Raw genomic sequence first — 144179 nt, 5'->3', positions numbered from 1 at the left:
TGGAAACTCAATCAAACACAAACATGCACTAAAAATCGGGACTTTAACGCGAACCAAGACCTTGAAGTAAAATTAAACTATTAACGATTTAAACGAAGACAAAACACGAGAAAAACAAAACAAAACAAAACACAAACTTTAATAAAAACCTAAACTAATCAAGTTTCAACAAAGAGACATGATTTTTGGGAAAACTTCGAAACAATAACATTTTTTTATTCTTTTTTTTAAATTTTGGAATCAACCCAAACTTCAATTGAGTAAAGAAATAACTTCAATAAAAAAATTAAATACTAAAAACTAAACTTATATCAATATGAGCATCTAATTAAATAACAAATAAAAAAATAGAGTAAGAGAAAGAAAGATGAAGAGAACAAAACTAATTAACTAAGTTCTTCAATAAAATTCTGAAGGTAAAAAAAAAATAACAATTAACATACATAAAAGAAAGGGATAAGAAGAGAGAGAGAGAGAGTTGCAGGCTGCTGTGTGTGTTGTAGCTGGAAGAGGAGAAGGACAGAGGTTGTAGCATAGGTAGGCTTTGCGCTGGTGTCTTGCTGATGGAGTTGCAGAGGTATTCTTGGCTCGGGTTGCTGCAGACAACAGCTTGGCAATCTGGTGTGGGGATGGAGGCTTGATGAACGTTGAGCGGAGGCTGGTGCGTGGCTGTGCTGGAGCAGGAAGAAGCCCACGGGTCTGCTCTGCTGAGGTGGTAGAGCTTTTGGCCGAGAGTTTGCTGGAGTAGTTGTAACTTGGGAGGCTGGGGAAGCAGGTTCGGCTGAGGCTAAAGAGGATGGAAGATTAAGAGAGGGAGAGAATGAAAGAACAGAGGGGGAAGAGAATATAGAGAGGGAGAACAGGGAAGAAGAAATACAAACTGAAACAGAGAAAGAGAGGATGGGAATGAACCAAGGAAAAGAGAAGAAGAAGAGAAGAAGAATAGAAGGATAAAATAAGAGAAGAAAAAACAAGAAAAGAAGCGAGGATGCAAGGAAAGGTGTTGGTGCTCAGGGCACACCTAGAATAGGGGAAAAAAGAAAGAATAAATAGGATAGGGGGGAAGAACCCTATGACCCGCTAGAGCTAACCCGACCCAGAATGGATCTGACCCGTTTGGAAAGAGATGACCCGGATGAGAGATTTGACCCATTTAGAGGACCCGAATTATTATATTTTTTTTATTTTTTTTATTCTCTGTTCATCACAAATCTGACTCTTTTGGAGCTGGTTTCTCATAAAATGTAAAACACAAAAGTTGTAGATAATCCTTTTCTTTTTCTCTAGAAATTTGAATCGTCTCAATTGGAGCTTGGACAGAAAAGTTATGCATGAAATACAAATAGGTATCGGTTTCGATTTCTGAGATTTTTCCTTCAACAAAAAATAACCAAAACTTCATAAATAGTGCAATAAAGTTCAAGAATGATGATTTTGACACTTTATTAAAATATTGGACAATTTTGGACATTTAATTAAAAATATAAACCGTAAAACCTGGGTTAAGATGCCCAATTACGCAGTTTTGACGCGTAATCACACCCCAACTAACGTTTTGGTAGTCTCTAGCAAATAACGTGAATGAATCTCAGGGTGGTATCCACAACTACATACTCCAGTGATCATGAAATTAATGCACATGCGACATAACTATACCACTTCACATACAAGTACATAACTAAATTTCACACAAGTTTGTTCATATTCAATGCACCACTTCACATACAAGTACATAACTAAATTTCACACAAGTTTGTTCATATTCAATGCACACGACTCCAAAGCACGTCACTCATGCAAGTTTCATCGTTTATATGTCATTTAAGAGTAGTATACTCACATAAAGTTAATCAGTGGCACATTCAGAGTTAATGCAATCATATAAGTTCGAGTATAAACAGGTGAACTCTCGAGGTGTGTGTGATGTGTGTGACTCAGTACACCTAGGACGCCAGTGGACACCTACAGAACGGTCGCTTTGACTCGGCCAAACTGGTATACCCTTAAGAACACTCAAAGAAAATGGGTTCACTCATCATATGTGAGGAGGAGTGTCACGATCAAACATCCCACATATTAAAGGGAACAACGCTAAGTATATGGAGTGGACTAGTCTGGAAAGGATCTAGCCTATCTATGAGGTGTCGGGTCCTTCACCCTGGCATCTTCTCACCTACTCGCCATATTCAACCAAGACCACCCTAGATCAACTTACTCATAAACTTGTCGTGAATACATCTGAGGCATTAATCGATTGAAGAATCTTCATACGTGGAAAACATGTGTCGTGTTCTTGACTTTTTGTGATATGTACGTGGACCGGCACTGACATTTCATTTCATGCGCATGTGTATTTCTTGTTATTTCTTCAGCTCATTCTTCATTTTCTGTCTTTTCTTAATCAATTAGGACAATCATAACACTTCTTTTGTAATCTTCAAAAAATCAATAGGAATTGAGCTCAAATAGGAGTTCATGAATTAAGTCTATCTCTAGGGGTAGCTCAGCCTTCACATTTTGAGTAGGCTACAAGAACTAGGTTTTCATCTCCCCACTAGGTGTCACCTCTAAGCTAGCAAATAAAAAATGAAGACTACTGTACAAAGAATCATCCAGAAAAAGAGAATTGAGTTCCATGAACTCTAATTTGATATTAACGCTCAAAAGGACAATAAATAGCTCAAGGATATCTCACAAGGTGTCATAGTCGCCACGGGTGCTCTCTCAGTGCTCACAGGAAATCCTAAGTGGAATGAATCACGTGAATGTGTTTATTCAGCCTCGTGAGATGCCGTATAAATACAAGAAATTATATAGTCAAATTAACACGAATGTACTACCACTCGATTCTTCATGGAGTCATAAAATCATATAAAGAGAAACTATGCATGATTGACTCAAGTGTGTCATTCTTAAGTTATACGCGAGTATGTGAAAGGTATACACAGTGTTAAGCATGGCATAGTGTAGTATAATTCCTCAGTGCTCCTCTTTCTTTTTATCTCTTTTTGATTTTTTTTTCTGATTTTTTTGTTTTTTTGTTTTTAAAACCCAGTACGTGTACATGCACAGTGTCACATGCGAATGCTCATCCCCCGCCCCAACTAAAGTGGAACATTGTCCTCAATGTGAAAGCATAGGGGAAATAGAAAAGATTGTGCACGGGAAAGGTAAAGCGTACCTGAGTGGCGAAATAATGGTAAACAAAAATCGAACTACGAGAAAATGGACCTGAAAGCTAACTAAAAATAAAATAAAATAAAATAAAAGGAAAATAAGGGAAAGAAAAACATCACAATTGTCTTGGCGGAGGCTCTGGAGGAATTTCGTCTGGTGGCCGTAGGTCAATAAATTACATCGGCGGTTCTCCAAATTTGAGCCGCCACAATCGATCAGTCGTCATACCTGCACGAAAATCAACCTCAAATGAATTAATACGTGTCAAAATACCAAACAATTTGTGTGCAGGTCGACCCTCGTGTGTGGATAAGAAAGGGTCTTTATTCAACATTATTTCCAGGAAATGTGCTTCTTTACGAACTAACGGTTGAGAGAAAGTGATCGGAATAATTACCTGTAGTTCTTCAGAAGCATTAACATTAAAGGTTTTACCTGGTTCTTTGAAAATTATATGCTCACTAGACTGGTCACCCTCTTTATCGGGTATACATATCATCATACGATTGCAATAGTCTGCCTCCACATTAGGCTCCTTAACATCTGATTCAGGCGGGAGTGGCGGTTTCATGGTTTCTGAGCTCGGAGTATGAGGTACCACAGGTTGGTACTCCGTATGAGTATCAGTCTCATCATCAACTAAATGCTCCGCTTCTGACCCCGTTTCCTCTGATTTTTTTTTGACCTCTTTTGGTTTAGCCGTGACTTCTAGTGCCGGGACAATTGGTTGTCCGATGATGAGCATCTCAGGTTGGGGAAATTCTTTCTCGCTTCTCGAAGTAGTGGTGGCCTCTGCTGTCTCAAGAGAAACATCGTGTATTTGTTGGTGTGGCTGCTAGTACTCTTGAGGACTAGACTGAGGTTCCATGGGCAATTCTTCATTTTCTAAGATGTCCAACTGCGTGCTTATTGCATTAATGGTATCCCGCAATTCATTATTATGATCAACTTGAGTTTGCATGAATTGTTGGAGCATGTTCACCATCTGAGTTATGTTATCCTCGAAAAGGTCTGACGACGTACAGCTCGGAGAGATATGTTGTGGCTGATATTGAGGCGGATGGTTGTTTTGGCAGTTTGGTGGCTTGTATACATCTCCACCACTAATTGTGCTGGTAGGGTGTGCAGTCATGGGTGCCTGAGTGTATCGTGTATTCTACTGTGGGACATTGTCAGCTAAGTAATCAAAGAATGATAATACCTGATCTGGATCCTCGCTGACGGGCTCTCCATTAGACATAGTCTGGACAAAACACTTGCAATCAGGGGTAAGAGCAGTATAAAAACAATTAGCTAACCTCTATGAGTCGAACCCGTGATGTGGACAAGTGCTTAGTAGATCCTTAAATCGCTCCCAGCAAGCTCAAAATGTCTCGTCATCCTGATGCACAAAATTAAGAATCTGTTCCTGCAAAAATTGAGTTTTCTGTGAGGGACAAAATGCATGCAGGAATTCACGCTCCATATCAACCCAATTAGTAATAGAATAAGGTCTCATAGAATGAAACCAAATCAGTGCCCTATCCTGCAAAGTAGCAAGAAATAAATTCAGTCTAGTAGATTCGTCAGCTCTAGCATGACAGAAAAATATGTTGCAAGTTAACTCAAACTCTACTAGGTGCTGATAAGGGCACTCAGATTCCGTCCCGTAGAATTCGGGTAGCAGTGACATCCTCCCGCGCTGCATCATGAAATTAAGCTCGTCATAAAGAAGAACAGTGGAAGAGGATGCAATGGCATATTCAAGCTACAAAAAGTCCATTATCATGTGCGGTGCAGGTGCAGCCATTTTTTCAAAACTCAATTTTTTTTTTCTGTTTTTCTTTTATGCTTTTTTTTTCTTTTTCATAAAACTAATAAAAATGACGGGAAAAACGCAAAATTGAGATTAAGAAAAACATTCCCCGGCAACGGCGCCAAAAACTTGACTCACTCGAAAAATGAGCAGCTCGGAAGCTATCCCAAGTATAGGAGTTCTGTCGTGTAATATTAAGCCCAAGGGCTAGATCGTCTCCTCAGGGAATGTGTTTAATCTCATATTTTACGTTCTTCCAATCGAAATTAAAAATGCACTGAACTCGGTTCAGATTCGGGACTTCAAAATTGTGGAGACTTAAACAAAAACTTAAATTAAAGTCCTTAAACTAGCATGCTTCAATTTAAAGAGTAAAAATGGAAACTCTAATCTACTCAAGGAAACACTGAAACACGCGTTAATGAAATATGGCAACCTAGAACATGGAATCAAAGATGCGCAATGGAAACTCAATCGAACACAAACATGCACTAAAAATCGGGACTTTAATGCGAACCAAGACCTTGAAGTAAAATTAAACTATTAACGATTTAAACGAAGACAAAACACGAGAAAAACAAAACAAAACAAAACACAAACTTTAATAAAAACCTAAACTAATCAAGTTTCAACAAAAAGACGTGATTTTTGCGAAAACTTCGAAACAATAACATTTTTTTATTCTTTTTTTTTTTTTTTTAATTTTGGAATCAACCCAAACTTCAATTGAGTAAAGAAATAACTTCAATAAAAAAATTAAATACTAAAAACTAAACTTATATCAATATGAGCATCTAATTAAATAACAAATAAAAAAATAAAGTAAGAGAAAGAAAGATGAAGGGAACAAAACTAATTAACTAAGTTCTTCAATAAAATTTTGTAGGTAAAAAAAAATAACAATTAACATACATAAAAGAAAAAGATAAGAAGAGAGAGAGAGAGAGAGAGAGAGAGAGAGAGAGAGAGAGAGAGAGAGAGAGAGAGAGAGAGAGAGAGAGAGAGAGAGAGAAAGAGAGAGAGAGAGAGAGAGTTGCAGGCTGCTGTGTATGTTGTAGCTGGAAGAGGAGAAGGACAGAGGTTGCAGCATAGGCAGGCTTTGCGCTGGTGTCTTGCTGATGGAGTTGCAAGGGTCTTCTTGGCTCGAGTTGCTGCAGAAAGCAGCTTGGCAATCTGGTGTGGGGATGGAGGCTTGATGAACATCGAGTGGAGGTTGGAGCGTGGCTATGCTGGAGTAGGAAGAAGCCCACGGGTCTGCTGGTACACTGCTAGTGTGGGAGTTTCTCTGCTGTGTTGGAGCATTGCTGAGATGGTAGAGCTTGTGGCCGAGAGTCTGCTGGAGTAGTTGTAACTTGGGAGGCTGGGGAAGCAAGTTCGGTTGAGGCTAAAGAGGATGGAAGATTAAGAGAGGGAGAGAATGAAAGAACAGAGGGGGAAGAGAATACATAGAGGGAGAACAGGGAAGAAGAAATACAAACTGAAATAGAGAAAGAGAGGACAGGAATGAACCAAGGAAAAGAGAAGAAGAAGAGAAGAAGAATAAAAGGAGAAAATAAGAGAAGAGAAAACAAGAAAAGAAGAGAGGATGCAGGGAAAGGTGTTGGTGCGCAGGGCACACCCAGAACAGGGGAAAAAAGAAAGAATAAATAGGATAGGGGGGAAGAAACCCTATGACCCGCTGGAGCTAACCCGACCCAGAATGGATCTGACCCGTTTGGAAAGAGCTGACCCTGATGAGAGATTTGACCCATTTAGAGGACCCGAATTATTATATTTTTTTCATTTTTTTCGTTCTCTGTTCATCGCAAATCTGACTCTTCTGGAGCTGGTTTCTCACAAAACATAAAACACAAAAGTTGTAGATAATCCTTTCTTCTTTCTCTAGAAATTTAAATCATCTTGACCGAAGCTCGGACAAAAAAGTTATACATGAAATACTAACAGATGTCGGTTTTGATTTCCGAGATTTTTCCTGCAACAAAAAATAACCAAAACTTCATAAATAGTGCAATAAAGTTCAAGAATGATGATTTTAGCACTTTATTAAAATATTGGACAATTTTGGACATTTAATTAAAAATATAAACCGTAAAGCCTGGGTTAAGATGCCCAATTACGCAGTTTTGACGCGATCACACATGCATAGTAGGACACATGAGTTTATAGGATTTCACCTAAGTCACAAACTCAACATTCATAGTTTTCAAAGTAAAATTTAAAAGCTTGACAAATGAATCCTAAACTCAAATATGTTTTCGAAAGGGACAAGTTTTCAACACATTGATTTTATAAACATTTTCATACTTAGTCCCGATTGTATCAAAAAGAGCTTTATGCCCTAAAGCCTCAAAGAAAGTTAAGTATATTTTTATAAAAGGATATATAAGCATATAAGATATCAAATGAGCTTTCAAATGTGATTTCATAAACAAGATATCTTATATTCAAAGGGGAACTCACTGGGACAAGTTTTGAACTTCATTACACTTAATATCTTTAATATAATTTTGTCTAAGAATGTGTTAAGTCATTGAAAGGCCCTTTGGTTGAGAAAAACAGAGCACTCGTCGACTAAAGTTTCCAATAGCCAACACAATTTTTCTGCCCAAGTGACTCGTTGACTAGAGGGCACGTCTCATCGACTAATGGCAGGGACTCGTCGACGAGTGGGGTATACTCATTGACTAGTGGTCTCAAGCCCAGCACAACAATAGTTAGAAAACGACTAGTTTCTTTTAGGAATTGCTCCCAATTGTCCAATAAAGGCTAGCTGGGGTTTTTTGGCTATAAATACAAGTCTATAGACTTTTTTATAATGGTTTTTTTTTATTATCATTTTTAGTGAAAAACATATTTGATTGCAGAACCTAAGAACTTTGCATATAGTTGTTCATTCACAAGTGCTCAATCTCTCTTGCTCACTAATCTTGTTTTAATCATTCCTTGAGAGAGTTGTGTGAGGATTGTTTTGTAGTTGATATTTGCTCAAGTTAAAAAAAACATCTCTTTGTATTCAATCATCTTCTTGTAAGGGTTTTTTGTGAACCAATTTGTAAGGTTCTTGGTGATCCATTTGGTGAAGGCTCTTGGTGAGCGCGATAGGGATTTGTTCCCAAGTGTAGGGTTTGGTACCTAAGTTGTAAGGCTTGCTCCACCAGTGATGGAGTATTTTAGTGGATTATAGAATCCTTGGCTTGGTGCTAAGGCATGGACGTAGGCTTGGTGTCGAACCACGTTAAATCCCAATGTTAAGCTTCTCTCTCCCTACTCTTTATTATTTGTCGCGTGCATGATTTATATTTTGTATATTATGATTTAATTGCTTGAATATTTCCAAGATTTTTTATTTTGTATAGAAAATTTAAATACACAAAAGATTCCATTCAACCCCACCCCCCTTGACTCTATATACTCCTAGGTGGGACACTTAACATCCTTAATTCTTATATATGGACTAATGCTCTCTTATCCAAAGAGATCATGAACTACTTGGCAAGAGCCTTAGCCACTCCATGATCTAACTCCTTAACTTTGAGGGTGGCTTTGGTGAACAAAAAATTTTTGGACACCTTCCTACCCTCCCCCACCCCCCATCTGTGTAGGAACCAAGTTTGTCAAATGTGCAAATGCCTTTGCTGTCTTTCGGCTACTAACAAGATTGCTTCCAAATTGCCTCTTTATCTCTTTAAATGAGCTAACAAATGATGCTTCAATCCTCGGTGCAATGACCTTGCAGACCCTTCAAAGATTGATGAGAAAAGCTCCATACATAATAATGACTGATAAAAAATATAAAAATTTCATATATTCCATTTATTTTTACAAGGATGAATGGGTATATATAATAAATAAACTTATCTATATTTGGCTACACATATATCATGGCTAAATTTAATAACTGGCCCTATAATTGAGGGATTCTATAATTAAAGGATTTGTATCCAAAAGTTGACCCTATGATTGAGGGATTTGTATCCAGAAAATCCCTCCTATAATCTCTCGAAGGACAACTCATGCCAACACTCCCTCTTAAGTTGGTGCATATAGATATCTAATGCCCAACTTGCCAAGTGAGTTGTAGAAGCTCTTGTTGCATACAAATTTTGTAAGTATATATGTCAACTGGTCTTTGGACTTAACGAATGGAAATTGAATTGTCTTGGCCTCAAGATTTTGCTTGATAAAGTGTCAATCTACTTCTACATGTTTGATCTAATCGTGCTGGATTGGATTATGAGAAATGTCAATAACAACCTTATTATCACAAAATAAGACCATCTCGCAGCTTGGGGCAAAGCCAATTTGGGCTAATAGTATTTGAAGCCAAAGAAGCTCGCACAGACCCTTAGCCATCCCACGAAACTTGGCTTTGGCACTTGATAATGCTACCACCTTTTGCTTCTTACTTCTCCACGTAACTAGGTTCCCTCCAATAAATGTGAAATAGTCTGAGGTGGATTTTCTATCTAAAATATTCCCTACCCAGTCAACATCTGTATAACCTTCAACCCTTAAGTGATTGTTTCTTGAGAACATAAGTCCATTTCCAGGGGAAGACTTTAGGTATCGAAGAATTCAAATCACTACATTCATATAATCTTCACTTGGTCAATGCATGAATTGGCTTACTACACTCACTGCATAGGTGATGTCAAGCCGTGTATGGGAGAGATAAATAAGTTTCTCAACCAATCTCTCATACCTTCCTTTGTCTGTTGGCACTTGGTCTGGGTATTCTCCAAGCTTGTGATTCTGGATTATTGGTGTATCTACAAGCTTACAATCCAGTAATCCAACTTCTGATAATAAATCTAGGATATATTTTCGTTGGGAAAGGAATATGCCTCACTTAGACCTAACAACTTCACTTCTCATAAAATATTTGAGTCCACCCGGATTTTTTTTTATCTCAAATTATGTTGCCAATTGCTCTAAAGTCTTGCTATTTCTTCTGGTTCATCTCCTATAATGATCATATCGTCTACATAGACTATAAAATATATTATCTTGCCCCATTGATGCTTTAAGAATAGCGTATGATCTAAGTTGCTTTGTTGAAAACCATATTTCCTCATTACCAAGCTCAATCGCCCAAACCACGCTCTAGGAGATTGCTTCAAGTCGTACAAAGTTCGTTGTATCTTGCACACAATCTTAGCTTCAAAGTGTATCATATATCCTGAAGGATACATAAAATCTTTTTTAAACGTCAAACTGGTGCAATGGCCAATCAAGGTTCACTATAATAGATAGCAAAACCCTGAAAATACTCAACTTGGCCACCAACTAGAAGGTCTCTTGATAGTCTATGCCATATGTCTGCATATAGCCCTTTTCTACTAGTCTTGCTTTGTACCGTTCAACTGATTGATCAGCTTTGTACTTGACAGAAAATACCCACTTACACCCCACTATTTTTTTGACCTTTCGGTAAGGGAACAAGAATCCACGTCTTTTTTTTTTCTTTTTTTTTTTTGTAATGCCTCTATTTCTTCCTTCATAGCTTGAACCCACCTAGGATCTTTCAAAGCCTCATCAACACTTATGGGAATAGTGTGTGTGGAGAACATTCACAAAGTTCTTAAGGGGTTCAAACAGATCCTTCGTAGAGACATAATTGACAGTCGAATATTTCAATATTTGTTCCACCACTTCTGGAGAATATTTGTTGAATGCTTTGCCCCGATTGTGCCTGAAAGGTAATTCATAGCCAACAGGAGTATCCACATCATTAGAAATGTGAGGTGTGCTAGGAGAGATTTCCTCAATGATATTCTCAAGAGATGGGTCATTGGATACTGAGGAGTGGGGGGTACTAGTACTTCATCTTTTGGAGATGTCGACTCTAGACTAGGATCCTCAATGATCGATTGAGGAACATTTGGAGTTGTATCAGTGTTGTAATGACCCAAACTCGAGAGTGGGGCTTGGGGGTTATGTGTTTCATCCACAGATCTCTGATACCATAAATATCATCCAAGCAACGGAAAATAATTAAACATCCTCAAATAAAATACCAGAGTTCTATACTATCACCAATATAAACATATCTAAATAGTGTTATTACAGTCCAAGGGTTTAGAATAAAAACATAAAGTACCATATCTTACTACCACTCACAGCTACAAAAACTAAACCCTTCCCAAGCTTTCTAAGCCCAATCTCCAGAAGGACCTAAAAAGTTAATAATTCGACGGGGTAAGACGCTTCTCAGTAAGGCGGAATAAGTTGTTACCAGTGTGTGGCTAACATGAGTTTTACTGTATATAAAATATAACCAATACTTTAACTCGAAGAAACTACATTGATAAACTGTAACACACACCTATATCATAAACCATACCAAAAAAAACTGCATACACGTATTGTACGTAATACCATATTACATCCACAATCACAATACATATAACTCACATACAAGTACTCACATCCACAAAGGATAATGCACAAATACTTCACTTCCCGTGGTTCTCAGGGCATCCCTCCCCATCGTTCCCTTTATGTACCGAGCATCCCTCCCCATTGTTCTTAGCACGTACTTCACCAACAGACAACTGTTACACTTTCACAATGACCTATTCATAGTAAATCAATAAAACGACCTCCTCATTCACTGCCAACATTTTAGCCCCTTGATATAAATGACAATATAACAACCTCCTCATATCCTTCCAATGTTATATCGTGATTTATATCAAGGACAATATAACGAACTCCTCAGGCCTACCAACATTATATTATGAAATACACAAATAACCACACAAACAAGGCATCCAAGCATATAAATTTATTTACCACAGTACCCACAACTAGTTTATTATGAAGAATTAATCTCATGCCACACGATTTGAATGTTATATCATACCCTAATAATTTGACCGGTGAACATATCATATAATACTTAGTATACTTTAATGAAATCCAGGATATGATCACCTCTACCATTTTAATTTAACTCAAAATATATAGTTTACAAGAAAACGGAGATGATCAACCCTACTCACCTTAGTTTTCCTAAAATACAGGTATAACTACCAAAACCATTGATTTCATTCGTATATTACATTTAGAAAATAACATATGATGTTCCTGTATTCACATTGTCAATTTTAATGGTTCAATTCCCAAATTAAACGGATATAATATAATCCTTATACCCATACTCAACTTCAATTAATTGGATTTTGAAATACAACTAGTATAATGTTTCTAGTATCATAAACTCTAGTTTAATCGGTTCAAATTTAATAAAAAGCTGGTATAATTTATTCCCCTTACCTGTTCGTGAAAATATGCCTAAAATGTTCGGAAGATGGAAACCCTAGCTTTTCAAAACCACCACGAGAACTGATCCGGCAACCCAAGAATGGAGAGAGAGACGATCAGAGAGCAAGAGCGGATTCCAGGAAGCCTAGGAAGAGAGAGAGAGAGAGAGAGAGCGAAGCCTTAGTTTAGAGAGAGAGAGAGAGAGAGGAAATGTAATTTTCCTAAAAAAATTAGCTCACTTCTATTTATAAAGAAGTTGGCCCGTAGGAAACCGTCAACGGTTTTCCTGAGCTTGACGAAACCGTCAACGGTTTGGCACTTAAAATGATCTTGGTAGTTTAAACCATCGACGATTTTTCTAAGATGGCCTCAAACTGTCGACATTTTGGTGTTGAACCAAACCATCTCCATTTTTTTTCTTGCTTTTCCTTTTCTTTTATTTATTTTCCTTTTCCTTTTATTTATTTTCTTTTATTTCCTGGGTTCAAGTCTTTACACTCTCCCCCCTCATAAAAATTTTGTCCTCAAAATTTGTTAACCTATCATTTTACCTAACTCTGGTATTACATAACTAACCTCATACCATAATTTTCAACATACTCCATAGACACGAATAACTACATTATCCCAGTATCAAATAAAACTATTACTTGCATTAAAGCATAAACACTTTACCTACTACCGTGCCACTAGAAATATCTGTTTTAGTCGGGGTAAGTGTAAAAACATGCGTCTGGCCACTGCGAGATGCCTGATTGTTCCCAAGGTTCTTATTAGGAGTGGGTGCATTGTTTGGCGATCCACGACAATCTCGGGATATATGGTCGTACTTGTCACACCGATAGCACACAACACCCCTCCCCGGGCATTCTCCTCAATGCCTCTTATTACATCTAGCACAGTGAGGGCGTGATGAATTACCTTGGTAGCCTCGATCATCCCTATCTGGCCTCTAGCCTACGGTATCACCATATCTCCTCCATGAATCCTATTTGGCATCTACATGGAAATTAGGAAGCATAGGTCTCTTCCTCTGATCTGACATCTCTACACCTCTCTGCAGGCTCATCTCTGCTACGGTGGCTTTATCCACCAACTCCGAGAAATTTTGTATCTGCAAACCTTCGTGCCTTTCTATATTCATCTGGGACCATGTAGGGGGCAAATCAAGACAGCTCCATGAACTTGGAAGCTGACTGCTGAATGGTAAGGTGCCCCTGGTTCGGGTTAAGAAATTCCTCCACCTTTGCATCCCTGGTAGTGGTGGGGAAGTACCGGTCGTAGAAGACCACCTTGAAACGACTCCAGGTCATAATTGCAGGTACCGCTGCTCCTCTAATAGCTTCACCGCTTGCCACCACCACTCGGCCTCTCTTGTCAGCTTAAAGGTGGCAAAGAGAACCTTCTTCTCCTCAGTGCAACACAACACTGTCAATATCTTCTCCATCTCCTGCACCCAATTCTCAGCCATGATTGGGTTAGTGCCACCCACAAAAGTAAAGGGTTTCAGGCCAGTAAATTGCTCAATTGAGCAGCCATGGTTCACAGGTGGGTGGTTCCGTCCCTTGGAGTCCTGCCTAATCTCTGCCCTAATCTATCAGGCTAACCCTAGTAGCAATATGGAGGTATCCATCTCTTCCCCACTAGAAACCCCTAAATTAGTATCCCCTCCAGTGTCCATGTATTTACCTCTGGGATCCATCCTGAAGATAGGAGAGAAATGAATTTATAATTCCAATATCGTAATATAATCGATGCAACATTAAACTAAAGACCAATATACGCCCAAGTTCTCAATTTAAGGACCAATCTCACAACTTAGAAATGAAATTGTCTATGGTTTGTCATGACTTTTCTAAAACCATTAACTGCTTTAGAAAAATCACAGAAAGCCATCGACATATTTCCACTTTCAGGTCACGAGACAAAATCCTAAACCCTTCAACATCTAATCTACCCATTTCCTACCCTCTTTGTCATTCATTCATATACTCTAGTATTACTCATCCCTAAAGTCTGCACAACCTAGCAACCTAAAGCTCTGATACCAATTGTAACACCCCGAACCCGAGAGTGGGGCTTGGGGGTTATGTGTTTCATTCACAAATTTTTGATACCATAAATATCATCCAAGAAGCGGAAAATAATTAAACATCCTCAAATAAAATACCGGAGTTCTATACTATCACCAATATAAACATCTCTAAATAGTGTCATTACAGTCCAAGGGTTTAGAATAAAAACATAAAGTTCCATATCTTACAACCACTCATAGCTACAAAAACTAAACCCTTCCCAAGCTTTCTAAGCCCGATCTCCAAAAGGACCTGAAAAGTTAATAATTCACCAGGGTGATACACTTCTCAGTAAGGCAGAATAAGTTATTGCCAGTGTGTGGGTAACATGAGTTTTAGTGTATATAAAATATAACCAATACTTTAACTCGAAGAAACTACATTGATAAACTGTAACTCATGCCTATATCATCAACCATACTACAGAAAATTGCATACACGTATTGTACATAATACCACATCACATCCATAATCACAATACATTTGACTCACATACAAGTACTCACATCCACAAAGGATAATGCATAAATACTTCACTTCACATGGTTCTCAGGGCATCCCTCCCCATCATTCTTAGCACGTACTTCACCAACAGACAATTGTTACACTTTCACAATGACCTATTCATAGTAAATCAGTAAAATGACCTTCTCATTCACTGCCAACGTTTTACCCCCTTTATATAAATGACAATATAATGACCTCCTCATATCCTTCCAATGTTATATCACAATTTATATCAATGACAATATAATGAACTCCTCAGGCCTACCAACGTTATACTATGAAATACACAAATAACCACACTAACAAAGCATCCAAGCATATAAATTTATTTACCACAGTACCCACAACTGGTTTATTATGAAGAATTAATCTCATGCCACATGATTTGAATGTTATATCATACCCTAATAAATTTACCGATGAACATATCATATAATACTCGGTATACTTTAATGAAATCCAGGATATGATCACCTCTACCATTTTAATTTAACTCAAAATATATAGTTTACAAGAAAACGGAGATGATCAACCCTACTCACCCTAGTTTTCCCAAAATACTAGTATAACTACCAAAACCATCGATTTCATATGTATATTACATTTAGAAAATAACATATGATGTTCCTGCATTCACATTCTCAATTTTAAACGGTTTCATTCCCAAATTAAACTGATATAATATAATCCTCATACCCATACTCAACTTCAATCAGTTGGATTTTGAAATATAACTAGTATAATGTTTCTAGTATCATAAACTCTAGTTTAATCGGTTCAAATTTAATAAAAAGCTAGCATAATTTATTCCCCTTACCTGTTCTTGAAAATATGCCTAAAATGTTTGGAAGATGGAAGCCCCAACTTTTCGAAACCGCTGCGGGAACTAATCTAGCAACCCAAGAATGGAGAGAGAGACAATCGAAGAGCAAGAGCAGATCCCGGGAAGCCTAGGAAGAGAGAGAGAAGCGCGGAGAGAGAGAGAGAGAGAGAGAGAAAGAGAGAGAGAGAGGAAATATATTTTTCCTAATAAAAAGGAGCTCACTTCTATTTATAGTGAAGCTAGCCCGTAGGAAACCGTCGATAGTTTTCCTGGGCTTGACAAACCCGTTGACGATTTGACACTTAAAAATGCTCTCGGTAGTTTAAATCGTCGATGGTTTTTCTGAGATAGCCTTAAACCGTTGACAGTTTGGTGCTAAACCAAACCATTTCCATTTTTTTTCTTGCTTTTCCTTTTCTTTATTTATTTTATTTTATTTATTTATTTTCATTTATTTCCTAGGTTCAGGTCTCTACGAGTGTCCTTGAACCAATCAAATGTCAACCAATTCAGCTCTTCCTCTCGTGTCTCCCCCTAAAGAGAAGAATTGGATGTGACAGGAGAGTAGAAAGTGTCAGATTCAAGGGACGTGACATCTTTAGTGACATAGGTGCACCTAGTAGTTGGACTGTAGCAATGGTACCTTTTTTATGTATAGTGTATCCCAAAAAGAGACATTGAATGGAATAAGGATTAAGTTTCGTGAGCCAGTTCTTGTGGAGTTAAAAAAAATGCAATGTAGCCAAAGATTCGAGGTGGAAGCATTAGCACTGTGGGCAATGAAACATAGGTTGACAAGGCATGTAGCTGAGTCTTAAACTTAAGAACTTTGGAGGGCATGCGGTTAATTAGATGGACGGTCATAGCAACAACAACAGCCTAGTTGTGGCTAGGCACGTGAGCTCCAATTAAAAGAGCTTGAGCAGTTTCAAGGATATGGTGATTTTTGTGCTCTACAATACCATGTTGCTGAGCAGTTTGGGGCATGAGGTATCATGAATAATTCCATGGTGTTGGAAATAATCATGGAACTGTTGATTCACATATTCTCCACCATTATTAGATCAAAGGATTCGAATCTTAGCGGAGAACTAAGTTTGAATCATTTTATGAAAGGATTGAAATACATGAAAGACCTCATCTTTATGTTTCAATAAGTAAATCCAAGCCATTTGAGTGCAATCATCAACAAATATCACAAACCAGCGGAAACCAGACATAGTAGATTTTGGGGAAGGAACTCATACATCAGAGTGAATAAAAGCAAAAGGAACGTCACTCTTATTCATACTTAACGGATAAGTGACTCGATGATTTTTAGCTAAAATTCAAGCCTCACATTTAAACTCCAAAATTGACAAATCCGAAAATAAACCAAGAAACACATGTTTCAAATAACCAAACGAAGGAGGGCCTAACCAACGATGCCAAAGTCAAATATGTTCTATTTTGAGGTCACTCAGGTAGTGGATGTGATGTGCTCGGTCGACACTGAAATCTTCCATGTAATAGAGCCCCCCCCCCCCCTTTTTCTTAGTACCACGTCTAATGATCTCCTTAGTGAAAATATTCTGAATAAGACAAAACGTAGGATAAATGAGCACAACACAATTCAGGTCTTTAGTAACTTGACTCATGGATAGTAACTTGGGAGAAAGGGAAGGCATGAGTATGGTATTAGATAGTAGTAGGGCTGGTGAGAACATCATAGTCCCAGCCCCTGTTACCAAAGAGATGACTCCATTAGCATTGGCGATGCTAGTTCGCCAAAGAGAAAAGTGCTATTTGCATCAAACGTCATATAGTTCGTTACTCCATAATCAAGTATCCAAGCGTTGTACTTAGCCTCTCTATTATAACCCAAGGAGAGCATTACCTGGGTTAGAATTTGATCTCTCAACTAGATTTATGGAAAGATGTGGTTCTGTTGCAACCACCGCAGCCTTGCCCATGCCTTTATCATTTCTAACTTCATCATGGCGCTTCCAATTCTAAAGGTTGTGCCACCAATCAGAATACCTGTGTAGCTTGAAGCAGGTCTCACGGGTATGCTTTATATTCCCACAGTGAGAACATTTAGTTTCATCTGGGCTGGCTCGAGATTTGGAGTTGGAATTAGATTTTCCACCTTGTAAAGAAAGAGACCCAAAGGGTGCTAGGGGATGTGAGTCATATTTGAAGCACTTGAATGCCAAAATCGCTCTTGGTGTATCAACGAAGCTACCAATTGTCATCACCGCTTGATGAAGAGCTTCCCTACACACATGTGCATAGGCTTGCTCCACTATTGGGAATGGTTTTATCTGCAAGACATCACTTCGGATATGGTTTAGGCAGTCATCAAGACCATCCAAGAGCACATGTACCCGATCTTTTTGAACTAGAGTATTGTAATGTTGAATATCAGTTGGGAATTCCATTTGGTTTGGGTGGTGGAAGTCTATTTCACGCCAGAGGCCTTGGAGATCATTGTAGAATTTTTCAAAAGAGCCACCGGCCTGTTTGAGGTGGGTCACGCATCGCCGAAGGTCATACACTTGGGAGGTGTCATTGGCATCAAAATATGTAGTAGCAATTATATCCCAGACCATCTTGGCTGTCGGAAATCGAATGAAGTAACTAAGAAGGGGGGAGTCCATGGAATTAATCAACCAACCTTTAACAATAGTGTTGTCTTTGCACCACCATCTAAAGTTAGAGTCTGTCTGAGGAGGTTGAGGGAGATCATTGTTTATATACCCCAGTTTTTCTTTGCTCAAGATATACATCTTGACAACTTGGGACCAAAGAGCATAATTGGTGTCATCCAACTTGATACCGATCGTTGTAGTAGTAGTCTCAATGCTCTGGGCTAGGGCTGAAGCTTAGTTCAAAACTTCAGTCATTTTCGTGGTCAGCTCGGCCAGGATGGAGGAAACCAAAGATTCATTCATATGGGAGTCTGTATCGGCCATAGAGGAAGACAAGATGGTTCAAAAAATCCGGATGAGCAGCCAAAAAATGATCGGGTGCTCTGATACCATGATAAAATATATAAAAATTTTGTATCTTCCATTTATTTTTACAGGGATGAATGGGTATATATAACAAGAAACTTATTTATATTTGGCTATACATATATCATTGCTAAATTTAAGAGTTGACCCTATAATTGATTGATTCTATAAGTGAGGGATTTGTATCCAAAAGCTGACCCTATAATTGAGGGATTTGTATCCAAAAAATCCCTCCTATAATCTCTCAGAGGACAACTCATGCCAACAATGACTAGGACTCCTCAAAGTAGCTTTAAGGTTTTGAATGTATTTAGGTGGTCGATGGGGTTAGTGGAGTTGTCATACTTATCCAGAGTTGGCATTTTGGAGGGCAATATTCCATTATTTTCTTTCAAACTTCATCATTTAATCAAGGAGATCATCAATCCATTTGAATTTTTTTTTTTCAAAAATCAAAAGCACCAGTACTAGTGCTAATTAGGCTCTTTCTCAATTTTTTTTTAAGTTTTTCCTTCTCTTGTAACCAGCAAAATTGGGACACTATGTGTTGGCTAGGGGGTGGCACACCCCTACCGCGAGTATTGGCTCCTTGGTTGGTTCCAAGGACATGTATTTTTTTTTTTGAAGGATTTCTTCAAATATGGATTTGATTATTTGTTGGAAAGACATGAATTGTTCATCAGTTCCATTTTTTCTAGCAAGGTTCCTTACCTTGTTAGTGAGACTCTCTAGGCAAAAGTGGATTTAATCCTAAATGATCATACTAGGCTACGTTGAAGGTGGTAGGCATGGTTAAATAACTAGATTAAGATATAAAAAGAAACTCCCTCAAATTTTGTATCAAGTGCACCAATATATTGTCCTCCTTTTATTCAGAACCTTGTGTCAATTCATTTGCAAGGATAGAAAATAAGATTTGAAGGACCTAAAGTTGTGATCAAGGGCTTTCTTTAATACTTAAGTTAGTAGGATGTGTGTGTGTGTGTGTGTGTGTGTGTGTGTGTGTGAGAGAGAGAGAGAGAGAGAGAGAGAGAGAGGGATGCCTCTTTGAGTTAATGCCCCAGTATTATGGGGTGGCTTACCTCTACATTATAATGACTTGTGTAGTTTGACAAAATAACCTTTGAGGAGTTAATGGCCCAGTATTATGAGGTGGATTACCTCTACACTATAATGACTTGTTTAGTTTGATAAAATAATCTTTGAGGAGTTAATGCCCCAGTATTATGAGGTGGCTTACCTCTACAGTATAATGACTCGTTTAGTTTGACGGAATAATTATTCATTGGAATATGGTTGAATATAGTTTAAATTTTAGGAATCAAGAGAATGGTTATTCTTTATATATTTATAATTATTTCATTAATATAGTTTAAATTTTAGGAATCAAGAGAATGGTTATTCTTTATATATTTATAATTATTTCATTCAATATGTAATAAGGAATATACATCCCAATAATTAAATTTGAGAATAGTTATTCCTTGTCTATTCCTTATTGTAGACTCAAAATGTTTCTCATTGTTATTTGTTTTATAATCACAATATAATTTCTTATATAACTAGTTCTAACTAACTAACTAAAACTAATCTATTCTTTGGAATAGGTATTTCGTAAACCAAACATAACCTAAGGGTGTTACATGTTTTATAATATGCTCTAGTAAAGTATCATTTTAATTCTAATTTCTTTTATAATGGGTTCTCTAAACTTACTAATGAGTCCTTTTGGGCACAATTTAGGGGTCAAATGCCCTTCAATAGTAAATATGGTTAGGGATTAAGTCGATTATTTGTGTTTATAACCAATCAATTTTTAAATGAGTTTAACTATCATTTAATTCAAGTTTAGGTTATTTAGTGTTTAAGCTTTTCAAATCTAAGCTCAATATGTAAGACCCTTCTTAATTCATTCGATATACAAGTGAAAGTAGAAGTATAGTCCCAAGAGGGGGGTGAATTGGGTTATTAAAAAATTTTAATGATTTCTTTTCAAGAATTTTAACTTCTTATTAAACACACAACAAAAGTTTATTCACTTAATCAATCCACAACATAACACAAGCAATCAAAACTTTGATTAACAAAATAACCAATCAAACACTTTGAAGTAAACAACCAAGAAACCAAACCAATATGAAATTTGCAACCTTTGATAATTTCAGCTTTTGAATGTAACCCTGTGAATAAGTGTAAGCCCTGTATTTGAATGAAATTGTTTGCAATCTCTTAATAAAGATTTTTGAAAATGATTAAACAACGTACTCCCTTTTAGGTTTCCACAAACATTTAATCAAAACGTACTTTCTTTTATCAAGAGTCTTCTTTTAATCTTAGTTTTGTACTTTCAGCAACCTGCAATTTTGTATACACCACAATATATATTTGCTGAAAAATAAAGAGAAAAGGGTAGAGAACAACACCAAGATTTTTATGAAGTTCAGCTTATCCCCATCCTACGTCCTCGCCCTTGGTCAATACCACAAAAGGATTCCACTATCGTACTCCTTTTCGGGCAAAGTAAACCGTTTACAAGTGATTCCCACACTCAGCCGCTCCTTCACAAGGCTAGAGAAAAACCTCTCCAAGTGATTCCCCACACTCAGTCAATGATCCAACAACCTAGAATCGTCCAAGGAACTACAAGAAACAAGAAGTAACTTTTGCGTACAAAAATCTCTCACAAATAGCAGATTAGTACAATTCAAATACTAGATACTTCAATATTTAAATATCAAATAGAAATACAAGTGAAGCTCAAGTTTAGAATTCACCAAGTTCCTTTCTCCAAATGAGAAATTAGTAATAGGAACTCAGAGAGTAGTGATCAACAATTTAGATCAGCAATTCAGTTGAACAAGCAGTAGAGCAAGAGAGAGCTTTGTTTGCAAGATAGCTTTCAGCAAATTTTTCAATTCTTGGTGAGTTTTGATTTGTAAAACCATGTGTTTATAGACTTCTGAAAGTAATTTCATGTTGCCCAAGTTTACTTGGAGTGTCTTCCAAGTTTTTAGAAAATTTGGGGCACAAGAAACCACTATTAGAGTTTCGAAAAATTTAAAATTTTTTTTACCGTTAAGAGTGTTCAGATGACTGAACTTTTGGGTTCAGTCTTCTTATGTTCCTTAATGCTTTGAAAAATTTGAACTGGACACAAGGTTACACGACAGAACTGAGGTTCGGACTTCTGAAGTCCCAGCTTAGACAACTGAACTTAAGGTTCAGTCTTCTAAAGGTGTTCTGTCTGTTCTGTGTTTCAATAGATAAATCTTCAAACGACTGAACTAAATCTTCAGTCTTCTGAGGAATTTCTTCAGGTGTCTGAAATAAAACTTCACGCTTATAAAGTACACCTTCAGTCTTCCAAGGGCACACCTACGACGACTGGGCAAACTAAAATCCAGTTTTCCACTTTAGTTTTCAAAAGTTTCTTTACTCTCATACTTTGAGTATTTATAAATTTTTTTCCTGGGGTTTTGAAATAAGGTCTCTAAGTCCATAATTAACCCTAGAACTGTAACGACCCAATTTTTCTTGCCCTTTTTTTTTTCTTTTATAAATATATACTATTAAATTTCACTGTTTTGATACCTTTTTATATATACCAAACATCATCACAGTCCAGATAGGACCCATGGAATCTGAGACACAGTAAACTACCTAAGCAATGAGAAGCATAATACATACAACCATAACCATATATATACAATACCAGAGTGTCATAATATTTCCCAAAATATACATACACAGCAATTCCCAAAATACCTTCATCTGGACCTAGGTACTACTCAAAAAATGACTACCCAAAATACTCACCCTACTATCAGGGCAGTACTGTAGTCCCCTCTACCTGCGAGCCTAATCTGCTCACCTAACTGGATCACCTAAAAAAATGTTAAATCACTGGGATGGGACAACGCTTAGTAAAATAAAATATGTCATTACTAGTGTGTGACAGGTGAGTTTACATATTTGTAAAATCTAAATTAGAAATACCATAAATAACTGAATATGAGGAAATATGTATAAATAATGTACAGTATAGCTCATACCTATGTTAGTTAACATAAACTGTCTTTCTGAATTTTCTATTCATAATACTTCTAATATTCATAGGTATGTCTATGGTTTCTGTAAATTTGGATATATATATATATATATATATATATATATATATATACATAATAATAACTGAGAAAATTTCCCTGGATGGATAACTAAAAGTCATGATTTAACCCCTCATGATAGGGTTGTGCAGCCCAAAGGCAAGACTTATCCTGGCTGACCGACTAGGATAAGTCAACTGAACTCCGAAAGTCAGATTGGCCTCCTTAACCCTAACGGACAGGGAGCCTGTCGAAAACATAGGCACTATCGACTACTAATATCCACATACTATCTGAGTTATGGGGTTGCACTCTAAACTGAATATAGCTACGGTACCGTGCTTTGCTGACTGAATCTGGTCCATCAGGGTCTGATACTGTATATGTAACTGATATTTCTATATTACTGTTTTACCATGATTTTGAAATAACCATAACACTTGTAAAATGATCTGAATAAATCTGAAAATCTAAATAACTGACTGAATATTTAGTATCTATATAACTGAATATTTTTCTGAATATCTGAGTATTTGGGCGTTACGGTTCTAAAATCATGGTGTTCTGAAATTGCTAAAAATATATGCTTCTAAAAATGCTATATAATTTCTATCTATATATATACTAAAAAGTCATCATTCTATAAAACATGTATATTCTATGGTTTTCTCTGCTAATATACTATAAAACATGGTATTTATAAACTGTATAAATAATGTACTACTCTCTTACTAGCTCATGCCACATAGTTAAATAATTGGATTCACATGCTCTGAAATCTGTATATTCTGTTATACTAATATTTTATAATCTAAATGATAATTAAATAAAACATATAATTTATACTGAAAACCGTACTAAAATCTCCTAGCATAACATATTTCCCCTACCTGACTATCTGAGCACTACTGCTATTACAATCTCACGCGTGCAGCATTTATAATTCCAACATCCTAAGATATACACATATAATTTCCCAATCAAACAACTGAATTCACCTAAAAATTATCACATACATACTTCCCCAAATCCTCATATGCACAATTCCTAAACTATAATCCATATATCATTTTACCTGGGTTCCTGAAATACCACCCATTAAGGTCATCAACCCTTGCCTGCAGGGTCCCAAAACACCCTATTCCTGAAAATATAATATCCTAATTTTACTTAACAAAACTTCAGTATATTCGCATATAATACAGAATCTAACCTCAAATGAACTGGGTAATACTGAAAATACTCAAATAATTCATTCACCCTGGCATTGAGATGGTTCACAAACGTCTCAAATCAACATTTCACTCTGACTATGTTGTAGAGAATCTCCCCAAGATCACTGTGGTAACTTCTGATCGTCAAACTAGGGAGTGACAGAGTCAGATTCTTAGAGAGAAGTCAAAGGAACCATGTAGAGAGAGAGAGAGAGAGAGAGAAAGAGAGAGAGAGAGAGAGAGAAATGTAAAAATGAATTTCTTTCATTAAAATCCGTTTTAGGGCTATATATAAAATTCTGTCCATGTGGCCTTGTCGACGAGCCATGTCACCTCGTCGACGAGTCCAAGTAGTAGTCTCATCGAAGAACGCCTACTCCTCGTCGACGAGATTCAAACCCTGAAAACGGCCCTCTTTGTAAATTTTCATTGACGAGACGAATGTCCCCATCGACGAACCAAAGAAGGATGCTCGTCGACGAGCGCCCTGTGTTCATCGACGAGACTTTGTAAATCCCTTTAAAATTTTCTTGTTTCTCTATTTTCTTTTATTATTTAACTACTATAATTCTTCGGGTCTCTACATTCTCCCCTCCTTATAAAATTTCATCCTCAAAATTTACTATCTCTATTAAACACCATTCCTAGCATGAAACGGTCTACTTATTTTATTATTAATCCTCACTTATGGTGGAGGAATGTCATGGTTACATTCAGGGTCTTGGGAGATTACAAATATACTCATAAAATAAAATTCTCTCATAACGAAAACACTACCTATCATATATTCTAAATTACAATTACACATTCATTACTCTGTACTAAACAAAATAAAATCGTTATTATTTAACTTACAAATCATTATTGTACCCCGCTAAACAAGTGTGGGTATTTCTGTCTGATTTCTTCCTCAAGCTCCCAAGAAGCTTCTTCTACCACGTGATTTCTCCACAGGACTTTTACTAGTGGTATTTTCTTACTATGCAATTCCTGTTCTTTTCTATCTAAGATCTGCACTGGAGTTTCCTCATATGCGAGAGCATCACTGAATTCTAATTTTGCATAACTGATGACATGGGAAGGATCTGGGACGTATTTCCTTAATATAGAAACATGAAATACATTATGTATTCTGAACAAAATGGGTGGTAAAGCTAGCCGATAAGCAACTGACCCAATATTCTCAAGTATCTCAAATGGGCTAATAAACCTAGGGCTCAACTTACCCTTCTTCCCAAACCTCATGACTCCCTTTAGTGGTGCTATTTTCAAAAACGCATGGTCACCTACTTTAAATTCTAATTTCTAGCGGCGAGTATCTGCGTAGCTTTTTTGCCGACTTTGTGTTGCGCTGATTCTATCTCGAATAAGTCGGACTTTATCGTACGCCTGCTACACTATTTCTGACCCCAAAACTCACCTCTCACCTAGATCATCCCAGTATAAAGGAGAACAACACCTCCTACCATAAAGCGCCTCATACGGTGTCATGCCGATGCTGGCTTGATAACTGTTATTATAGGCAAATTCTACCAGCAACAAATACTAGGTCCAGCTACCCCCAAAATCCAATACACACGCTTGTAGCATATCCTTAAGTACCTGAATCGTTCTCTTTATCTAACCATCTGTCTAAGGATGGAAAGCCGTGCTGAATTACTGTTGCTAACTACGTTGTACCCTCTGATTTACGACTCAGTGCATCAGCCACCACATTAGCTTTATCTAGGTGGTAGTTGATGGTGCAATCATAATCCTTGATGAGCCCTAATCATCTCCTTTGCCGCATATTCAACTCTTTTTGCGTGAAAAAGTACTTTAGAATTTTATGAGCAGAGAATATCTCGTATCTCTCACCATACAAGTAATGCCTCCAAATCTTTAGTGCATGTACCACTGCAGCCAATTCCAGATCATGGTTAGGGTATTTTTTTTCATATTCTTTCAACTGTCGGGAGGCATAAGCTACGACCCTACCATGCTGCATCAACACACAGCCAAGCTCTTTCAAAGACGCGTCACTGTAAATTACATAACCATCACCTCCAGATGGAATCATCAGTACTGGTGCAGTGATGAGCCGCTGTTTTAATTCCTGGAAGCTTAACTTGCATTCATCATCCCATAAAAATCTAGCACTTTTCCTAGTCAATCAAATCAAAAGCCCTGACAATCCTGACAATCCCTCCACAAATTGACAGTAATATCCTGTTAGTCCCAAAAAACTCCTAATCTTCTGAACATTCCTCGACCTTTCCCAATTTACCATTGCCTCAATTTTACTGGGATCCACTGAAATCTCATCCCCTGATATAACATGCCCCAGAAACACAACTTTTTCTAACCAGAATTCACATTTACTAAACTTGGCATACAATTCCTTTTCCCTAAGCATCTGACATATCAGCCGTAAGTGTGCCTCATGCTATACAAAACTCCTCGAGTAGACTAATATATCATCAATGAAAATCAAAATGAACTGGTCTAGACATTGATGAAACACCAAATTCATTAAATCCATAAATACCGCTAGTGTGTTAGTCAACCCGAACAGCATCACCAAAAACTCGTAATGTCTGTATCTGGTTCTGAAAGCTGTTTTTGATATGTCATCTGCCTTGACTTTCACCTGGTGATAACCTGATCTAAGGTCCATCTTGGAATAGACCCTTGTACCCTGAAGCTGATCAAATAAATCATCTATACGGGGTAAAGGATATCTATTCTTAATGGTTACCTTATTTATTTATCTCCCTATAATCTATGCACATCCTCATAGACCCGTCTTTCTTCTTTACGAACAACACTGGTGCTCCCCAGGGCGATACGCTGGGTCTGATAAACCTTCTATTCAATAGATCCTACAACTGGTCCTTTAATTCTCCCAATTTAGCTGGAATCATACGGTAAGGATCCTTAGAAATCGGCGTTATCCCTGGAGGTAAATCTATAGCAAAATCTACCTCGCAATCAGGAGGCAACCCAAGTAGCTTTTCTGGAAAAGCATTTTAAAATTCCCTTACCATTAGTGTACTGTCAAGCTTCAATTCATTCTATGACACCTGTTTTACAAAAGCCATAAACCCCTGACTTCCATCCAGGAGCAGTCTGCTTGCTTGCATGATTGATACTAACTATGGCAAGGCACGCATACGTGAACCAACAAATCTATATTCTTACTCACCAGGGGGTCTAAAAATTACTTCTTTCTAATGGAAGTCAATGCTAGCGTGATTAGGTGCTAGCCAATCCATACCTAATATTACATCAAATCCCTGCATGTCTAATATCACAAGATCAGCTAGTAATACTTTCCCTTGAATGGCCACTAGAAAATTCCTAAGTACCTTCCTACATCTTACAGTAGATCCATTCGGCATGGCTACACCCAACTTAACATCTAACAACTATGCTTCAATCCCAGCTAACTTAGCATACCCCGATGAGACAAAAGAATGGGTGGTACTTGTGTCAAATAAAACAACAACTTGATATGGAAAAGCAGTAAAGATACTTGTAACGACATCTCCAGCTGCCTCAGCGTCTCCTGGCGTCTATGCATATACCCTCGTCGAGGCTACATTCCTCTGCTGGCCTCCCCGAGGCACTTGATAACCTCTCAGGTAGGGTCTGAGAGCTAGAACCTGGATCGGCGATCCTGGGCATGCTCGTGCCATGTGGTCGGGTCTCCCACACTAATAACAAACGTCTCTCCCAGCTCGGCACTCTCCCAGATGTCATCTTCCTCACGTCAGACACATAAGGTAGGTTTGCACACCCTGATTCTCACGAGGTCCCATCATCTGCCTCTGACCTCCCCTATAACGGTCTCTTCTCCATGGGCCCCGACTGGAACCCTCTTGAAAATCCTGAGGCGCAGGCCTCTTTCTCTGACTCTGAGCTATGATGCCTCTCTGCATGCCACTCTCAATAACCGCAGCCCTATCCTCCGCGAATGTCTGAGCCCAAAAATTGATAACTTGCTCAAACAAGTTCTGCCTCAGACCTTCTTCAAACTTTCTTGCCTTCTTCTCCTCTTTCTCGCCTTCTTCTCCTCGTCCGGTGCCAAATACTAGGCAAACCGAGACAACTCAGTAAATTGAGCTGCGTATTGTGATATTGTCATCTGCCCCTGAGCTAATTGCATAAACTCTGCTACCTTTGCGCTACAAATGATAGTAGGGAAAAATCGCTCGAAGAACAGATCCTTAAATCGACTCCACATCACTGGCACTAGATCTGACCTCTGCTCTTCAATCAACCTCGCTGATCTCCACCAACGTTTTGCCTCTCCTATCAGTTTAAACATTGCAAATACTACCTTATGTTCATCTGTACATGGAAGCACTGTCAACGTCTCCTTAATGTCATGGACCCAATTTGCAGCCATAATTGGGTCAACTCCTCCAGCAAAAGATGAGGGCTTCATCCGCGTAAACTGCTTGATTGTGCAGCTACGCTCCCCTGAGCTCCTGGCCATCTCAGCCATCACATGCTGGGTGACGCTACATAATACTACATCAGTATCTCCACCTCCCATACTAGAAGGTCCTGCTCTATCACCCCCAGCATTCGTACCACTGCTCCCTAGGTCCATCCAGAAAAGACAAAGAACACCATTTAGGGACCCTTATCTCCCATACAGATCTAATTTATTTCATCTAATTGACTTCTCATTTTTTTTCTTGCCTTTTTTTTTTCTTTTATAAATATATACTATGAAATTTCATTGCTCTGATACCTTTTTATATACACCAAACATCATCATGGTGCAGATAGGACCTATGGAATATGAGACGCAGTAAACTACCTAAGTAGTGAGAAGCAAAATACATACAACCATAACCATATATATACAATACCAAAGTGTCATGATATTTACCAAAATATACATACACAACTATTCCCAAAATATCCTCATCTGGACCTAGGGACTACTCAAAAAATGACTACCCAAAATACTCACCCTACTGCTAGGCCAGTACTGTAGTCCCCTCTACCTGTGAGTCTGATATGTTCACCTAACTAGATCACCTGAAAAATGTTAAATCACTGGGATAAGACAACGCTCAACAAGACGAAATATGCTATTACTAGTTTGTGGTAGGTGAGTTTACATATTTGTAAAATCTGATTTTGAAATACCATAAATAATTGAATCTAAGGAAACATGTATTAATAATGTACAGTATAGTTCACACCTATGTTACTTAACATAAACTGTTTTTCTGAATTTTCTTTTCATAATACTTCTAATATTCATAGGTATGTCTATGGTTTCTATAAATCTGGATATATATATACACATAATAATAACTAAGAAAATTTCCCTGGATGGAAAATTGAAAGTCATGATTTAACCCCTCATTACAGAAGTGTGCGGCTCGAACGCGGGACCTATCCTGGCTAGCCGACCAGGATAAGTCAACTGAACTCCGAAAGTTAGATCGGCCTCCTCAACCCTAATTGATCGGGAGCATGTCCACAACATAGGCACTATTGACTGCTGATATCCACATACTATCTGAGTTATGTGGTTGCACTCTGAACCGAATATAGCTACGGTACCGTGCTCTACTGACTGAATCTAGTCCATTAGGGTCTGATACTATATATGTAACTGATATTTCTTTCTTAATGTTTTATCATGATTTTGAAATAACCATAACACTTGTAAAACTGATCTGAATAAATTTGAAAATCTGAATATTTAGTATCTATATAACTGAATATTTGTCTGAATATCTGAGTATTTGGGTGTTACGGTTCTAAAATCATGGTGTTCTAAAATTGCTGAAAATATATGCTTCTGAATATACTATATAATTTATATTTGTATATATGCTAAAAAGTCATCATTCTATAAAACATGTATATCCCATGGTATTTTCTACTAATATACTATAAAACATGGTATTTTTAAACTGTATAAATATTGTACTACTCTGTTACTAGCTCATGCCACATAGTTAAATAATTGGATTCACATGCTCTGAAATCTTTATTTTCCGTTATACTAATATTTTATAATCTAAATGATAATCTGGTAAAACATATAATTTATACTGAAAACCGTACTAAAATCTCTTAGCATAGCATATTTCCCTTACCTGACTATCTGAGCACTACTGTTATTACAATCTCATGTATGCAGCATTTATAATTCCAACATCATAAGATATACACATATAATTTCCCAATCAAACAACTGAATTCACCTAAAAATTATCTCATACATACTTCCCCAAATCCTCATATGCACAATTCCTAAACTATAATTCATATATCATTTTACCAGGGTTCCTGAAATACCACCCACTAGGGTCCTCAACCCTTGCCTGCAGGGTCCCAAAACACCCTATTCCTGAAAATATAATACCCTAATTTTACTTCACAAAACTTCAGTATATTCGCATATAATACAGAATCTGACCTCAAATGAACTGGGTAATACTAAAAATACTCAAATAATTCACACACCCTAGTTTTGGGATGGTTCCCAAACTTCTTAAATCAACATTTCACTCCGGCTATATTGTAGAGAATCTCCCCATGATCACCGTGGTAGCTTCTGATCATCAAATTGGGGAGAGATGGAGTCGGATTCTTAGAGAGAAGTGAGAGGAACTGTGTAGAGAGAGAGAGAGAGAGAGAGAGAAATGTAAAAATGAATTTCTTTCATTAAAATCCATTTTAGGGCTATATATAAAATGTTGTCCATGTGGCCTCGTCGACGAGTCCAAGCAGTAGGCTCGTCGACGAACGCTTACTCCTCGTCGACAAGATTCAGACCTTGAAAACGACCCTCTCGGTAACTTTTCGTCAATAAGACGAATGTCCCCATCGACGAACCAAAGAAGGATGCTCGTCGACGAGCGTCCTGTGTTTGTCGACGAGACCCTGTAAATCCCCTTAAAATTTTCCTGTTTCTCTCTTTTCTTTTATTATTTAACTACTATAATTCTTCGGGTCTCTACAAGAAGAGCTTCAAAAATATTTTAAAATACATTCAAACATGAATTACTTACAACATGGTCCTAAAGCTTAAAACTCTTTTCTTCAAGTCTTCCATGGTATTTCACTTTAAGATCTTTTTGACTTGAACTCTGAATCAGCTTTAAGTGTCAACATATGTTGCTCATATTGAGCTTTAAGATTGAAAGCCATGTAAGGCCAACAATAAGAAAAATAAATTAGTTTAATTAAACCGGAGGTCTTCCCTTTTCAAGTTGAATATACAACAAATGACCAAGGGAACTGTTAGCATTGGGGGCTACATAATCATGGTTTATATGTTTTGATGATATTAACTTATTTGTAGTTCCTAGTATTTCCCATCTTTGCAGATCATCTTTAGTACAGGTTCTAGTAACAAATACATGTAATACTGGATCGAAAACAAAGATCGAACCAAGTAGACGTCAAGCATGAAAAATCAAAAGGACACTCACTCGGAAATGACCCAAGCACAACCAAAGGAAGTTTAGTGTAAAATTATATGTAATGGGGATTGTGTTTGAGGTAGTTTATGTTGTAACTCTTGCGGGTGTGTTTATTGCATGATTTCTGAGTTAGAGTTGAGTAAATATATGCATACTAGGACACATGAGTAAATAGGATTTCATCTAAAGTCACAAACTCATATTTATAGTTTTCAAATATAAAACAAAGAGTTTGTCAAACGAATCCTAAACTCAAATATGTTTTCATAAGGGACAAATTTTCAACATCTTGATTTTATAAACTTCTTCATACTTTGTCTCGGTTTTAATAAAACGAGTTTTATGTCCAAGAGCTTCAAGAAAGTCAAAGCATATTTTCATAAAGGACATGGAAGTATATAAGATATCCAAATAAGTTTTCAAATGTATTTTCTTAATCAAGATGTCTTATATTCAAATGGAAACTCATTTGGAGAAGTTTTAATTTTCATTAGACTTAATATATTTCATATACTTTTGTCCAAAAATATTTTAAGTCTTTAAAAGGCTTTTTGATAAGGAAAAACAAAGCAATCGTCATCTAACGTAGTGCGCCTCGAATCTTGAATACCCTTCTGTATTTGAGGCATAACCTTTTCTAGAAAATTCAAAAAAGAACAATCTTGATGTCTATGGAAAGCTAAGAAAAAATCTCACGACTTTTATGCTGATGACTTTTTCTTATTCAGGATACTAGACGACCAGAGCAAGGGACTAGTCGACCAGTGATAGCCAGTAGCTAAAACATATCTTTTTGCCAGTGACTAGTCGACCAGTGCAGGGGACTGGTCGACCAGTGATCTTGTGAACAACACAATAACGGCTAGAAAAGGCTAGTTTTTGTTGGGATTCACTCCCAATGGTCCAATAACAGCTAGCTTTATATTTTGGCTATAATTACAAGTTCTTAGACTTATTTAGTAAGGTTTTTTATCATCTTAGTCAATCATATCTTTGGATTACAAAACCTAAAACTTTACACTTTGCATATTAGTCTTTCATTTACAAATGCTCGTTTTCTCTTGCTTGTTAATCTTGTGTGATTCAATCCTTGAGAGAATAATGAGAGTTTGATTTGTATTTCATATTAGCTCTTTGAGGAGCATCTCTTTGTATTTTCATCATCTCTTCTAAGGTTCTTTGTAAACCGTTGTTGGTGAAGGCTTGCTCCGCTAGTGAAGGCGTTTTTTAGTGGATTGTGGAATCCTTGGTTTGGTGGTAAGACGCGGACATAGGCTTAGTGTCGAACCACGTTAAAATTTCGGTGTTGATTTTCTCTTCATATACTCTTTATTTATTTGTCTTGTGCATGATTTAAATTTCATATATTGTGATATAATTACTTGCATCTTGTCAAGACTTTTGTTTTGTAAAGAAAATTTTGAATACGCGAAAAGAGTCCATTCATCCCTCCCCCCTTTGGACTATATACTCCCGGGCTGGGATATTTAATGGGAAACATTGTCACTAGCTTTATAGCTCGACTTCAACATTAAATTATCTCATATTATATTTGTTAGCATGGCTCTTAAGCATTTATAATCCAAACAATAAAGCATTTATGTGAAGATTTTAACATTATAGCAATTATAATTAAAAGTAAATTATCTAAACCCATAGGTTTTCCCCTCTTGCTCTATTCACTAAATAGCCCTTTGGCTCAAATATTTTTGGACTCTTTAAGACTAAGCTTGGAAACCCTACATTTTGTCTAAGAAATCATGTGCAACAATATCCATTGAATTCCCTACGAATCCGATATTCTTATAAAAGCTGAGAGAATGTATAATCCATCAATTTCTTTGGTAATCTAAAATTCCAATTAGACATAAACATAGTTATTTTCACTATTTAAAATTTTATACACCTGGATAAAACTGAGTAGTATTAGACCAAATTGGATATGATAATTATCATACCTATGTATGGAGAAATCATGGACAAGATTAGGATTTGAGTGAATTGTTGTTATTTTTTCAAAAAAAACAATTGCCTTTAGTCTGCCTAAATGTAAACTAGCTAGTAGATAAAGACCAACCAGCACTAGTCCATTTGCAGGCTAAAAGGCACCTTAATTTGAAGGTTTGCCCCAGCTATACACAGTAGTGGCAGTTCTCTCATTTTTTTTTTTTTTTATTTCAGCCACAAAGGGTTCACTAATTCTCATCCCAAAGTTCAACAAATTCATCCACGTCTTTCTTGTTCAACAGTTGTCTCAGAAGCATTCGTAACAAACATAAATTTTTATTGAACCAAACTGTCATAGATAAACAATCATGAATCAACAGGAAAATTGCACTTCATTGCGTACAGGCATGCGAAGTGCAACAACAGAGCATTCAGCATACTTTCTGAATCCTGTGAAATTGTAAAAACCACAAGCTGAACTTTGATAATATATATATATATATGAGATGAAAATCCCAAGTCAATGGAAAATAACTGGGGACAAAAAGGACTGTAATTTCAACCCAGAGATACAACACGATACACCAATATACAACATGCATTACAAGCTTGTTAAAATTTAAGATGGCGAGAAGATGGAATCTTGTCTAAGAGATGATCCAGGTATTCTACAGTAGTCCAGGATTCAACAGAGTAACAAGCTTAGAGATCAACTGCTCAGAATATGTTTGGCTCCTTAAAACGTTCTGCACCAGGGTTAAATTTCAGAAAGCCAGCACATAATTTGGGTGGAACCACTGCAACGCTCCATGGAAATATGAATATTCTGCTGTGTTCACACTTCATTGCATCAGAAATGAAGTGTTCTTCAAAGTACAAGGCACTTGATTATTTCGTATTTATGCACAAGAAATGGATTCATAATTATCATTGTTATTATATCTTCAACTTTCTGTAAGGATCTCTATCATAATTTGTTAATAGGCTGAAGGATGGATCTGAGCCGTCAAATGCCATGGGGAAAAAATGGAATGACTTCATTTGAAGGGGGGCATGAAAAGGTCCCCTAATATTTCAACAGACCTAATAACGCAGCTGCCCTTCTCTCCAATTTCCTTAGAAGGCTCAGTCATCATAAGAGCTTAGAGCAGCAACAACTGATCCCGTCGTTGGGAAAGTGGATGCCACATCTGGATACTCTACCTTCCCAGATGGTGGAACTTTGAGAGATGGATACAACCAACTCTTTACAGAATCCACAAAGGAGTCTGGATCAAAGTCGAGAATTGCTTCCCAGTCCACCTGCAAACCTTGTGGGATGCTCCCAGTGAACTCCATATTAGCAGCCAGAAATAGTCCAAGCAAAACTACAAATCCAACAGCAGCTGAACCTCTTGACAATGGCATAAAATTGTACCTGGGAAATCATCAAGTTCAATAAATATAAACAGCGAGAAATTTTTTGCAGCTGAGTTACCATTTAAACAAATTGAAAATTGTGTTTTACCAGTAAAATGTCATCCTCAAAATTGCATTGCTCACATTTTCAAGCTCGCTAAGATCAGTTGATCCATAAGTTTCACCACAATAAGCATTGCATAAAGCCTGCAAATCAGGAATCAAGCACAGTTAAATTTTATTGTCCAATTCAGCTCTTCATAATTTCAAAATTGCAAGATCTCATCATGGTATATCAATGAAGCAACTTTTTTACTTCTCAACTTTTTACTTCTCATGCAATAAGAGAGAGATGACACGTCAGTTGAAGTTCATAGGTTATTGTTAAAGGTTATTTTAGTCTTTTAGTATTATTATTAAGCGTGTTGGTATGTTAATTAGTGAGAGTTAGTAAAGGTATTATGGTCATTAGAATGTATTTGATTTGTATTATAGATAGAGGGAGAGACCTATCTTCAAGTTAGTTCATTCATTTAATCAAAAATCTCAACATGCTATCAAAGCGTGATCCAACCTAAACCCTATCACATTCAGCCATTGCTGGAAAACACCTTCCTGTCACTTGCCCTTCTCAAATCCACCTCCATCCTTCATTATTTCACAAAACCAACCATATAGCCTAAAACAGAACCCTCTGAAGCCTAACCCTACAAAACCCCATTGCCGGAAAGTGCCTCATGCGCCCCCATGTGCCGGCAGGCTGCCGGCAGTCCCGACCCCACGTGCTGGCACGTGAGAGAGATTCCAGCCATCTTTTTCTTTTTCCTCCACCATGATCTGATTCCTTCCCTAGACCATATTATCAAGCTGTTGAGCATATTTTTTGCTCAAAGATCCAACCTTTTTCAACCATGCTCTCGTGGTAATCTGTTAATTGTAGTTCGGTGTTAGTAAAGGCTCTTTTGTGAGTTCTTGGAGTAGTGGCACTGATTGTAAGTTGAGTTGTGAGATTGTGGCAGTGTATATCAGTTGGTAAGTGATTCACCACGTCCATGGTTGTTTCGTTGCTTCACATTGTTTGTGGTTGTCCTGATCAATTTCGATTATTCTCCTTGTTTGATATTGGTGAGGCTGCTGGTTTGTGAATGTTGGGATGTGGAGTCTATTAATACCAAAAGCATGTTATCTTCATCAATGCCATAGATAACAATTCAAAAGTTGGATGGAAAGAATTATGCTCAATGGTCTTAAACTATTCGGGTTTATTTAGCGGGATTAGGAAAATCATACCACTTGCTCCCTCTTGTGGAATTCAATGAAGCCCCAGATTGCACGAATGTGCATGCATCTAGATACGTGCAAGGAGATTTGGGATTATGCTAAACTTCTATATAGTAGCATTACACGTATATATGATTTATCCCAAGAGTACTTTCAGTTAATAACAAGGAGACAAGAGTATTGCAGATTATTTTGGAGAGATGAAATGTATTCATGAGGAGCTAAACATTGTGCAACCTATAACCATCGACATTCGTGGGATGCAGAAGTAGAGTGAGCATATGACAGTTCTTTGGGTTCTAGCTGGCTTGAGACCCAAGTTTGAGGCAATCCAGTCCAACATACTTAGTAGTGCAGAGTTGCCATCATTGCCGATGTTTATTCTTGCATCCTTCATGCTTCCTTTGGTGCACATTCTCTTGCTCTTGCGTTTGGCTCTAAGAGGACAGCCTTTGCCACACAAGGCGATTGTAGTTCTCTACCAAACAACCAAGAAGTTATCGAGGTGATTCAAGCAGTCCGGGTGGTAGAGATGAACAAGGGTAGAGGCACTCCTCGCAAGTGCACTCATTGTGGATGAGGTAATCATTTAATTGAGCAGTGTTGAGATCTCCATGGTAGACCTTCATGTGTTTCCAATGTAGCCACCACCAACTCCAGACCTTTGGGGCCAAATGAGGGGCAACGTATTGTATCTGTGTCAGAGGAAGAGTATTTCAAGTTCTAGTAGTATCAAGCGTCACAACAAGCTTCTATTCCCATTGCATCTCTTGCCTAAACAGGTAATCCACAGCATGCCTGCAATCTAGTACTTTTCATCCTAGTACTTGGGTTATAAACTTAGCCGCTACTAATCATATCACTGGTATACGTAATTTCTTCTCTCCTCTCCAGTCCTGCAAATTTATCTCGTGTTACTCTTGCTGATGGATCCAGCACTGCCGTTAAGCGAATTAGGATTGTAAATCCCACTAAATCCATGAATTGTTCAGTAACATTCTTCCCTGAATCTGTGGTTACTCAGGATTTGAATACAAGAAAGACGATTGGCGGAGGACGTGAAGCTGGTGGATTTTATCACTTTGAGCCGCTATCCCCTTATAGCCTGCACTGCTGCAGCCATGCCTCTCCAAATTCATTGTCGCCTTAGTCATCCTTCATTGGAAATGTTGAAACATCTAGTTCTTGATTTGAGTTTTGTGTCTAGTCTTGATTGTGAGTCATGTTATTTGGGAAAGAATCATCGTGTCCCTTTTGCTTCCAAAGTCAATAAACGGTTTGCAAGCCCTTTCATGTTAGCCCATTCAAATGTTCGAGGTCCTAGTAGAGTTGTGTCCAAGTTGGGTTTCCGATACTTTGTAACCTTTGTAGATGATTATTCAAGGATGACTTGGCTATATTTAATAAAAGATCGTTCTGAGTTAATTCATATATTTTGTGTCTTTTGTTCTAAAATAAAGACTCAATTTGGTTAGCCATTTTGAATACTTTAGAGTGATGATGCTAAAGAGTATTTCAGTACATAATTCACTACTTATAGGACTCAGTTTGGTATTGTTCACCAATCATCCTTTGCCCACATTCCTCAACTAAATGGGGTTGCAGAGAGGAAAAATAGACATATCCTTGAAATCACTAACCTTACTTTATCAAATGCATGTATCTAAAGTTTTTGGGTACTTATTGCTTGCTATCTGGTCAATTGGATGCCATCCTCTGCTCTTAGTGGTAAAATTTCCTACTCCATTCTCTTTCCTAATTCACCTTTATTTTTCCTACTTCCCATATTCGAGTGTGTGTCCTTTGTTCATCAACTAACTCCAGGAATTGATAAGTTGGATCCTTATGCTATAAAATGTGTCTTTTCGGACTACTCATATACTCAAAAAGGGATATCATTGTTATAGTCCTACGCTGCATTGCCTCTTTGCTTCTGCAAATGTTACCTTTTTTGAGTCTGTACCTTACTACACCTAGTTCCTAAGTGCTTCTAATCTCAATGAGTCTCTTCCTTTGCCTACTCTTCCATATTCTAGTATGTTGTCCTTGCCCAATCAACCATCTATGTCTTCTGTAGTTCGAGTCATCATCATCTCGATCGTCCTAATTTGTAGGTCTATTCACAATGATGGCTCCAAGGAAGAGAATCCCCTCTAGCTTCTACTGCCACAGCTTTGGTTTCCTCGTCCGATGATCACATTTCCCATGATGTTGATCTTCCCATTGTTGTCCACAAAGGTAAACACACATCTACCCAACATCCCATTTCCAACTATGTTTTCTATGTCTTCTTATCACCCTCCTATTATTGTTTTGTTATTGCTCTATCATCAGTTGCCATTCCTAAATCTATTTTAGAAGCCTTATCCCACTCTGAGTGGAGAAACGCCATGGTTGAAGAGAAAAATGCTTTATAGGACAACATTACTTGGGACTTGGTATCTCTTCCTCTTGACAAGTCTGTGGTGGGTTTCACAAGTATACATTGTGAAACCCAAATCTGATGGTTCTGTGGCTCATCTAAAGGCACGTCTTATTGCTAAGAGGTTTGCCCAAGTGTATGGTTTGAATTATTCTGACACCTTTTCTCCGGTTTTCAAACTTACATCAGTCTCCTAGAGCATGGTTTGGTTGATTTAGTGTTGTAGTACTTGAGTTTGGTCTTTGACGGTATGCAGTGGAACACTCTATGTTTTATCAACATACTTCATTGAGTAGGATCCTCCTTGTTGTGTATGTGGATGATATTGTTTTTACACATGATGATGATAAAGGTATTTAGAATCTCAAACTTTTGTTATAGACTAAGTTTCAAACCAAAGATTTGGGACTGTTGAAATACTTCTAAGGTACAGAAGTATCTAGATCTCATATGGAAACTATTTTTTCATAGTGGAGTTCTTGATCAATTAAATAAAACTGGATTATTGGGATCCAAACGAGTATCACACATCGATGCTAACAGCAAGTTAGAGTTGGATATGAGTGATTTGTTGCCTAATCCTAGATGATACCGAAGACTTGTTAGAAAGTTGAATTATCACAATCACTCAGCTGAACATATCTTTTGCAACAAGTGTTGTGAGTCAATTTCTGGATTCTCCGAGGACAAGTCACTAGGGCGTAGTAATGTATCTTGAGATATCACAAAGGTTCACTTGGGAGAGGTCTTTTATATCAAGATCAAGGTCACACTTTGTTGTGAAACGTGTATCAATTATGATGCATAGTACGAAAAACAAAGAGATAGATAAAGCAACAAAAACACACAGATTTAACGAGGTTCGGCAATGTGCTTACATCCACAGGAGCGAGCAGCGGCTGGATTTGACTATATCAAAATAAAAATTACATCATATATATTTATACTAACCCTAGTCGTAAAGAAGTATTAAAAAAATTCCTCAAATACCCCCGTACCGCGGGAGCGTTGCCCTGCACCCCCAACCCATTAATCGTCCCAGCCAATAAAACAATAAATTCTCTGTACACGTGTTCCACTCGATATGAGACACATGCTACAACAATCTCCACCTTGACGAATATTAACCCCTTAGGAGAAAAAGAAACATAACTTGGAACTCCACTTGGGACAATAGGTTAGGACGCCTCCCATCTAGCATCTGGAGACATTAATTAAGTCCGAGCAGTGCTTGGACTTATTTGTGGTAACAGGCTTTGTCAACATGTCTACTGCATTCTCAGAAGTGTGAACTGTCTCAAGCAATAGTTCACCATAAGAAACCAATTCTCAGATCCTATAAAAACTCACATCTATGTGCTTGGTCCTCATATGATACACCTAGTTCTTCGCGAAATAAATGGCACTTTGATTATCACAATGCAACTAAACTCCACCTTACTGATACGCAGCTCCTTGACCAACCTAGTAAGCCACAAAACTTCCTTGGCAACCTCAACCATTGCCATATACTCTGACTCAGTAGGATCTCCAACAAATAGGCGCCCCCACAAGAATGAATACATAACCTGTGGTAGACCTCTTGTCATCCAAGTCCCCTACATAGTCTTCATTCACATATTCCACAACTAAAGGATCACCCTGTTGTCTGCCAAACATGATGTCATAGTGTGTAGTACCTCTCAAGTATCTGAAAATCCACTTGACTGCATCCCAATGTTGTCGTCCCGAATTTCATAGAAACTTGCTCACTACACTAACAACTTGTGCCAAATCCGATCTTATACAAACCATAGAATACATCAAGCACCCCACTGTACTGGTATATGGAACCTTTGACATGTCTTGAACATAATCATCTGTCATCAGGCACTGAGCGGTAAACATTCTGAAATGATTCGCCAAAGGTGTACTCACTGGTTTTGCATTATCTATGTTGAACCTCTTCAATACCCTCTCAACATAGCTACACTGAGATAAGCATAATCTCCTGGAAGCTCTGTCCCTGCGAATCTCCATCCCAAGAATCTTCATGGCCGCACCCAAATCCTTTATGTCAAATTCTTTGCTTAACAAAGTCTTCAACTTATTAACCTCACTCATACTTTTCGCAACAATCAACATATCATCAACATAAAGTAACAAAAAAATACATGAATCATCATCAAGGCTCTTCACATAAACACAACAATCATACTCAGATTTCCTGTAGCCAATCTAGATCATGTAGGAGTCAAATCGCTTGTACCATTGCTTCGGAGACTACTTCAACCCATAAAGTGATTTCCTCAATTTACGGACCAAGTGTCCCTATCCAAGCTGACTAAACCCTTCTGGTTGTACCATGTAAATCAGCTCCACCAAATCACTTTGAAGAAAGGTTTTCTTTACATCCACTTGCTCCAAATGCATATCAAAATTGCGCTAACAAACCCAACACTACCCTGATGGAAGTGTGTCTGACCACAAGGAAGAAGATCTCATCATAGTCAACCCTTTTCCTCTGTGAGTAACCCTTTGCTACTAGACGAGCCTTGAACACTTCTCTCTCTTTTTCCGATACTGCTTCTTTCTTCTTATACACCCATTTGCATCCTATCGCTCTCAACCTATTTTCTTTGTACACGTGTTCCACTCAATATGAGCCACATACTACAACACACTTATATTCAAGGATATACAAATGCAGAGTGAGCTAGGTTGCCTTCCTATAGAAGATCCACAATTGGGTTACAATATCTTGGTTGGCGGTAAATTGGTTTCTTAGAAGAATAAGAAACAAACTGCAGTGACCAAATCAAGTGTTGAATCAAAGTATAGAGCTACAACTCACACTACTTGTTAACTTATTTGGATGAAGAACATGTTGGAAGAATTGAGTTTTCCACATTCTTAGCCCATAAAGTTGATGTGTGATACTCAAGTTGCTCTTCATATTGCCTCCAACTCGTCTTTCATAAGTAAACAAAACACATTGAAGTTGATTGCTATTTTGTTCAGGAGAAGCTTGTGTAGAAGCTCATTACTACCACTTATGTGAATTCAGATACACAACTTCTGATTTGTTTACCAAAGCTTTAGGGGATGCTCGTGTTAAATTTATATGTAACAAGCTAGGAGCATGTGATATTTAAGCTCCAACTTGAGGGGGAGTTTAAAGCTTATTTTAGTCTTTTAGTATTATTATTATTGTGTTAATATGTTAACAAGTGAGAGTGAGTAAAGGTACTATGATCATCAGAACGTATTTGATTTGTATTATAAATAGAGGGAGAGACCTATCTTCAAGTTAGGTCATTAATTTAATCAAAAAAAACCTCAACAATTATCATAGGCTTTTTGGTTCATTTGAATCCGGTTTCATCCCATTAGGGGAAAAAGTGGATTTTCAATTTTTAATCTTTGAGTTTCACCAATGCAGCCAAGGACAGCTGGGACCTAGCCTACATCCTCTAGACTTGTGGGGCAAGAATACACTTCTTCACAACAATAGGCACAAGGGCAAAGAGCAAGTTCGCATGTTGCAGATGTCAAGATTTTTTTTTAACTTTTTTTTTTTTTTTTATCTTTTTATGTGTCCATATTATATTTTAGGGCTCGCTATAAAAAGAAATTAATTTCCCTAAAATCTTATTCCCCATGAGCGGCAAAATGGGTCAACGGCCAAATAGGTAATGAGTGAGTTAAACAGTTTTGGAATTAAGTTAACCCATTTATCAATGAGTGGCCCGTCCAATTAATAAAGAGGTTACAAATGGGTATCTACTAGAAGTTAGAATAAATTTAGTTTATATATTTTTCTGAAAATTTCAACATACTTTTGGAACTACGGAAGAATATTGCACTCTCTCTTTCCATATGTCTGACTCATATTTTAGGGTTCTTCATAGAATTTTTTCTCTAAAATCTTACTCTCTTCCTAAGGGACTAAGGGTGGCACAATGGGTTAATGGCCAAGCAGATAATTACTGAAGGTTAAACAAGTTATGATTTAAATTAATAAATTTAAAAATGAATGAACAACAATATAAACCAAATGGTCATGCCCATCTAATTAATTAACGAATTGCAAATGGGCATCATTAAGAAATTATAATAAATTTATTTTATACAATTTCTTTGATATTTTAACATATATATGTGGAACAGAAGAATGTTGCACATATTGAAAACACACTTATTTCTTATTTTATTGTTAGCAACAAATAAGAAGTCTTTAAGTAACTCATAAGGAAATCTCATAAAGAAATCTTTAAATGACTTATAAAGTAGTCTTATAAAGAAATATAATTAGTGTTAGCCTTAGTGGCTAAAGTATCCCAATCCAGTTAATTTTGATGATAACAACCCATTCGTGACCCTCAAGACTAACCAACCTATGCACTCTAGTTCAATATAGAACAACAAGTTGATACTAAAGCAAGCATAAGGATCAGACAAACTCTGATGAAGCAATGAGCAAAAGCATACACAAGGAATACTCAATGCACAACCAACTGAAGTCTACATGAAGTCTTATATGTATATTGGGTTGTGTGTAAGGTAGGAAATTCCTATAACTCTTGTGGAATGATGTTGGTAAGAATATTTAGCAAGAGTTGAGCAATTGCATTTGCATGATAGTTTATAGGATATCATTAACAAACTCAACAAGTTTTCAAATGCATTTTATACAAGATATCCTATACTTAACAAATTTTTATAAGGACAAGTTTTAAAAAAGATTAGTATTTTAATATATCATAAACTTGATCCCCATTTTGTTTAAACAATGGTTAAGCACCCAAAGGAATGGAACGAATCAAGTGCTTAGACGGTTTCTAGAAAAAAGGCCAAAATAAGTCTAGCCTACAAGAAACTGTCGATGGTTTGGGAGAGCCCTGAAAAACCGTTAATGGTTTTATATGGAGGCGGACTATAATAAATGCACTGAAAACAGCTAGTTTTTTATTTTTCTTGCCTCAATAAATGCCCAACGACTAGCCAACGGCTAGTTCGTCTCCTTGGCCATAAGTATACCCCTTTAGCATTCATTGAACACATTGATTGAGCACTTGTTGTTTAAAAAGTTAGTTGAAGCATTCATTCTTGTCTTTCACTTGCTCAAAGCACTCTTGCTACTTATTCTTGGTTACACATCATTTGCAACATAGAGTAGTGTGAGGTTTATACTTGTATTATCAGCTCAAGAAGGAGCATTTCATATTGTATCTACTTGCTTTGATTCATTGTATTTGGAGGTTCTTTGTGAACCATTGGTAAGGTGTGTCTGCGAAAAACGTCTATTCACCCCCCCTCCTCTAGACGCACACTAGGGCCGACAAGTGGTATTTGAGCGAGTCGCTTGACCTTCGGAGTAACATCTAGAGCGCAAAGATCAAATGGCGGACATGTTTGCCCAAGGGCAATCTGTTAACCATCCACCAAAATTCAGCGGAAGCAACTATCCGACATGGAAAGACCGAATGACAATCTTCATCCAAGTATACGATTTGAAAATGTGGAATGCGATCACCGAAGGAGATTACATATTTAAAGATGACAAAGGTGAGCTCATACCAATCGGGAAGCTATCGGACGCCGACTCAAAGTTGGTTCAACTAAATTTCAAAACAAAAAATTTTCTCTATTGTGTCATAAGTGATAAAGAGTACAACCGTATTTGCGGATGCAACACCACAAAGGAGATGTGGGAAAAAGCTCCAGGTAACGTATGAAGGTACATCTCAAGTTAAAAAGTCAAAAATTTATATGTTGGTTAACGAATATGAAAAATAGAAGAAGGTGAGTCAATTACTTCCATGTTTACACGATTTACACATATAACGAATGGCTTGAAAGCACTTGGTAGGGAATACTCTATGGAAGACAATGTGCAAAAAGTGTTTCGTTCATTGCCTGAGTCGTGGCATGCAAAGTTTATGGCAATTGAAGAAGCAAAGGACCTATCTATAGTCACTTTTGATGAACTCATCGCGTATCGCACGACTTATGAGACCAAGAAGAAGAATGCTACAACTGAAGTAGAAAAGCCGAAAAAGACAATGAATATGGCTTTAAAGATAGCAAGCAAAAAGGAAATTGTGGAAGAAGAGAGCGACAATGATAAAGAAATTGCTCTCATCACTAGGAAGATTAGAAGATTTTTATTGAACAAAAAGGCCGGTAAGCAAAAAGACAAAGGAGAATCAAGCATGAGGTACTTCAATTGCAAGAAGGTCGGACACCGTATAGTTGAATGTCCCCAATTCAAAAAGGACAACAATCAACAAGGAGATAAAAAGAAATATAAGGCCATGAATGCAACCGAGTGGGATGAGCTCGATAGACTCTCTACCGACGGAGAAAACAAAGAAGAAGTTGCAAACTTTTGCTTCATGGCAGATAAGCAAGATGAGGTAAATTCTGATGACGATTACTCTACTTCATATGATGAGTTAGAAGAAACTTGTAGAAAACTTTATAATGAATTAATTGCAACTAAAAGGAGAAATAAACATCTTAAAGAAACACACTCAAAATGCAAAAGAAAAGAAGTATGTTTTTGTTTTTCTTTAAAGGAAGAAAATGCTTCTTTGAATACAAAAATTGAAGAACTTAATGAAAGTTCTCGAATAGTGAGTTTTTCCAAAAGAAAATCGAAAATTTGAAAAATCAAATTAATGAAAGTGTTGAGGAAAACTCGTCTTTGAAAAAGAAAATTGAGGACCAAAGCAAGATTATTTACAAGTTTGCAAATGGAAAGGAGAATTTTGACAAATTGCCTGGGGCTCAAAGATTTGGAATTTTCAAAAAAGGTTTAGGTTATGGTTTTTCATCATCCAAATCTATTGGTTTTACAAATCTATGTGTCAAAAGAAACTCATTACCAAACAAAAATCCAGCACCCAAACCAAACCCTCTGCATGCTAATAAAACTTTGCCTATACTGTGAAAGAAAAGGTCATGTACGCTTCACTTGTCCTTTTAGAGGAAACAAAGGAAAAGGAAAGAAGTACGAATGGGTGATCAAGAACACTAACCCCATAAGACCCAAGGAAAATTAGGTACCAAAACAAATCACCTAATTCATTTGCAGGTTTGCTTGAAGACCTCTTCGATAAAGAATAAGTGGGTCCTTGACAACAGGTGTTCAAGGCACATGACGGGAGACATCAGCAAATTCACTTCTCTTTCCTACAAGAAAGAAGGGCTCATAACGTTTGGAGACAACGCCAAGGGAAGAATCATCAATAAAGGTAAAATAGGTATTCATCTCTATCTATTGATAATGTTGCATTTGTAGATAAGCATAACTTGTTGAGTGTTAGTCAACTATGCGATAAAGGACTAAATATTGTATTTCAATCTACGCAATGCTTAATAACTGACTTTAATGGAAATACTATCTTAGTGGACAAGCATGAATCAAACATCTACACCATTGAATTTGATGATATTAATTCTTGTGATATTAGATGTTTGGCCATAACAAGTGAAACTAGTTGGCTATGGCATAGGAGGTTAGGTCACGCTAGCATGGACCTTTTGCATAGATTATCTTCTAAAGAACTAGTGAATGGCTTGCCTAAGGACAACTATATTAAAGACAAAGTGTGTGATGCTTGCCAATATGGAAAACAAAGTAAATCACCTTTCAAAACCAAGAAAATGATTTCCACATCAAGACCTCTAGAATTAATACACCTTGATTTATTTGGGTCAATTGATGTTGCAAGCATAAATGGAAAATTATATGCATTTGTTATTGTTGATGATTTCTTAAGATTTTCGTGGGTTATTTTTCTAGCAAACAAAAGTGACATGCAGTGCTTTTATTCACCTTTGTGGAAAAGTACAAAACAAAAAAGGTATGCCCATTATCCACATTAGGAGTGATAGGGGAAGAGAATTTAGAAACCAAGAATTAGAAGAGTTTTGTAATGAAAATGATTATTCACACAGCTTTCCGCACCTAAAACTCCACAACAAAACGGAGTAGTTCAAAGAAAGAACCGAACGCTCCAAAAAATGGCTAGAATAATGCTTAATGAACATAAACTTCCAAAATATTTTTGGGTTGAAGTTGTTAGTATAGCTTGCTATGTTAGTAATCGTGTCATTATTAGATCCAAAATAGGCAAAACCCCATATGAGATATGGAAGGGTAGAAAACCAAACATCTCACGCATCAAGGTCTTTGGATGCAAATGCTTTATTTTAAATGATAGAGACCACTTAGCAAAATTTAACTCAAAATCCGATGAAAGGATTTTCCTAGGGTATGCTATAAATAGTAAAGCTTATAGAGTATTTAATAAAAGGACCCAAACTAATCAAGAATCAACACATGTTATTTTTAAAGAAACTAACCCATATGCACCCAAAGTAACAGTTGACTTAGATGAACAAGTAACAACCATGAGAGTTGAAAGGGAACTTGAGCAACTTGATATAAATGATGAACAAGATGAAAATTCCCAAGATATCAAAAATGATCATCAGGAGTCATCACCTAAGGAAGATTCTGTAAGACCTGAAGAAGAAAATCAGAAACTCCCTAGAGCTTGGAAATTTGTTAAAAACCACCCAATTGATCTCATCACAGGTAATCCATCGCAAGGAGTTAGTACTAGGTCACACTTGAGAAGCGGATGTAATCATATTACCTTCGTGTCCCAAATAGAGCCTAAGAACTTTGGGGAGGCTGAAAAATGACAAGAGTTGGATCATCGCCATGCAAGAAGAACTTGACCAATTCGAAAGAAACAAAGTATGGGAATTGATTCCTAAACCCAAGAACACAACGATAATAGGCACAAAATGGGTGTTCAGGAATAAGAAATATGAATATGGTAACATTGTGAGAAACAAAGCTAGATTGGTTGCAAAAGGGTATAATCAACAAGAAGGAATTGATTACGATGAAACTTATGCCCCTGTTGCAAGACTTGAGGCTATTAGGATGTTACTTGCTTTTGCATGTTTCAAAGATTTCATATTATTTCAAATGGATGTAAAGAGTGTCGTTCTAAATGGATACATAGAAGAAAAAGTCTATGTCAAGCAATCCCCAGGTTTTGAGAGTCATACTCACCCTGAATATGTATTTAAACTCTCAAAAGCCCTATATGGACTTAAGCAAGCACCAAGAGCATGGTATGAATGCTTACGTAAGTTTCTCTTAGAAGATGGTTGCACAAGAGGACAATTTGATACTACCTTGTTCTTAAAACATAAGGGAAATGATATGCTTGTCATACAGATTTATGTAGATGATATCATTTTTGGTGCTACAAATGAAAACATGTGTAAAAAATTTGCCCGAACTATGCAGGAAACATTTGAGATGAGTATGATGGGCGAATTAACCTTCTTCCTTGGCTTGCAAATAAAACAAATTAAGAATGGAATATTCATTAATCAAGCCAAGTACATCAAGGACATGCTTAAGAAATTTGGACTTGGAATAGGAAAAACAAAAGCAACCCCTATGAGCATAACAACAAAACTTGATAGTGATGAAAATGGGAAGAATGTTGACCAAAAATTATATAAAGGGACGATTGGTAGTTTACTATACCTCACTTCTAGCAGGCCAAACATTATGTTCAGTGTTTGCTCGTGTGCTAGATTCCAATCATGTCTCAAAGAGTCACATCTAAATGTTGTTAAGAGAATATTTAGGTACTTAGCAGGAACACATGATTTAGGGCTCTTTTACCCTAAGAATGCTCCATTTGATCTCACCTGCTATTCAGATGCTGACTATTGGGGGGGGGGGGGGGGGTGCAAAACCGATAGAAACGGCACTAGTGGTACGTGTCACTTTCTGGGACACTCACTTGTTTCATGGTTTTGCAAGATGCAAACCTCAATTGCCCTTTCAACCACCGAGGCTGAATATATAGCAGCCGGTAGTTGTTGTGCTCAAGCGTTGTATATGAAGCAGCAACTAGAGGATTTCAAAATTTTAATAAAGGGTACACCAACCCATTGTGACAATACTAGTACCATCAACATCTCAAAAAATTTGTGTCTGCACTCTAAGACTAAACACATTGAAATCCGACATCATTTTATTCGAGACCACGCACAAAAGGGGGACATTGCATTAGTATACATAAGTACCAAAAATCAATTAGTCGATATTTTGACTAAACCCCTAAACGAAGAGAGATTTAATAAAATTAGACATGAGTTGGGTATGTGCACTTCAAAGGATCTATGATTAAAACACCCAAATCATTTTATTCTTAAGTGGCTCAAAATTGAATTCCAAGGCAGCAGTTTTAACTACATTCGTCGACGAGCCAGAGGCTCTCGTCGACGAGAATTAAAGAGTCACTCGTCGACTATAGTATTTCACACGTTGACGATCGGTAAGGAACCACTCATCAACTAGCGTATGTCACTCGTCGACGAGTCCTGTTAGGGCAATTAAAATTCTAGCGCACCAAATCTAAACTCTATACGCCCCATTCCCCTGTCTCCTATGTCCCAATCTCCAAATCTCTTGAATCCCTAAGCACCAAACTACTCCATGGCACCCCGATCCAAGAGAAGACTGCCAGCTCTTCCCAACAACCTGAGATACGCGAGGGCTCTTCTCAGAACCCCTCATCCGAGCAAGCACGCAAAGGTACAAGTGGGCGATTTGTGTCTTCCGAGGCTGCATTCCGCTACAACGGCGACATTCTAAGCGGAATATCATTCACGGTAAGATCGTTCCAGAACAATTTCTTGAGGATAATTTCTCCACATTATTAGGGAAAATCAAAGAAATTGTTTGGGACGCACTGTTTACATTACATGAACCTGTCTCTGTCGATTTAGTCCAAGAATTTTATGCGAATTTTGTTTAGTCCTCCCGTGGTTGTGTGGCCTACTCTACCGTTAACGGGAAATTGATTTGGTTATCAAACCAAACCTTTTCTGAGGTTTTAGGATGCCAGTTTTACCCTGTTCAAAGCCTTCCCAAGGCAGCGTGGCCTTCAGGGTATGATTGGTTCGATACACACGAGGCTTTGAAGTTAGTGACGAATGACCCCGATATTCCTAAAGTTGCAAAACCGAAATCTAAGGACCTTACGGTTGAATTCCGAATCCTGCACCATATGATTACGTATAATCTCTCGCTACGCAAGGGCGGGCGAGATTGGGTGACCTTAGGTGATATCTTTGCCATGTATTTTCTGTGGAATGGCCGGGGCATATATTTGCCAACTATTATTGTACAACATATGGAAGAGGATTTAAAAAGAACAAAGGGGTGCTTGCCATATGGGCGCCTGCTTACCAAATTCTTTGATCATTTTAATATCCTTCAAGCCGGCATGCCAAGTGTTGTACCTTCACAGGAAGAGATTTACTCTGAGGCTACCCTTCACCGAATGCATTTCGTATGGGATGAGTAGGATAGGATTTGGAAGAAATCTGCCGAACTGGCTAACGAGCCGGTAGATGAAATGGAAGCTACTATGGAAGAAGACACAACAGCCGAAGGACAGCCAATTGATCCCATTTTGGAACGTATTGACAGACTTGAACTAGAGATGGCATCCATGCGGCAGGAACACTGCGCAGCCACTCAAGCTCAAGAAGCTTATATAACTCACGTCAATTCTAATTTAGCTGCGATTCTTGAGCATCTCAACCACAACCCATAGGATGCTCTCGTTTCTTTTTAATGATGGCAAAGGAGGAGAAGAAAAAGAAATTGTATTATGAGAAGAAAGTTTTTTTTAAGAAAGTTTTTTTTAGAAAGAAAGAAATACTGCTGTTATGTTGCTACTGTTTGCATCATTTTGTTGGGTTGATGCAAATCATCTTGTCCTAGATATTTGTCTTGACTATGTTATGAATATGATTGTTAGCACTATTTTATAATGCAAATGAGTACACGCCAATGAAGAACAACTTCTTGTGGGGAAGCCCGTTGTGCTTAGCTAATATCTTACGCTTAATTTAACTGCTTGTCTGGTTGGACTTACTGAACTGATTGTGATTGGCTATACTAAATTGTTTGTGTTGAATTTACTAATTGACATTGGGAATATTGCTGAAATGTTGTGTATACTGAACTGCTTAAATCAATTAGGTTTGTACCATGATCTTTAAGGAAAAATGTTTTATTTACAAACAACATGCTACCAAAATTTTGTTTGATTTTTCCAAAATAAAATATGATATGATGGTCATAAAGTGCATACATTAAAGGGAAGGAATTATTACATTATTTTTCAAACATGTATGCATATTTTAAGGGGGAGCATTTTTTTTAAGAAAAATCTTTCAAAAGAACACCAATGGTTTGCCATCATCAAAAAGGGGGATGTTGTTAGCCCTAGTGGCTAAGGTTTTTCATTCTAGCTTGTTTTGATGATTTCGTAGTGTCCCTCAAGGTATCTAATCGAGTCCAGTTCAGGTAGACAGGACAACATCCAAGTAAGCACAAGGTTCAGAAATATATTAAAGAAGCAATGAGCAAAAGGTCATTATCAAAGTTCAACGCATGGAACACCCGAAGCACAACAAACCAAAGCATATGTGAAAACTTAAAATGTTTGTATAATTGTGTGTGAGGTAGGAACTACTTTGTAACTCTTATGCATGTGATTTGTTCAAGAATACATTGTAAGAGCTAAGCAATTGCATCTGCATTTAGTTCATAGTAGCTTAGAACATTATAACCGAGTTAACACATGCATACCAAGTCACACACTGCATAAGATGTCAAAATGAGTTTCAAAATAAGTTTTATTAACAAGATATCTTACATTGGGTAAAAACTACACTTGGACAAGGTTGGAACATAATTAGAAGTATACATGTCATTTGAACTTGTCCTAGCACATTTAGATATTTATGTAGTAAAGAAAAGGGACTCGTCAACGAGAACAGGGGACTCGTCAACTAGTATATACAAGGGACTCGTCGATGATAGCAGGGGACTCGTCAACTAGGAGATCCTGAGACCACTTGAGATTGAAGAGGCGACTCGTCGACGAGACCAGGGGACTAGTCGACTAGTGTATAAAGGTGACTCGTCGACGTGAATAGGGGACTCGTCGAAGAGATACCGAGACCTGTCTCAAACCTGCAGAGAAGACTCGTCGACGATAGCAAGGCACTCGTCAACTAATGCATGTGTATGACTCGTCAACTAGTCCATGGACTCATCGACGAGTGGCTTCGAGCAGACTGTAATAAATGCACGATAACGGCTAGTTTTTTCCTTGTCTCTTCTCCATTAATGCCCAACGGCTAGCCAAGGACATGCTCGTCTTCTTGGCAATAAATATACCTCATTACCATTCATTTTACATTGATTGAGCATTTTGGTTGTTGAGAAAAATTAGTGAAGCATTCATTCTAGGTTTTCATATTGCTCAAGCTCTCTTGCACTCTATTCTTGTTTACACATCACTCGCAAAAGAGAGTAGTGTGAGGTTTCTACTTGTAATATCAGCTTAAAAAGGAGCATTTCATAGTGTAACCACTTGCCTTTAATTCATTATATTTGGAGGTTCTTTGTGAGCCATTGAAAGGTGTTTCTTGGTGAACACCTTGGTGTAAGCTCTTGGTGAGCAGCTGGGTTGTGTACCTTTGTTGTAAAGGCTTCTCCGGCTTGAAAAGAAATTCTTTAGTGGATTTGAGAATCCTTGGCTTGGTGCAAAGGCGTGGACGTAGGCTTGGAGCCGAACCACGTTAAATCGATGTGTTGAGTTTCTCTCTCCCTCATCTTGTTATTTGTTGTGATTATTTGCTTTGTCAATATTGTGATATTTTTCACTTGCTTCTTGTCGGCCCTAGTGTGCGTCTAAAGGGGGGTGAATAGACGTTTTTCGCAGACAAGATTGCTACAAAATAAAAACTTTGACAAGAAGCAAGTAAAAAATATCACAATAAATGACAAAACAAATAATCACAACAAATAACAAGATGAGGGAGAGAGAAGCTACAGACGGCGATTTAACGTGGTTCGGCTCCAAGCCTACGTCCACGCCTTAGCACCAAACTAAGGATTCCCAAATCCACTAAAGAATCTCCTTTCAAGCCGAAAACGCCTTTACAACAAGGGTACACAACCCAACTGCTCATCAAGAGCTTACACCAAGGTGTTCGCCAAGAAGCACCTTTCAATGGCTCACAAAGAACCTTCAAATGTAATGAATTAAAAGCAAGTGGTTACACTATGAGATGCTCCTTCTTAAGCTGATATTACAAGTAGAAACCTCACACTACTCTCTTTTTCAAGTGATACGTAAATAAGAATAGAGTGCAAGAGAGCTTTAGCAATATGAAAACCTAGAATGAATGCTTAACTAATTTTTCTCAACAACCAAAATGCTCGATCAATGTAAAATGAATGGTAATGAGGTATATATATTGCCAAGAAGATGAGCATGTCGTTGGCTAGCCATTGGGCATAATGGAGAAGAGACAGAGCAAAAACTAGCTGTTCACGCATTTATTGTAGTCTGCTCGAAACCATTCGTTGACAAGTTTATGGACTAGTCGACGAGTGCCCTGCTATCATCGACAAGTCTTCTCTGTAGGCCTCAAACAGGTCTCGGTATATCTTTGTCGACGAGCCTCATGTTCACGTCGACGAGTCTCCTTTATACACTAGTCGATGAGTCCCCTACTATCATTGACAAGTCCCCTATATATACTAGTCGACGAGTTCCCTGTTCTCGTCGACGAGTCCCTTTGTTTTACTACATAAATAAGTATCTAAATGTGTTAGGACAAGTTCAAATGACATGTATACTTCTAATTATGTTCCAACCTTGTTCACGTGTAGTTTTTACCCATTGTTGGATGTCTTGTTAATAAAACTTATTTTGAAACTCATTTTGACATCTTATGCAGTGTATGACTTGGGATGCATGTGTTAACTCGGTTATAATGTTCTAAGCTACTATGAACTATATGCAGATGCAATTGCTCAACTCTTACAATGTATTCTTGAACAAATCACACGCATAAGAGTTACAAAGTAGTTCCTACCTCACACATAATCATACAAATATTTTAAGTTTTCACATATGCTTTGGTTGGTTTTGCTTCGGGTGTTCCATGCGTTGAACTTTGATAATGACCTTTTTCTTGTTGCTTCTTTAATATATTTTTGAACCTTGTGCTTACTTGAATGTTGTCCTGTCTACCTAAACTGGACTCGATAATATCGATCAGATACCGTGAGGGACACTAATGGGTTGAAATCATCAAAACAAGCTAGAATGAGAAACCTTAGCCACTAGAGCTAACAGGGTGGTTCTTGGTGAACACCTTGATAGAGCTCTTGGTGAGCAGCTGGGATTTGTTCCCTTGTTGTAAAGGCTTCTCCGGATCGAAAGGAGATTCTTTAGTGGATTTGGGAATCCTTGAATTGGACTCAAGGCGTGGACGTAGGCTGGATGCCGAACCACGTTGACATCGCAGTCTCAAGCTCTTCTCTCCTTATCTCTTTTACTTTGCTTGCTTATGTTTATTTGCTTTGAAATATATTGTGGTATAATACCCTTGCTTCTGGCCAAGATATTTTTGTGTCAGTAGAAAAAATTTATATAACCGCAAAAGACGTCGACTCATCCCCCCTCCCTCTAGATGCACACCCAGGCCAACAATTAGCACACTTATGTGACTTGCAATCATGGTCTCAAATTTCCATGAAATTTTAAAATTTTCCATTGAAATTTCCGGTTTCCATCACCCTCGAAATTGAAATGGTAGTCGATTTCCGTCTTGCTTAATTTCCATCGAAATTTCAACAAATCATTTACAATTTATCGAAATCTTGAAATTTTAGCAAAACTTGTCAAAATTTTAACTATGCAATGAAATTTCATCAGAATTCAAATGAGAGATTTAGGAGTGAAGTAAAATTTCTCTCTTAATTTATTTTATTTATTTTTATCGAAACAAAAGATTATTACAAGTGCTTTTGAAATTATATGAAAAAGTAAACTTACAACAACATTTTATTTGACCATTCGTGTCTATATTATCATTATTTGTATAATTAATAAATTTAAATAATTTATTAATTTCATTTGTATTAACTGAATATGTTTAATACACATTTTCTTACAAATATGTTTGATACATATACTATATTACAACTTTTCCACCTCATACACAACATAGATGTATTTAACTTGTAATATATTAGTCCTAAACTTACATTATTATGTTTGTTAACCATTTTTAAAGTTTCACAAAGAATTCCATGTTTTACTACTAATATCCGTTATTTTTTCAAATCGAAATCGAATTTGACATCGAAATCAAAATTTTTATCGAAATTTCCATATTTTGAGAGCTTCGAAATTTGAGTCAAAATCGAAATTTAAGAACTTTCTTGCAATAATCTAATGAGTTGTTGTCTAAAGAAGAAAAATTAATTACAAGCATTATATATAATATTATATGGTGCCTATTAATGATGGCTTGACATTTACAAGCTTGATTTCAATTATTTATGTATTTTTATTTGAAAATTATTATCCTATCATACTTGTAAGTTTATTGACAGCAACCAATTTTTATTCATTCCTCCTTTAAGTGAAGACTTATCGTAGTTTGAATAATTTGGAAGTTCTCAGTCTATGTTTCTCCAATATAATCATGGAAATATGAAGTTCTCAGTCTATGTTTCTCCAATATAATCATGGAAATATAAAGTACGTTTAATCTGGGATCCAAGTGAACTCATTTTGTACAAATCCTATCACGTAAAGTCAATTCACATAATGAAGATTACTTCATGTCTAAAGGATAAAGCTGGATCTTACATATTGCAGAATATGGCCCCATCAGTTGCAATTGAGCGTGGGAAAAACAAAAAGTTTGTAAGATTAAAATTCATTACTCATGTCTTCTGAAAGTCATGGTTCCTAACAGATGATATTTAAACTGACCAACAGTGAAAGCACCCAATATCTAGTCAGACTAAAACCGCCTCTCTTCCTGAAATTATGGTTCCTAACAGATGACATTTTAATGTGACCGATAATAAAAAACAGAGTTCTCTATTACCACTTCCAGTTTAATGGAGTCCATCTGGCTTGACATTTTTTTAATAACATAAAAATTACATCACTGAGAAAAAACAAAAACAAGGAGGATCAATCATCATCCCAAAACACAACTAGTTAAACCAAGAAATCTATGACCTAGTAAAATTTCAAAAGGTGTAAATTTCAAGGTAAAACACATGACTTAAACTCATATTCCATTTTGAAAGTAGCACAAAAAAATTTTCACGCAAGGGAAAAGGAAGACCATGCAACAGTGGAAACCATTTCATCAATTTATATCAGTTGCATTCTGGCACCATATTAAATGCCAAGAGGACTGCTAGGAGCAGTTGCTCGAAGTCTCCCTATACTCGCTCTTTATGATAGGGTCCACTTGGTCATTTTCTTGAAACATAATAGGGGATAATCATTTGAAATGATTTTTATTTAAAAAACAAATGAAAAGTAGAAATAGGGAAGAAATATGAATCCCCTTGGAAACCCAAAACATGAGAAATCCAACTGTGGTCAATTTTATTTTTGAAAGCAATACCAAGTGACCCAGTCATAGGGCAAGCCCACAAGGAGACTATATGAAGAAACTGTTCTTCGCAGACATCTAAATGCCAAAATGAAAAGGAAGAGCAATTGTCTTGAGTTAGAGGTCAAGAGGGACATACTTCCCATGCCATTGTCATTTCTGCATCAAAATCATCCCATCTAGAAGGTGTACAAGGTGTTGTAATTGCGAAGTCAAATCCACATTCTCCCCTGGAAGAGTTAGATGATGGTTCAAATAAACATGTAAGTAAATATGCATAAAAAATGGGAAATTTTGATATTAAAAAAAGGCAAGAAAAAAATAATAACCGATAAATACAAACTCAAAGATGTTTTATAAATTACAGTTTTACTAGAGTAATCCTTGTCCCTTCAAGCTGCTTCCTGACGCAAGTGAAAAAAAATTAGGGTAAGTGCAAGAAATCTTCAATGGACGGGATATTAATTTTTTCCCTATCAAGGTTTTGTTAGATCAACAATGTATATCAAACTTTAACACTTATCCCACACATGCAGCCCGACAGCACATGGTAGATGACACCCATTACAGGGAATACAATACTTTTTTTAAAACACCACACAATAAATGTGGGCAACAAGACTAGAACCCAAGACCTCCTAGTAACCAGCTTTGATACCATATTAGATTATCACTTTACCTAAAAGCTTAAGCTATAAGGTTGTGGATCAACAATTGTATATCAATTTTTAACAGTTTTTCTACTTATCAGAAGATGCTAATAGGGCAGGCATGATGATAAAGCATCTTAACACCAAAATAATCTCCATAGGCATTATTACCCCTCAACTGCTGTACTGTTACACCAAGTAGCCAACCAGAAGTCCTCACCAATGATTCTGTAAAGATCAGAGCAGGAGTCTGCTAGCATTATCTGCATTTAATTTCAAACATTAAATAAAATGAATAGAACTTCTTTAATTTATAGACACATAAATTATCAACAATGGCAATCGATAAAATAAGAAACAGCCAGAAGTATATATAATAAATATTTTCTGGGAAAAAGAACGCTTTGCACATTTGTTGCTGCAAACCAATGTCCTGAAACTCATTTTAAAAATTGTAATTGAGGTCATCAAAGAAGAGCAACAAAAGCTTTGCATGAGCATACATCTATATGATGACTTGCAACTGTTTTGGATCAGGTACATAGCACATGGACAGAGCCTATTGTGTTCAAAACAAAAAGAAGTCACTTGCACATTATCTGAATATACAGTTCGCATAAAAAACCCAACTCAAGCTAACATTGGGATTGAGGAGTAAGAAATCCCATGAAATTCTTCCCCCCTGTACTCTTTTTCTTTTTCATTTCTAATTTAAGGTGGCAGCATTGAAATGCCCCGAGCATCCATAGGTAGGAACAAGGGGGCATTCAAAAATGCGCAAGCCAAATTACAAGTGGTAAGCCACCAAAAAGGTGCATAAGGCCGTCATTCTCTCTTTTCATAATGTGGCACTGGAGTATCACAGCTCCTCTCTCCTTACCAACCCACCAAATACAAAACATCCTTACTCCAGTACATCACAGCTGAGCCCCAGCATCACCCAGACACATCTAATGAGGGACATAAATGTGCACTACTCTGCTGTCTAAAACTTCATAAGTTAATGTCCCTTCATGCCACATGTTCTCCCCCCACCTGGGAAGTGATTAGAGTAACAAGCGCAATGCCCATGCACCATTCTAATACCACTTGTAATGCTCCATGCAGCATGCTAACCTATTAAAATGAAGAGTGGGCCCAAACAATGCAGCCCAAAAGCTTTATGGGACCATTGAAAACCCTGCATTATGTACGATGCTAATATTCCCTTGTTTTCTCATGCAGGACAGGAGTATCAAAAGCATTAACACAGGAAAAAAAGCCACCCTTGACCATGCTAGACGAACATATAAAATGCATATGAAACACCCTCTTCATCTACATCACTATGGCCTTGTTAAGAGGGCAATGGGTCCATGTTCTTCTTTTAAAGCTCCAAATTTCTGTTTTCTATTGTTTGTGTGCGCTTCAAAATGTGATCCAATTTCACTAGATGCAGAAAATCATGTCAACTCAATCAGCCCAGACACTGGTTCACATACATACATCATTCATTATCAATTCTTGAATTATTTTTAAACCTCCACAAGATAATTCAAAGTCATATTTCCTATCAGTTGGACTACAATATTCAGTGGTCCACGCTTCTTGCCTCTGGAAAATTTTTATCATTGCTATAAATGGTTTCTATAAATGAAATTTTAGCAACCAGGCAAAGCAAAAATATATAAGAGATTTTATGTTTTGATGAACATCCATATAAAGAAATGAATTCATGTTTTATACATAAGGTCCTAAAGTAGTAGCTGTAATTCATTTCAAACAGTATAATAAGAAAAATTAGTTAAGTCTTCTAACAAGACTCCCTAGTTGATATTTTAAGCAGTGACTCAAGTAAACGCAAACTTACAAAGGCCAAGTGTCACAGGGTGATTGCATAACATAAGAAAACCCTTCCACTGTTGTGCATTGTCATGCTTGATTTTGATGCATCTGTTGATCTATGGATGCCTTTTGTATTTATGACTCTTGCCTATATAAATCGTGGTTTCCTTTCATATTATGATTAATATCTTTTGGGCCTTTTGTTATGAAATAAAACTCCCTGCGGATTTACATGTCAAGAGGCTTTGTAGTGATAATGCTAAGGAGTACTTCAATACCCAATTCATTACCTATATGAACAGAGCTGGCATGATTCACTAGTTACCTTGTGCTCACTCCACAACAAAATGGGGCTGGATAGACATTTCTTTTAAGATACTTGTACCCTACTATATTAGATGAAGGTCTGCAAGATGTTTTAAAGTGATGTCATGCTTATTGCCTGCTCTCTCATCAACAAAATGTCATCATGTGTTCTTGGTGGTAAAATATCTTAATCTATTCTCTTCCCAAATGCTCCATTATTCTCAATACCTACTCACATATTTAGATGAGTCCTTTGTCCACTAGTTAGCTCTTGGAGTGAAAAAGTTGGATCCTCAAGCTATCAAATGTATTTTTCTAAACTAATCTTTTACTCAAAAGAGATACCACTCTTATAGTCCCACCTTACATCACTTCTCTCTTTTTACAAATGTTAACTTCTTACAGTCTACACAAAAGTTTAGATTCCTTCAGCCTTATTGATCTTGAAGAGTCCCTACCACTATCTATCATTCCATATTTTGATACATTTGGATCTAATTTGAGTCCTTCTAGTTGCATGGATCATCCTACTTTTACACCTTTGGTTTCTTTGTCTAATGCAGCTTCCCATTATGTTGATCTTCCTGTTGCTATCCGAAAAGGTAAATGCATGTGCAACCAAGACCCAATCTCTAAGTTCATTTGTTATGATTTCTAGTCAGCAGTCACTTGAATATTATTGTTTTGGCGGCATCCCATTTTGGGTGGAGGACTGCAATAGCTGAAAAGATGCGTGCATTACAAGATAATAAAACCTGGGAGCTAGAACCTCCTCATGTTGATGAGACTATGGTCAGTTGTCGTTGGGTGCATACTGCATACTATGATTGTCATCATTCAGTGATTAGTATGAAGGCTCATCTTGTTGCCAAGGGAAATACTCACATGTATAGTTTGGACTATTCTGATACATTCTTCCTTGTTGCCAAATTTTCCCCAGTTTGAATGTTCATCCTAGCCATTTCCCATCATTGCATCAATTAGATGCAAAGAATGTCTTCTTGTATGGTGATCTTCAAAAGGATGCCTATATGGGGAGTCAACCGTTGGGCATCATCATCCTTATATGAATGATCTAAAACAATCACTTAGAAAATGGTTTGGCAAGTTCAATGCTATAGTGCTTGAGTTTGGTCTGTGTAGTGCCTGCCTGTGGTAGCTAGTAGACCACTTTGTATTCTATCGCAATACTATTACCTGTAGGATTTTGTTGGCTGTTTATGTGGATAATATTGTGATTCCTCGCAATGATGACAAGGATATCCAAAGCCTAAAGCATCTTTTGCACACAAAGTCTTAGACTAAAGATTTGGGGCAGTTGAAATACATCTTATGAATAGAATCTCGCATAGGACTGCTCAGTCACGGAGGAAGTACGTTCCATATCTTTCAGAAGAGTCGAATCAAAACCCATTGATACACCTATAAATCCTAATGGAAAATTACTGCCAAACATAAGAGATTTTCTGGTTGCCTCAATACAACATTGAAGATTGGTTGCGAATTTAAACTAGCTCACAGTCACTCAACCATATGTATGTTCCATAATAAAATATTCTAATCCAGTTCCTTGATCCTCAAACAAGTCACTAGGATGTCGTCATTCCTATCTTTCACTCTCAAGGTGCACCTAGGAAAAGGCCTCTTGTATCAAGATTGGGGTCACACTCATGTTCAAGGTTATACAGATGCAGGTTGGGATGGATTACCATCTACAAGAAAATCCACAATCGGACAATGTGTACTTATTATTGGTGGTAACCTAGTATCCTAGAAGAGTAAGAAACAAACTGATGTGAGCAAATCGGTTTAGTCAAAATATAGGGCTATGGCCAAAGTGCATGTGAAATGGTTTAGTTTTTCATATTCCTAGCCTATGAAGCTGATATGAAATAATCAAGTTGCTATTCATATTGCCTCCGATCCCAGCTTCCATCAACACACTCAAGTTGATTGTCACCTTGTTCAAGATAAACTAGTTCATCAGTTCATTATAACCACTCATGCAAAATCTGAATGCATCCAGCTGATATAAAGCTTTTTTTTTTTTTTTTTTTTGCCCGCCGGGGGGGGGTGGTGTGGAGGTTGCTCATTAAATCCATTTATCAATTATTCAATGTCATTTAGTACTACAGCTGTGTTTTAGCAAGCATGAGCTAGTAAGGGTACGATGGTCACTGTGATGTACATGACACATATTATAAGTAAAGAAGAGACCTATGTTATCATTAGGTTGTTCTAGTTCACTAGACATTCTTAACATGATCTTCATCTAAGTCACTTGGGACTTATGCTTAGCTTCAATTACCAGGGTAGCATCATCATCTTCTTTTTCTGCAATTGCCATTACTTGGTTAGGACATTTTGTAGCTTGATGCCTAAAATTAAGATATTTGAAGCACTTACTTGTTGATTGGAGCTTAGAAGCTATTCCCCAGTGCTCTAGAATCTTGCAAGGGGAAGTAGTTTGAATTCCTGGACCCAACTGTTTAATTGACTTCTCATGCACAACTCCACTGATAGTCTCCTCAAACCGAAAGGTTAATGTAGCCCTTGGAGAAGTATGCCGCATATCCTCCTCTATCTAAGAGGAAACTCACAATGCATCCCATAACAAGATGACATGCAGCAAGCTTGGAGGCAGTTGTTGGCTTCAACCCTTACCCATACAAAGCAATCATCACATCTGCTTTCCATTTTGCTGAGATAAGTAGCCAAATGATTGAATCAACAAGTGCAACAAGCCACTGCCTTGTATTATTGCTTCAAATCAAAAATTTGTAGATGAACATGTTGCTGGTAATTGGGAGGTACGAATTGTTCCTGCATGGGTTGCTCATCTCATTCCATATTTTAAGCTCACCATATATTCTCCTTCCAAAGATCATTTGTTTAAGACATCAAATTTGAGATGATCCATTCAATTTTGATTCAACCAAATACAATTTTGAGCTTTATTCATGTCATACCATTGAAAATAGTTCTTCAAAGAATACACCAAATCATCATTCATCAAGAGAACCATTACCATTAAAATCCAGAACTTGCAATTGAATTTCCCTATTCAAATGATTATTTCAGACTTACGCAACACAAAAGTGTAGGCAACAACAGCAGTTGCGCCACTTTCTGGTTTGGTAGGACAATCAATTGGCTGCATCTTAAGGCTTGCTACTTTAGTTGCTAGCCTATGCAAAACATTAGTAGCGTCACCTTAGCATTTTCCGAATTTTGCACCATAATAGAAAATAATTCTACCTGTTCTAAAATTCAACATTAGTCACCCAGTGGCTGATTCTTCTTTTTTTTTTTTTTCAACCTGCAGTTGTATCTCAGCAAAGACGTTAAGTACAACTTATACTAATCTCAATCTATTCATCCAAATTTTCTCACAACTTCTCATATTTTTTCGTCAATATCTTCAAATTCACCTTTAATCTATAATGTCCTGCAAAAATTAAAGAAATTATTGCAGACAACTCACAAAACAAATAACAGAACCTGACGCTTGCAGCTGGGAGGGGCAATTGATTTCAATGTGATCAGAACAGTAACAAGATTCCACTGGACAAATTCAAAATATCGCACATAAAAGCAATATTTTGTGGCAGGAATACTTATTTTACAATTCTGGAAATAGCAGAACACAGTGGAAATTCTTCCACACTAGTGCTGCTGGCAGATGAAGCATGTAAGCCACCAGCATCTGTAGATGAAATTTCAAGCAAAAGGTAGATCAGAGAGTGGTGATTTCAATGGTAGTGACAGTGGCACAACAAGGAAATTCAAGGAATTTGAGAATTTTAAGTGGCGATGGAAGGATATTCAGTCACTGGGCATGAGGGACCACACAAATGGTCGGACGGTGATGGAATTTTGGGGAGGGGGCTTTCCAGGGGTGAAGAAGACAGAGGATTAGACGAAGAAGAAGATACAAGGCAAACAAACCTTAGCTTCTCAGATTCAAATTCACTGTTTTACATGATTTCCACATACTAATTTATAGGAAAGACTCAAATACAAGACATTACAAACCAAGCGCTAAAGAGTAAAGACATATCTATTAACTTAAACCTTTCTAGTTACTACTAATTAAACTAAACATATTTGGGTTCAGGACCCAACAATCCCATATTCTCTAGTTGGATCAAAATGATCCATCCAATTATCCGCTACCCCATGCTACATCACAGTTTAAAAAGTTTTCCCATGACAGCCGATTGATAGGTGGTAAAATTAAAAAAAAAAAAAAAAATCCAACTTTATTAGTACAAATCACCCTTAGAGAAACAAGATTATGTTACAATTCTATTACCATTATTTGGGAACTTAGTGGAGAAGCAGGTACAGAAAGAAGCTCTTCCATGGTACAAAAAACAACAATGTGATAAATATTGCATCAAAACTGAAAATATAACTCACGTCTTGTATCTTCCCATCTTGGGATAGATCAATAATTTTATCTTCCTTGTTGTACACACGCATCTTTTCCTTCATGACAATTTTAGCAACATGTAATGTTCTGCAACATTAAAGATTATGAGCATTGTTTCAGATGTTTTTGTTTCAAAACACAGCCAGTATTTTTTTTTTTTTTTACCTCTGATAGTTTGGAAAGTAGCGAACAACTTTTGCTTGTCCAAGAATCATTGGCGTGTGAGATCCAAATCCAGAATTGAACTCTTCACTGAAGAGCAGAGCAAATAAATTCAAAATCATACAACAAACCAACACAAGAAAACTCAGGATTTCTAATTTCTAATTATTCATGATACCATATAAAAATTATAAAAACAATGTTGATAAAATTCATATTTTGCAATTTCAGGACATAAAAAAGGTGACAAGAGGCGCTTAGGTTTTTCTAATAGTATGAGGGGTAAATTCAGATCTGGGTCAGCTAAAAAAATAAAAATTATATTATATTACAATATTTTGGTATAATGATTGTATATTACTAGAAATACAGCACAATGGACATAACTGCAGATGATGGTCAAGGGAGCTTGCTGAGAAAAAAAAAAAATTTCTTTTAATTAGTTAGAAGGAAAAAAGGTGAGGAAATGTGGTAAACATGAACTTTTGTCATTACATCATGCACGGTAATCTCGTAATGGAAGTATAAAAAGGTGCAAAGTGCAAAACCCAGTTTAAAAGGTTCATATGAAATATCAGGTGCCATATCATTCCAATGGAGCCTTGCAATTGTGGTCCTTTGCTTGCAAGTATCCTTGGTTGTAGACTTAGTGCCTTCCCTATTACCTATCTCGGCCTCCCTTTGGGAGCAAAGTTTAAGGATAACAGTATTTGGGATCCCATTTTCGACAGGTTTGAAAAGAAAGTCACTGGTTGGAAAAGGAACTTTTTGTCAAAAAGTGGCAAACTCACTCTCATGAAAAGTACTCTGTCCAATCTGCTGGTTTACTTCGTGTCTCTTTTCCCTATCCCTAGTGCAGTTTTCAAGAGATTGGAGGGTATCCACAGAAGATTCCTTTAGGGAAAATGGGTTTCAAATATCATCTTGTTAAATGGGGAGTGATTAAACAACCTTTACAAAAGGGCGGGCTAGGCCTCAGATCCCTCATTAGGCCCTTTTGGCGAATTGGCCTTGGAGATTCATGACTCTGAAAAATCACCTCTGGAGGGATGTCATTGCTGTATTTATGGTCTCCATCATAATGGTTGGACCACAAAAGTTTCAAAGCAAGCTCATGGTACAGGTGTTCGGAGATAAATCAGAAGGGGATGGGTTAATTTCTTCCCTCTCATCTATTCCCATGTGGGGAACGGAGGTGATGTGCTCTTCTAGCATGATTTTTGGTGCGGTAATTCCCAACTCAACTCCTCTCTCCCTTACATCTTCAGACTTGCAAGCAACAAAGATGCCCTTGTTAGACAACACATGGAGTTCACAAGTCAGGGGATTGTTTGGGATATTCCTTTGAACAGAAAATCTTTTGAATGGGAACCTGATACTCTTACAGATTTTTTCAGCACTTTATAGGTCTCATTGTCAGGCCAATTCCTATGAGCAAAACTGGGTTTTGAGGAAAGATTGGGATTTCACTGTCAGCTCTTTCTACAAACACCTTAGTTCCCTAGCTGGGAGCGGCAATAACTTCCCTTGGAATCTGATTTGGAAAACGATAGCCCCTACAAAGGTTGCCTTTTCACATGTGGAAGCTACTTTTGGAAAAATCCTTACTATAGACAAACTTCAGAAAAAAATAGGTTTTTTTATTGTCAATACATGTTTTATATGTTTGGAGCAGGTGGAATCAGTAGATCACATCCTTCTGCATGTTCATGTGGACCAAGAAGTTGTGGAGCTTAGCCATATCCTTTATAAATCAGAAGCAGGTCACTGCAGCCACAGAGGGAGGTGAACTGTCGCGTGGAAAAGGATCAGATCAAATAAGGAAGAAAATCTCGCTTCCTTGTCCCCTTGCTATTTTATGGGTGGTATGGAGAAAAAGGAATAAAGAGCCTTTGAAGGAATGATCTCTCCTATTCATAAGGCAGTCATCGACCATTGTGTTGCTATCATCTCTAGCTGGCATTTTAGTTGGTTGAAAGAGACTCCTTTGTAGTCTTTGATTTTCTTGCTACTTTTTAGTAAGGGATGTTTCTTTCTCATTGTTTTTTCTGTACTTGGGTGGCATCCCCTTGATGCCCCTTTTAATATAATTTCTCTTTGCTGATCAGAAAAAAAAAAAAAAAAAATGGTGTACACAGCCTTTCCTGCCATTTTTTTATATAAGAAAGGAAAGATTCTATTATGATAAAAGAAAGAATACACAAGATAGAGAATAAGAAGTCCATCCACAAAAATCGAAGACAAAAGCTAAGATAAAGACAAAAAAGATTTCTGTAAATTAAAGCTCTCAAGACTGGGCAAGTATGTCCCCACACCATGCCCTTTTTCCTAATTTAAAATTTGGGAAAAAAAAAAAAACAAAAAAACAAAAAGAGAGTGGAGCTTCAAATCCTTATTGATCTCCTTTTAAATTTAACATCATCCAGTGGGAAACTAGACTTGACAAAGGATTTGTTGCGTTTAGTTGAACAATTTATATTATATAAATGGGAATAATGTCCAAAATGGTGATTTATGGTCTAGCTAATAATTTTTTAAATGATTGATTTTCAGGTCAGATATGAACTCAAAAACATCTGATGACCAAATAGACATTTAACAAACAAAAATTAGCATATCTAATTAGGGATTTTAAAAATAATAGAAAAAATGTATTATAGGTTAGAAATGATACAAGACAATAAATGAAATTATGAAGGAAACTACAAATGTTAAACCCCAAACCAAACAACAAAAGAACAAAAAAAAAGATATGTTTGCAGAACACAAATAACAACACTGACATAAACACCCTTCAAGTCTTTATGCTAGCAGAAATGACTTAAAATTGATTACCTTAACCTGTTAACCCACACAACTGGGTCACAAGGTTCAGATATCTGTCTCCATTTAACAGCTATTGAATAAACATCTTGCCATGACATAAAGGAACGGCCAGATGATCTGTCTTCTGTGACACCATAGGAAGTTGACGTCTCTGAGGAACTGCTAGTACTACAACAGGCACCACCTCTATTCTGGCTGAGCATAATGATTTTCTCCTTTCTCCGGGCTTTCTTTCCATACTTTGATGTGCTTTTATTTGAATATTTCCAGTCTGCTTGCAGAGAACGCCAAGCCTTTGAGACCCTTTGTGCAATCTCAATAGCAGCTAATCCTGCCATACGATGCTGGTAAATGCAGAAATGTGATAAGAATATACAGCATTACTACTTTAAAACAGGACAAATAATGACAGTAACCATAAAGAACACCAACCGCAGAGTCAATGTTGGATGTACTTGTGTAACAACTAAAATTTAACTGACTTTTAAGTTTTATTTACCTTAAGTAGATATGAATATGTTTCATGTGGTTCTTATGATTACATTAAAAAATCACATGCCTTACTATTATTTCCATCACTATTTAAAATTGAAACAGAAATCAAAATCAACATCAAAATTTCCATACTTTTGACGCCCTGGAATTATAATCGAAGTTGAAATTTAAAACCTTGGATGAAACTATGAAAGTAGCAAACATACACTTCACAGCAAGTCAAATACCAATAATTACTATAAGATGAGTTCTCCATAGAAAGCCATGATAGCTTTGTAGTTTTACCATGCGCATTCACTCATTAAATAAAGACTGACCACTGTATAACTGTCCATTGGGCCTAGAACATGGATAAGGATGAGTGTTTCATTGATAATTGCCAAAAGTACACCAATTTATACTATGGACGTAAGTTGCATGGGCATAAACAATCACAATATGCTACACAACTCACACTCAGCAACTCAACAAGTCTAAAAAAGTTCAGACACAATGAAGTGAGTCAAAACAATAAATAAATATACCAATATATTACATGTTTTACCATTTGTATAACACCATATAAAAGAAACAACATTTAAAGTATTACTTCTTTCTCTTCCTTTCTCTTCTTATAGAAGTTTTTTCAATATATGAATTCTTTCTATAATAAATGTAGCCATGTTACAGTTTTTAAATAGACAATATGGTGGTCCTTTTCATGAATTAAATAAAACAAAAATCCTAATATGTCATACTTGTATTAGTAACATGTGACAGTGACATGTCAAATAGAGATCAAGAAGCGTCCAGAAAGTGTCTAAGAAGTGCATTTTGTTAAAATAAAAATAAAAATAAAGTGCTTTTGTCCAAGGACTTCCGGTATCCAACATGTATCAACACAAACACCACTCCTTTATAGAAGTATCCATGTGAAAATAGTAGGGTTTGTTAGTTGGTCAAAACTCAAGCAAACAGCTTTGATTATGGGAGGATTTTTATCTTAGTTCAACCAAATTTATATATACAACAATTTGGTGCCATTAATCTATGATTCTATATACAACAATTGTAGGACTAATCAATGTCATTGAATTAAGCCTAAAGGCTACTGGCTATTTGATGCATATGGATTGCTCAAAATCAAATTTCTATGATCTAGATTTGATATTAATATTTTTATCAGATTTATATGACTAAAAACCATAGGATTATTGGCACAAAGATTCAGAAATTATCACAAATTAACATTTCATCCTAATCAATTTTTCTATTGATTGACTGCTAATTTCATAGATTAAATGATTCATAAGTAGGATAGAATTTTTTTTAAGGCTACCATAATTGTCCAATTCAAGGCTACAATCCTTCTCTACCCCAAAGCTACTAAAAATTACTTCATCTTGACCAAAATTGATAATAACGTTACGATTTTAAAATGTTTTTTGTTGAATAATTGGGAAAAATGGAAGACCTTACGTCAATGATAGGTCTCTCTCTCTCTATTTATAATTTATGTCAAGTACAATACCACTAGCCATAATACCCTTACTAACTCACACTTAGTGACATAACTCTAACACATAATAATAATGTCAAATGACTAAATAACCACTAACACTCCCCCACAAGCTGGAGCATATATTTCATGTGCTCCTAGCTTGTTACAAATGAATATCACATGAGCACCTCCCAAGGCTTTAGTGAATAAATCAGCAAACTGAAACTCAAACTTCAGATAAGTGGTTGTAATGAGCTTCTATACAAGTTTCTCCTGAATAAAGTGGCAATCAACTTCAATGTGCCTTGTCTGCTCAAGGAAGATTAGGTTGAAGGCAATATGAATAGCAGCTCGATTATCACACATTAACTCCATAGGCTAAGAATATGGAAAACCTAACTCTAACTCAGCACTTGACCTGGCCCCCACAGTGTGTTTCTTACTTTTCCAGGACATTGAATTACCACCGACTAAGATACAGTAGCCATTTGTGGATCTTTGGTCAAAAGACGACCCAACCTAATTTGCATCTGTATATCCTTGAATATGAGTGTGGCCCCAATCCTAATATAAGAGACCTCTCCCTGGTACACCTTTTAGCTATCTCACAATGTGAATTACTACATTCCCGTGAATTGTTCTCAGGGAATCGAGAAACTAACTCACAACACTTGTTGCGAAGAAAATATCTAGTCGAGTGACTATAAGTTAATTCAACTTTCCAACAAGTCTCCGATACCATCTTGGATTAGACAACAAATCACCCATATCTAGCAGGAACTTACTATTGGGATCCATGAGTGTATCATTAGGTTTGGATCCCGACAACCCCGTCCCATCTAAAAAATCACGAACATACTTCCTCTGATACAAGACAGTTCCCATACAAGATCTCAATACTTCTATACCTAAGAAGTACTTCAATGGTCCCAAATCCTTTGTCTAAAACTTAGTCTGCAGAAAATACTTTAGGCTTTGAATTACTTGATTATCATCACCAGTAATCACAATACCATCCACATACACTTTAAGAAAAATCCTTCCGGATGGAGTATGGCAATAAAATATAGAATGATCTACTACACACTGTTGAAGGCCAAACTCAAGTATTACAGTACAGAAGCAACCAAACCATGCCCTTGGAGACTGTTTTAAACCATATAGTGACTTATTGAGTTAACATACTAAGCTTGACTCCCCCTGAGCAACAAACCCAAGTGGTTGCTCCATATAGACCTCTTCCTGAAGATCACCATGTAGGAAAGAATTCTTCAAGTCTAATTAATGTAGAGGCCAATGAAAGGTGGTGGCTAAGGAGATAAACAAGCGTACTGAGCCGAGTTTGGCAATAGGGGAGAATATGTATGAATAGTCCAGGCCATACACTTGGGTATATATCCCTTAGCAACAAGGCGGGCCTTCAATCGAGCCAAGGAACCATCTGGATTAACCTTCATAGTGTACACCCAACGACAACCAACCAAAGACTTATCAGGAAGAAAGCGAACTAAGTCCAAAGTATCATTATACAGTAGAGCACGCATCTCTTCTATCATTGCATTCCTCCACCCAAAAATGGGACAAGGCTTCAGAAATAGATTTTGGTAGCACAACAGAAGACAAAGCACTAACAAAACAATGATATAAGGGTGACAAGAAATCATAACAAACAAAATTAGAGATTTTATGTTGGGTACAACTACATTTACCTTTTGGAACAGCTATGGGTGGATCAACATCTTAGGAAATATGATCATCTTATAAGGGAACTAAAGGTGTAGAAGTGGAAGCTAGAGGAGGCTCTCCTCCCTTAAGTCACCATGTGTATACCTGCAAATTGGGATGATCCAAGCGACGAGGAGCACTCAAACTGGATGAAGATGTTTGAGGATTAGGACAGATATTAGGTTAGGATCTAGAAGACAAGGCAAAGGAAGGGACTCATTAAGGTCAACAGAACTCAAGGAATCACGGTAATATGGTGTAGACTCAAAAAAGGTGATATCAGCAAAGACAAAGAATCGATATAAAGTAGGGTTATAACATTGAAATCCATTTTTGAGTATAGGAATACCTTAGAAAATTGCATTTGATAGCACAAGGATCAAACTTATCCGTTGCTGGAGTTAATTGATGGACAAAAGACAAAATATACAAGGAGGAAGGGAGAACAAAGGAGCCTTAGGGAAGATAACTGAATATGGGATTTTACCACCAAGAACAAAGGATGGCATTTTATTAATGATAGAGCAAGCAGTGTGTGCGAAATCACTCTAAAAAACGTTGGGCGCATCCGTATGATACAATAGGGTATGAGTGACTTCGAGAATATGTTTGTTTTCCATTATACAACTCCATTTTGTTGTGGAGTGTGAGCACAAGAAGACTGATGGATCATACCAAAATTAGTCATATAGGTACTGAATTGGGTACTAAAGTACTCCTTAGTGTTATCACTACAAAGTATCTTGACTGGCCTATCAAACTATGTCTTTATTTGAGAACAAAAGGCCCAAAAGATATTAAACAACTCAGACCCCAAACATCAAAATGGACGAGTAAATACAATCAAGTCATCCTAGTGTAATCATCGACAAATGTAACAAAGTACCAGTTTCGACATGACACAACTTAGACGCCAAACATCAAAATTGACAAGCATGAAAGGACTGTCTAGTCATTTTTTGACTCAAGAAGCAAAGGGAGCCCAATGATGTTTCGCCTACTAACAAGACTCGCACTTAAGACTAGACACAGAACTCAAGGTTACTAGCTATTTTAATTTGTCCAAGGATGGATGGCCAAAGCGACAATGGATTTGAAGCAGCGTAGCAACAGTTGTGCAGGCAATGGGAGAAGAGAGCGACTCAAAGTAGTAGAGTCCACGAGCCTCAGATCCTGTACCAATTGTCTTCCTCGTCTGCAAATCCTGAATAATCACATAATCAGGAAAGAAGGTTACAGAGCAATTCAGTGCCTTTGTAAGCTTACTAATTGAGATAAGATTGAAAGGGGACTTAGGAATGTATAAAATAGAAGAAAGAGAGATGAAGAGTAGGATTTACTATTCCTATCCCTTTAACGGTAGTAGTGGACCCATCAGCAAGGGTAACTTGAGGTAGATTTTAGGATATTTGAGGGCATAAAATAAGTTGGTTACACATGTCACATGGTCAGTAGCAGCAAAATCGATAATCCAAGTAGTGGGAGTGATACTAAATGACATACAAACTGTAGGATTACCCTTCTGAGCAAAAGTTGCAATGTGATGAGATGCTTGTTGGGATGTTTGATACTGTAGGAATCTTGAATACTCTTCCTCTGTTCGGTTCGATAGTAGATGTGGTAGTAAATGTCCCGGAGCCCAGCTACCGACCTGAGGATAGCTATAGTACGATGTTCACTTGAACAAATGCCTAACGATGGAAACACAATTTTGGGATTTGAGGATGCCATCCCAACACACACACAACTTCAATACAGCAGCAAATCAGAAATACACAGCGAACAAAATGCTCTTGTTCCAAAAAGTGAACTTCTGTCTGAAACAACCACAAGTGAATTTTCAGACCAACCGAACCAAACACAAACAAGTCAACCGCTGATTCAACCACAAACTAGTCACCAACAACTGGACATAGCACAGCCACAACTATACAAAATCAATGTATAAAAGCTGCCACTGCTCCAAGAGACTTAAACAACTGAACATAGCACTGCCACAACCCTATAAAATCAATGTATAAATGCTGCCCCTGCTCCAAGAGACTTAAACACATCCCTAAGAAACCAACATGCAGCTCTAACAGTACCAAACAACCTCAATACAGTAGAACATCTGAAGTACACAGCGAACAACAACCTCTTGGAATTCACAGACACCATACAAACACACAATGTTTGACAACCGAAGCAACTCACAAGCATGCAATGAACAAGAAAGATAAAAACGAATCAAGAACACAGCAATATCACTGTTTCAGGCCTCAATGAACTCTATAATTATTGACCAACAGCTTCAGGCATTAGCAAGCAATCATTCGCAGAATGCCACACATGAACAACTAAAAAATGCGATACCTTTGGACAGAAAAATGGCAAACAACTTGGTATTATGGTACGAGGAAGGATTCAATATATTGGGGAGGAATTTGGACCAAAATGGATGCTCAAAAATATCTCACGCGCCAGCATGTGGGGTCAGCACTGCCAGCTTTCCGCCGGCACATGGGGGCCCATGGAATATCTTCTAGCTATGAAAATTTTGAGGGCTGGCAGATCGGCAGGTTCTGTGGCTTGCTATGTGGCTAGTTTTGCAAATATGAGGTATTTCTTGAGGTGTCGAAGAGGACAGCAGCATCCAGGAGTTTTCCGGCAACTGCAATTTTTTCCAGCAACTGCTGAAGCTGCTCCTGGACTTTGGTGATGCTGATGGCCCTTCTACTGCAACAGGTAGCATTGTATTGTGATGTTTAGGGTTTGATTTAGCGGCAGTCATTCAATTAGGGTTTAGGTCGGATCTTACTCTAATACCGCGTTGAATAATTGGGTAAAATGGAAGACCTTACATCAATGGTAGGTCTCTCCTTCTATTTATAATATATGTCAAGTACAATACAAATGACCATAATACCCTTACTAATCCACACTTATTAACATAATTCTAACACATAATAATAATGCTAAATGACTAAATAACCACTAACAATTCCTCTAAGTTTCTTTATTTCAAAATAACTTCCGCAAGTATCAGCTATACTGAAATGTAAACAAATTATCTAAGTATTTTGCATGTTCTGCAAGGTCTTAGATGTCCATATCTGCGCAACGGACGTAAAACAGAATGAAATCTTGCTTTGTAAAAATAGCTGGCAGTGATTCTTCTTTTCAGCATTCATCTTTCATAAAGAATGATCACATAACATGTGCTATTCAACAAATATGGGAAAAAAAATTCGAAACGAAAAATTATTCTGGTTTTCCACCTATGTTAACAAATATATCTAAGCTCATCCAGGCTACAAATTACATAATTAGAGTGCATGTGAATCATATGGGTCTTTAGAAGAAATGTATGATATGGCTTCTATGTATTCTTCATATTGCAAAATTGAACAACTAAAGAGACCAGTAAAGTTGCACAACAAACCCTGCACAGTTCCTGTCGGTTGATATTGAGCATAGACAACGAAAACTCTTGCAATGAACTCTCTTTCCTCTCTAGCTAAGGCTACCCGAAAATGTTGTAGTTAGATCATGATTTGAGGGGCTTGCTCAATCCAGATCATAGGGAAGATCTCCAATTTGAGATTGGGTAAAGTAGGGGGTAAAGTAGGGGAGATTCTTGTTTTCTTCATTCTAGAGAAAAATCAGGTGCACAGTAGGTGGGTGAGGATCAATTGCAGCAAACTGGTTATCACATAGCTTTTCTTGCCTCTTGGAAGTTTAAGTAAGGATTTTCAAAGTTTTGGGTGGCCATTTGAGTGACAAGGGTAGGGAAGATTCTGGAGTCGGGTATGGCTGGAGAGCTAGGAGGTTCTGTGTCTTTGTTCCTGGAGGCTCTTAAAGTGGTTGGCTTTGATTTGGGGAAGAATTTAGCGCAATGGTAAGATCTCTTCTTCCTAGCACTGATTCAGGTAGTGATTAGTAATAATAGTTCTTGGAGTTGAGCGGTTTTATGGGAAGTTGCAGGAGATGGAAATGTCCATCTAAACAGTGTGTCAGGGGATGGCGTGTCTTCAGATTCTAAGCAGGTTTGTGGTCATTGTTTTGTTGGGGGTGGGGGGTCAGGGGAAGAGATGCAAGAAAAGTCCTGCTTTAGTAGTAGGGAATGAACAACAACCAGTTGAAGCCTGGGTTTCATGGGGCATCAGACGCTACCTCTGAAAATTATTTTGGACCAGGGCCGAATTTCAGACAGAAATGGGGCCTCATTAAATTGTTGTTGGGCCGGTTTATTGAGCAGGGCCATGATCAGATTGAAGATAATAAATATAGGCCTGTTTAGAGAAAAGGAGAAATCTCCAGTTATTCCTCAGTTGGGCCATCCTATTCTGAAAGCCCAAGAGCAGTATAAGGAGGGCCTCTGCTTTTGAACAAAGCCCAAATTCATTCTTTACAAGTCCCAGAGGTGGCAGGAATTGATCAAGTTAGGGACCATTTGGTTAAGGATTCAAAAACAAGCATCTGTATTGTTGGTTTTGAAATGAAAATATGGGATTTGTATCATGGATTAGCCATTTTCAAAAAAAAAAAAAAAAAAAGTCTTGTTCAAAAGTAAATCCCATCACATTCAAAATCACTAATGCCCTCATTCCTCTCTCTCTCTCTCTCTCAATACATCTTTTTTTATCAAAAAATTTTGAGCAGACATTCAAGAATTTCCAGAGTGAAAATTTAAAACAACAACGCACATTTTCTTTTTTTATCAAAAATTTTGAGCATCAACATTGAAGAAGTTCCAAAGTAAAAATGAAAAAAACGACAACATAATTATTCAATGAGGACACAGTTTGGGTATGATAAGCTATTAGATGAAATAGGCATACATATGTCACAAAAACAGAATTGTCACATTGAAGATTGACACAAAAGATTCCAATGTATGCAAATTCAATAAAGAGTAACTTGAACTTCAGTATAGGTATTGAAAAAATAAAATTACCTGACGCCTATTGGGTAAGAAGCCCGGACAATTATATTGGATCTTCTTGCCAATAGTGTCTGAAACCTGAAGAAGAGTAGCCTTTTGCTTTGTAACAGCAAAATCCTGCTTTCTAAGCTTACCCTTTTTCAAAGAATCACGCAGGGGAGGCTGTCTGAAAACCTTTTCACATACATTCTTCGGGTGCAATCTTTTGCACCAGTACTCCTAAAAAGAACCCATTAAAAATCCAATCAGATGATTTTTTTTTTTTTTTCCAAAGAGGGCAGAGGGTATTCATACCACAGGAAGCAATTCCCTTGAGAAGCATTGCTTGGTCTGTAATTGCAACAATGAAATGAACATTGAATCGTTAACTGATGTAACACACACATTACCTTAAAGAGAGGATCAATATCTCCATCAATGTCAAACCAGCAAAACTCACTGTGAATCTTTGAAGCGGTATACAATGCAATTTCTTTCTGCAGAATGATTATTTTGAATCATCATCACAAATTCTCTTTAAAACAAATAAATAGATGCAAATAAATAAATACTATTAACATGGATTAATCTAGAGATGAATCCAGCTACTAGATTGGATGGATTGATTTGACCCTATTTGGAGGCCAATTTCTAAGAATGGGATCAAGGGCTTGTTGGGTCCTAAACCCAGATGTGTTGGGTTTAAGTACTTAGGAATTTGTGTGTGTGTGTGTGTGTGTGTGTGTGTGTGTGTGTGTGTGGCGGGATCGAAAAGGGAGAAAGGAAAGAATCACAAAGAGAGAGAGAGAGAGAGAGAGAGAGAGAGAGAGAGAGAGATCATTCCATTTCACTAAAGAAAAACCCCCTCCTTGCAACAATACCAGCTTCTAAAATATACGAAAACTAAAATGTAGAAAATTACAAACTCCTAAAGCACAAGTAATTACAGACCAAACTTTTTTTAAGGAGTTTGTAATTACTTGTGTTTTAGGAGTTTTCAATTTTCTAAATTTTAGTTTCCGATATATTTTAGATGCTGGAATTGTTGCAAGGAGGGGGCTTTCTGTGTGAGATTCTTTCAATTTGGTACCAGAGCGCCCACTGATCCTAGTTCCTTTCTCCCTTTTTGATCCCGCCATCATACACTCGCACCATCTCCTGGTACTATAATTCCACACCAATTTGGTATCAGAGCACTCACAATCCTGGTTCCTTTCTCCCTTTTTGATCCCGCCACCCTTCACTCTATGTATCTCTTGGTATCAGAGCATCCACTAATCCTAGTTTCTTTCTCCCTTTTTGATCCCACCGTCATTCACTCACTCAATCTCTTGGAACTACTCTGATTCCATGTCAATTTGGTATCAGTGCACTCACTGATCATAGTTCCTTTCTCCCTTTTCAATCCCGCCACCCTTCACTCTATCTATCTCTTATTTATTTCCATTCTTCCCACTCAGACCTCTAGTTGACAAGGCAACAACACAGCCACAGCAAAACAGTCATTACTACCTGATGGAGAACCATCAATGAACATTAGATGTTTATTTGGTAGCTAGGACTTTTACTTCAGGTTGGAATATTTATGGTTATTTTATAAGTTTAGTTTATTTAATTTTATTTAGTGTATTTAAGTACTTTGGGGTTATTTTGTAGTTCCTTGTTCTATTGGGGTTTTTATGTAAATGTGTTAATGTAGCAGCAGCAGCAGCAGTAGTAGTAGTAGTAAGTGCTAGACATGAAAGTTAATGTACAGTTATAATCAGAATCAGAACCCTCCGAAAGCATACCCCTAAAATACTAAGTATTACAAACAAGTCTTGCAATACACACAATCCTATACTAGTTAATACTAAATAATCACAATAAAATTAATTAATAACACATCAAACCATGTCCTATGCTTCTCCATTAATCTCCAACAAGGGTCAACCCATGGTTTGGCTTCTTGTGCTACATTGATGGCTTTCACAACTATTTATAAGAAAGCCTCTTCACATGAGTTTATACATATACCCCTAAAACAGCATGAAATTATAAACAGACCCCTAAAATACACAATTATTACAAACAAGCCCCCCAAATACACATAATCCTATACTAGTTAATACTAAATACACACAATAAAACTAATTAATAACACATCAATCCTTGTCCTATGCTTCTCCATTGATCTCCAACAAGGTTCAAACCCCATGGTTTGGCTTCTTGTCCTACATCACAATCCCCTACAATTCCTTCTTCTACCACCATTGCAGTCACAGCCACTTGACCCCCGATATATCTTTTGCAACAAATGTTGAGAGTCAGCTTCTGGATTCTCCGAGGGCAAGTCATTAGGATGTGGTAATTCGCATCTTGAGATATCTCAAAGGTGCAAGCAGGAGAGGTCTCTTATATCGAGATCAAGGTCAGACTTATATTTAAAGATATACAGGTGCAGATTGGATCGAGTCACCTTCAAATAGAAGATCCATAACCGGGTACTGTATCTTTTTCAGTGTAAATTTGGTTTCTTGGACGAGTAAGAAACAAACTGTAGTGGCCAGGTCAAGTGTTAAGTCAGAGTATAGGACTATGGGTCACACTACAAGTGAACCTATTTGGTCAAAACATGTTTGAAGAATTGGATTTTCTACATTCTCAATCTATAGAGTTCACGAGTTATAATCAAGTAGCTGTTCATATTGCCCCCAACCCAATTTTCCATGGGGCCAAAACACATCGAAGTAGTTTGCCACTTTGTTCAAGAGAAACTTGTGCAGAAATTCAATACAACCACTTATGTGAAGTCTAATGTGCAGCTTGCTAACTTGTTTACTAAAGCTTTGTAGGGTGGTCATTTTTTTTTATTTTGTAGTATGGGGAGTGGTCATGTTAAATTCATTTATAACAAGCAAGGAGCAAATAATATCTATGTTCCAGCTTGAGAGGGAGTGTTAAAGGTTATTTTGGTCATTTAGTATTATTAGTGTGTTAGTATTATGTTAATGAGTGAGTTACTAAGGGTTAATTGTATGTACTTGACATATATTATAAATAGAGGGAGAGACCTATAATTATGATTAGATCTTCCGTTTACTCAATACCTTAACATGGTATCAAAGCCAAGTTCCGATCCTAGGACCTATGGATTTGGGACTGATATAATTTTTAACAAACGAACAATAAACACGGGCAACGGGACTAGAACTTAGGACCTTTTGGCAACATAGTTCGGATACCACATTACAATATTGCTTAAAAGTTAAGCTACTAGATTTAGGCGAACAATGTATATCAGGCCTTAGCAAAATTTTTTTAGCAATGATAGTTATTTATCATTATAGGAACTTATCTTTGCATTTGGTTTGCAAAAAGCTTGTTTGATGTTTTCTTGAATGTTTTCCTTGGCCAATGACTCCAACCTGAATGTTCCACAGAGGCAGCTTTAAAATGGTTTTATCTTTCCTTCGGATGGGAAGGTATCATTTGATTAGGGAAAAGAATTGAACATTAAAACAATTGAGCAGATGCTTATGGATGTTGTTGCCAACTGTTAATGGGATATTATAGAGTATTTTTAGAGAGGGATAATTCTTTCACGATAAATGAGGTATAAGTAAAATTCCAAGTTAATAAAATGTGGGAATTCTTTTTTTGTTTGTCTCAGAATCACAAATCAGTAAAATAAAGGGCAAAATATCCTGACCAGTGACCTGCCATGAGTCTTACCAAAAGGCAGTGACCTCCCCTAACATTTTAAAAATACACTGACCTCTTGTTAGTAACATTTTATAAATGGCATTGGTTAGATGGCAATGACAAGACAAGATTTAAAAATAAATTCAAAAAAAATAGCCTGCAACTTTTGCCATTGTTGCCACCATTTTCATTCAATCACTCGCATGCTCAAATTCATGAACCACCATAGTCAGAACACTCTTATTGGCTGGGACACAAAGAGCTGTCACCTTCTGACATCCCGATTCCCAACCACCACCAGGAACCTTTTTTAGAAGAAGAGCATATTAGCTTAGAATGGATTCCATACAATTACAATAACCAACAAAGAAACAAGCAACAAACTAACAGAAAGTCGAGAGATATTACCTTTGGTTAGGGGTGGGCGAGAAAAAGAATTATTTGGTCAGTTGGGAGGTTGTTTGTATGTCTGTCTTGGAAATTTGGTAGTCTAAGAACATTAATTTAATGGGTAAATGGTTATGAAGCTTTCCCTTAGAGGAATTTTTTCCCTTTGGCATAAAGTTACTCAAAGTAAATTTGGCTTGGAGGGTAATAGGTGGGATGCTAATTTGGGGTTGCAATGTTCTTGTGACAGTCCTTGGAAGGGTATTTCATAGATATGTCCCCTCTTTTTATTCCCTATGCTAAATTTATTGTGGGTAATGGGTACCGCATATGATATTGGGAAGAGACTTGCGTGGGAGTTCCTTCGCTTTACACTTCTTTTCCTCATGCGTGTTAAGATTGTCCTCTCTGCACGATGAATCTGTTTCTTCATTCTTTTACTTCAAAGGGGGATGAGTTCTCTCAGGATTTTCATTTTTGTAGGCTCTTAACGATAGGAAGGTGCTGGAGCTCACCTCATTTTATTTTCCTTCCGGTACAAGGGACTATTGATCATGGATTCTTGATTCTTGATTCTTCCAGGGAGTACTGTTGTGCGTTTTTTTGAGACTTTGATCCATAAAACTGTGTCCTTTCCTTTTCATTGTTCTATCTGGAAGACCGAAGTTCCTTCAAAGATTAAGGCTTTATTTGGCTAGTTACTATTAATAGAATTAACACCAACAATCTGCTGCAGAGTAGGCAGCATTTCAAGGCTTTATCTCCATATTTATGTTCTCGACGTTTTGATATTTCAGAATCTGTATCTCACTAGTTCCTTCACTAGTCCATTTCATGGAGGATGTGGAATATTCTATTTGGCCTACTTGGAGGGAATCAGGTGTCTGGCATTGGAGGAGAATTTTTTTTGCTTAACCTAAGCTTTGGAATAGGATTTAGTGCTTCATTGTGGGTTTTTGCAGCAGGGGATGTTTCAAAGGAGTGTTTTTCAGGCGAGCAACGTGATTGGTGGGCACTGCTGTTTTGAGTTTTTTTTCTCTCTCTTTTATCTCCAAAGGAGGATTCTCTTTTTTTTATTATTATTTGTAAAAGACAAATTTCATTAAAAGATTAAGAATATACAACCAGGAGAATAAGACATCTCCTTAACAGAGTCTGGAAAATTCAGATTAAAAAAAAAAAAACCAAATAAAACCAGCAAGAACTAACAATCCAACACATAACACCAATCACGCTAAATATCAAAAAAGCTCACCCCCTTAAACTTGCCCCACACACCAAAGAGAAGCCAAATAATGTTTCTTTTCCCCAACCAGCAAATATGACATCTTCCATAGAAAAATATATGCATTACACTCCATCCACAACCCCCAAAATACTGCAAAGAAAGCACATGTCCAGAGCACTGCCCTTTCCTTTCTCCTGCCAAGACCACTAAAAGAAACTACTAAAAAGTCCTCCCCTGCCTCTAAACTCACTCAACATTCACCTAAAATACCAAATAGCTTATTTCATACCCTCCAAGCATACACAAAATGTACAAACAAATGCAATGCAGATTCTGAACAGTTAAAACAAAGAACACAGACGGCTGGAAATAGAGCCTTCGAAGGTCTCCAGACCTGCAGCAAGTTATTGGTATCAATTCTAACAAGCGCAATCAACCAGATAAAAGCCTTGATTTTAAAGGGAACTTTGCTTTACAAATGGATCTATAGAGAGGAAAAAGATGTGTGACCTATTCAGAAAATCACAAAAAGATTTGCAATTATAAACCCCTAAAGCATTCAAAGACCAAGAAAGAGTATCCTCCTCCAAAGAAAAACAACAGCTATTCAATAAGACTAACAAAGAGAATAGCTCCACCATCCCCCTTCCCTAAGCTCAAGTAAAAGAGGCGTGGAAGAGAGGTGGACAAATCTACATTCCCCAACCAAGGATCTTTCCATAAATGGATAGTACTACCCCTTCCCACCAAGAGTTTAATATGGGGAATGAAGAAGGGATAACTCTAAGAGATAGCTTTCCACGGACTCTCCAAAGAACATCTAAATCTCAAATTACTATACCACCCATTCTCATCTAATCCATACTTTTGACAACTATATGCCACAGGCAAGAATTCTTAAGTGGAAACGGCCAAGGCCATTTAGCCAGAAGAGCTGTATTTTTAGACACCAAGTATCTCCAAAGGAGAATTTCTTTTGCACTTTTTCGTACTTTCTGTCCTCTTCAATAAAATCTCTTCTTTTTAAACCAAAACCAGATTCTGCTAAATCTCCATGAACCAGAGACGTAGCCTTTTACGTCCCCTCCTATATTAAACACAACCTCATCAAATTTAACAGGCAGGTTTCCAGAGAAACCCATTCCTGGGTCTCCAGGTGCAGCAAACACAGGCAGCAACAATAAGCTTGCAACAATCTGTTAAAGGACCAGGTCTCAAGATGATAAAGCTCTCCATCTCTTCTTCCCAATTAAAAGGTTGAGGAACCTCCAGAAAATCTGCAGTTTTCTTATAAACCAATCTTGTTTGACAGCAGCTGAAAACCAAGCGGTTCCTTGGTTCCTTTTTTGATGGCCATATAGATCAGGTTATGAGAACCAATCAACCCTGCCCCCAAAAAAAAAAAAATATCTTGATATGCAATCCAAAATCTTATTTCTATCCAGGAAGACATCTGCAAACTGCAGGCATGCCTATGAATACAGCTTTCGAACCAAACAACACCAGACCAAGTAACAGCTGAACTATCATGGGAAGGACCTCGAGAAGAGGAATGAGAGTCGTCTTTGGTGATCCATTGGTCTGGACTCTGTAGTGTATGTTTCATTCATATAATGGAATGGATTCACCAGCAATGACAAGAATCTAATCATGGATGGGTTGAAGTTCAGGAATCAGGACTCACCTAGACAAAAACTTGGCAGCCAAGAACTCTTCTCGGCTGCTCATTGCCTTTTAATGATCTCAACAAGGAACTAACTAATTAGATATTGAATTCCAGATACCCTTAAGAGTGCTATTATATTTACTGATGGACCTCCTTGATCATATTTGAAAAACATCTCATACAGGTCAAAAACACAGCTTAGATTTTTATCTTGGCAGAAGCTTTCATGATGAATACCCTAAATGGCTTTGACTGTTCAATGAAACATCACGTTTGCATCAATTTGCTGCTCCATGCTATTCCACAACCACAGAAGCAATTCTAATGATCCTTGGAGTCTAGAGGTGGAGCTGAGTGTAACAAAAGCTTGGACTTCCCGTCTGCATTTATATACACTTCCATCACTTGACACCACATCAGGTAGTTAGATGTCCAACCAATTTGATGGCTATGACTTGCAAGCTAACAATATCAGAAGAAGCTTTGTCTAGAGACCATCAGAACCACGCCCATTAAGCCCCAATCAGCACACACCAATACCAGGAATGAACAAAACAGGAACAATGCAGAATCAAGCACACACTAGAATAAAACAACACTCTAAAACTATAAAAGTCCAAAACTTCAAGAGGCAGCTGCGACCAAAAACTGAAGTTGCGATATCTTATGAGGAATCACAGACATAAATAGTCATTTATTAATCCTGCCAAAATTGCCTTTGACAATACAAACTGTGAGATCACGCACCACAACATAATAATAGTATCATCACTCAACAGCCAATCAAAAGAAGCATCACAACAGCAACAGCGTCTGCAAGAAACAGTACGTGGTTGTCTTTACATCAGCAAACTACCACGAGCCACACATTCACACAAGTTGCTCACAGCTAAGAAGAGGAGACAAATCCCTCAACGTCTCTCAAACCAGACAGGATCTCTCTATTTAAAGCAAGGGTGAGAAAGGACGAAAGGAAGTTTAGGGATCAATGCTCTGATTCCATGCTGAAATCTGAAATAAATTGAAGGTTCAATGAAGAAAAAACGGCACTTAGGGTCAGAGATGGAGAAGCGAAGAAGAGATTAAGAGGAGAAGAGTGAAGACCAGTCAGCAGTCCTCTAGAGCTCTACAAAGCTCCAGGTCTGCCGTCTTTATATAATAATAAAATAATAGCATCGAAGGACAAAAATAATCCCACTCACACCACCTAATTACAAAACAATATATTCTCTTCTGACACAGTCAATCAAAGAATGATGCAAAACAAAATTAAACGCAACACTATATCTGAAAAAAGAAAGTTGGATAATGGCTGTCTTAATCATCATTTAGTTTCTAAAATGCATGACAATTAAGAAGGATGATGCAGCAAGTCCAATCAATGTAAACAAAATAAGTTCTACGGTGACAACACTTTATGATGGAATTTGGATAACTAAGATTCTCTACTGAACAAGTTCACTTTCAGACCAACTCAACAAAAGACTTACTCATTTGCAGTTAAGTTTTATTTTCTCTTCATTTGAAATGATAATTTGGGCAAGTATTTGTAGTTGTGTTGTCCACATTTATATGGGCATATTTTTAAATAGAGTTTCTTTGATTTGGGCACAAATAAATACGATGTTACAAACATGTACATTACATACTTAAAAATAATATAAATTCCTTCAATTTGGGATACAAACACAAATAAGGCAAAGTTACCATAGGTCAACTCAAAGAAAATATCGCATTATGCACATTATAAGTAACAAGCTACTATCTGTAGGAAACTTAAAAAACATGTAACTGCTAAATATCATTCTTAAAACACTCATCCTTCTTCTTCACACTATACGAGTACTTGAATGCAACTATTAAGTTACTTCAATTCATCCAATCCAGTCCAACTGTAAACATTCTGCTAGATGCTAATGTCAAAACGTGAATGTGGTAGACCTCTTGGTAAAAATGGCTAAACAATGTTAAGCTGATGTGGCAAACCTGTCGTTGCAGTGTGACTAGGAGCATGATCTCCCAAAAAAATATGAAAATAATTATTATTATTTATTATAATGAAAATATAGTTGCCATACTACATTTTCTAAGAAATTTTAAAAATGGCCCGGCTGTGACTATATGTTTTGCACACTTAATATTAGGAACTTTGTTTTTATCTCTTTACTTTTAAAATTTTGTGTTATATTACTTTATTTTAATTCTAATTTTGCACACGTAATACTGATAAGCAATTGACATAACAGGGGACTGGATAAGACAGCTTGGCTTAAAGCACAGAATGCAACCCCTGGTTAAACTTTTTTGTGTCATTTTCTATAGATGAATGCAGGCATCAAAAAGAGGCTTGTTAAATTTAAGAAAAAAGGCACTGATGCAGTCTTTTGCACTCCTCAGAAGGAAAAGAGCATATACCACAAGTTAAAACTGAAACAACAAATAAAGACCATAAAAGTAAGCATGCAAAAACTTGCACCTGCAGCATCATGTAGACACTGCATCTGCTTAAAAAAGTAGCAGCCCAACTCCATATTTCATTAATTTCTCAATTTCAGGGAGGCCATGAACTCAGTCACATTGTTAAAATATGCTCTCCACATTACGTTATCATAAAACCAACACCTCAGTCCATTTCCTCCAACTGGTTCATCTTGTCAGCATTTTGAGACTAGCATCTAATACTGTGTTAGCTAACAGAACCTATTGTAATGTAACCAAGACAGAGGACTGCATTAGCAGCAAATAAACATTGAGGACCAAATTATAATCAGCTTGAAAGTTTTGGGATTAAATGTATGATTTGCCTCAACAAAATATAACATTCTATGACATATCAAACCTGATAAAAAGCCAAGCATTGGAGCACAAACTTTTCCATTGTGTCTAGTTCCAAACCCAAAGCAGCATCATAATCCTTCACCTGTTACCATAAAATCAAATATGATGTCCAACATTTTTACCCAACTTGCCACCACGCTCCCCACCTCATCTCACCATGCCCTGTCGGGCACGCTGAAAAAATAAAAAATTTAGATACCGCTTCTGCGTATTCTCCAATAGCATGGTAGCAGGAAGCTCGTAAATACAGACACTCAATGTTTGACTTGTCAATTCTCAGCCCCTTTGATAAACCCCTGATAGCATTCCTGCAATTGGCAATTAGGGCATTTAATTTTATTAAAAAAATAATGCAAACAAAGAACCAAACTATAGGTGGTAAGTTCTTACACATAAAGAAGCATTAAAAGTCCTAATTTAATATCTACAACAACAAATTTACCCTACGTCCCACTAGGTGGGATCAACCAAATGAATCTTTTTCCACCAATTTACCTTAATTTTAATATATATACCCTTATATTCTGATGATTCTAGAAATCCCTAATATAGAACTAGACTCCCAGTAAAAATTAGTGCATGGACTCGCAGCTTTATGATGATGTATAATACAGCTAAGAATTCTTATTTCCATCAACATAATCATGCACATTGGAATTAGACACAATTTTTTAACAGCTAATACTGCAAGACCTATACAATTTTGAATGACATGTAACTATATTAACAATTATCTTACGCCTATGTATCTCAGTTAAAATGAAAATCTGCTTTCAGTTTAAATATGCTATATATTTTGCATTATTACTGTTTACTCAACTATCATGATCAAGCTTAAAAATTTCAAACCTTGGTCCTCTCTGAGATATAGCAACAGGCAAATGCTCCTGTTGGCTGAAAATTGATGAATTCCGCGCATTTTGATAAAGCCAAATTTCAGCTCTTATGCTTACCTGTATGTAGCAGCCACATTAACCCTATTGGCTGAAACTATATTAAAGATTTGATTCATTTGACCTTGACTATCCTTGACCAAATTTACACACATTTAAAAATTAGTTCCCGTAAAATTCTCCTCACCTTTAAATTGAATATTCTTTGGACTAGTCATAAAATAAATGATAGAAAAGAATATGTAATAGTCATAATTAGGTGGTTTGAGTGGGGGTATTTTTTTCCTTATGCCTTTTTTATTATTAATATATAAGGGGACAGACTTGGAGCTGTACATATGCTCCAGGAAAATGCCAACTGGGCTTTCTCTGCTTCTTCACTTCTCCTCCTCTTCTCCATCCTTAAGCCCAAGTACTGTATTTCCTTCATTAGATTTTCAACTTATTTCAGATTTGCAACATGGTATCAGAGCACAATAAACTTCTCTGACTTGATTAATTTGACATAGTTAAAGACCTCCTCTTTCCTTCCTTTTCTATCCCTTGTCAACTCTTAAAGTTGAGATTTTCATCTGGTTTGAGGGTCCTTTAGTGGGGCCTTTTTTTTTATAGTAAAAGAAGAATTTCATTAGTGAAATAAGAATATACAGCCAGGAGAATAAGACATCTCCTTAACGTAGTCTGAAAAATTCAGATAAAAAACATAAAGAAACAACCTGAGAACTAAAAAACCAGAGAGAAAAAAACAACATGAACTACTAACACTTGAACACACAACGCCAATCGTGCTGAATATCAGAAGCTCACCCTCTTTGGGGGAGCATTCTTTCGCAGCATAAAAAATATTCCCACGAAATGACAGTCTCAGAATTCCGGATATCTATTTCTCGGGAATGAGAGTCTTGGCTCATCAGAATAATTTTTTTGGTTCCATTCTAAGATTCCTAAGAATGCACACAAGATTCTCATGTCAATGTTCAGCTCAACATGATAATCATGGCAAGCATTTCAAAAACATTACTGTTATACCCTTGACATGTGTGTAACCAATAAATGAATAATATTTATATTTTCAGCATAAAAACCCATTAAGAATTCATATTTAATTAAATCCATCTCAAAAAAATTTTCAGCAATCATAAATTTTAAAAATTTGAGGGCAGGCCTTGGATCAACGGTAAGGTTGCTCCTTTGTGACTAACCAAGGGTGCCTCTCAGCATAAAAGCAAGGGTAAGGCTACGTACACTATGACAACCCTCCACCTACTCTTAGAAAGCGAGGAGCCTTATTGCCCGGGGGCGCCCTTCTAGAATTAAAAAATGTAACACATAAATAATCAATTAACCAAAATAGCTGAGGCAATCTAGTGTCTAAATATTAACTATATTTAAATTATTATAACACAGTAACAATATTACTAATTTATTTTAATAATAATTTATTATTTTAATATAAGAACAGAGTAATAACACTATATTACAGGGTATTGTTGTCAAATCTGCCAAAATAATAAGGGCAATTTAGTCTAATAAGTAGGATTCCCATGGGAATGGGATTCCAATGAAACCTACCCATGGGAGAGGGTTAGGATAGGATGCCCATAATTCATGGGAATAATTTCATTTCCAAAAATGTGAACATTCCCGTCATGTCAGATGCCCATGCTCGAACAAACGTAGGCATGAGATACCATGGGCATCACATTCCCAGGAATCTTGAAAGATGATGCGGACCAAATGCCCCCTTAAGGTTCCTTATCCTTCTCCTCTCATCCGCAAGCCACTCTTGTCGCTCATGGTAGTTTTCTAGTGTAAGGACAGCACCTTGCTCTTTCTGGCAGACTGCCATTGTTGTTCTGATGTTTCCTATGACTGCTGGTCAACTGATGATACTGTTATGATGTTATTATTGCTGTTTTGTCTGCCTATGCTTCTAGCTGCTGCCAGGATGGCTATTGAGTGCCTGCATAGCTGTTTTAAGTACCTGCCAGTCACTGTTGTAGCCTGCTCTGTCCTGCATGGCCAACGAATGATCTGCTATGTTCAGTGTGGTCAAATCCAACTTTAACAAGAAGAATGAGAGATTATTTAGGATTATGATTCCTCCCAGGCTATGGTAACCTTAGTTCTGTGGTTGCAACTGCCTCTTGAAGTTGGAACTTTGAAGTTCTGGAGTGCTGTCCCATGCTAGTGTGTGCTGCATGAGATGTGAGTCTTTTGTTGCTGTGTTGTGAATTCCTGATATTGGTGTGTGCCGATCATAGCATATTGGGGGTGGTTGTGATGACCTCTCTAGTGATAGTTTCAGCTGATACTCTTAATGTGCAGATCAAAGACATCGAATTGGTCGGATCCTCCAACCACTTGTTGTGGTCTCGGGAGGCGTACATTAATACAAAAGGGACGTCTAAGTATCAGCTACTTTCTCTTCTGTCTCCAAATTCCAAGGATTATGAAGATCAGATGAAAGAGAATGACATATTGCTTCTAAGGTTGTGTAATAGCATGGAGCCAGAAATTGTTGTGAATGTGATGTTCCATAGAAGATCCAAAGCCATATAAGATGATCTTCGTTAAAGCTGCTCACAATGTAAAAATCAAACTTCTGTTTTTTACCTGCATAAGTTGTTTTCAAATATAACAAAGAAGGTAGGTCAGCAAGTATCATAGCACTCTGAGGGTATGTAGGGAGGAACGAAATATCTATCAACTAGTTTGTTCTGATGTTGAAATGATTAAGAGGCAACGGCAGAGTTCTTGGCTCCCAAGTTTCTATCGAGGTTGAGGCAATTCTTGCATTTGCACACATTGTGACTAGGACAATCATACTCTCTACTGCAGTCAGAATCTCCATGGGAAACACATTTGGGCTAGGTCTCTTGCCAAGGGTGATTCTTCTATTAATATTTCAAGTGCACCAAGTCACTCCACAGGGGAGTTGAGCATGTCTATCATCTACCATGTTCTGAAAGGAGTATAAAAATGTTGTCTGCATAGTTTAACAAGTCCAAAGTTAGTCTTCTGTATCTAGGGCTATCATGGCCCATGCAGGTAGAGCCGAGCTTTTTGCCTCTTCAGCCTCTTCACCCTGGCCCTGGGTTATCAATTCTAGAGACTCCTACCACATTGTAACCCTAATTTATTTCAGTCCTTGAAACCTAATATTTTACACTCTTAAGATTAGTTGTTCAGTTACTCTGGTTTTTAGCTGTGTCCATGTCCTTTTATTTCCTTCTATTCCACTTTTTTCCTCTCTATTATACATGCATAAATTTTCGTTGGGCCTATCAGCTAGTCAATTAACTAAATCTTAATTGTTTCACAACCCTATTTCCTTTTCATTTTGTTATTTAGGATTTTTAGACAAAGAAGAGGATTGTCAAAGAGGGCTTGAGAAGGATGGAATGTACAATTTCAATAGTGGTGGTGGTAAATCCAATTCTTGTCATACATCTTCAATTTCTATTCATGTTGTTTCTCTAGATCAATGGCATGCTCGTTTGATTCATCCATTGCTTCAAAATGTTCGTCTATTTCTCGTTTAGAGTGTTTTGCGTGTCAATTAGGAAAGCATATTACGGCATCTTTCCATCTAGAGTCAAGTCTAGTAGTAAATCATTGTTTCATCTTATTCATGCCAATATTTAGGGTCCATTTAGAGTCAAGAGTTTGACCAGTCCTTTAGTGGATGATTTGTCACATATGACCTAGATCTATTTGTTAAAAGACAATTTGAATTTCTTAATGTATTTGCTTAATTCTACCATGAAATAAAACTCAATTAGGCATTGACATTCAAATTTTTCCTATCTAATAATGCACTTGAATTTGTTGGCTTCAGTCCTTTTGCTTAGCCAAAGGGATTATTCATCAAACATCATGTGCACACACAACTCAGCAGAATTGAGTAGCTCAACAAAAAAATACACTTACTTGGCATAGCACAGCCTCTCCTCTTTCATAAGCATGTTCCTAAAACTTTTTGGACCAATGACCTTCTAAGTTCTAAAAACTTGTTTTCTATTAAATAGGATGCCCTCTGGTGTCAAGACAAGTTCTCTCCTCATCTAAGGTGTCCTTATTGTGTTTTGGATAACCCAAAAAGGATATACATGTTATGAACACCCCCCCCCCCCCCCGCGCGGCCCCCAAACTCACAAGAAATATGTTAGTTACCAAGACACCTTTGGAAGGGCACCTTCTTTCTCAAGTTTTGTCTTTGTGGGATGAATTTATTTTGATTCCATCAATGATTTCCAAGCCCCCCATTGTGTGTTGATCCTCCTATTCCTACCTTTACTCCTTTGGCCTCTAGACAAAAATTCTACTCCTCTTCCTAATTCAAGAAACAATTCAGGTTTTATGAAAGATGCAAAGCAAGCACAAACATAATTGCCACCATGCAACTGCCTCTTCTACCCTTCATTGTTTCAAATTCTAGTTATAGAGATCAATCCAAGTTGGATTTGTTAATTGCTTACTAGAAAGGTACTCAAACATGTACAAGGCAATCCTTAGTAGCTTACCCTATTACGCACTTTTTGCCTTGCCTATTTCCTTTGTTTCAATCCCTTCCTCACATGTTGAAGCACTTGTGAACCATTGAAGGAAGCATGCAATGGACGTAGAATGGATGCCTTGACCACTCAAGGGATATGGGGCTTGGTGGACCTTCTTCCTAATAAGGAGTTAGCTAGGGCCATTGAGTCTACACCATCAAGTATCATCCTAACGACTCTATCGAATGGCTTAAGGTTCAATTGGTTGCCAAGAGTATAGCCAAATATACGGCGTTGATTATTCTAAGACCTCTTATGTTGCTCGACAAAATTCTCTTCGTGTACTGATTTCATCGTCAATTAACTTTGATTGACCCTTATACCACTTAGATGTGAAGAATGTCTTCTTGATCTGAGATTTACATGAATTCGTCTACATGGAGCAACCTTCCAAGTATATGTACATTGCATAAGGGCATTTACGGTCTTAAGAAATCTCCTTAAGCTTAGTTTGACAACAGTTGTTGTTGCATTTGGTTTCATCAGGTGCTACTCTAATGATTTGATTTTTGTCCGCAAAAGGAGACATTGTGGTACTTCCAGTAGTTTACTTCAATGATATCATTACTAGCAATGACTGGAATGAGATTGCATGTGTCAAGCAGTGGCTTCAATGTCAAATCAAGGACTTGAGTACTCTAGGTTACTTTCTTGGCACTTAGATTGTACGGTGTAACAAAGGGTCAGACCTACCTCATCTCAACGGAAATATACCTTGGATTAGCTAACTGAGACTAGTATGTTGCAAGTTAAATCACTTATACTCCTATGGATCCCAACATGAAGTTGTCTTGGACCAGATTTTATGAAGATAAAGACCAATATAAGCAGTTGTTTGGCAAGCTGATCTAGTAGATTAGACATGAAATATCCTTTGTCATGAGCATGGTGAGTTAGTGTATGAAAACTCTCAAACAACTTCATTCTATTAGTAAGATTCTATGGTAACTCAAAGGCTCTTCCGACACAGGTTTAATACATAAATGTAATAGAATTTGTGAAAGCATGGGATACTCTAACGTACATTGGGCTGGATCTATTGATGATCGAAGGTCCACTACCACATATTGTACATTTGTGAGATATAATCTTGTTACCTGGCGAAGCAAGAAACAAATTGCAGCAAGATCTAGTGCCAAAGAATTCAAGCTATAGCTCGTACTGTGAGAGAGCTTATGTTGTTGAAATCTCTTATGTCAAAGATGGGATTCTTGTTGACAAAGCCCATATATGTTTTGTGAAAAGCAAGCTGCCATTTATATCGCAAGCAACCCAGTGTTACAAGAGAGGGCAAAGCTTATAGAAGTTGAATGTCATTTTGTGAGGGACATTGTGTCCAAGAAGTTAGTGAGGACTTCATTTATGAAATATGTGGATCAACAATGTAATCACAAAGTCTTTATTTAAGCCTGCCTTGTCTAATAGTTGTAAGTTGTAACAAGATGGCTTTAGGCAGTATAATAGACCTCGAGTTTGAGGGAGAGCGTAAGAAAAAGAATATGTTATTTTAGTAATTTAGGTGATGCGAGTGGGGTTATTTTTGTCCTTATGTCATTTTTATGATTAACATATAAGAGGGCAGACATATGCCCCAAGGAAGTGCCAACTGGGCTTTCTCTCTTTCTTCTATTCTTCTCTTCACTTCTTCTCCATCACTATCCCCTAAGTGACGTATTTCTTTCATTTAAATCTTTAATCAATTTCAGATTTACAGCAATAAATAGATTTGGCTCTTGAACTTCATTGTTTAAAGAAATTACCAGTTCATATTTTATTTAGAAATACAAAACAGAATTATATTCCATATCCTACGCTTACCATCTCTCTTTGTGCAGAGAAATTTGAAGGATTTGCAAGTTTCCAGAATTGTAGGAACTTGCCTTTTCTTGAAGAAGTAAATGCTGGAGCACTTAAAGGTTGGATCTTTGAAGCCTATAAATTGGATAATAAGGCAGCTGTGCTTTTCAAGTCCTTTGGCATCTAGTTTTCAGCTTGCTAAAAATTCCATTTGCTCAATTTTGCTGAAATTTACATTTGCTTATTTACCTTAGTGGGGTTTCCCTGCAATTTGACAATAAAATTTTCAGCTAAAATTGTTTCTTTATTACTTCTTGAGTGTGCAAAATATTGCTTTCGGGTGAGAAAACGTGCGAGGACAGGTATACCTTGCAGTTGGCAAGAGTAAGATCCATCGGTGATGTTTGGTGCTTCGTGCAGAACTGGCTACTCTACCTTGGTTTTGTCTTCAACAGAAAAAAGATTGTAATCAGTGAATGCTCAAGAAGATTTCTTGAGTGGGCATAGGCACAATGTCTAGTGCCGAACCACTATAATAGGCAGTCTTCATTCTCTCTCTCTCTCTTACATTTAATTGTGCATCTTATTCATATTGTGTTTGCCTACATGACTGTTATTGCTGCTTAGACTACTTTGTAAAAATAGGTTGGATTTTTAATTTTTAAAGTAAAAATCAGTTATCAACCTAATTCAAGTCCCCCCTCCAACCAATAGATTGTCATTTAGTCCAACACATTTCATACACAACAGCTATGATGTAAAATGCCTTGGTTTAAGGAGTGACTAAGACAATGTGAGGGAGCAGAGGCCAAGCAGTAGTTATTAAATGGGGTGCAATTGTATAGTATACCTTGCTCAAATGGCCCTTGAGCATTATAAGCTCATTTAACAGGCAAGCCATGTATACATCAAACCAATCAAAATGGTGTTATGCTCAAAATAATGTACACACTTCACTAAATCTCAAGAAGTTCACGGTAAAAAGGCCAAGAAACAGGGTGTGTCATGGTATGTTTCCATCATCTATATAACCCAAGATCCATGAAAGGAATCTAAGGGCCAAAGCTTAATGCCAATCTCCATCAATAACACAGGGGCTTCCTTTCAAACCAAGCCATCAATAGCACTAGGGACCTGCCCCCATCCCAAGCAAGCATAAAGAGCCATTGCGCAAAACCAAAAGCAGTCAGCACCTTTAAGGAATCTGCCCCTCTAAAGTCCACCTTAAGGGATCTTATGCCCTGAGAATGGTTTCTATTAATAGTTATTTTATTCATTCACCATTATTCGAGTGTTATGTCAATAAGTGATAGTAAGGATATTATGGTCATTAAAATGTACTTGATATATATTACAAATAGAAGGAGACATGGTACCAGAGCAAGATCCAACCTAAACCCTACCACAACCACCAAACCAAACCCTAAACCTAGTCATCCTATGCAAATCAGCCAGTATAGGAGGATCAACCGCACTGCTACAGCCTAGAAACCAGTCCAGGGATTACAGGAAAATCAGTCATCTCTGGAAAATACCCTGGCCGTTGCTGCCCTTCTCAAAACCACCAAAACCCTTCCATATTTCACAAAACCAACCACATAGTTAACAGAGGAACCCTCCAATCTGTAGCCCTGTAAAATCCTATCGCCAGAAACCACCCCAGGCGCCGCCACGCACCAGCCAACTGCCAACTGCCAACACTCCCAACTCATGCACCAGCGCATGAGACACTTTCCAGCCAGTTTTTGCTGCATTTTTTTTATCTAGAATATCTTGATTTTTTCCATAGACCATAATATCAAGCTGTTGAGCATGTTTTTTGATCAAAAATCCAACGTTTTCGACAATGCACTCATAGCAATCCATTAATTGTTGTTCAGTATAAGTAAAGGCTGTTGGTGAGTCTCTTGGAGCAGTGGCAGCAATCAAAACGTTGATTTTGTGGGGCTGCAACAGTTTAATATTTTGTGGTGACTGGTCTGTGATTGTTTCAGAGGTTCACCTTTGTTCATGGTTGTTCTGGTTAGTCTGATTGTTCCTCTTGTTTGACATTGGTCTAATTTGTGAGTGTTGGCATGGAGTCTCTGAATCCCAAAAATATGTGTCCTTCATCATTACCACAGATAACAACCAAAACATTGTATAGAAAGAATTATGTTCAGTGATCTGAGGCTGTTACGGTCTATTTAACATATTAGGAAAATTTGACCACTTGTTCCAATATGGGCCCTCTAATGAGAAGAGAAAAGAATGTGGATTCAGGAAGATGCTTTGATTGTTTCCCTATCGTGGAACTCAATGGAACACGAGATTGCAAGGATGTGCGTGCATCTGCACACATGCAAGGCGATTTGGGATTATATACAAGCTCTTGTATTCCAATAACATTACACATATATATATGATTTAGCCCAGGAGTAATTTCAATTACAACAAGGAGATAGGAGTGTTACAGAGTATTTGCAGAGATGAAGCATATTCATGACGAGCTTAACATCATGCAACCTATAACTTCCAATGTTCACAAGATGCGGAAGCAGAGGGAGCAGATGACAGTTCTTTAGGTTCAAGCATCCAACAGGTTTGAAATCCGAGTTTAAGGGTGTCGGCTCCAGATACTTGGGTAGTGCAGACTTGTCATCATTTGATGATGTTTATTCTCACATCCTTCATGCTTCCTCTAGCACACATTCCCTGCCCTTGCATCTAGTGTTTCAACCTCTGGCTCTAAGAAGATAGCCTTTGCCATGTAGGGTAATTCTACCAAGCAGCCACAGATGTTATCAAGGTGCTTCAAGTGGCCATGTTGGAAGAGATGGGCAAGGTAGAGGCACTACAAGAGAGTGTACTCATTGTGTGTGGATCTCCATGGTATACCTTCTAGTGTCATCAATGCAGCCACCACTCACTCCACGCTTTCGGCCCGAATGAGAGCAGCACACTATATCTATGTCAAAGGAAGAGTATTCCAAATTCCAGCACTATCAAGCGTCCCAGCAAGCTTCTCGAATCCCTTTTCAAGATAGGCAACCTTATAGATTGCATATCATTTAGTACTTCTTGTCCTAGTCCTTGGGTTTTAGATTTCGCTGCCACTGATCATATCACAAGTATACCTAATTTCTTGTCTACTTTCCAGTATCCAAAAAACTTACCTCGTGTTATTCTTGTTGATGGATCCACCACTACCGTTAAGGGAATTAGGACTATAAATCCCACTTCATCTGTTTCTCTTCCTCTGGTTTTGTACGTTTCCAAGTTTCCTTTCAATCTTATATCAATTAGCAAGATTACCAAATCCATGAATTGTTCACTAAAATTCTTCCCCGATTTTGTGGCAATTCAAGATTTGAAGATGAGGAAGACAATTGATGGAGGATGTGAAGCTGGTGGATTTTATCACTTTGAGCCCCTATCTCCTTCTACTGCATGCACTACTACTGCCCCACCACTCCAAATCCATGGTCACCTTGGCCATCCTTCATTGGAAAAGCTAAAACTACTAGTCCTTGATTCAGGTCCCATGTCTAGTCATGATTGTGACTTTGTGAGTCTTGTCAATTGGGAAAGCATCATCGTGTCCTTTTTGCTGTCAATAAACGAGCAGCAAGCCCTTTCATGTTAGTCCATTCTCTTAGCTGGGCTGTGTCCAAGTTGGGTTTCCAATACTTTGTAACCTTTATGGATGACTATTCAAGGATGACTTGGCACTATTTAGATTGTTCTAAGTTATTTCATATATTTTGTGCCTTTTGTTCTGAAATAAAGACCCAATATGGTTTGCTAGTTCGGATACTTCGAAGTGATAATGCTAAAGAGTATTTCAGTACTCAATTCACTACTTGTATTCAATTTGGTATTTTCCATCACTCATTATGTGCCCACACTCTCAACAAAATGGGGTTGGAGAGAGGAAAAATAGATATATCCTTTAAGTTACTGAAACCTTACTTTATCAAATGCATGTTCCTAAAGTATTTTGGAGTGATGTACTTACTGCTTGCCATCTTATCAACAGGATGTCATCTAATATTCTTAGGGGTTAAATTCCCTACTTCGTTCTCTTTCCTAATTCACCTCTGTCCTCTTTACCCCCTCGTATATTCAGATGTGTGTCCTTTGTTCATCAGCTAACACCCGAGGTGGATAAGTTGGATCCTCGTGCTATAAAATGTGTCTTTCTAGGCTATTTGAGTATAAAAAAAAAAAGGGATATTGTCATTATAGTCCTACTCTGCATCGTTTTTTTGTTTCTACTGACATTACCTTCTTTGAATCTGATTCTACACCATACTACTCTCAGTCCCTGAGTGCTTCTGACCTCAATAAGTCTCTTCCCCTACCTAATCTTCTAGATTCTAGTTTGTTGTCCTTACCCAATCAATCACTTCTATTTCCATGTAGTTTTAGCTCTTCTTAATGTATCAATCCTTCTAATTTGGGGGTGTATTCACGGCAGCAACTCCAAGGAAGAGAGACCCCTCTAGCTTCTACTGCTACGCCTTTGGTTTCCTCATCTAATGATTATATTTCCCAGAATGTTGATTCCCCCATTGTTGTCTAGAAAGGTAAACATACATGTACACAAATCCCTAACTTTGTTTGCTATGACCTCTTATCACCCTCCAATTATTGTTTTGTTACTACTATATCCTTTGTTGCCCTTCCTAAATCTGTTTCTAAAGCCTCGGCCCACTTTGGGTGGAGGAATGCAATGGATGAAGAGAAGGGCGCATTATAGGACAATGATGCTAGGGAATTGGTATCTCTTCCTCCCAACAATTTGGTGGTTGGTTGTCGCTAGTTACATACAGTGAAATTCAACCCCAATGCATATGTAGCTCGTCTGAAGGCACATCTTGTTGCTAAAGGATATACTCATGTTTCTAGTTTGGATTATTCACACGCATTTTCCCCAATTGCCAAACTAACCTCTGTACGTCTGTTCATCTCCTTGGCCACCACTTGTCACTAGCCTCTACATCAATTAGAAGCGAATAATGTCTTCTTACATAGTGATCTTGAGGAAGAAGTATGAATGGAGCAACCATTTGGGTTTGTTGCTTAGTGGGAGTCAACCTTAGTGCGTCGGCTCAAGAAAGCATTATATGGTTTAAAGCAATCTCCCAAAGCATGGATTGGTTGATTCAGTGTTGTAGTAGTTGAGTTTGGCCTTCAACAGTGGTCAGTAGATCACTTTGTGTTTTCTCTATATACAAAAAGAAATTCATTAGATAGAGAGAATGTACAATCTAGAGAAAAGACATCTCCTTAATGAAATTTGAGAACCCATAGAGGAAACAAAAAAAAAAAGGAAAAACACAAAGTGTAAAGGGCAGCAATATAAAATCAGCCTAAGAAGAGAATGGCAATCACGCTGAACATTTGAAAAACACTTCCTTTTGAAGTTTCCATTACCCACACACTGCAAAGAAGCCAGAAAATGAACCTTTTTCCACACCAGCAAACATGATAACTTCTTCCCTAAAAATATATGCAAGTTATGTTCCTTCCACAAACCCAAAACACTGCAAATAAAGCACAATTTCATAAAGCAATTCCTTCCTTCTTCCTACCAAACCCAACAAAAGATATTGCCAAAAACACCTCCACTATCCTTAGACAAACCCAATTTTCTCCAGTATAAATTGAATAGATTGTCCCAAACCTTCCATGTAAAATCGCAATGCAAAAAAAAAAAAAGAAGAAGATTAGGAACAGATTCTGACCAATCAAAACAAAGCACGCATATATTTGGAGGGAGAGCTTCTAAAATTCTCCTAATCTACAACAAGTCATTAGCATTTATCCTATTAAGCACAACCAACCAAAGAAACGCTTTGATTTTACAGGAGTTTTAACCTTCAAAATATTTTTTTTAGGGTGGAAAGGAGAAATTGGTGCCAACCAAGAATTCAGAGAATGATTTATAAGAATAACGCCCCTGAAAGATCCAACAACTATATCAACTATTGTCTTCTGAAGATAACCTGCAATTATTCAACATGACCAACAAAGAAAATAACTCAACTATTTCCCTATCATTCCAGGATCTCCTAAAGTGAAAATCCCAAAAAGCTAAAGGACTACCAGAGTCTACCTAAAAGAAGAAATGGGATCATTATGCCCCAAGCTCAAACGAAATAGGTGAGCAAAAGAGGTGGACAAAACAACATTCTCCAACCAAAAGTCTTTCCAAAAACAATTCTTATAGCCCTTATCCAACACTAGCAAGGAGAATAAAGAAAGGGTAAATATGAGAAATAGCTTTCCACAGACTTTCCGAAGAACATCTAGAACCCAAATTAGTATCCCACCCATGCCAAGTCCAAACTTGCTTTTGATAACTTTATGCCACAAGGAAGAATCCACTAGCAGGAACCGCCAAAGCCATTTAGCCAAGATCCATGTTCTTAGACACCAAATTTCCAAGACCCAAACCACCATACCTTTTAGTCCTAAAAACCACCTACCATCTCACCAAATGATCCCTAAAAAACCCCCTATCCTTGACCAAAGAAAATCTTTCATAATTCTCTCGATCTCACTAGCAACTCCTGCTGGAATTTTGAAAATAGAAGGAAAATACAAAAGATACTAAAAAGAAAAGCCTAAATTAGGGTGATCCTACCTCCCAAAGAAAAACATAATTCCCTTCCACTAAACGCTTGCACACTCTCTCCACCACCGGATCCCAAAAACTAACTGATCTAGGATTAATCTCCCCCCCCCCCCCCAAAAAAAAAAAAAAAGGAAACCCTAGACAAGACAGCAGTCATTCCAACTCCGCGCACCCTACTTCCAAAGCTAATTCCCTAACGCTCTCTGCAGGCACGTTAATTTCCACGATAGCACTCTTCCCCATATTAATCTTAAGCCCTGACACCCTTTCAAAAATTTGGAGAAGCCCCAATATATTTTAAAAAGAAGGCCAACGATCCTCCAAGAAAAAGACGGTATCATCCGCAAACTGAAAAGTTGATCTCTTTCAAGGGAGGAAGAGAGAAGGGTTTCTCTGAAAAACGAATTGAAAAATATAATCTTTAAGGAAATTAGACGTTGGAGGCAGAAGACGAAGTTTAAATGGATTAGACAATATCTAGCCTAGATGAAGACAATATCAGGAGAATTTCTTAGCAAAACCTCCTTAATCGAACTCCTCTTCCTAACATCCTCTAGACCCCCAACATTCCAACTAATAATCTCCATAATCTACCATGTCTACCGCCTTTCCCAATACTTTTCTGCCCCCATAGTTGATAAAGAAACCAATTCTTTAATTCTTTTTGCACCTTTTTTTTTTCTCTTATAAGTTTTAGGACTCATCCCTAACTTAAACTCAACTCTAACCAGACTCAGTAATTGCAACCCCATGTCATTTAAGATCTTATTTGGGTCTCCATAGTCCTTCTCACTAGCCCCTATGCCAACACCAGAGGCATTTCCCTCATTAGTTCCCTCATTGTCACATAAAAGAAATAGGGTTAGGTTATATGTTTTTGTTGATGTTTGGGATCAATTTTGGGTTAGGGTACCGATGGAGAAAAGTTTCAATAAGTAAGAATTAGGAGATAGGAAGAGATGCATCCTGCCAAGCTTGCAGTGTCAAAAGGGCGAGAGTAGAGCATCATGAGAGCTCGGGCTTTACTGCTCATGTTTCATAGATCACCTCGTGTTTTATCATCATATTTCATCGAGTAGGGTTCTTAGTGTGTATATGGATGATATTGTAATTATAGGTGATGATATTGTAATTCAAGACCTAAAACACTTTCTACAGACTAGGTTTCAAACCAAAGATTTGGGATCATTGAATACTTATTGGCTATAGAAGTATCCAAATCTCGTATGGAACTACTTTGCCACAAAGGAAGTACATTCCTGATCTTTTGGATGAGACTGTCTATTGGGAGCCAAACCTGTAGATATACCCATGGATCCTAATAGCAAGTTAGTGTCGGGTATGGGTGATTTGTTGCCTAACTCAGGATGATAACAGAGACTTGGTTGAAAAGTTGAATTTTCTAACAATCACTCAACAAGATATATCATCCACAACAAGTGTTTTGAGCCAATTTCTAGATTCTCCAAGGATAAGTCATTGGGATGCGGTAATTCGCATCCTGAGATATCTTAAAGTAACACCCAAGAGAGGTCCCTTATATCGAGATCAAGGTGACACTTATATTTAGGGATATACTAATAATGATTACACAAGGCCACCTTCAAACAAATGATCCACAATCGGGTATTGTATCTTTGTTGGTGGTAATTGGCTTCCCAGAAGAGTGAGAAACGAATTGTACCAGTTCAAGTGTTAAGCTAGAATATAGGGCAATGGCTCATATTACATGTGAGCTTATTTGGTTGAAAAAAAATGTTGGAAGAATTGGGTTCTCCACATGCTCAGTCAATGGAGAAAATGTGTGATAATCAAATTGCTCTTCATATTGCCTTCAACCCAGTCTTCTATCAGCAGACAAAACACATTGATATTGATTGTGACATTGTTCAAGAGGAACTTGTGCAGAAGCTCATTACAACCATGATCTTCAATTTCCACAAAATTGTCGACATTTTTGCTTTTTGTCACCCTTGAAATCAAGGGTTTATTTCCGTCTTACAATCGATAACAAAACATTAAATTTTGTCAAAATCTCCAAATTTATCAAAATTTTAACTAGAGAATGAAATTTCCTTGGAATTCAAATATGAGATTTAAACACAAAGTGAAAGTTCTCTCTTAATTTATCTTATTTTTGTTTATTATTTTGAAATATTATTAATAAATCTTTTGAAATTATATTTGAAAAAATAATTAACTTAGATGTTAACAACATCATTTTATTTGAACCATTTATGTCTAAATCATTTTAACCAAGTTCACGAGTTTCATATATTTAATGAATATGTTAAATACAAATTTTATATTACAGCTACTGCACCTCATGCACAACATATTTGTCATTGAGGTATTTAATTCATAACATATTGGTTCCAATACTTGCATTATTATGTCTAGCCATTTGTAAAGTTTCATAAAAGAATTCCATAGTTTCCATCATTTTTTAAAATTGAAATCAAAATTAACATTGAAATAGAAATTTCCAACAAAATTATGTACATTTGAAGTGTTAAAACTTGATATACATTGTTGGCCCACAACCTAACAGCTTAAGCTTTTAGGTTAAGTGGTACTCTAACATGGTATCAGAGCTGATTACCAGGAGGTCCTGGGTTCTAGTCTTGTTGCCCTCGTTTACTATGTGGTATTTTAAAAAATTATTGTGTTCCCTATCATGGGTGCTATTTAACGTGTGTTTATCTCTCCACGTTCTATTGGGCTGCACGTGCATGGGAGTGTTAAAGCTTGATATACATTGTTAGCCCACAACCTAACAGCTTAAGCTTTTAGGTAAAGTGGTAATTTAACATGAAGTTCTAAAATTTTAGTCGAAATCAAACTTTAAGACCTCAATTACAACACTTATGTTAAGTCCAATTTGCAGCTTGCTGGTTTGTTTACAAAGCTTTGGAGGGTGCTCATGTTAAATTCATTTGTAAAAAGCTAGGAGCATATGATTTTTGTTAGCACCACTTTATCAAACTAGAAAATGAATATGTAATTGTTCACCTCTAGAATAGTGAATAAGTGATAACACAATACTGGGAAAATTTTAGGTTATGTTGGGAATTTTATGGTCCTTTAACATATGGCTCTTTCCTTGTTCTTCTTTCCTATTCCCACTGCCTTGAAGCATCTATTTTCATCATTTCCCACATAGTCATTTCATACGTGGCAAAAAATCCAAGCTTATTGAAAAATAAATAGGAAATTTTTCAGAAATTGGTTAACAATAAAAGTGCAGCTTACGATACAAAGAAAGGATCAAGAACATGACAAAAGATATCATACCAAAACTTTAGCTCCCAAAATTATTCGCACAAAATAAGGATTTCTCATGGATGCTCAACAAACTTCACAATTGAGTTCAAGCTAGCACTAGAATCTACAATGGGACTAGCACTTACTTTGGCCCCATTTGGCTGATGAAAAGGAGCTGCTGAAAAGCCAATTTAGGTTGCAGTAAAGCCCCATTTGCGAGCACTTGAAAAAAGTATTTATAGAACTTATCACTTAAAATAAGCACTTTTACAAAAAAAAAAAAAAAAGTGGCATTTGGCTCGTACTACAACAAACATATATTGCAAAAAGTGCTTTTTCAAGACCACTTTTTTGAGAACTATATAAGTGAATTTTGAGAAGCAATCTAAAATAACTTTTTGGCCACTTATAAGTTATAAGTGGCACTGTTCATAGGCGGAGTCAATTTTGCAAATATAAAAAAATTTAGTGGCTATTTTATAATTTTAAAAATACATTAGAAGATAATCATACACTATTTTATTATGAATTATAATATATTAATTATCAGTGAAACATAATTCAATTCTGGAATAAAGAAGAAAAACCATCTATTAACTTAAATTAAAATTCAAATTAAAATTAATAATTTAATTAATAATATTATTTTAACATAAATTAATATGATAACCATATGTTATAAATATAAATTAAGAATAAGATTATTATTAATCAAAAAGTAGTATTATATTATTTTTACTTATTAAAAATACTTAAATATTAATTGAAATAACAGTTAACATAATTATTAATTAAATAGTTAATAAAAAATTAACCATATAATGTTTTAGCATGCATTATAACCTTTTAATAATGAATAAAAGAACCATCTATAAATTTAAATTAACATTAAATAAACTAAAAATTTTAATTTAGTTATTAGCACTATTTTTAACATAAATTAATGTGATAAACATATGTTATAAATATACATTAATAACAAGATTATTGTTAATCAATAAAAAATAATATTATTTTATTTTCTAATTAATAGAAAATATTTAAATTTTAATTATAAAATTAATATAATTATAATTTAAACTTTTACTTATAAAAATATTAATATTTTCATTTAAATATATTTGAAATTAACTATATATAATTTTACTATGTATTATGACATATTTGTTATTATAATTCAATTCTGGATTGAACAAGAACTATTTATTAATTTAAATAAACACTAATAATAAATTAAAATTTTGAATTTAATTAATTATATTATTTTTATCATAATTTAATATGATATAAATATATATATTAATAACAAGATTATTGTTAATTAAAAATAATAATCTTACATTATTTTTTTAATAGAAAATATTTAAATTTTAATTATAAATAATTAAAATAATTATTAATGAAATTATTAATTAAAAAATATAATATTTATAATTCAAGATATTTTTAAAAATAATCATATAGTATCCAATAATAAAAGTAAGTATCCAAATACTACCTATTTTAAACACAACCACACTCCACTTGAAACTTTCAGCACTTTCCCAATTCAGCACTTACTAAATTTAGCACTTTTTTTTTAAAAGCACTTCTGTATAACTAGTTCCCAAAGAACCCTCAAACTGTTTTGCCCCCTAATAGGACAGAGCTTTTAAAGAGGAGAAACCATCTCTGAATGTTTGGGAAAAAGAGCTAAAACCTTGCTGAAATGTTAAGCATCAAGATCGACAATTCACATAAATTTGCATTAGTGTCTTTGTAAGCAAATTCATAATATTTGTAAGAAGGTAAAGATAGACATGAGATGAGGAAATTCATTCAAAAAAAAATTTGCTTTTTGATTTTAAAATTTTCAAATTTCGGTCTTTTAAAAGGTGCCCAAAACAGTTAAAAACTAGCTTTTTAAAAGCACAAAAAAAAGAGTTAACATTTGCCTCGACCCTCAAGCCTAGCTCTTGGTTTTCAAAAGGAAAAGATCCCCAAAAAAATGGAGCGCCAAATGCACAACTTGAACTTTTGAAGGAAACAATCTCAAAATCTTTAGGGCATAAGGCTAGGCTAGGCTAAGAATTCTTAGCCCATGTTTGGGTGAACACACCAGTAGAATAGGACTGACTAAGAAGGGGCCCTTATCAATTCCCCCACCCCTCCCCCCCCAAAAAAAAAAAAACCAGCCAGCCCCGGCTAGCCAAAAAGTTAAATAAATAAATGGACGGAGAATGCCCCCCTAATCATCTTCTCCGTCATTTCTGCATTGATTCTAAACAATGAAGCAAATGAGAAATAATAATAATAATAATTACTTCTCATATGGTAATTACTCCAGGCATGAACAGGACATCACTGGCAATTTCACCAGCAGAAGCTGCAGAACTCGGAGCACCACAAACCCAATGCTTGCATGAGGCTCTACAACGATCTCCTTTCCAATGATGGCTTTTGGCATTGACTCTCGTCCTTGAAGCTCAATAAGCTCGGAATTGACGACTCTCTCATCTCCATCACCTAGTAATCTTGATTCAAATTCTCTAAGTACATAAATTAAGAAGAAGAAGTATTGTCCCTTAATTTTGCAACAATTGGGCAAATTAAGACCCACTAGCCTCATCATGATCTGCCTCTGCCCAATCAATCATCTTGCCAGCAATACCCAAATTAAGACCCAGATTCTTGTTATTAGTTTGGGATTTTCTTTTTCTAGAGAGAAGTTATCAAATTAAAGGGATATTTTGATCTTTTTAATCATCAGTCTATGTTATAGGTGTTAAAACATCTAAACATGGGACAGTATAATAATTGTAGCCAGTCCAATCCAGTCCGGTATACCTTAGCCACCAAACCGAATGCACCCTTAAGGCACAAATGAGCTCCAAATGCTAACTAAATATCATTGCTTGCAAGGAACTGAACGGCCAAATCAAAGCAAGGTTAAAACAGGGAGCAGTTTCAACCAACTCCTCACTGGGTTCTTCCCAACAGGCTAAAAATTCTTCCAAATGTTCACCCACCAGAGTTTCCTAAAGTGCCTTGAGAATTTACCATTTTATACTCCAAGTACTTCTGCAAGTAGGATGGAATGGATCATCCATAAGATCATAGAAACTCCAACCAAATTTAAGCAAAGGTTATAATTTTTTTTTTATAATCAAAAGTTATAATATTAATCAGCTTAAACAAACCCCTTGCTGGGTTCTTCCAAACCAGGAAAACATTATTCCAATCATTCACCCTACAGAATTGCTACCTAAAATGCCTTCTAAATGCACCACTTTGGACTCAAGCACTCCTTCAAGTAATGTGGAACAGATCATTCATACAATCATAGAAACTCTAAATTATCAGTTATGAGTTGCGTGAAATTGAAAATTAGACCAAAAAAGAAAAAAAAAAAAACAAAAACAAAAACGAAAAACAAAACAAAACAAAACAAAAACAAAAACAAAAAAACAAGAACAAAAAGAAACAAACAAACAAATAAGTTGACAGATTAATTACCGGTGCTCGCCCATCCCATGGAAGAGTACCCCACGCAAGAAATATGCTTTTACATACCTATTTAAAAAGACATCAAATATCAAATATATATGAAATCTCAAAAAAAAGAGTATCAAAATTGGAGTTAAGCACCATAATATCAGTGCATACCAAAACATGAATGGCACTGACCACAACCACAGCATTTACCTCTCATCAATTTTTTGAATTTGCTGAAGGCATTCCAAAGCCTTCGTGGGATTTGCCAGATCATAATAAAACTGCCAACAGATAATATGTTCCACAAAAATAGTTAAAGCGTTGAAGGTGTCTAACACATAAAAAATTGATAATAAAAAACTTAAATAACAGGCGTGTTTTCTATAAAATAAATATGCTAAGAGCTAAGAGAAAATATCATTGCAGAGTGTAGACCTGCAAGTTCTGTAAAATACAAAAATCACATTAAAACGTTCCATGAGATGATTAATAAATGATGCTCATTAAAAGTTATAAGCTGGTGCCCAACAGCGTATTAAATAAAAGCTAGTTGAACACCATTCCTATTGTATAAGACTATGTGAATGGTACATTTTTTATTGCATTTATGCAACTTTGGGTCCATTGTCCAGTGCAACAAAAAAAATCTCAGGTGATTCAAGTGTTGAGGACCAACATTTCATGCGAAAAAAAAAATGTTGAAGGTTAGGCAACTATCGTTTGCAGATTACCCCCTCCTTAGTGTAATCAAACTGAGCAATGGCCTTCGTATGTTTAAGCTTCTGTGTTCATCAACAAAAATACACGCTTTATTTCCCATTGTATGAGTAAATAGTGGTTATTAAATATTTCCAATTTATGAAACTGAGTTAACACCCACACATGTGAAAAGTTGCAATCAGTACTCAGTAGTAGTGATGATAGAAAACAGGCAGCAGCATTTCAGAGCTCAATCACTGTTAAAGTGGCATGTTGGATGTGATACTGACAGGATTCTACAGATTATTTATACCACATGAAACACAGTTTGAAACGAAGGGCCGACAGTTCAATTATGCATGTTTATAGGAATATTATGAGTGTTTATTAGGCGATATTTTAGATGATTCAATTTCTAGCTCTCAATCAGCATAGCACATGTGTGGGAGACAACTTCTGCATGCTACTCTCATAGCTAACAAGGTTGTTAAAGATGTTAGGTGGGGCAACAACTAAGATTTTGAGACATCTTATGCAAGGCCGAATTTGCTTCTTTTTTTTATAGAGTTTTAGACTAGAAGGGTTTACTGCCAAGATGGAGAGGCTGGATTCAGGTTTGTCTTTCTTCCGCTTCCTTTTCAATAATTATCGATAGACTGCCTAGAACTCAATTGTCTCCATTTCTCTTCATTCTTAGTGCAGATGTTTTGAGTAGAAATATCTAGGGTGAAGGATAGGAGCATGGCTCAAGGCCATTCTGTAGGAAGGATGGTGTCATTGACATTTTCAATTCACTGATGATACCATCGTGTTTGTCCAATGGTAGCTCTTCTTTTTATAATATCCTTAACAATCTTACAGGTTTTTGAGTTAGTGTTAAGGTTAAATCTTAATTTCATAAAATGTGGTTTAGCTGCTATTAAAATGTCCTAATGTAGTCTTTGGCTTGGTACTTTTGACAGTTATGGTATTTCCTAGTGGCCTTTGACTTATTTGGATCTTTGCGATCTAGGTTTGCTAAGGTCTCTAAGCATCTACATGCTTGGAAGGGTTCTTTTTCTTTCTGGGGGTTATATTGCTTTAAACCCAAGCTTGTCTTTCCTCAATTCCTTTAGCAAATAGGCTGGAAAAGATAATGAGGAACTTCCTTTGGTCAGGGTTGAGGGAGAGGACAGTTCATCTCCTAATTTGGGAAGTTGTTGACTTATTCAAATCTTCCTTTGTGATCCAAGTTTTGCATCTAAGCATCTATATGGTTGGAAGGCTGTATTTTTTTTTTTCTTTTCTCATCGTATCAAATTAATCCAAGCTTGTCTTACCCCAATTCCTCTAGCAACTAGGTTGCAAATGGTCCTATGGAACTTCCTTTGGTCTAGGAAAGGAAAGAGGAGGGATCATCTAATTATTGAAAAGTAAGCAGAAGAAAGACAAACCCAAATCCATCTTCTCCATTCTATGGTGAAGATAAATGCTCTAAAACTCTTTTCCACATATAGTTCGTCCATTTTGTGAGGTTATAGCGACTACTAGCCTGTTACAAGCTCAAAAGGACTCTTCTTGATTGTTGAGCACTTTTGGGCATTGAAACAGAATTGAGCCACGTCAAGTAGCTACACCCAATCCTTCCAGTTGGTAGTGGCGAAGTGGCACAAGTACTCCTCTAGTAGCCCGTTGAATTTTCATCTATCCATTTGTCCATAAGTGGTAGCTCCAAGAGATGTCAAGTTATGAACCAAGGATTCTAAAAAGTTCTATTCGAAAGTTTTCTATTGAGTCTTGTGTCTTGATCACTTGCGTTGTCTTGGGAAACACCCCAATACTTCACAAATGCTTAATAATTGTATTGTCTCCTTTGCTGTGCAGTACTTTGGTGCCAATACGAAAGTACCATACTTCAAAAAGATGTCTATAACTATGAGTATAGACCTAACAACCCAACTAAAGATGTCTATAACTATAAAAATAGACCCAACATCCCAACTACGAACAATTTAGTCATGAAGTCAAGTCAAACACTCTCCCATGGTTTCGTTGATATATGAAGAGGCTTCAACAGCCTTGCAGTCTTCTTCCGCTCGACCTTGCCTTGTTAGCAAGTGAGACAAGTTTGAATATACTTAACCACCTAATTACGCATGTGTGGTCAATAGTAGCTCTGCTATGCCAAAGTCTAGGGCCATCTTGAGTAGCCTGCCGGCTGCAAACATTGTGTCATCATACTCTTGCAAAAGTGTCTTCCCCATATTGCTAGCTCGAGGAACAACGAGCCTTTTCCATCAACTTCATGAGGTTCTAGGCAACTGAATCTTTGACAAAGTTTTCCTCAATACACTCCAACATTGTCATGGTATCTTATTTACCATGTTAAGTGTATTACCAGTTCTAAGGCCAAGCGCTCAACTTTCCTGCTCAATACTACCTCTGCAATGCCAAAGTCTAAAGCCATCTTGGGTGGTCTGCTGGCCACCAACATGCTGTCATCACACTCTTGCAAAGGTGTCTTCCTCACAATTGCTAGCTTGAGGTCCAACGAGCCTCTTCGATCAACTTCATGAGGTTTTAAACTGAATCTTCGACAAAGTTCTCTTTAATGCACTCCTACATTGTCGTGGTATCTTATTTACCATGTTAAGTGTATTACTAGTTCTAAGGCTGAGAGCTTGGCCTTCTTGCTTAGTGCATCTACAACTTGATTCATCTCCCTCCCTTGTGCTTGAAATAAAATCAAACTCTGCCACAAATTCTTGCCAATGAGCCTGTTTGGGGGTTAATTAGTTGTGCAAAGAAATGATTGCTAACCTAGTCATTTGTTTTCACCACGAACTTAGACCCAAGTAGGTTTCGCCACACGTGTAGACAATAGATCAGCACTAGCATCTTCTTCTGTTTAGTTGTATACTTCTGCTTAGCTTCACTAAGCTTACAGCTTTCATACACAACACGATACCCATCCTATAACAAGAACCTACCAAGGACATAGACTGATACATCTATCTATACCTCAAAGGGCTTCATGATATCCAAAAGAACATGTACCAAACCCAACATCATGGCTTCCTTCAAGTTGTCAAAGGCTCCCCAGTACTCCACCATCTAGTTCCACCTATACGTTTCTTCTGCAGTTCGGTTAACAAGGCAATCCTTTTAGAGGTACACTTCACAAACTTGCAGTAGTCATTGGCAAGTTCAAGAACGGAACACAGCTCCTTGACAATCTTTGGAATCTTCTAACCTTAAATAGTTCTCACCTTGCCCATATCGACCCAGATGCAACCTTGTTCAAGCACATGACCAAGAAATTTGGCACTCTTTTTTAGCAAAAGAGCATTTCTCTTTATTCACATAAAGGTTGTTCACCTTCGACATGTCAAAACACCTTCTGTAGATGCTCTTCATGTTCCTCCAAAGTGGAATTGCAAACAACAATGTCATCCAAATAAACCATGACAAACTTGTTGAGGTAGTCATGAAACACATAACATCAGTCCGTAGAAAGTCATTGGTCCATTCGTTAACTTGAAGGGCATTACTAAGAATTCATATGCCTCGTATGGTGTCATGCAAGTAGCCTTCAACTTATCACCATCTACTTTCCTAACCTAATTGTAGCCTAGCCACGAGCCAAGTTTGGTGAAGTACTTAACATGACTTAGTGGAATGGTATACTTGTTGCGCACAATCAATTTGTTGAGCACGCAGTAGTCTACACACTGGTGCTCCAAACAATGCTCTGGAAGGACGTATAACCTACTTCCAATAACTCATTGAGTTGGTTCTTGAATTCTGCAAACTCTAGAGATGCCATCTGACATGGCCCTTTAACAAGAGACATCACCCACAACTTTGAATTTCTCCAACACATCTTGGTTCACAGTAAGCACTCGCTTTTGTCCTACATCTCATCCACAACCATCAAGGCAAGACATGTTTGCTCACCCCTTCTCAACCCCTTCTTACGTTGCATGGATAAGAGGAACTTCTCAGTCCCTTTTTTTCACAAAAGTCTGCACCATGCAAAGGATATCCCCCATCAGACAAAGGGAACAAATAAACGACATTAGTACCACTTGGAAATCATCCATCAAGTAGTGAAATTCGCATATGTCCTGCCAAATGTCCAATCTTCACAATCACTTGATTGGCTATTTGCGAAGTACGTTGGGCTGCAGAGTTGATCACTTTCACGTGTCCTCAGTCCTTTTCAAATTTTAAGTTAAATCCCTATGCTTCCTGCTTTAAGACAAAGTTATGGATGGCCCAGTATCCACCATAGCACACAGGCGCTATTCCTATTGATGTGCAGATCTACAAGCATTAACCCTTTTCCTTGGATAACTTTCAGTTCTTTTGCCTACCTCTCCAACACATTGAGTAATCACATGGCATCCATCCTTAGGGTTTCCTTCTTATCCTCGTCATGTCCTTGTGTCCCCTCCATAATGGAAGCTTACAAGGCATTGATCGATGATTTGTGAGAGCAATCAACAACTTTGTGAGGGCCTTGACATAAGAAGCATACCAACTTACTGTTAGCACTGGACGTGTTAAAAGATGAAGACGATGAAACTTCCATTGAAGTTGTTGCCTCGGTGTTAGTTCCCCCACTTTTTGGGAAAGACTTCCATTGTTTCCACTCAACAAACAACTTTCCTTATGCATGGTAGAACTCTCTCGAGCATAATCAGTCAGGCATTCTACAGCAGCCTGTGTGGTAAGCAAGTCTTGAACTCTTTGTCAGCAAAGTTCAGTCCTTGCCAACAGTCCCAATCCTTTAAGAAAATAGAAATGCTTGTCTTTCTCTACATGCCATGGATATCCACTATCAAAGCAAATTGTACTAGTGCTTAAGATATCATAGTTTGTGTTGAGCATTCTACTCAACATTTTCAAGGAATTAGGCCTTGAACTCTATTTTCAAGCCTCCCCAACTCTCAACTACACACCATCCATTTTGAATCTCATCATAATTGGTACCCATCATAACTTAGCGTCACCATTAAAGTACATAGTCGCCATGAAAATTTTTGCCTTCTCCACAGCAGTCCTCACATCACGAAAATATTGCTCCATGTCAAATAAGTTCTCCAATTCCTTAGCGTCATGGGCACCCAATATGCTCGGGGTTTGGCACCCTGTCCTTCCAAATTTTGCCCCTATAGAGCATAGACCTTCAGATTCATCTTGGTAGAAAGCTCACCCATCTAGTGTAGTAAGACTTCCACCGTACCACGAAAACCTTCAATCAACTCCTCAATGGAATGTGCTGATGTTTTCAGAATCCCTCCAATAAATCAACACGTTTCAAAAGTGAAGCCATCTCTACAGTCACATTGTTGACTGTCTCAATTTTTTTTCTTTATAGCAAAAGAAATTCATTAGTAGGAAGAGAATTTACAAGGAGGAAGAATAAGACATCTCCCAAAAATATATGGAACAAACCAGGGAAAAAAAAAAGACTAAAAACAACAAAAAACAGAAATCAATCCAACCAATTCTTCCAATCCCTATTTAAGTCCTGAAAGCTAGCTTCTCTAAAAATTCCAAACCCAATACACCATAAAGAAGTCGAGAGCTAAACCTTTTCCCACACGGTCACACCAACAACGATTCAACTTCTTCCCAGAAAAAATCTGCATGTCACATTCCAACCATAGATCCCATAAAACTGCTTATATGCTACACTTCCATAGAGCTGCCCTATCCTTCCTTCTTCCAAAGCCTGCAAAAGAAGTGATTAACAAGTCTTCCACTGAACAGGGGCAGGCCCAACTCTCTTTCATAAAACCGAAAAATCTATTCCAAATCCTCCATGCAAAACACAATTCAAAAGAGATGAGAGGCTGTTTCAGAATTCCTATATCAGAGCACACAAACATCTGGAGAGAGAGCCTAACAAGTTATTGGTATTAATTTTTTTAAGCACAACCAACCAAGTAAACATCTTAATTTTGGGGGGAACCTTAACCTTTCAAATAACTGAATAAATAGGAAAGCAATAATTTTTTAATAGATCAAAAATTCAAAGAATGATTTACAAGAAAACATCCACAAATCATCCCGACAACAAGAATGAACATCCCTTCTCGAGGATAATTTGCAATTGTTCAATAAAGACAACAAAGAAGACAGCTCCACCACATCCCAATCATTCAAAGGTCTCCTGAAACAAAGATTCCAAGAGACCGGAAAGCCACTCCCATTATCCACAAAGAAAGAAATTACTCTGCCTAGCTCAGAGGACAATCTAAAAAGGCAAGGAAAATAAGTGGAAAAAGAATCATTCTTGAACCATGGTCCTTCCAAAGACGAATTCGGGATCCCCTCCCCCCTATAAATCTAGCGTGAGGGGTGAAAAATAGAGTAAAATAGTAAATCTGGAAAATAGACCTCCACAAACTCCCCAAAAAACATCTCAAGCTAGAATTGGTATCCCACCCATTCTCATCCAACCTAAACTGACTATGAATAACTCTATGCCATAGAGAATTAAATTCTAAGGGAAAGCGCCACAACCATTTAGCTAAAAGAGTGGTATTCTTAGACACCAAGTTACCAAGACCCAACCCCCCCCCCCCCCCACCCACCCCAACTTCTGTTAGACTTACAACCTTCCACCCAGCTTACTAAATGGTCTCTACAACACCCCCCCCCCCCCCCCCCCCCCCCCCCCCCCCCCCCCCCCCCCCAAAGATCAGACCACAAAAAATCCCTCATAATTCTCTCAAGCTTGCTAGCAAGTCCCACTAGAATTCTAAAAATAGATTTTTTAAAAAAATACAAAGGGATGCTAGAGAGACAAGCCTGGATAAGCGTAATTCTGCCACCAAAAGAGAAAAGGGCACCCTTCCAACCATCTAATCTCTTCATAATCCTCTCCACTATTGGATTCCAAATATCTGCCCCTCTAGGATTCCCACCCAATGGAACCTCTAAATAAGTTAGTGGGCAATCTAATAAACCACACCCCACATTTTCTATGAATCTCTAGTCCTCTCATCGGGTACATTTTGGCTACTAATCCACTTTTCCCCATATTAATCATACACCCAGTAACTCTCTCAAAAACATTAAGGATACCCAAAATTCTTCTAAACGAAAGGATATGATCATCAAGAAAGGAAATGGTGTCATCAACAAATTGAAGATGAGAAACTACCATCCCCTCATTCCCCACACGTAATCCTTTAACCAACCCTCTATCAACGGCCCCATCCACCATCCTCCTTAAAGCATCAACTACAAGTACAAACAAAAAGGGGGATAATGGGTCTCCTTGTCTAATGCCTCTCGAAGCATTAAACCAAGATTTAGGTTCACCAGCGACCATAATTGAAAAACACACATTAGACAAATAGCCCCTAATCCACCTACACTAGTGCTCCCCAAAACCCTTTTCACAAAGACCTTATCCAAGAAACTCCAACTCACTCTAGCATAAGCTTTCTGATATACTTTGAAAACAGACCACCTTTCTTATTCTTACGGATGTCCTCCACCACCTCATTAGCCACCAAGATAGCACCCATTTTTTGTCTCCCCCCACGCCACACAAAAGCACTCTGGGTTCTAGAAATAGAATCATTGAGCACTGCACTAAACCTATTACCAAAGACTAGAGACAAGATTAATAGGTCTAAAGTCCTCAAACTAAAAAAGATATAGCTTTCTTAAGCACCAAGGCTACAAAGTTAGAATTGATACTTTTGCTCAAAATCCCATTCCCATAGAAATTAGTGAAAACTTTCATCAAATCAGCCTTAACAAACTCCCAATAATCTTGAAAGAAGACCATTTAAACCCATCCGGACCCCGAGCCTATTTCTATCCATCCCAAAAACTACCTCCCTCACTTCCTCATCATCAAAAGGTCTCTCTAACCAATGCATTTGATCAACAGAGATAGGATCCTAATCTAAACCCTCAATCATAGGTCTATTAAGACTATCCTCCAAATACAAATTGCAAAAGAAGTCAATAATAATAGAAGATACCAAACGTTGATCATTAGTACTCCTCACATCTCCCAAATCCAGCTCGCTAATCAAATTCTTCTCTTGTTTCCATTGGCTAATCTATGGACAAAAGAGGAATTACAATCACCATCTTTCACCCACTTAAATTTAGTCTTTTGCCTCCAACTCCTCATTCCCCAAAAGATCACCTCTTCCAACTCATTTTTAATAAAGACTCTTCTAGCCTCCTCACTGTCCAACAACATTACCTCCTCCTCCTCCTTTCTATCCAAACTCGCCAACTCGCTTAAAAGACTAGATTTTCTAAGTCTAACATCATTGAACTCCCCCTTATTCCAAACTTTCAATTTTTCCTTCAACCTTTTAACTTTCTAATGAATCTAAAACCATCCCAACCCTTCTCCACTTCCTCTCCACATGAATCCCTAACCAAAAGCTTAAAAGTCATGTGGTTTAGCCACACGTTCTCAAACCTGAAAGGGATAGGACCCCGTAACACCTTACGAAGTTACTAGACTCCAACAAAATAGGGAAATGATAAGTAGTCCTATGAAGATTTGTATGAGAGAGATTAGGAAACTCATCCTCCCACTCACTGCAAAACAAAAATCTACCCAATCTACTAGGTACCGCTCTAGCCCCTCCCCCATCCCCAATTAACTAAGTAAACGAAGCATTCCCCATAGGAATATCGCTTAACCCACAACCCCTTGTTATAGAATCAAACTTAAACATACTCACAGTAGTTCCCCCCCCCCCCCTTCTTTTTCTTCTCTCTAGGAAATCTAACCGTGTTGAAATCTCCACCCACAATCCACCTAGGGGAACAAAAGCCAAAGATAGAGCAGAGCTCTTCCCAATAGGAGTTCCTCAAGGTAAGCGGAGAAGGACCGTAAACTAATGATACCCACCACAAACCCCTCCCTCTAATTTCGAATAAAACCGAAACAAAAAAAAAAACCCCATCAAGGTATCCATTTTCAAAATTGAGTGTGAATCTCATGAAGCTCATAAAGCAAGAATGCCCCTTGAAGCACCTCTTGAAGGCAAAAATTCCCAATCCCTACAACGCCCACCCTAAATAGTCTTCACTAAGACCCAATTTATCGATTCCATTTATTTTCCTAGATAAGTACAACATTGGATTCAGGGGAGTTCTTATCCAAAACCTCCTTAATCAAACACCTTTTCCTCAAACTACCTAATCTTCTAACATTCCAACTGACTATCCTAATTTGTGCCTCTAGCACATCAATTCCCTTGGTATTAATGCACCGTACGGTTCTCCTGTTGATGCTACACGCAATCCCATGGAATAAAGGTGACCGAATCACAAAGTGATTAATCAAGCTCTAATACCAACTATTGCAAGGCCAAACACTTCACACCTAGTGAAAACACCATGCGGTAGTTGTAGTACACTAGCTTAACTAGTCAGTCGAAAGTAAACCGTTGTATCACCATATGAACTAATTCACAACCATTCAATGCTAATGAAGCAGAAGCATAGTTGTTAGAATTGTACGATTCTCGATTCAAATCATATGATTTGTATCGAATAGGCAGTTAATCGATTCGAATCACTAGGGGAATCAAGTTAAAGGCTGAATCGAGCGATTCATGAAGTGAATCGATGAATCAAATCGAATCGAATCGTGCAATTCAATCGATTCTTGTCTCTCGCAGCACGTACATATCTGACTGCATTAAAGGCCAATAAAAACACAATTTTACCCCTTTTTTTGCACGATTTTGTTAGTTGTGCCCTTTACATAGCTTATGTCCCAAAGTAGAGAAGAAACGAGACATTTGGCCTTCCCTTCAGCACCCTTCTGTTCTCTTTTCAACAATTCCTCTGTGCACTACTTCTGACATTGAGATTGAGCTTCGAAGGACTAACAGTCTTCCCCTCCATTGTTCTACTCTACCATTGAAGAAAGACAAGAGAACTAGAAGAGGGGCTGGTTGCTCTTTCTACCATTGACGAACCAGTCGGCACTCGACAGTCACGTGACAGGGGAGCAAACGAGAAGACTCAATGCTGATAGGTAACTAATAACTTTACTTAGTTGCCTTCCTTCCACATTTTATTCATTTTTTGTTCATTTTTTATATTTTAATCAGTTCTTTATACTTTTAATTTACTTTTTCTACTTATTTTAGTTGTTAAAGTTTCAAAGAAAGCCTATACATTAAAAAATGATATTTTTTTCTTATAAAACACAATAAAGTTCAAATCTTTATTGATTTTTATGACACATTCTCTTAAAATATAGTCTTAAAAACCACAAAGTTCAATTTTTATTAATATTTTCTTGTCTTGAATCATTCTCTTATTTTTTTTTAAAGAATGCACACACTTTTTAAATATTTAAATTCAACAATTAATATTTATTATAATGGAAACTCACTATTGAACTTTGTGATATTTTATAATATTCAATTATTCATTAATCATTATAGTATACTATTATACTTATATTATATATTAATATACAAAATATAGAGTAATAATCTTATAATAAATTAATAACAAAGTATTAAGTAATATAGTTATGGTATTATACTATTATATATTTATATAATTGTGTTATACTTCTTTAGTTATTTCTTACTCTTTTTTTAATATGTTATTCATTGTTTATTTGTAGGTTGAAAATTGAATTTTTACTTGTAGTGCTTATTTGAGTGTTAGTGTGGGAAGATGGCTTCTGGTTCAAGTGCTAAGCCTAGAAAAAAGACTTCCAACACAGAGTGAAGATCCTACATCGAATCATTGTTCCCGAATCAATGACAATAGGATGCACTTGAAGTGCAACACACTGGGCTTGAAAGATGGGGTGGCATAATTTAATTAGAATGAAGCATCAATTTGCGGGGGATCATGATAAAGTTGCTCCATGCAAGAAGTGTCCAGAAGAGGTGAGGGAAAAATTTGTGAATCTTTTGGAATGAGTAAAACAAAAGAATGTTGACAATGAAAAAGAAATTTTTCAAGAAGAATTCAGAGAACACGAACAAGAAGTTCAAATTTTAGGAGGACAAAGACAAGGCACCATGGATGTTTTTGTAACTAAGGGCAAAGGAGTAAAGGGGGAAGCGTTTAAGCAACATACCTTGAATGCACCAGTGAAAAATAGAGAGCCGGTGGTTTAGAGCTTTTTCTAGTTTTTATATGGACATGCTTTACCATTCAACTTGGTGAAAGAGTCCATCATTTGCATCAATGATGAAGATGGTTGGGGAATATGGAAAGGGATTGAAGCTCCCAAGTTATCACAAGGCTAGAATCACATTTTTGAAAGAAGTTAATAGTGTCAAACAAATTATGGAAAAATATAAGAAATAATGGGTAAAGACGGGATGTACTTTGATGTCGAATGGATGGACTAACACAAAACAAAGGCATCTCACAAATTTTCTAATTACTGGTCCAAGTGGCACGGTTTTTCTCAAATCAATAGACACTTCAAGAGTGGTGAAGGATGCTTACAAATTGTATGAATTGCTTGACTCATTAGTGGAAGAGATTGGAGGAGAAAATGTGGCTTAAGTGGTGAAAAATAGTGCCTCGACTTATGTAGGTGCCAGTGAGTTGCTAATGGAGAATAGGAAACATATATTTTGGTCTCCATGTGCAGACCATTGCATTGACTTAATTTTGCATGATATTGGAGATTTGCCTATCTTTCATAATACAATTCAAAAGGCTAAGGAGGTGAGTGTCTTCTTTACTGACATATATGGGTGGTCAACATGTTTAGAGAGTTCTCTAGAAAAAAAGAATTGAAGGGAGATGGGGTTACAAGGTTTGCTACATCTTTTCTCACATTGAATAGTTTTGATGAAAACAAACTTGCTCTTCGAGCCATGTTTGCATCAGAAGAGTGGGCCATGTGTCATATGCTTCGAGGTGGAAGCTAAGAAAGTGGAGGCCAAATTATTGTCTGATGATAAATTTTGGGGAGCAATAAAGTATTGCTTGAAGTGTGTGACCCCACTTGTGAGAGTTCTGAGGCTTGTTGATGGTTATGCAAAACTGGCAATGGGGTATACATACGAAGCCATGGATAGAGCAAAAGAACAAATTGCCCAAAACTTTAATCATCAAAAGACCAAGTATGATCGTATTTGGAGCATCACTAATATGAGATGGGACTTGCAACTTCATAGGCCCTTTCGTGCAGCAAGATATTTCCTTAATCCGAGGTAAGTTAAATTGTCCAAAAACTAAATCAATTTGATAACATGTTATGTGAGCGGTAAGACTACTACCTATGCATTTATCTTTATCACTTCTTTTATTTGTAGGTTCCAATATAGTGATGGCTTTAATGCGGACATGGAAGTCAAAATTGGTCTACATAAGACGATTGAAAAAATGTATCCGGATGTTGAAACAAGGATCAAGATTGATCAACAATTGGAAAAGTTCAAAAAATCTGAAGGGATGTTTGGCTTAAGCATGGATACTCCAACAAGAGAAAAGAAACAACCTGGTATCATATCAATTGGATAGTTGCGTACTTGTCTTCACTCTTCATTTCACTGCCAATGTTTTACCACCTTAATACAAATTTCCATTTAACGACCTCCTCATACCACTGCCAATGGTATATGGCGATTTATATTTGGTATGATATAATAACCTCCTCATACCATTGCCAACGCTACATCGCAATTTACATGAACCATAGAACAATACACATTCATGATATAACCAATCATCCAGGCACATCAACGCATTCACCACTATATACACAATTAGACGGTATTCATAATCGAACAGTATTCACAACCAAGCAGAATTACAACCCAAACAGTAACCACAAGCAAACTTGCAATAAGAGTCCTTACGACATGTAGTTCCACAGGATGCGAGAGAAATTGGAGCACATTTGATCATGTTCACTCCAAAAAAAGAAACTAATTGGAACAACAAAGACTAAATGCTCGTCTTTATTAAGAACAATATTCAACTAGAGTTACGGCAAACGAGAGGCAACAAAGTGGTGAGACATATGATCCAATTTGTTTATCGGACATGGAATCAGATGATGAATGGATTACCGAAAAGGAAGGCCCTTGTCTACCAGAAGACATTTCATGGATGAATGCCAATGAGTGCTTTGAAGATAATGGAGGAGTTGGAAATAGCAAGAAAAGAAAGAGAGGTATAAGTTGTATGACTTTATATTTATATCTGTTGCTCTATAAGTAATTAGTTTATGAATGGAGGATGGAGCTTTAAAAATAATTGACATGTTTTAATAATTTTATAATGTCATATGATAATGTAGGACCAAGGAACCTAAAATTTGATTGTAGAGGAAAATGAAAAAATGTTGAAGAAAATGACAGTGAGCTGATTGATGAAGAGGAAGGAGATGAAGAAGAAGAGGAACAAGAAGAGATGATTGTGGTAGACGACGAAGATGATGATGATGATGATGGCGATGACCTTGCATTAGGGAAATGGGATGATGAATGATGATGCACTACATCGCACATTAGTAGTCTATATTCTATTATAGATGGTTTAGAGTTTAGTTTGTTTTGTTTTATGAATATGAGATGTGGGCTTCTAGATATCTTTTCTCTTTTTGAAGATGACATCTCATAACACGTGTTAGAAGTACAGTTTTGTGGCAAACTACCGTAACTTGATACTTGATAGAAATGGGATGGATAGATCATGGAATATCTTTTTGTATATGCCTAGCTTTTCCTTTATATAAATATATGTAGAGTTAAATAGATCATCGTAGGATTCAGACCCACATAACTTGCTTCAACAGCAAGCATCGTTCCAGTTAACAACATGATTGATCCATCTTTGTTGAAATTTCAATGTGTTTTGCTGTTTTATTTTGTTGTACATAAATGCATGCCATTTGGAATCAATTTTTCAAATTTTGTACCGAATCTTATGATTTGATTCAATTCTCAATTCACAATTCACTAAATTTGAATTTCGATTCACGATTCAAATCTCGATTTGACAACTATGAGTAGAAGTAGTACGCAAACATGAAAGCAAACAAAAGTCATGTGGTAAACTATAAAGCAAAGCAACTCATTACTCACATCTCCATAGGCAACGTATGTTTAATGACGGAGTCAAGAAGGCTAAACACGTTTACAATAGCTGCTAAGTTTTAAAATAATTGATGGACACTCACCCTCCCCTAAAAGAACTTTCAATGCTATTCTAGCTCTAACATTAGAACATCAAACTAACCAAGGAGTCACACTCCCTTTTTTTTACTAAGGCATTATCCTACTTGAAGAATAAAACCTACACTATTATTTATGAGATGGTTACCCAGCCCATGCACCCAGGACATGCGCTCATAGATAAGCATAAAGCCCTAAACAAGCTTGCTTGTGACACTTGGTATCTTGGAAGAGTATAAAACAAACTTTAGGCTAATTAAGTGCTTCGGAGTATAAGGTCACGGCCACACTACATCCAAACTAGTTTGGTAATAACATGTTAGAAGAACTTGGTTTTCCAATGTCTCCACCTAAGGAGTTGATGCTTAAAAATCAAGCTACTATTTCATATTCCTCCAAAAAAAACACATTTAAGTTGATTGTCATTTTGTTCATGAGAAAAGTGTGCAAAAGCTCATTAAAACCACTCATGCAAAGCCCAAATACTTGCTGATTTGTTCACTCAAGCTTTGAGGGATGCTCGAGTTGAATCAATTTGTAACACGCTGGGAGCATATGACGTCCATGCCCAAGTTTCAAGGGCAGATACATTGGGTATTTAGTATTATTACTTATGTTAATGAGCGTGAGTTAGCAAGGGTATTATGGTAATTTTGATGCACTTAACAAATATTATAAATAGAGAGGGTATTATGTCTTCTCTAGTCTGCATTACCTTGCATCCTCTTGCTCCAATTTTTTATTTTCTAGTTATCGATGAAGATTGTTTTCCTAGTTTTCATTTTTGTAGGAACCTAAATGAACAAGAGGTGAACAGCTCTCTATGCTTCTTTGCTTGTTGGATTATTTTCAAACTATCCTATGAAGGGGATAGTAAGATTTCAACTTCAGATGTTTTTGGCATGTCACTAGTTAATCTTTTCACTCTTGCTAATTTTTTGCGAAAAGGTAAGGTCCCCTTTAAAGGTTAAGGCTTTTGTGCAGATGGCCATTCTTAATAGAGTTAACACCAACAATTAGGTTGTCTCCTAATGTCTGCATAATATGCTATGCTACTGGCATTCATGTTCATTTGTTTCTTCACTATGCTAGCACCTAGAGTTTATGGAACAGGCTTTTGGTTTATTTGGTGAGTGTTAGGTATGGACTAAATTTTTGGAGGCTTTTCTGACTATTTTTAGAGGTTTAGGGAGGAAAAAGAAAGCCAAGAGATTAGGGCAGTGTGTAATTTCAGCTACCTTAAGGGTGGTTTGTCTTGAGAGAGATGCCCGCATTTTCCATGGTTGCTATATGTCTACTGATCTAATGTGGGACAGGATCATACTGTTTGCATCGTTATGACTCTTCTCTTCATGTGTTGGTTTCTCTGATCTTCAGCAACATTGTATGGCGATGATATCTTGATCTATTGTGTTTGTTTTCTTCTGTATTGCTTTTCAGGAAAATTCTTGTCCTCTTCAAATATTTTCTCTTCAATAAATAAAGTTTTCCATTTTCTATTAAAAGAATATCTGACCTTGTTACATAAATGCTAGCAATAGCCATCTATCTCATGTTTCTTGGAAGAGGCCGCAGCAGTCAGTTGAACTTGATAGGCACAGCAATTAGCTCGTGTTTCTTCAAGTTATATTGACAGTGCCAAAACCCAAAAGGATGAGGACGTCCAAAAGGAAAACAAGTTGAAGCATTCAAACAAAACATGATTGCCCAAGGAACAAACATGATTGCCCAAGGATTGAAACAGCAACAAATGGATTTCTTCGCATCTTCTTGGGCTCACTCTTCGTGTCTCTTTCAAGGAATTTTGCAGTCAGATCTTCAGACTGATTGGAAAGGGGCTTTGATGCAATTGCTTTTGTTTCTTCATTTATGTATGTATTTAGGAGATACCTTATCCCACTTTCTCTGTAATTTTCCCCTGTCTTTATTAATGAATTCTATTTCTATCCACAAAAAACAGCAACAAATGGAGCTAAATGGGGAAAAAAGGATGCTTTTTCAAGTTGCGGATGGTGTGACGATGTTCGGTCCCAAAAAAAAAAGGGTGTCCTAAGGCCACAAGGCTCCCCGCTTTGCGAGGGTATGAGGAGGGCCATCATAGCATACGCAGCCTTAACCCTCGATGTTCAGTCCAAGTGAGTTGCATAAAATCACAGTTCGTCATGACTTAATTATAGCACCAATCTCAAGCTTGGCTCCTGGTTTATTGTAACCATAAATTGCATAGTCGAAACATATCTACAATTTAATAAGCAATGTACATAATTTAAAAACTAAGTACTGTAAAATATGAGTAGTGCTGGAGTGTACCAGCCCCATTGCTGATTTTATGGTTTAACATATTAATCGTGCAAAAAATTTATTCAACAAAAATAAACTACTAACTCAAAGAAAATTATAATTTTTTACTCCAGGGCCTGCAAAATCATTTCCTAAAATTCCAAGTAAACTTTTGTTCCAAATAATTTTTATGGAACCTTGTTTCTTCCACATTCCTATCATTGTATGGTGGGGTGTATGTTTTGTTAAGGCTTTATATACATTGTTGGCACACAACGTAAGAGCTTAAGTTTTTAGATAAATTGGTGATCTAAGATGGTACCAGAGCTGGTTTCCACTTACCAAGAGGTCCTGGGTTCTAGTCTCATTGCCCCCATTTATTATGTGGTGTTTAAAAAATTAAATTATTCCCTGTAGTGGGTGCTATCTATTGTGAGATATTCTCAGGAGGTCCTGCGTTCTAGTCTTGTCGCCCGTGTTTATTATGTGGTGTTTAAAAAATTATTTTATTCTCTGTAATGGGTGTTATCTATCATGTGTTTATCTCTCTTGCAAGGGAGTGTTAAAGCTTGATATACATTGTTGGCCCCCAACCTAATAGCTTAAGCTTTTAGGTAAAGTAGTTATCTAACATGTTCAACTTCTCGTTTTGAACTGTGCCAAAATGCTGAAGGAAAACATATGACTGTTAATTGATACCTGAGTTAAATGAGCCCATGCCTCAACGAAATTTTGATCAAGCTGAATAGATTTCATATGTGCCTCCTTTGCCCTTGCATATTCACCAACTGAAGATAATGCCAAGCCCTATAAGATTCAAAATCTGTCTGGTGAACATTACAGAAAGAATCTAGATATAAGTGCCCCAAACATCTACCTGACTCTGAATGAGGAAAATCTCAGATGTCAAGGACTCACCAAATGTGTGTAAGCAGATTTATTATCTTTATCAAGCTTCACACACAGAGATAGGTCTTCTATAGCAGCATCAAAATGCTTGTGCTTGAAATTAACAATGCCTGCGTTGATTCAATAAAAATTTTCACTCAAATGAATCAGAATTGATGCTGAAAAAACTCATCATATTTTTTCATAGTGCTAAAGTCTATAAATCAGATTCCACAATTACCCACAGCATGGTTAGTCACAACATTCCTGGTTATGTCAAGCTGATAATGCAATGCTAAATATTTAGATTAGAAATAGAGTTACATTTTTTCATGAGAACCAAAAGATATACAGTAAGTATTGTTAAATTCATTTCTTGACACACAATTTTTTTTTAAAAGCCTGAGACCCTTGGAAGATGCAATCATGCAGATAATCATCAGCTGGCACTAGGTGGCGAAGTGTTTCCAATATAGCACTTTGCCCAATAGTTTTCTCACATGCAATCACAAATTGAAGGTTAAAAAAGAAGAAAAGGGTGGGGTAGCATGAGCATCAAATAAATAATAACAGAATGAAAAATATATGCTGCAGTTAATCAAATTACCTCTTTCGTGTAAAGTATCTGCCGAGTTTGGCTCAAACTCTAATGCCTTGGTCAAGTCTTCAATGGCCTGATACCAAGAGATAATTAAATAAGCCACACAGATGAGAAGTTATGCATGAGAACTAAGAATAAGCACTGGAAACTTCATGCATTCAAAGGAAGTACAGGTGTAAGCTGTAAAAATATCAAATTTAAGTCTAAAGAAATCTTCTCCATCCTATTTTATAGACTTTTCCCCTTTGTGGCATTATGTGCAAGCTTAGAATAACAGCTTCTAGGCATATGAAGCCTGACAAAAGTAAATCTACATATACATATTTGATGAGTCCTTAACATCTGAGACTGCTGATTCTAAACTCAGGTAGAAATCTGTGAACTTATGTCGAGAATTTTTTATTTAACAAAAAAAATACTTTCACTGGAAACAGAGAATCAGTTAGAAACTATTTGTCTCTAATCAATTCATGCATTCTCTAGCTGACGATCAAAATTCTGGATGAATCTTGACAACATTCACAATCCAAGACCTTCCAATCATCTGGTTTCTTAAGGAGAATTAACTTAAACAAAAGAACAGAGGGCCAAGAAATGGTCTTTGAGAACCATACACAGTAGGGAATCAAAAAATGGTCCTGAAAATCATGCACCCACAAAGCTAGTGCAGTTAAAGATTTCATCACCCTCGTTGACATATGGACTAAAAAACACCTTAAAAACATTACAGCAGTCATTGACTCATAGTTTCAATGATCCATTTGAAACAAGTCTAATAAGAGCAAACCATAGAAATAAACACCAAGTTAGCATATTGTAAGCCATTTAAACCTCGTCTAAAAATGGATCTTATTGCCTCCTTCCAACTTACTAATGATATGGTTCAACTGAATGGAGTTACAATATTTCAGAACCAGTGTGTGAGTTCAAATGCACTTGTTGAGCTGTTCAGACTTCGAGAGCCTTAGTGCACTGGAGTACAATGCCACCACATCCACATTCCTCAAATATACACCGGGTCATACTTCACAATTTGGGACATATTTCTATTTCTTTACTTTTGCATAACTGTGGTAGTATATTACACAGGGAAGTCTAGAATATGAAAGAGCGCCTCAACTCATTCTTATCTTCTCCTTACACCTTGATTTCTACCACTGGTACCATAACTAATACTTTGATACTTTGCTAAGTTCTCAAAATTGTCATAATTTACAAGAACGCAAATATTTTAGAAAATGCAAAACACTACGATTATCAACAACACAAAGATAAAATATTCAATAATCATTGCATAATAATCAAAGAATTAAAGCTTCCATAAATAGGCACACAATTCCCTAGGGGACATCCCAGTGGTTAAGGCTTGGTACTTCTATGTTGGAGATTCATGTTCGAATCCAACAAGGAGTAGAAAGGGATATATGGGAGCGGAGCTGGGCTACCTCCCATCGTATAGCTCAGGCCCAGTGTGGCTGTGTGGGCTTCCAATGGACCAAAAAACTAAATAGGTTTAAGGATTTTACCTCAACATATTTCCCCACGGCAGCTCGGGCCTGTCCTCTCCGTTTCCATGCTTCACAAGCACATGGGTTTGATTGTACAGCCTAAAATATAAATAATAAAATGACTTATGAGAAAGAGTAAGAATATGACAGCAAATACAATGGAATTAGATAGTTGAATACCTTCGTAAAATCAGCCATGGCATCATCAAGTTGTCGTTGGAATGCATATGCTGTCCCTCTTCCTATAAGTGCCTCAAGATAAGAGGGGTCCTCTTTGAGTATCTGCAGAGCACAAATTTATCACTCTTGATAGTTGATATTGATCAAATGAAATGATATTCAAGCCCAACCTCCACCACATTCTCCCCAAAAAAATTTTAAAAAAAAAAAGAAAAAACAAAATAAAATCTAATATGCATGCATGCATACACATAATACGTGTGTATGTGTTCAGCAATAGAGATGGTGAAGACAAATCCCAAAAACATAGAAACACATGGTCATTAGAAGAATAACCTGATCAAATATTGATAAGGCTTGGGGATATTTTCCTTCATTTACCTGCAAAAGGACATTATAATTTTGAACAAAAAAACAATTGCTCTAAAATACAAAATACAATAGAGTAAACAATTAGAATTAATGGATAAATTTGGTAATCAGAAGAGAATTACTTTTTTCTGATCAAAAACAAGATCCCAATATTGTTTCAAAAAGTTATCAAGTGAGAAAGTTGAAAAAGGTAGAGGAAGTGCAACTAACCAAAACAACTCAATCTTTCGTATTGAAAACAATATTATATTGTTGCTTCAAAAACACAAGAAAATTGAAAGTAGAAAAGATAACAAACTGCTGAGGGAAGTGAAAACAGCCAAAAAAAGACTACAACTGAATATTTAACTAGAATTTCAAAGTCCTTGAATATCTGGGTCAAATAATTAAGACATTGAACATTTCCAAATTTGAATATGTAAAAGATAAATATCATAAGCTTGATATAACCAAATAAATGAATGGAAACGTACCAGTGCTATACCCCTCGATAATCGGAAATCCACACTTATTGACTTGGTTTCTGAAATCCTAGTGACACAAAATTTTTTACTCTTCTTGGTTTCATCATTTAATACATCATGTATCTCAGATAAATAATTTGAGTTGCTGATTGTCTCAAGTGAATCACTTGATTTGCTGCAAATCACTGCTGATTTATGCTCAGATGCTTTGCTTAACTGACTACATAAATGAGCCTTATCACCCAATTTATCGGAAACACTATAAGTTCCGTTTGATTGGACATCATAATTCTTATCACGCTTGACAGTATCGGCTAACTCATTCAGAACAGAAGATCGATCACTTGGCTTGCTGCAGATCTCAGACAGACCATTTGATTCGCTGCATGATTCAGACTTACCAATCAACTTACTATTAATTTTTTGCACGTCAATTGAATTGCTAGAGTTATGAGGTCCTGATTCACAAACAGACATAGATGATCCCGATGACTCCATGACATGGTTTTCAAATGTAATGCTTCTGTCTTGCTTTGCGATTTTCAAAAGGTCTTCCAATTCTAGCATTTGCTTCAAATCTGCAGACTGACGAGTAGCATATTCAAAGCCTTGCTGCCAAACCAAAATAGCATCCTCTTTTCTACCCAAGGCAGAAAATGCATGACCTAGATGACAAAGCAACCATACAAAGTTTAACTTCGGCTGAGAGGGAGAAGAGACTAAACTACTCCAAAAGATCTTCCAAATAATCTCATAGTAGTGATATATACCACCATGCTGACATTGGTCAGCTGTATAGACCACTGGTATAAATCTCCACTTAGGAAAACAAAAGATAGGGGAAATCCTCTATTCTTCCCAAGGCAGAAAATACAAAAATCTAATTTTCTGGTTAAATAATGATTCTGCATGTGTGTGCATGCAAGCCTGACCATGTGGCAAACTCTATTCCTTCTCAATGCTATTACACATTAAGTTTCGCCTGTTTTTTGAACTTGTGGATTCTCAAATTTCAAGTTTCAAAGAGAAAGTGATAAAAGTTTATATTGACATGTACAATAATAACTAACCAAAATGCGGCCAATTACTTGTAAAAGTAGCATATCAATCTAAGTGCCAGCATGATAGAACCTAAGATGAAGGTCTCTCATCAAAAGTGGGGGAAAAAAAACATAATTTACAATTGTTCTCGACATGATACTACAACTGATAAAAAAATTGAAGACAAACATAGGAGTCATCCGAAATAAGTCCGAATATCATGCGATGCAGTACATTTAACAGTCAAAACAGCACAAAATCAAAGAAATTATCCGAAAGACCTTTCAGGATGTAAGCTTGAAGTAGTGTGGGGTCAAGCTGAAGGGCCTTGTCGCAGTCCTTGATCACGTGCTTGTGAAGCTCCAATTGGCTGTAGCAGAAGGCTCTATTGCTGAAACAAACATTGACAATTACCGATCAATCAATCATCAATTCAGCAGATAAATTAAGAAGCTGAAGACGAACAATGACTAAAATGCGGAAAGAACCAAAAAAAAAGAGATAGATGATCGAAATGAGTATGGACCAGATGTCTTGAATGGCGCAGGACTGAGAGAGGATAGAATCAAGAACGCGGATGGCCTTGGACCAGTCCTTGGACCTGCACAGATTCGCGAGCTCGAGCCTCTCTGAGGCAGCCGACGCCATGGTTGAACGGATCGGAGAAGCGGAGATGGAAAAGTGGAGAAAGGGTGGAGTGAAGGGATGGGCGTTGCTTGAAAGAAGGGGCGACGACGGCCTGGCCGCGCGGCGCACGTGGCAAATTCAGAAGGGGATTGGGCCCTTTTGCCTTACCCGGAAGCCCATTGATATTGATTCTTCGCCGCACCCTGCGTGCAAACCCAGACAGCTCATCGCCCGTCCGCCTGCTTTCCGCTTGCTAGCTATCGGAGCCGCTTTTCTATTCACTTTTTTTTTTTTTTTTTTTTTTTTTTTGCCTAAAACGTAAATACAAAGGTGTATTTGGCATCGTTTTCATTTTTTATTTTTTGTTTCTATTTCTTTATATTAAAAAAATACATTCTAAAAATTGTTATGAATTGATGAGTGTGGTTATCATTCATTCATGTTTTGTCCACTTTTTTCGTTTCTCTATAAACCCACTCGTAACGTTAATTCATATTCCTATAAACATGTCTCGTATGTCTACACTAATTTATGTCTCCATGAACCTATCTCATATATCTGCACAAATTATATCCCCAAGTGAACCTCTCCTGTATGTTTGCACCAATAAATTCAGGATGAGCTAACTTGTGAATGCTATAATTACCCCCTCCGACATAGTCAATATAAAAAAGAAAAGTAGAACAGATAAAGAGAGAGGGATATATTTTACAATACCGGTTTCAATATTTAGTACAAGTTCGGTTCCAAATTATTTTGTAATTTCGTTCATGATAGTGAAGTTTTTTACCTCATCCACCCATGAAGTAGGTATATCCAAACCACACAAAATCTCTGTCTCATCTTCATTTATTTTTCTGTTCATCACTATTTATTTTATTATTAATTCTTGCATCATTTTATAACACATTATCAGCACGAGACTCTAATCAACTAATATATTTCTTTAATTATTATTTAATTTATAAAACTCTAACCAACTGACATATTTCTATATATTTATATCGCCTTAATGGACGGTTTCATTGTTGTACCGCCTATGTGTGTGTGTGTGTGTGTGTGTGTGTGTGTTTATAGTATCAATCTCCATAAGAGATGGTAAAATAGTCCTCCTAAAAAGGTTTTATATGTATATATTTAAATTTCACGTATATATATTTAATATTTCAAAGAGATACACATCTTGAAGATTGAATATATATTTAAATCTTCTATATATATATATATATATATATATTTAATTTCTCGAAAAGATAGATCTCCTGAAAAGGCAATATATTTAAATCTCTAGTCTATATATTTAATCTCCCGAAGAGATAAACCTCTTGAATAGGCTATATATATCTAATTTCTAAAAGAGATGATAAATATTTACCTCCCAAAGAGGGTATATTTTTAACCTTTCGAAGAGATATTCAAATCGACCTCCTGAAGAGGTGAAACGTTTATCCTCCAGATGAAATAGTATATTTAACCTCTGGAAGATGTAGTAATTTATTATCCAATTTAATATTGTAAATTAAAATCATACTCTTAAAGAGTACAATTTGAGAAAAATAAAATAATATTCCTGAAAAAACATATTTAAGTACTCCCAGAAGGGTGAAAATTATATTATATTATTGTTGTAGTTTTATTTCAACTTTTACAAATTTACTTATTGTTAATTTATTTACATGTCAAACATAAGTAAGCTTAAATTTGTTATACTTGACATCAAAAGACAATAATTGTATATCGTATATTCTTGATGTCAAAACTCATCTAAATGTAATGAATTTGAAAAAAACTATTTTAAATGGAAATATCGCATCTTTGCAGGATCGCGTAAAAGTCATGATTTTCCTCATGTGTGTATGTATAAAGGTGTGTGAAAGGTGTATGAAGTAGGAAGCTTATTAAGAAAATATTATATATTATTATATATATAATCATGCATGGGTTCAAATGTATTTGCCTCTTTTATTTTATATTCGGCTCCATATCTAATTAATAATTCTTCTCTCTCATAATTGTTATCTCTCTAATTAAAGGAAGAATTAAAGATTGAATACATTACTGTTAAAGACTCACTTATCCTATGAAAAAATTTTAAAGAATATATTTGACCATCAAATTTTACCAAAATCTCGATATGAATGGTTGCACCTGAAGTTGCAAGAATTTAAAACAATTAGGAAATATAATTCAGTTTTACATAAAATTAGCTCGAAACTAAAACTATGCAATGAAAAAATTACTGACAAAGACGTGCTTAAAAAGACATTTATTTATTTTCATCTCACTAATATGTTCCTGCAGCAACAATCTAGGGATAGGAAATTTAATAAATTTTCTAAATTCAATCATGTCTTTTTGTTATTTAGCATAATAACGAGCTTTTGATAAAATATTACCAAACTCATCAAGCTGGTTTTGATCCTATTTCCTGAAGTGAATATGAAAACATTTTGTCGTCGAGGATGAGGTCAAAGGTATGGTTGTGGGCATGGTTGTGACCATAATTGAAATAATCACTGGCATCAAGACGTGAGGTTACGATCCCCCAGAAGAGAAATAACCCCCATAAGAGGCTGGCACCCCAGAAGCAGGATAATCAATGATATCACATTGAAACTACAAATGAAGGCAGTAAAGAATTTCTTTATATTACTTCTATTATTTATCGGAAGAAACATATTGTATATTAATTGATAATTTTATCTTTTAGACTATATTATCCAAAGATTAAAAGCAGCAGTAAAATCATATAATGTCTTGCACCAGAAGTGCAATGACTCAAAGTTATTTACAATTTACCATGAATATTTTGGACATCCTAGAGATGTAATGATGCGAAAAATCATTGAAAATTCACATGGTCATCCATTAAAGAACCAGAAGATTCTTTTATCAACTCATTTCATGTGTACTGCTTGTTCTCAAGATAAATTAATTGTCATTTTAATAAAGCAGTATTTCCTACATTAGGGAGAGAAAAATCAATGTTTGAAGCATAACATAAAATCACATGGAATGTCATGAGTTTATCTCATTTAGATTCTCACACAAATCAAAGTGAACTTGAAGTTCAAAAGATTATACATTTGCAAAGAATTGCAAATCAATTACCAGATTTTTTTTTTCAAATACCAATGTCATATTAAATTTTCATATACATGCAGCAAATATTTCAGCACGTATTGATGTCCCTGAAGGACAACATTCGGCTAATGAACCTAAACCACAAGTTAAGCGTGGAAGGTCTGTTGGTGCAAAAGATAAAACTTCCAAAATGAGAAAATTGAAAATCTCTTGAAAATGAAAATTTCTATTATAAAACCTCCTGAAGAAGAATCTTCTAAAGAGAGAACTTTTGAAAAGATATGCCTTAAAAAAGGATAGGCACCTAGAAATAATAATGAGATCTCAATTCATTACACAAGAAAAATGTGGGATAGAAATAAAGTTGTTCTCAACAACACATTTGCATATGCAGTAGTTGTAATAACCTAAGAAATTCTACAGGACTCGTCGACGAACACATGGGTTTCATCGACGAGGGCTTTTCACGTTCTTGTCTACGAAGTCCAATTTCTTTGACGAGAAGATACCGAGAGAAGGTTTAAGGCAGACTAAAACTCGTCGACGAGGGTGCAGGTTCGTCAACGAACTTTCTACAACACTCGTCGACAAGGTGACGTGTCTCGTCAACGAATTTCGCCCTATAAATAGCTGAAACTTGGATTTTTGGCAAATTATTGGCGCAAGAAACCCCTTTCTCTCTCTAAAATGCACCCCTCCCCTTATTTCTTTGATCCTGATCCTATTTCTCGCCGGATTGAAGATTTGAGGCCACCACGAAGCTCTTGGCGAAGTTCTCTGTAAGCCTTCCAGAGCTGATCGTGGGGAAAGTTGGTTTGAAATTCATTCCAAATCCAGGGTAATGTGTTTTATTTAGAATCTGCTTTCTCTACAGTTATAAGAAGTGTTGTATACAGAAAAATACTGATATTTTGTTTTGAGGGATATTGTTTTCAGGATGTTAAACTAGGAACCCTGTGGGTATAGGGCCAGAATTTAGTGGGGGCTTTTCAGATTTAAGATAAATGAAATATGCTATGTTAACAGTTCAGATTTAAGATAAGGGAAATATGTTATGCTAGCAGTTTTAATATGTATGCATAATATTATGAATATGTGTTTACAAGCATGCAGATCAAATTATTTTTCCAGAGAATTATGAATATTATTTTTATAGTAGAATTACAGAAATTGAGCATAAGAATTGTGTTTACTCAAATGTGTGGCATGAGTTTATTATAGTACAGTATATGTAGATTTTATAGTATTACAGATATTCAGATGTTTTAGATTATTAGAAATGAATGAGACTTACAGAATTTCCTAGAAAAACATGATTTCTAAACCATAACACTGAGACAGTTTATTCACACAGATTATGCAGTTATAACATCAAGATGCTACAATAGATTATTCAGATATTACTAATATTATATACAGAGTATACATATAGTATATATAGATATTAAAGATAGTACAGACATAAAACATAGATGTTACAGACAGATAATATATATATATATTTCAATCAGATATCTCAGATAATACAGCTCAGAATTATAGTGTTATGGTTGTTTGTGAAATCATGGTAAAAGCAACAAGATGATTATATATTTATATATGTATACAGTATTACACAATATCAGATCCTTGTGGAAATTATAGACAGATATATCTATAGCAGAGCACGGTATCATTGCTAGTTTCAGACACGTGCAACCACAAGACTCAGATAGTATGTGGATTCTGTCTAACCATGCTAGGAGAGATTTGCAGTCTCCTCAGCATGCTCGGTTAGGTAGCCGGTTAGACGATGACAGAGGTTTGAGATGGCCCGGAGTGATTGTAGTGGGCTAAGATCTACATAGATCGATACAGATTGGTGGATGATAAAGATTGATTTACCTGAAGGGCCTACCAGAGTAACTCCAGCCTACGGGCCGCACAACCCTATCATGAGGGGATATATCATGATATATAGATCCCACGGTAGAGCAGAAATTCCTATGTACAGATATATCACACAGCAGCAGTTTATACTATTATATTAGCAGTACCTTCAGATAGCAAACTCAGATACACAGTTATATTTTAAAGATTACACGATAGATATATATTCAGTATAGTTTATTAGTTTTCTTATATTACAGTATTTTAAATAATTAACTCAGCCGCCACACTCTAGTAATATCATATTTCCACTTACTGAGCGTTGTCTCATTCTAGTGACTTATTTTTTTCAGGGGATCTTGCTAGGCGAGCAGATCAGGCTCGCGGGTAGAGATTGTCTTGAGCTGCCCTAGTTGGAAGGGTAGGTGTATTTTTTATGCTACTGATTTGGGGTAGATTGTTTTGGATGTTGTCACTGGGTATTTTGTGTTGTAATTATATTTCAGAGCTTTATAGTTTTCTGGTATTATACATAGTAATTCCCAGCTTTGTACACCACTGCTTAGTTATGTATGACAGACAGAGTTTCTTCAATGCTCTTTTAAGCCTAAGTTATTTTCAGTTCTATTTTAGACAGATGATATTTACGGAAAAAAAAATTTATATAAGTAGCAGGTCGTTACAGTTTGGTATCAGAGCCTAGGTTGGTAGGTTCTGTAGACTCTAGAACACAGCGGATACAATACCAGATAATAGGAAAAGAATTTGAGGATTTGTTTTGTGGTATAAATACAGGATTATCGTGGTGCTTTCTACATTTTTCCTAGGGTAACGATTTCAGGAAAATTATAGTAAACTATCGACGAGTCGTGTGTTTGGGTCACAGGATTGGATTTTGGGACAGGAACAAGGGAAATAGTTGATAGTGAATTTGAGATTTTAGTTGGATGGAGTAAAGTAGATCTGTATAGGATTTTAAAATAGCGTTTTGTGTATTTTTAGGATTGATCCAGGTAGCAGTGGTATGGATGCTGGAGGTGACAGACGAGGACCCTCCAGTATGGGAGGTGGAGATATAGACGTCGTGTTACGCAGTGTCACTCGGCAGGTGATGGCTGAGATGACTAGGAGTGGAGGAGAGCATAGCTGCACAATCGAGTAGTTTACGCGGATGAGGCCTCCTTCTTTTGCTGGAGGACCTGACACGATTGTGGCTGAGAATTGGGTTCAGGATGCCGAGGAGATTTCAGCAGTACTGGCATGTACAAACGAGTAGAAAGTGGCATTTATGACATTTAAACTGAAAGGAGAAGCAAAGCGCCAGTGGAGATCAGCGCAGATGATTAAGGAACAGAGGTTGGATCCAATGCCAGTATCATAGAGTCGATTCAAGGAATTATTCTTTGAGCGATATTTTCTTGCTATCGTTTGGAGCGCAAAGGCAGCAGAGTTCCTACATTTTTCTTAAGGGTTGATGACGGTGACACAGTATGCTGCACAATTTCTTGAGTTATACCGTTTCACCCCACATTTAGCACCAAATGAAGAGAAAAAGGCCAGGAAGTTTGAAGAGGGATTGAAGCAGAGTTTATTTGAGCAAGTTATAGGCTTTCGAGCTCAGACGTTTGCAGAGGTGGTGGATAGAGCTGCTGTTATTGAGAGTGGTAAGCAGAGGAGCGCTGTAGCTCAGGGTCAGAGGAAGAGCTCTACGCCTCAGGATTTATAGGCGAGCTCTAGCTGAGGACCATGGAGAGGAGATCGCTATGAAGGTGTTCAGGGCAGATGATGGGTCGTGGTGGTTTTTAGGGTGGACGGGCTGCACCTACCTGTCCTAGATGTGGCCGCAGACATCCAGGAGAATATAGGATAGGTGAGGACATCTGCTACCATTGTGGGAGACTCGGGCATAGATCTTGGTCGTGTCATTGATTTCAAGCTCAAGCACCAGCTCTTAGACCATATCGGGGTGGTTATCAGGTGCCCCATAGAGGACAGCAGAGAAATACGGCACCGGCGAGAGTGTATACATTGACGCTGGGTGACGCTGATGTAGCTGGAGACGTAGTTACAGGTACCCTTACTGCTTTCTCATTTATAGCTATTGTTTTATTTGATACAGGTGCCACCCACTCTTTTGTTTCTATGGTATATGCTAAGTTAACGGGGTATGAGGCACAGTTGTTGGATATTGGGTTGGCTGTAGCTACGCCGACTAGGTTAGTGGTGACATGTGGAAGGGTACTCAGGGGTTTTCCACTAACTATTCAGGGAAAAATATTGCCAACTGATATGGTGATATTAGATATGCAAGGATTTGATATAATTCTTGGTATGGACTGGTTAGCAGATAATCATGCTAGTATTGACTATCACTTGAAAGAAGTGATTTTTAGACCTCTAGGAGAGCCAAAATATAGATTTCTTGGTTTGCGGGTACGTTTTTCGCCACAGCTTGCGTCAGCTGTTCAGGTGAGGAAACTAATTCAAGAAGGCTACTAGGGATTTATTGCTTACATTAAGGAATCTCCGAAAGAATAACTGAAACAAGTTGATGTCCCTGTAGTTAGAGAATTTTCATATGTATTCCCAGAAGAATTACCTGATTTTCCACCAAACCGTGAAATTAAGTTTACTATGGATCTTCTACCGGGGTTAGCGCCAGTATCTAAAGCTCCTTATCGGATGGCTCCAGCCGAGTTAAAATAATTAAAGGATCAATTGCAAGAATTGTTGGATAGGGGATTCATCAGGCCCAGCGTGTCACCCTGGGGAGCACCAGTCTTATTTGTGAAAAAGAAAGATGGGACCATGAGGATGTGTATAGATTACAGGGAAATAAATAAATTGACAATTCAGAATAAATATCCTCTTCCCAGGATCAACGATTTGTTTGATCAGCTCTGGGGGACCCGGGTCTATTCTAAAATCAACCTGCGGTCAGGTTATCATCAGGTGAGAGTAAGGGCAGAGGACGTCTCAAAGATGGCGTTTCGAACGAGATACGGGCATTACGAATTCTTGGTGATGCCATTTGGGTTGACTAATGCACCAGCGGTATTTATGGATTTAATGAACCGAGTGTTCCATCAGTATTTGGACCAGTTTGTAGTTGTATTCATTGATGATATACTGGTCTACTCGAGGAGTTTTAGCATCATTTGAGGCTGATATTGCAGACATTGAGAGAGAAAAAGTTATATACAAAGTTCAAGAAATGTGAATTTTGGCTGAGGTAGGTTTCTTTTCTCGGCCATGTGATCTCTGAGGCAGGTGTATCTGTCGATTCGAGTAAGATAGAGGCAGTTGTAAATTGGATGAGGCCTGAAAATGTTCAAGAGGTTCGAAGTTTTCTAGGTTTAGCAGGCCATTATCGGCGCTTCATGGATGGTTTCTCTAGTTTTTCAGGTCCTTTGACGCGACTTATGAAGAAAAATGTAAGGTTTGAATGGGCTAATGACTGTGAGCAGAGCTTTCAAGAGTTGAAACAGAGGTTAGTTACAACCCCAGTATTGGCTATCCCATCGGGGGAGGATGGGTTTGTGATATACAGTGATGCATCCCTGAAGGGACTTGGGTGCGTATTGATGCAACATGGCAGGGTCATTCATATGCTTCTAGACAACTTAAAGAATATGAGAAGAATTACCCTGTGCATGATTTGGAGTTAGCTGCAATGGTGTACTCTCTTAAAATCTGGAGGCATTATCTGTATGGTGGGAATGTGAAATCGTCACGAATCACAAGAGTTTGAAATATTTCTTCACCCAGAAAGAGTTGAACATGAGGCAAAGAAGGTGGTTAGAACTTGTCAAAGATCATGACTGTACTATTAGTTACCACCTAGGGAAAGCGAATGTAGTGACAGATGTGTTAAGCAGAAAATCAGTGGGACCAGCAGTGGCAACTATGGAGGTTCAGCATCCGATCCTGATGGATTTGAAGAGACTTAGAGTTAGTAGAGGATAGTCCTCAAACATTTGTTGCTAGCCTGGTCATACAACCTACATTATATGAAAAAATTAAAGCAGCTCAGGGTGAAGATAGAGAGTTGGCAGAGGTAATGGCTAGGGTGCGAGATGGTCTAGGCGAGGAATTCAGCATTGTTGACTCTATGAGTCCAATCCGATTTTGATAATGACAAATCACTTGGTATTTGATCTATGCATTGAGTTTGTGAACAGGAACTATATTAAACATGCACGAAAGGATAACGAGTCATGGAAGTCACAAAAGTAAAGCTAACATATCTTGGCAAGATCCATGGAACTCAAAGAATACGAGAATCAAGATGCAAGCGGCTAAGTTCAAAAACATCTTGGGAATGGGTATTTAGAACTCATGTACTTACATTTTCATATGATTTAATTTGAGGCTCAACATAACTTAGAATGATTTTAAGATTAATGCATTTCATGTATATCATTAAGGGACTTTCATGGACTTAAAAAATATTTTTAAAATCATGAAAAATATGTTTTATAAAAGACCCAAGAAAAAGAGTAAACCATATTTTTAAATTAGAAAAGGAAAATTGAGAAAAAGGGGACTTCAGTAGCCTGAACTCATCTTCACTAGCCTAAAGATTAAGTTCGGTAGCCTGAAGAATTAATGAGAAACACAGTAAGTTGGCCGAGGCACTTCGGTCGCCTGACCTTGGTACCTCAGGCACCTGACTTGGCTTCAGGAGCCTGAACTCCTCTCTTTAGGCGCCTGACCCTGCATTCTAAGCTAATTTTTTCAAAGGTCAAGGAACTTTGGTCACTTAGGCATTCAACCTCAAGCGCCTGAACCTGCGGGAAACTTAAAATTTTGAATTTTATTAAACGAACTCGCAAGCTATTTCTTTGATCCAACGGTTGAGATCAATCCTAAGGGTAAGACACTATATATACTGAATATCTAAACCCTATAATGAGGCTAAGACACACAATAAAGAGAAGAACACATCTTATTGCAAGAACATAGAGAAACTTGAGTTGATTGCCTACACGTCATTCTACATTCATCTTCTTTGGGCAAATCTATTCCGGAAATCAAAGGGCATTCATTCATTCAACTTTATTTCATTCTAGTATTGAGGTTTGATCATTCAAGTTATTATTTTCAAGAACTTCTTATCTCATTACTTGTTATTGATTATCATTAGAAAAGTTTGATCTTGAGTGTGCACGTACATATAAAAAATTGTTTTTGAAAAGATTATTACTTAAGAAAGTTGTTTAGCTATTGGTTGTTGGGTTTTTTATTCAATAGTATATAAATATATATATATATATATATATTGTTTATAGAGCATATTATTGAAAAATCTATTTTTGATCAAGTATTAAAAGGTTGATCTTGAATGTGCATATACATATACATATTTATTTTTTAAACAAGATCATTACTTGATAAAGGTTATGTGATTAATTGAATGGTTTGATTCAAGTGTGTATTCAGTTAAAGGATTCATATTTTAGATACATTAAAACACTTGAATATATATCCTTGGTATTCAAAAATATCTATTTTATTGAGGGATATTTTGTTTGGAAAACCTTATACTCAGTATTTTGATCTTTGAATTTCATATCGTATATATTTACATATTACAAAGATCGGGTTGTGATTAAATATTTGATAAAAAGATTTTTGATATAGATTGATAAAACATTCAAGATAAAGCTTTTAACAAGTTCACATTATACATATTTGTGCATCTTTACAAAGTGAACTCGAACCCTAATATACTCCAAAGCATTTCAAATATTTCTTTACTGGAGAGTTTTTGATAAAAAAAAAGTTTTGTGTGTTGAAGCATATCATACATAAGACGATTGTATCGTTGTCATACATTCTGAGCTTCAAGTTTAATCATATGTTAATGTGTTAGGAATTTGAATTGTACTCACAAGTTTTTGTTACAAACATTTTTGAGTGTTGTTTTTTAGATTCTATTGTATACACGGTTCAGTGTGTGAACCAGGGTTTAGGGAGAAAGTTGTATCTCTTGTAAGCAGCGGGTGAGAAGGAAGTTGTACCTCTTATAAGCAGCGGATTGTAAGGGAAGCTCCGTCCCAATTTAAGGAGCAAGGATTTTGTGAAATACTTGAGTGGTTGCTTAAGGCGAGGACGTGGGGCAAGTCGGCTAAATCTCGTAAAAACCGTGTTTGTCTTCTCTCTTCCCTCTACTCTTTACTTTCAGCACTGCATTTAAATTGTTTATATTGCATGTATAGGTTGGATAACCTTGCACATAAGTAATTGAGTAACAAGAATTCATTGGTAAATATATAAGAAGAGTTTAAGCGGTAAATAAGTGTCAAAGAATTTTTAAATACCCAATTCACTCCCCTCTTGGGATTACACCTAATTCAACAAGCATGTCAGATGATGGAGCCCTGCGGTTCCATACGAGGCTCTGTGTCCCTGCAAATACCGAAATTAGGAGAACTATATTAGAGGAGGCTCACAGATCCCTATACACCGTACATTCAAGTAGCACTAAAATGTACAGGGATCTACGAGAGTAGTTCTGGTGGAGTGGAATAAAGAGGGAGATAGCCGAGTTTGTTCAGTATTGCTTGACGTGTTAGCAGGTTAAGGCTGAGCACCAAAGACCAGCAGGACAGTTGCAGCCGTTGTTTATTCCAGAGTGGAAGTGGGACCACGTTTCTATGGATTTTGTTACGGGGTTACCACTAGTGCAGCAGGGATTGATTGCAATTTGGGTGGTTGTTGATCGTCTGACGAAGACTGCCCATTTTATCCCTATTAAAGTTGGCTATTCCATGGACCGACTAGTAGAAATATATATTCAGGAGATAGTTCGCGTCCATGGGGTACCAATATCCATAGTCTTAGATCAAGATCCTCGGTTTACTTCACGATTTTGGAAAAGTTTTTAGGAGGCTATGGGTACACAGTTAGCATTTAGTATAGCTTTCCATCCCTAGATAGATGGTCAGATTGAGAGGACAATTCAGACCTTAGAAGATATGCTTCGTGCATGCGTGCTAGATTTTGGGGGTAGCTGGACTCAGTTTCTACCTCTAGTTGAATTCACCTACAATCACAACTACCAGTCTGGTATCAGAATGGCTCCATATGAGACACTGTATGGTAGGAGATGTCATTCTCCTATTTTCTGGGACGAGGTAGGTGAAAGGAGAGTTCTGGGTCCAGAGATAGTACAGAAGGCTTGTGACAAGGTCCGACTAATTAAAGAAAGAATCATCACCGCACAGAGTAGGCAGAAAAGTTATGCAGACACTCACTGCTGGGAGTTAGAATTTGAAGTGGGAGATCGGGTATTCTTGAAAGTAGCTCCTCTGAGAGGGGTTATGAGGTTTGGAAAGAATGGCAAGTTGAGCCCTTGGTATGTTGGCCCTTTTGAGATACTAGAAAGAATAGGGTCAGTTGGCTACAAGCTAACTTTGCCGCCAACGTTATCCAGAATACACGACGTGTTTCATGTTGCTATGTTAAGGAAATACGTCCCAAATCCGTCCCACATCATTAGATATGCAAAGATAGAGCTTAAGGATTCATTAGCTTATGAAGAAGCACCAGTACATATATTAGACAGAAAGACACAAGAATTACGCACAAAAGAAATTCAGTTAGTGAAAGTTTTGTGGAAGAATCATGCTATAGAGGAAGCTTCTTAGGAACTCAAGGAGCAGATCAGACAGAGATACCCGCAGTTGTTTCGAGAGGTATAGAGGTAATCAGGTAAAGTATAATAGTTAGATAAGTTTCTTTTGTAGGTACATATATGAATTTAGTTAGTAGATAGTTTTAGTTTTATACATGTAATCTCTCAGAACATAGTATGTAACCACGGTATTCCTCCTCCATAAGTGAGGATAAGTAATAAAATAAGTATACCATTTGCTTTCATGGGATGATAGAAGGTAATACAAATAGTAAATTTCAAGGACGAAATTTTATAAGGAGGGGAGAATGTAAAAACCCAAAAAATTCTACAGGACTTGTCGACGAACACAGGGGTTTTGTTGACGAGAAGATACCGAGAGAAGGTTTAAGGTAGACTGAAACTCATCGACGAGGGTGCAGGTTCATCGACGAACTTTCTACAGGACCCGTCGACGAGGCGACATGTCTCGTCGACGAATTTCACCTTATAAATAGCAGAAACTTGGATTTTTGGCAGATTATTGGTGCAAGAAACCCCTCTCTCTCTCTCTAAAACGCACCCCTCCCCTTATTTATTTGATCTTGGCCCCATTTCTCGCCGGATTGAAGATTTGAGGCCACCACGACGCTCTTAGGGAAGTTCTCTATAAGTCTGCCGAAGCTGATCGTGGGGAAAGTTGGTTTGCAATTCATCCTAAATCCAAGGTAAGGTGTTTTATTTAGAATCTGCTTTCCCTACAGTTATAAGAAGTGTTGTGTATAGAAAAATACTGATATTTTGTTCTGGGGGATATTGTTTTCAAAATGTTGAGCTAGGAACCCTGTGGGTATAGGGCCAGAATTTAGTAGAGGCTTTTCATATTTAAGATAAGAGAAATATGCTATACTAGCAATTTTAATATGTATACAGAATATTATGAATATGTGTTTACAAGCATGCAGATCAGATTATTTTTCCAAAGAATTATGAATATTACTTTTATAGCAAAATTATAGAAATTGAGCATGAGAATTGTGTTTACTCAAATGTGCGGCATGAGTTTATTACAATACAGTATATATAGATTTTACAGTATTAAATATATTCAGATGTTATAGATTATTAGAAATGAATGAGACTTATAGTATTTCCCAGAAAAACATGATTTCTAAACCATAACACTCAAACAGTTTATTCAGACAGATTATACAGTTATAGCATCAAGATGCTACAACAAATTATTTAGAGATTACAAATATTATATACAGAGTATACATATATTATATACAGAGTATACAAATATTATATACAAAAGTATACATATATTATATATAGAGTATATAGATAATATATACAGATATTTTATATAGATATTACTGATAGCGCAGATAGAAAACACAAATGTTACAGACAAATAATATATATATATATATATATATATATTGTAGTCAGATATCTCAGATAATATAGTTCAGAATTATAGTGTTATGATTGTTTGTGAAATCATGTTAAAAGCAGCAAGATGATTATATATTTATATATGTATACAGTATTACTCGACATCAAATCCCTGTGGAAATTATAGACAAATATATTTACAGTAGAGCACGGTACCGTTGCTAGTTTCAGACACGTGCAACCACATGACTCAGATAGTATGTGGATTCCGTCTAACCGTGTTAGGAGAGATTTGCAGTGTAGTAACCAGGAAGAATAAAAATAAAAATAAAATAATAATAAAATAAAATAATTAAATTAACAAGTAAAATGAATAGTATGATAAGGAAATATATATATATATATATATATAAATAAGTTATTATGATATATATGTAATATATATAAGTTAAAGGTATATATATATGTAAAGTTGTACAAGCTTCTCCAAGAAGCTTTGCCTTACTTAGTAGTTATTATGATATTAATATATATATATATATATATATATATATATGTAAAATTGTACAAGCTTCTCCAAGAAGTTTGCTTTAATTTTGGAAGTGCTTTCTCTCTCCTACGACTCTCTCTCTCTCTTCGATCCCGGGCCAGTTTTACGCCGGATCGACAAACCGAAGCCACCACGACGCTCCTGGCGAAGTTTTTTGCAAATCTGCCGGAGCGGATCGTTGGAGAAAGTAATTTGGAAATCATCCCTAAATTGAGGTAAGACTTTTTAAGCCAAATTTGAAGTTGTGACAGTTGAGAAAAGTGTTATACGCGTTGAAATATTAAAGTTTAATACTGAGAGTTTTCGTTTCCAGGGGTATTGATTGGGAACGTTGGAAATCGTCCCTAAGTTGAGGTAAGACTTTTTAAACCAAATTTGACTTTGTGGCTATTATAGAAAATATTGTATGTACAAAAATACTGAAGTTTAATATTGGAAATTTTCGGTTTCAAAGTATTGGTCAGGAAATCTTATGGGGGTTAGACTAGATTGTCTTGGGGGCTTTCTCAGTAGTCAGGTAAGAGGATAAACTAAGCTAGTTTTGTTTTGAGAAAATACATGTATATATATGTAGCATCTGGTTTTAGGAAAAAAAAATGTATTTATATATATAATTTATATTTGAAAAATACTGTTTAAATGATGATATGTTGAATACGTGGAAAATTTGTTCAGTGTGGCACGAGTATAAAAATGTTGTGAAATACTCTTTTATAAGAATGTGGATGATATGGATTTTCATGATGGAAAACCGGCGTATGGGCCGAGCTATTTTTATATATATGATTCGCCAGCGTACGAACTGTGCTACGTGGATATGTTTGCCGGCATACGGGTCATGCTACATGGATATGTTTGCCGACATACGGGCCGTGCTATGTGGATGAGATTTGCCAGCGTATGGGCTGTGCTATGTGCCGGCGTACGGGCTGAGCTATGTGGTTTGCCAGTGTATGAGCTATGCTATGTGATTTGCCGGCATATGAGCCGAGCTATGATAAAATGTGTAATACCGGCGTACGGGCCAATAATTTTCATGATACACGTATATATGCAAAATGATATGATTGATATGAAAATGAATGATATGAGATATCCATGTATCACGATTTTAGTATATGTGTGATGACCCAAAAAAATATATATATATGATTAAAGTACAATAATAATAAAATAATAAAAATAGTCATTAAGTTAATATCAATACAGAAGTGTTTTTCTGTAGGATCCTTAATTCCATGTTTGATGCTTAAGAAAAACCTTGTCTTAGCGAGTGCTCAGAGACCATTGCGGCTCAGTCGCTCCCTGGAGGTCGGCCTGGTCAAAATGGAATTTCATAGGATAAACAGGATAGACACTGTTTGTACACGTAAATAAGTATATATACATGAAATAGTGTTTTGACAAACATAATTTGTAGAAATACATAATAAGATGATAATAATATAGGTATCATATGTGGGGCCCACAAGACTATGTGGGGTCCACATGAGTCCCGGAGCCACAAGACACTGTTTATATACGTAAATAAGTACATAAAATAATGTTTTAACTGATATAATTTGAAGAAATATATGATAAAATAATAATAATATAGGTATCCTATGCGGGGCCCACATGAGTCCCGAAG

At 36.9% G+C, this 144179-nt stretch overlaps 1 protein-coding gene across 1 annotated transcript; it reads right to left on the bottom strand.

Annotated features, from left to right (window-relative positions):
* Positions 1 to 33806: 33806 nt before the first annotated feature.
* LOC131155290 (suppressor of RPS4-RLD 1) lies at positions 33807 to 128275 on the bottom strand. The gene is made up of 23 exons (XM_058108327.1): positions 127927 to 128275; positions 127682 to 127791; positions 126369 to 127024; positions 125860 to 125904; positions 125524 to 125625; positions 125362 to 125442; positions 123842 to 123908; positions 123265 to 123365; positions 123046 to 123153; positions 105428 to 105498; positions 105239 to 105295; positions 84808 to 84916; positions 84610 to 84690; positions 75216 to 75302; positions 74839 to 75045; positions 66209 to 66543; positions 63377 to 63463; positions 63199 to 63298; positions 56818 to 56909; positions 56362 to 56400; positions 56136 to 56226; positions 34856 to 34953; positions 33807 to 34765 (listed from the first exon to the last, which is right to left on the bottom strand). Exons 1-23 carry the CDS (start codon positions 128046 to 128048, stop codon positions 34474 to 34476), a joined length of 3138 nt encoding a protein of 1045 aa, XP_057964310.1. The 5' UTR covers positions 128049 to 128275; the 3' UTR covers positions 33807 to 34473.
* Positions 128276 to 144179: the final 15904 nt, after the last annotated feature.

Source organism: Malania oleifera, chromosome 1, assembly GCF_029873635.1.
Source record: "Malania oleifera isolate guangnan ecotype guangnan chromosome 1, ASM2987363v1, whole genome shotgun sequence".
NCBI classification, from domain to species: Eukaryota; Viridiplantae; Streptophyta; class Magnoliopsida; order Santalales; family Ximeniaceae; genus Malania; species Malania oleifera.
The sequence above is the reverse complement of the archived record's forward strand: the minus strand, read 5'-3'. Positions and strand labels throughout refer to the sequence as shown.

Bases quoted from the DNA above. Each gene is read 5' to 3' on its own strand.
- LOC131155290 (XM_058108327.1), bottom strand. From the start codon at position 128,048: ATGGCGTCGGCTGCCTCAGAGAGGCTCGAGCTCGCGAATCTGTGCAGG. The intron at 56,910-63,198 runs GTGAGTTATATT...AATTAAATGCAG, and splicing joins AAGATGGGAAGATACAAGAC to ATAATGCTAGCAGACTCCTG. The intron at 34,954-56,135 runs GTATGTCCCTCT...CCTGATTTGCAG, and splicing joins AAATGACAATGGCATGGGAA to GCTTTATGCAATGCTTATTG.